The 144,179-nt window shown below is 34.7% G+C and overlaps 5 protein-coding genes across 18 annotated transcripts in view; 3 read left to right on the forward strand and 2 right to left on the reverse strand.

Moving 5' to 3' along the window:
- The first annotated feature begins 4,603 nt into the window (after positions 1 to 4,603).
- xpo7 (exportin 7) lies at positions 4,604 to 51,680 on the forward strand. Of its 3 annotated transcripts, XM_087269222.1 has the most exons (29): positions 4,604 to 4,656; positions 9,360 to 9,506; positions 9,670 to 9,763; positions 9,842 to 10,008; positions 10,987 to 11,052; positions 11,206 to 11,310; positions 11,415 to 11,580; positions 14,952 to 15,025; positions 15,150 to 15,269; positions 16,449 to 16,595; positions 17,556 to 17,728; positions 18,299 to 18,492; positions 18,569 to 18,674; positions 19,673 to 19,808; positions 21,764 to 21,837; positions 21,921 to 22,001; positions 22,127 to 22,190; positions 22,506 to 22,614; positions 23,157 to 23,263; positions 23,390 to 23,478; positions 24,040 to 24,147; positions 24,241 to 24,323; positions 25,764 to 25,978; positions 26,079 to 26,217; positions 27,759 to 27,919; positions 28,398 to 28,496; positions 31,276 to 31,403; positions 32,274 to 32,340; positions 51,444 to 51,680. In XM_087269222.1, the coding sequence occupies exons 1-29, from the start codon at positions 4,639 to 4,641 to the stop codon at positions 51,471 to 51,473; spliced, it is 3,267 nt and encodes a 1,088-aa protein (XP_087125348.1). In that variant the 5' UTR covers positions 4,604 to 4,638; the 3' UTR covers positions 51,474 to 51,680.
- On the reverse strand, positions 36,919 to 39,672 carry pbdc1 (polysaccharide biosynthesis domain containing 1). Its single transcript, NM_001002704.3, is given in 6 exon segments — positions 36,919 to 37,607; positions 37,964 to 38,075; positions 38,760 to 38,900; positions 38,987 to 39,046; positions 39,142 to 39,207; positions 39,601 to 39,672. Coding segments are annotated over 6 exon segments (522 nt in total). The 5' UTR covers positions 39,631 to 39,672; the 3' UTR covers positions 36,919 to 37,494.
- On the forward strand, positions 41,384 to 91,595 carry dmtn (dematin actin binding protein). 6 transcript variants are annotated; one of them, NM_001201409.2, is given in 16 exon segments: positions 41,384 to 41,591; positions 72,372 to 72,431; positions 72,761 to 72,823; positions 75,949 to 76,104; positions 76,996 to 77,040; positions 78,971 to 79,103; positions 80,360 to 80,404; positions 80,517 to 80,660; positions 82,026 to 82,135; positions 82,311 to 82,416; positions 84,301 to 84,365; positions 85,028 to 85,076; positions 85,214 to 85,221; positions 88,108 to 88,173; positions 88,411 to 88,491; positions 90,430 to 91,595. In NM_001201409.2, coding segments are annotated over 15 exon segments (1,194 nt in total). In that variant the 5' UTR covers positions 41,384 to 41,591; positions 72,372 to 72,422; the 3' UTR covers positions 90,544 to 91,595.
- Positions 91,596 to 100,204: 8,609 nt separating this feature from the next.
- On the reverse strand, positions 100,205 to 124,105 carry htr7b (5-hydroxytryptamine (serotonin) receptor 7b). 4 transcript variants are annotated; one of them, XM_087269635.1, is made up of 5 exons: positions 123,689 to 124,105; positions 119,995 to 120,616; positions 103,519 to 104,745; positions 102,614 to 103,270; positions 100,207 to 102,558 (listed from the first exon to the last, which is right to left on the reverse strand). In XM_087269635.1, exons 2-3 carry the CDS (start codon positions 120,456 to 120,458, stop codon positions 103,995 to 103,997), a joined length of 1,215 nt encoding a protein of 404 aa, XP_087125761.1. In that variant the 5' UTR covers positions 120,459 to 120,616; positions 123,689 to 124,105; the 3' UTR covers positions 100,207 to 102,558; positions 102,614 to 103,270; positions 103,519 to 103,994.
- A 1,385-nt stretch (positions 124,106 to 125,490) lies between these two features.
- Positions 125,491 to 144,179, forward strand: part of ppp3ccb (protein phosphatase 3, catalytic subunit, gamma isozyme, b) — a 52,799-nt gene continuing 34,110 nt past the window's right edge. For 3 of the 4 annotated variants that reach the window (XM_087269630.1, XM_087269631.1, XM_087269632.1), the window contains exons 1-3: positions 125,500 to 125,855; positions 138,569 to 138,766; positions 139,809 to 139,933. In XM_087269630.1, coding sequence (XP_087125756.1) covers positions 125,804 to 125,855; positions 138,569 to 138,766; positions 139,809 to 139,933 — 375 coding nt within the window. In that variant the 5' untranslated portion in view covers positions 125,500 to 125,803. 4 annotated transcript variants of the gene reach the window in all.

A 144,179-nucleotide genomic window follows, 5' to 3' on the forward strand; every position in this document is an offset into this window, starting at 1 on the left:
TAAGCAATTTTTTTTTCCGATAGTCTACAGAATAAAGCACTGTTATACAATAACTTGCCTAATTACCTTAACCTGCCTAGTGAACCTAATTAACCTAGTTAAGCCTAAAAATGTCACTTTAAGCTTTATAGAAATGTCTTGAAAAATATCTAGTGAAATCTTATTTGTTGTCAGCATGGCAAAGATCAAACAAATCAGTTATTAGAAATGAGCTATTAAAACTATTATGCTTAGAAATGTGTTTGAAAAATCTTCTTTCCTTTAAAAAGAAATTGGGGGAAAAAAATAAACAGAGGGGCTAATAATTCTGACTTCAACTGTATCTTCTTCTTCTGGGCTTATTTCTATGTTTCAATCACAGCATATATCGATGATGTGAAAATTATAGATACTAGTTTACATTTTATAACCTTTACATTAAATAAATATGTAGAACAACAGTATTGCCTAAATGTACAATATGATCAGAAAAAAAGTATGGGATTTACCTTAGTAAATACTCTCACCAAAGATTTTATAAATATATGAGAAAACTACATGCATTTTGTTTTACTTTAAGTGAAAATGCTTCTTTTATAATGTGTATTTAAACTTTTGGGATTCATTCATTCATTTTCTTGTCGGCTTAGCCCCTTTATTAATCGACAGTCACAGCGGAATGAACCGCCAACTTATCCAGCACATTTTTGCGCAGCGGATGCCCTTCCAGCCGCAACCCATCTCTGGGAAACATTCACACACACACACACACAAACACACACACGCAAATGCAGGGAGAAAATGCAAACTCCCAAGCCGAGGCTCAAACCTGCAGCCCAGCGACCTTCTTGCTGTAAGGCGACACCATTTTTTGGGATTTATAGTCAATATATTTATCAAATGGGCGTCACGGTGTCACAGTGGGTAGCACGATCACCTGACAGCAAGAAGGTTGTTGGTTCAAGCCTCGGCTTGGTCAGTTGGCATTTCTGTGTGGAGTTTACATGTTCTTCTCATGTTTGCGTGGGTTTCCTCTGGGTGCTCTGGTGTCCCCCACAGTCCAAAGACATGTGGTACAGGTGAATTGGGTAGGTTAAAATTGTCCATGGTGTATGTGTGCGAGAATGAGAGTGTATGAGTGTTTCCCAGTGATGGGTTGCAGCTGGAAGGGCATCTGCTGCATAAAACATATGCTGGATAAGTTGGCGGTTCATTCTGCTGTGGTGACCTTAGATTAATGAAGCGACTAAGCCTAAAAGAAAATGAATGAATGAATGTCCATAGTGTACGTGTGTGAATGAGTGTGTAAAAAAATTTATAAATGAATATTTATCAAATCTCTTCATAAAATCTGTAAAATAATATTTTAGAGCAGAATTTGGTGATTAATTTAATAATGATGTAAGGGGAAGTACCATATACAAAAACAGTCTATAAATCTAAAAATGAATCTGTTGATACTGTAATAAATGCAATTTACTTGAAAACACTATTATTTGTTATGTTTAAGGTTCTTGTTAGCAATTAAAGAAAATAGCTCATTCTTGTAAATTCTTACAAGACAACATTACTTTGGGGCTATTTCTCAAGTCTGTCTTGTAATATTTTTCTTTTCACATTTTTTTATTGTAACTACTTCATTGTTGGATTATATGATCTCAAAATAAAAAGGATTTGTATTTCATAAATTATGTATAAATACATGTGCAGTTATTTTGCATCAAAACTGAATATAGAATTCATGCAAAAGGGTCAAAGACTGCAGCTGAAACCTCCACTCTGTGCAAAGGCAGTCTTTGGCCTTGTTACTTCCCACTGTCTTTTGGCATTTCAGTAGTTTCATCACTGGAATATGTTTTGTAAGAAAATACTCTTTTGAAATTTTACAAAGTTTGTTTTGTTTGTTTGGTAATTTGTTAAAATGTTGAATGTTCTCTATATGAAAATGTTACTTTAATCAATTCAGATGTACTTTATTTAGCATTTTATTAGTATTTGTTTAATTTTTTTAAATAAATCTTCATTTTAGTTGTGTAGGTTTAAGACTTGTTTATTTCAATTAGTTGCCAAGATAACATTTAAATTTAATTTTCATTGTTATATTTAACTTTTTGTATGTTTTAATTTGGCTTCTGGAAATATATTTTTAAATAATTTTGACTGTGGTTAGCACTGTCGCATCACAGCAAGAAGGTCGCTGGTTTGATCGCTGCTCCAGTGTCCCACACAAAAGACATGCGCTATAGGTGAATTAGATGAACTAAAAAATGGCCCTATAGTCTATGAGTGCGTGTGTGAATGTGAGAGTGTATGGGTATTTCCCAGTACTGGGTTGCAGCTGGAAGGGCATCTGCTGTAAAACGTGCTGGAATAGTTGGCACTTTATTCCATTGTAGCAACCCCTGATAATAAAATGGACTAAGCTGAAGGAAAATTAATGAATGAATTTTTATTGTGCAGTTTAACAGTATAATATCATTACCAGTGTTATTTTAATTTTTTGTAGCGTATTTTTATAGTTCCTGGCCATTAATAGGGAATTTTAAACAGTTAATCCTACTGAAATAATAAATACATCAAATGACAGAAACACAGACGTAAAATGCCACAGGTGTTTGTTTAAAATAATTCACAACGTCTTCAAACACTGCTCAAATAATCAGAATCAAGGACCCAAAATCAGTTTTGTTAAAAATATATGGAGATGTCAATTACCAAGTAGCAAAACAGAAAGCAATTCTGAGTCACAGTGTGTTAAAACCAATACAATAATAGCAGCAAACAAACTCTGGATGAAAAAAAGCATCTAATCCTGTGGTGTCTTCACGCTCTCTTTCACTCCACTGAACACTCTGAATGAGCTGTTGGCTGGCAAAGCTACAGCTGACTGAAATTTTCTGTCGTAAAATCTTGTGGTTTGGTTGAGAGCCTGAAACCTGCCAGTTGAGTCATCTTCAAACCTTTATAGTGCTCAATTAACTGCATGTCATAATTCAAGAAGCTGATTTCAATTTTACTTGATCATTAAAAGGTAAAATACTTGCAATTAACAGCCACCAACAACTATACTTAGCAATGCGCTACCAACCAATAAGCAAAAATGCAAGCAATAACTAGAATCCTGTACATTAATTCATTTTTCTTCAGTTTAGTCCCTTTATTCCCCAGGGGTCGCCACAGCGGAATGAACAACCCATCCCTGGGAAATGCAACCCATCCCTGGGAAACACCCATACACTCTCATTCACAAACATACACTATGTACAATTTTAGCCTATAAATTCACCTGTACCGCATGTTTTGGACTTGTGGGGGAAACGGGAGCACCTAGAGGAAACCCATATGAACACAGGGAGAACATGCAAACTCCACACAGAAATGCCAACTGACTCAGCCGAGGCTCAAACCAGCGACAATCTTGCTGTGAGGCGACAGCATAACGCCACCATGTCGCCCCCCAAACATACACTTCGGCCAATTTAGTTTATTCAATTCACCTATACTGTATTCCTGCATGTCTATAGACTGTGGGGGAAACCAGACCATCCAAAGGAAACCCAGGCGAACACTGGGAGGAGAACATGCAAACTCCACACAGAAATGCCGACCAAAGCAACCAGGGCTCGAACCAGAGACCTTTTTGCTGTGATGTGATTGTGCTATCCACTGCACCACCGGGACACCCTTATTGTCTGACTATAAAATAAAGCATACAAACATATACACTACTTGACAAAAGTGTTGTAGTCGATCCCAGTTGCAAGAGCAACAAATAATAACTTGACTTTTAGTTGATCATTTGGAAAAGTGGCAGAAGGTAGATTTTCAGATGAATCATCTGTTGAACTGCATCCCAATCATCACAAATACTGCAGAACACCTATTGGAACCCGCATGGACCCTCACAGAAATCAGTCAAGTTTAGTGAAGGAAAAAGCATGGTTTTGGGGTTACATTCGGTATGTGGGTATGCGAGAGATCTGCAGAGTGGATGGCAACATTAACAGCCTGAGGTATCAAGACATTTGTGCAGCCCATAACATTAAAGACCACAGGGGAGGGCAAATTCTTCAGCAAGACAGTGCTCCTTTGCATACTTCAGTCTCCACATCAAAGTTCCTGAAAGCAAAGAAGGTCAAGGTGAATTGGTGAATTATGATAATATTCATTTAAGGATGAACTAATTCCATTAAATGCAGAATTTTGAAACAGTGAACATAACATTTTTACATTCAGGGTCACTGTACACATTTTTTTGACATCAAACAAGTGATGCACATTGTTTTGTGTAAAATTAGTCAGCACGTTTTTTTACTTTTACAACAGGTGCAAACATTCACCGCGTGAACACTCACAAAACATTTTCATCAGTTAATAGCCTTGATTCTCAACTTGCAAAGTTTAATCACGCTTGAAATTATAAATCCACGTGACAGCTAATATTTGAATTCGCAGTTTCACTTTAAGAAGCATGTAAACAAAGGCTCTTTTCGGCGTTATTTCGGCGGTGGACGTCCATCGTAACGGTATTCACGAAGCCTCGAGCGAACATCTGGCTTGATCAGTGCGTACGTCAATTGCGTAAATGTTCCAGTGATTGTGTGCAGATGCGCGCATGCTCATTGTCAGGGGGAGTGAGAGGAGCATGAATGGAGCAAAATGGCGGATCATGTGCAGGTAAGTAAATTATTTTGTTTTGCTATTATGAAATGAATGAATTTTGATCCACTGCAGTCTAATGGTAAATGTCGAGACTTATTTCGGCGATGCGTGCGTGTTTGTTTTAAATGCATGCTTCGCCAAACGAGAGAGCTTGACTAGCATGCTTTATTGGATGCGATTATCAAGTGTTGACTTGTGGCCTGTCATCATGTTGATTTTAACTCTGTGGTCCAAGCTAACACACAACTCTGTCGCATAAGTGAAAGTTGTTTTGAAGCAAGATGCGAAGACTATCGGTTTAAGCAGCAGGAATTGGCAGATACAGAGAGATTGTTTATTTCCCCCCCTGCACGTAACTCTATAGCGACAGTCATGTTTTACATTGTAAACAAGGCATCATCTTCATCCAAACCCTTGCTGTGCAATAACTACACACTGGCCTTATATCCACAATGCGATAGTGACTCGAAATAAGCGAGTCTTTTTTCCGAGTGAAAAGACTGCTGTTAAGCCTAAAAGCGCATTTTACTGTGGTTATCTGTCATTCTGTTATTGCTGAGCGCAAATGTGTCCGGTTTGCTGAGCTCTCGCGCTGTTAGCCTGTAGCTCTCATGCTAACTCATGAGATTCTCCCGCGCGCCGTCTCGTCAAACCAAAAGCCCGAGCAGAAATGAGTTTCTATTGAAAATTATAAGAACGAAATATTCGTTACCATTCCCCGCTAGATGTATGTCGGTAATTCTTATGAAAATCATTAAAATAGATGTATTATTTGTAACACATTTATTAATTTGTAGAGGTTGAGGGTAGTTGAATTGACTCCGCTGAATAACTGACATAACTGGATGCACTTTAGTTAGCGAACCTGAAATAAACTTTTTGAGAGCTTTTCCACTAAATTATTCATATTGTTTTGCTTTTTAATCAAAATTCATTTGCAATGAAACAATATTCATCATAGTATTAAATTTAATTTACTTTTCTGATAATGAAAATGTTTAAGGGATAGTGTACTCGAAAAAAAAAGAATATTTAAGAGATATGAAACTCGAAAAAAGCAGTTTTCTAATCCAAGTTGGTAATTTTTTTCATAGTTAATTTTTTTCTTAATGAGAAACAGTGACCTTTTGTGAGTTGTTAATGGTCAACACTGAGAGCCAAAAACTAAAACATACAGGCCCAATAAAATAAATACCGGTGACTCCAATACCTGTGCTAGAAAACATTAACATTATTTACATTATTTTAAATCCACAGCTTCAGCAAATGAGTCTAAGCATGTACAGTCTTCCCAATAAATATTGTACATCTAAACTTAATCATACAAACATGTTTTTTTTCTCCCTCAATTATAGTTGTCAGTGTAAAGGATAGGATTTAAGTATCATTTTGATGAGCAATGTAACAGGCGTCCATTAAGGTAAAATTGGTTTTACATTCAGACAGTAAGACTTTCTCTATAATGATCATTTAAGAAAGGTATTCTTTGCAAGTTCTAAATAGTGATATAAGCAATCAATGACCATCGAAGTACAACATATGTCACAGTCAAATAAATAGTTGTAATGTTGTTTTGAAGTCATGCTTGCATGCGATTTCTGACCAAATATTCATGGTAAACAATATAGGGAGCATGTCACAAGTTGTCACTGAGCTAATGTGTGAATATAAAATCAATTTTACCTCGATGGACTCTTCACAAGCCTGTTATGTCGTGTTTAACGGTCATCAGCATCTAAAATCCTTGAAAGTTTTTAATATTTAGATTGAAAAAAAACAACAAAAAAAACGCATGAACATTTATGTGTATTTACGTATGCGTTATATCATCTTTGCATTAAATTCATTCATTCATTTTCTTGTCGTCTTAGTCCCTTTATTAATCTTGGGTCGCCACAGCGGAATGAACCGCCAACTTATCCAGCACGTTTTTATGCAGTGGATGCCCTTCCAGCCGCAACCCATCTCTGGGAAACATCCACACACTTATTCATACACACACTCATATACTACAGACAATTTAGCCTACCCAATTCACCTGTACCGCATGTCTTTGGACTGTGGGGGACACCGGAGCACCGGGAGGAAACCCATGCGAACGCAGGGAGAACATGCAAACTCCACACAGAAACGCTAACTGAGCCGAGCCGAGGTTCGAACCACCGACCTTCTTGCTGTGAAGTGACAGCACTACCTACTGCGTCACCTGCTTTAAATTACAAAAAGCAAATTACAGCTTGTGCGAGGTGTTCGTATGCAGAGTCTATGGGGCTGTGAGTAATTTGACATTATTCACATTATTGACATTACTCTGGCTGCCTTCATCAGTCTTACACTATTTTTTCCTTTTTTCTGAAAGTTTTTATAACATCATCGTGGAGTTTTCTTATATTATTTAAGCAAATAAGATTGTAAAAAAAAAAAAATTGTTGTCCTCTCCCATTAACTTTGCTCCCAAGTTTTCCCAACCATGACGACTTCCGCTACTGAGAAACCCAGAAATGTAAAAAGGGTCTATCATGCGTCCTCACACTCTGATGTAAACAAACAGCATCTCTGCTCTTGTGTGAATATACACACATACATCATTGTGAGAGGAAGCTCACACTCCACTCCAGACTGTAGATTAAATGTTAATAATGTAGTAAATGATGTTCAGTTTCACTCGCAAAACCTCAGTATATCACCAGGAGACCACTGTTTCAGCTAAAGATCTTAATGTACGCAAGTCACTTTTAATTTGAAAAAGGTCAGATATGTTTTGAGTAGACTTGGGGTAGTTCTATTAATCTTTTTTTAATTTTGTTGGTAAGAAATATTCCTTTAGTGATTCTCAAAATGAGTCTTAAGTGTAAATGACTTGTGTGTAAAAGTCTGCTAATAATTAAAATCATTATTTTTCTTCTACTATTTAATTGTCACTGTCATAAAAAGTGGTTTCTAGACATCGTTTAAATGTGTCACTGGTACATTAAACGCTCTAGCTTTCTAGTGTTCAAACACAGACGCTGCTTGTCATCCGTTATCTCGTGACCAACCAGTTCATGACAAACGACAAGATGGGCCATATTTGAGGTCAAAGGTTAAAGAGGTCTTGAGGTTAAACACAGTGTTGCTTATTCCCATGAAATTTAATGAAGTCGTGGATGAAGCTGTTGATAACCTGACTCTCATTTGCACAGGCACCAGTAAACATGAGCTTTCCAGTGTTGTCACGCGTCCTGTTACTCTGTAGGTGGTAAAGGAGCCATTCCATTTGCAGCAATAGATTATTAATTACCATCGGAGCAGCAGTGCATCTTAAAGGGTCCTTGAGTGTTGCTGATCACATCCTGGCATCCCAACATACTTGTGTATATATGTTATGATTATCAACTAATGTTTCAAAATAAGTGTTTATGTAATTATCTAATATGTTGTGAGGCCAATGAGGTGACTCAGCAATATTTCTTGGTTTTATCATTCAGTTCCCGTCTTGTTTAGTAGTTCCAAAAGATTGCAAAGTTTAATTGTAAATTGTGAAATAACTTTATGTATGTTCTTATCATTAAGCAAAGCATGCTATTTTTAATTAATGTGTTATAGGTTAATTGTAGGTGGTTATCAACTTTTTATTTAGGATAACCCATAAATGATGTTTTCATTTGGGTTTCAGGGTTGTCTTATCTGTTCTGTGCAGTTTTCTGCAAATACAGCTTACATGTTATCTATTGGGATCCAAATGCATTTTTTTCTGTTCTTTTAGGGCTCCTCCCTGTTCTTTTAGGGTCTCTTGATTCGTTAATCAGATCAAAATGTACAAATTTTTTATTACGTTCAAGTATTAAACTTTTCTTTAACAGGGTGTAACTCTCGGGCACCATTTCCAAATAACACTAGTATAGGCAACTGAGTTCATCAGTTCAGAATTTGTTTTGCATAATAAACGTGGAGTTTTTCATTGAGGCTGTGCATTTGTTGCGGCTGCTGTTTTTCTGCTGAGGCTGATTTTGTATAGTTATGCTCCACAAGGGAACAAAGAACTGTTTAGAGGCTTGTTGCTGCATAACACGAGTGAGCTCTTTCATTGCGCCTCTGTATTAGTGTATCACTGACTTTTTTGCCAATCACCATATAGTCTTTCATGCATGCATGAACCAGATACTCCCTCAGTGACCTAGTACAATAAATTGTGGATGTGAGCGCTGCACATTAATTTGCCTAATGGAACATAAGTGTCTGGTTTGTCATAAACGTGATGTTTAATGTTGTGATTGTACAAGAAGATACAGAAGCTTTGCTGAAGTAATATCATTTGGCTTAGGGTAGAACCTTAGCTTTGACGTAGCTGTTATGTCCAGGTTTGTTGAGGTAGTGTACTGTTACAGTTTCATAAGTGTTCTCAAATTTCAACTTAATCACAAGTTGTAAATGCAGTACTAACATGGTAAGTTTTTTTTTTTTTTGACACATTCCCTCATTTATGAGAAGTGCATATGGTTTTAAAAAATAAAAATATATCAATCATAGTTATATGAATAATGATAATTTTTGGGTCAAAAGTAAACCAAAATGTGAAATTTGATTACAGATGGTTAAGAAATTATCTACCAAAATACATCTTTTGAATGTTGTTTTAATGAAGTCAAAACATATTTGTATTTCTAATATAAAAAATAATGTGATGGCAACAAAGACATTTAAATAGCAATGACTTTTTATTGTTTTTGTTCTTTCAGAGCCTAGCCCAGCTAGAGATCCTGTGCAAGCAGCTGTATGAGACCACAGACACCACCACACGTCTTCAGGCCGAGAAAGCACTGGTGGAGTTCACCAACAGTCCTGACTGCCTGAGTAAATGCCAGTTGTTGCTGGAAAGAGGAAGTGTAAGACTTTAACTTTCTGAAAACTGTAGAACACAATCTCTCAAATGATCTAACCTCAACTATTTTTTCAAAAACTCCATTCTTCCCACATTATTTTGAGTTGAGTAAGTCTTTTCTGAATTGCGAACTGTGTTTTTGTTTGTTTGTTTGTTTGTTTTTCCAGTCCTCGTACTCACAGTTGTTGGCTGCGACGTGTCTCTCCAAGTTGGTGTCACGAACAAGTAACCCCCTTCCTCTGGAGCAGCGCATTGACATTCGTAAGTTTATAGAATCTGCCACAAATTCAACTTTAAAATTAGATCCCAATTTTTGAAATTGTCGAATTGATTCCTCAGGAAATTATGTTCTCAATTATCTGGCAACCCGGCCAAAGCTTGCTGCCTTCGTGACACAAGCCCTGATCCAGCTCTATGCCAGAATCACCAAACTCGGCTGGTTCGACTGCCAAAAGGAAGATTACGTCTTCAGGAATGTCATAGTTGATGTGACAAGATTTCTGCAGGTATGATTGATTATGAAAGTCTTTTGGTGAAGATAATATTCTTCATTTCAGAATAATACAATGGATGACAATTCAAATGCAATTTGGTTTCTTTTCGAGTGTTCATTCTTGTTAGATGTGAAGTGTTTGTCATCCAGACTAAAACAATTAGTCATGTTTTATTTGTCACTTAAATGAATTGCAGTTGAATCACAATTAATCACATGCACTCACACTAATTTAACTGATTTGGGTAAGCATTATCTAAATAAACTACATGGATTTAAAAAATGAACATTAAAGTAAACTACATATAGCATATTTTATAATATGCTGTAACAAATTTGAATGTGCATTTTTTTTTCTTTTTTAATTACAATGCAATCGTAGAAATTACATGAAACATTAGGTCATGAATATTTACCTTAAATCTTAGTGTATTTACCAGTAAGTTTAGTGGAAAAATGTGTATGAATATGAACCCTGTTTATAGTACTGTATGCAATTAAAATTGTTAAAATTGGTATCGGCCATAATATCTTATCAGTGCATCCCTAGTAAACTTTTGTAAATGTTTATTGAAATCATCTTGTTTGCATAATAAAATTGAACTACTTTTGTTGTGAATATAAGCATTGTTGCTTATGGTGTATTAAAGGTATAGTGCACCCAAAAATGACAATTCTGTCATCATTTACTCACACTTCATTGCCCAGTTTGATTTTCTTTTTTCTGTTGAACTCTAAAGAACATATTGTGAAGAACATTGAAAACTTTTAGCCATTGACCTCCATAGTATTTGTTGTTTCTACTATGGAATTCAATGGCTATAGGTTTTCAGTCTTCTTCAGAATATCTTTAGCAGAATGAAGAAACTCATAAAGGTTTAAAACCGCTTGAGTGTGAGTAAATGATGAGTAATTTTTCATTTGCTTTGTTAAACTATCTCTTTAAATCATAAAATTAAGTTTGTATTTTTAACATGGTGTTTTGTTTTAGGATAGTGTTGAACACTGCATCATAGGAGTCACAATTCTGTCCCAGTTAACCAATGAGATTAACCAAGTAAGTTTCTCCACTCGCAGCATTATATCTGTACTTAGTCTTTATGCAATTCTTGATATTTATTAATAATAATTATTTATAAATTATTATTTTCCTGTTTTAAAGTTACTTTAAAAGTTAATGACTGGTTTCTTCAACATTTTGGTCCTTCAGGCAGACTCGACACATCCGCTTACAAAACACAGGAAGATTGCGTCATCATTTCGAGATTCCTCTTTGTTTGACATCTTCACCCTGTCCTGCAACCTCCTCAAACAGGTGAGGCTAATGTTAAACAATTCATGTATGTCAACTGTATATTATCATTCTCAACCGCTGAACGGTGTGTTAAAGATTGAATGGATTGTTCACTCTGCTTGCAGGCGTCTGGGAAGAACTTGAACCTGAACGATGAGAGCCAGCATGGGCTGCTCATGCAGTTACTCAAATTGGCCCACAATTGCCTCAACTTTGATTTCATCGGAACATCCACCGATGAGTCCTCAGATGATCTGTGCACCGTCCAGATCCCCACCAGCTGGAGATCAGGTACGCTGATGTTCTTTGGTGAACAATTAATGAATGTATGAATGGCGCAGCTGTGTTCCAGTACATTTTAACAGGCTGTATTCAAGAGATGTTTAAATTAAACATTTAGTTTAGTGTTTTAGAAATGTTTTATATATATATATATATATATATATATATATATATATATATATATATATATATATATATATATATATATATATATATATATATATATATATATATATATATATGTATATGTGTTATATATATAAATGTTTTATATATATGTATGTGTATGTGTGTGTGTGTGTGTGTGTATATATATATATATATATATATATATATATATATATATATATATATATATATATATATATATATATATATATATATATATATATATATGTATGTATGTATGTATGTATGTATGTATGTGTATATATATATATATATATATATATATATATATATATATGCTGTTAATCAATTAATCACATTTTTTTTGTAATTAATCATGATTAATCACAAAACGCTGTATTTATTACAGAAATAAAAACACAGGCATTTAAGTGCCATTTGAATTTCAAAACAATCAATGCCAATAACAAACAAAAATTATTTTCATGTTGGATTCTAAGTGGACTTCACACACACACAAACACAGACAGACAGACAGACAGACAGACAACGCGCGCAGTGGACCCGGTGAGCGAGGGAGGGATCCCTTCAGATTCATCAACACGCATGATCGCGTTTATCAAATTTGCTTAAAACTAAGCGTTTTAAAGTATGGCTGTATTTTACAAGCAAGGATTCTGACACAGTACATTTACATGGACACCAATACTCTGCTTTTATGATTAAGATAATATTGATTAAGAGTCTACCATGTAAGCAGTGATTTTTGATTACCTTAAAGAATCACATGAGTCCCGAAATACGGAGGTTTTTCTTTCCGTTCGCCATGTGGTATCAAATTTCATTAAAACATCCTGAAAGAAAATATGCTGAAAGTGAACTGCTGAACAGCAGATAAAGTCTAAAGATTAAAAGAGAAACATCCGAAATGGCATGAAATTCTGGAGGAAACGCAAAATAGTCTGGTGATGCGGCATTAATTGTTTTATACTAAAACTTTCCTTTTAAAAGCACGTCCTTGGTCTTATCCAAATTTCTTTGCACGTTAAACACACGCAGGGCCGGAGCAAGCTGAACTGGCGCTCTAGGCAAATGGCAATCCCGCCGCACTCAACCCGAAAGTGAAAAAGAAAGTGATCGGTTTGCTGATGAAAGAAAGGACCGTGATGCTGCGTTCACTATTCGCGCGTAAATAGCCGCGTGAACATTTGAGTTTACTCGCTTCATTCGTGCGTCAAATCCGCTTCATTCACGCATCAAATTCACTTCAGAACAGATGCGGATTCGCTTGATGGGCAGGGCTTCTGTCTGCCCGGTGACTCTAGCATCATAGCTAAATGGGTAACATGGATTTTGTTGTGAAAATAACTGTTTATGTGCTTTATGAAGGCTGAAAAACAGCGTCGATACGTTTCGGGCCGTGTATGAGTCCACTAGATCATAGTTGCATCCAGCTCTGAGCTCATAAACTATTCCAGAAATTTAACCTGGATGATGGAGGCTTTCAGCTGTGCTTCTGACTGAGCCCAGCCCAGTTTGATGAACTTTTTGTCTGTGTCGGGTGGAGGATTTCCCCCGGGACACCTACAACAGGTGTACGTCACAATCACGCCCCCACAAGAGTAAGCTTCTGATTGGTTAACACGGTGCGAATATCCGCTGAAGTTCAGACTTTCAAACGCAAGCAATTCGTGCGAAATGTGCGTCAAACGCTTAATTCGCGCATATCGCGCCGCAGGAATGTCTATTCGCGCGTTTGTATTGACTTAACATGTAAATCACTTACGCTTGACGGGCGTTCCTGCGCAACTGCGTTATTAGCCCCCCTGTTTAATTTTTTTTTCAATTTCTGTTTAACGGAGAGAAGATTTTTTTCAACACATTTGTAAACATAATAGTGTTTATAACAAATTTCTATTAACTGATTTATTTTATCTTTGCCATGATGAAAGTAAAAAAAATTGACTAGATATTTTTCAAGACACTTCTATACAGCTTAAAGTGACATTTAAAGGCTTAACTAGGTTAATTAGGTAGGATAGGGTAATTAGGCTAGTTATTGTTTAGCGATGACTTGTTCTGTAGACTATTGGAAAAATATATAGCTTAAAAGGGCTAATAATTTTGACCTTTAAATAGTTTTTTAAAAATTAAAAACTGCTTTTATTCTAGGCAAAATAAAACAAATAAGACTTATCAGAAATAATATTAGACATACTGTGAAACATTTCTTGCTCTTAAACATCTTTTGGGAAATATAAAAAAAAAAAAAATCAAAGAGGGGTTAATAATTCTGTTTGCTTGCGTGCGTGTGTATGTGTGTATATACATGTATGCGTATATGTATGTGATGGCTTCATTGTGAGGTTTTGTTAACTTTTTAATTTTGATAGTTTTATTAAATTTATTTATTTTAAATAGATTTTTAAATATTTAAATAATCACGTTCCAATGCTGTTTTCTGATTTAATCAGTAGGCATCAAGCCTCTTACAGAGTCACACGAGCAACTGCTAATGGTGACTGTCTTGTACTAAAGTGTAAGACCTTTTTTGGTCAATCTTTTTTTTCTCTGTTTAGGGAACCAAATTTTAGAATGCTTTACCTGTTAGCCTAAAATTAGAACGCACTATAAATGTTTTTTGTAGTGTTCTTTAAAAAGTGGTTAAAAACAAAATGGCAGTGTTTGCACAATTAGTCTGCTATTAGTTTATTCAATCATGCCACCTTTGCCTTAAAGCATTTTTATGTAAAGAGTTATGATGTTGTGTATATGTGTTTATTTGATTTTTATTTAATGTCAAGTGTTCTATTTAGTGACAGGTGTTGAGAATTAGCAAGTCTGCTAAAACATTTAAACATGCATTTGGTTGTCCAGTGTAATCGTGATGTCCATGTCAAATAAATAAATAACAACTTCCAGGAATCATTAAAATGTATTTAATTAGTTTTATCAAAAATAATCAGCTGTTTTTTTATAAATAAGAAATGTGTTTTGTGCAACAGGTCAGCATATTAGAGGGATTTCAGAAGGGTCGTTTTTTTTTTAAAGAGGAAAAATAAATTCAAGTGGTGTCAAATGTGATAATTAATCAAATCTTCAAGAACATTTGCTTGCTTATTACATCTTTTTTTACTATTTAAAAATACAACATTTTGTTGGCTCCTTTTTTTACTGACAGTGTTTAATATAGAATTAGGCATTTACGCTGAATTCATGTTTAATTTTGGATTTTTTTCTCTCATCTGCAGCCTTTTTGGATTCCTCAACCTTGCAGCTGTTTTTTGATTTGTATCATTCCATCCCTCCCTCGCTGTCTCCCTTGGTGAGTGTCAGATAAACAGCATGACATGCGTGTGAAGATAAACAAGCCTTCGCCTTATAGATACTGTTGGACTCTTCCCAGTAGTGTCGGCTGTTAATAACTGTCTGTCTGGTTCACCTTTCAGGTTTTGTCATGTCTAGTCCAAATAGCATCTGTCCGGAGGTCTCTCTTCAACAACGCAGAGAGAGCAAAATTCCTCTCACATTTAGTAGATGGTGTGAAAAGGATATTGGAAAACCCTCAAGTACGCCATTCATCTTTATATTTGCATGAAATGCTAGTTGTTATTATTATTATGTAGTTGTCAATATAGTGTTTATTTTAAAAAAATGCTTTTTATAGCATGATCTCTCTAAAACCTATATTGTGATTGGCTGGTAGGTCTGCATTTAAAACTATTAATATTATGTATTAATGCAATTCTTCCATTGAAGCACAGACATGTAGAGTAGGGCTGTGCAAAATGTATCGTCTATGATATTATCATAACTGTTGCTTTGATGTACAAGCTGATGTTAAGTATGCCACTCTAGTGTTGTGCCAATAACTAATAATATTGTGATTTTTTTTTTTTTTTTTTTTTAAGATAATCAGAGATATCCCCAATAGCTAATGCATTTTATATCTAGGAGTTTTATGTCTCATATGTAGAAGCAAATTTCAGAGATAAGGCATTAATGCAGCATTAAATGCCATGAAATTTTTACTTTCACTTTCTTAAAGAATTGACCGTTTTGAGACTGATTTGCATTGTCACAATTAGGACTGTCTTTCTGTACCAGTTTAACAAACTTGAAGTTTTTACTGAGTAAGTTTTATTTTAAATACCTCATTGTCTGTTGTTGTTTTTCGGCAATGAAACTTGCTGCAATCCACTATCAGTTTTAGTTTCGACTTATTTCTCAGCATCTTGGGTGTAACGTTGCTATTTTTGAAGTAATTAAGCTCACTGCTTTACTTTTAGCAGAGAGACGCCACACAGATGCAGGTATTTCACATACGCTTCTCTCTTGGACCTGCTAATGAATACAGATGACTACTTTGTATTACTTTTATAACTTTGTCTGTTCTAAAGTGGACAGAATACTAGATCTAATGAGTCAAAACAGACACAATTATCATTCAGGTCAAATACTGTGGTGCAGCTTATAATAATAGCTATACGTTAACATTCCTGGCAAGTGATCTTGGTATAAGCAGAATTATCTACAGGGAGGTGCGATTACATTATTTTAATGCACTTTGTGAATGCAACCTCCCTCAGGCCAACATTTGCTTTTTCTCTTTTCATTATATTATGAATGGGATAAATGGTGTAATGGACTTTTATCCATAGGTTATTTCTTATTTATCAGTATTTTGTTAATTTGCCAAAATGGCAATATTCATGATTGTTTTTTTTTTTTTTCACATTTGACTGCAGAGTTTGTCAGACCCGAACAACTACCATGAGTTCTGTCGACTGCTGGCTCGTCTTAAGAGTAACTATCAGCTGGGAGAACTAGTTAAAGTAGAGAACTACCCTGAGGTCATAAGACTGATCGCTAACTTCACCGTAACTAGTCTTCAGGTAAGCAAAACACTTGGGCGCAGTCCCAATTCTACCACTTAGCCCTTTTCCTTTCCCCTTACGTGAAGGGATAGGGGTGTCCCGATTCTCTTTAGCTTGATGGCGTAGGGCTAAGGGGAAGGGGTATATACCTCTTCGAATGGAGATTTTTGAGGACCACACTCAAACCCAAGGCTTAAGAAAATTTCCCAGTGTACACCAGCCATAACGGCAGCATAGCTGCACCCAGAAGTAAGGAGATCCAGAAATTAGTATTTTTTTGTTATAATTATGAATTTTTACAACATACGAACGTATGTTTTAATACATTCACAACCATGTTTGTGTTTTCTCGTCATGATTTTTTTTTTTTTAAATGTAAAATAAAAATTGCTAAATTTCGCCATCTATAATCCATAATTATAACTCTTGTATAGCAGTCCCACAACATTCTGACACTCAAATACCCTGTCAGAAAAGACTAGTGGCTGGGAATGACCTTTTTACAGTGTCTGCTATAATGTTAATGTTGGTTTTTATGTATTAAACGATGAGTATGGCCACTGTGTAAATGCACAGTACAGTTACGATCTTATTGCCACATTAGATCATTATGATGACATAATATATGCCTTCAGTGATTTCCTGAAGATAAATACCAAAAAATATCACAACTGGAATAACTACAGCAGTCGTTATTGTCTGCTCTCTTAAGAAGCAAGAAATCGCAATGACATAGGATGACGTGTGCAGCTCTTGCAGTGGTGTCTCATTTCTTAGGGGTAAATTTTGAAGCCTTTTCCCTTCACACTCTGTTTCAAGGGCCAAGGGAAAGACATGGGGTACAAAAATAGAATTGGGATTGGGCCTTGGTGTGCTTAACTTTAAGGCAGTTCATTTTTCCACCATCAATTGATAAAATGAAAATAATACGTGAAGATCAGCTTTTCGAAGACTAATAATAACTCTGATGTCCACCAGCACTGGGAGTTTGCCCCCAACAGCGTGCACTATCTGCTGAGCCTGTGGCAGCGATTGGCAGCATCTGTCCCTTATGTAAAAGCCACAGAGCCCCACATGTTGGAAACCTACACCCCTGAGGTGACCAAGGCCTACATCACATCCCGCCTGGAGTCCGTGCACATCATTCTGAGGTAAAGCGAGCCATATTTAAAGACATTTAAGCATGAATGTGATTAATGTGATTGTTCGGATGTGAATGATTTTGATTGATTATTTATTAATTAATTGTCAATAATTATTTCTATCTACACATTATTAATGGTCAGAATGCATAGGCTTATTTATATGCATAGTTTAGGAGCGAATGTGACAGACACATTTAGCATATGCAGGTGTAAGTTAAAGGGTTGATTCACCCAAAAATATAAATTTTGTTATTAAATATTAACCGTCATGTTGTTTTAACCCCTGAGACCTTTGTTTATTCTTGGAAAAAATGAAGAAATTTTAGATGAAATCTGAGAGCTCTCTCATTCTCCAAAGATGGTGTTTCCAAGATATTTCAATTCCAGAAAAGGAACCAAACTATTATTCCATGTCACTTTAGTGGTTTAAGTGTAATCATAATAAGCTCCCACACCTTTTTTTATATTGCTCTTAGTAAATGTGCACACTGATGAGGAAGAAAGAGATCCACCATTGGAATCATTTTAATAAATTGATGTTTCTAGTGTTCCTAAATGCAATTTCCATTGATGTAGGGACGGTCTTGAAGACCCGTTGGACGATGCTGGACTGGTGCAACAGCAGCTGGACCAGCTGTCTACTATTGGCCGGTGTGAGTACGAGAAGACCTGTGCGCTGCTGGTCCAGCTCTTCGATCAGTCGGCTCAGTCATACCAGGAGCTGCTGCAGTCCACTAACTCCAGCACTATGGACATCGCAGTTCAGGAAGGTAAGCTCAAAACATCTTGTCTTTCTTGATTCACAATTTTGACACAACATTTATGTGATGTGTGTGTGTTTTTCAGGACGTTTGACATGGCTAGTGTACATCATTGGTGCAGTCATTGGTGGAAGAGTATCGTTCGCCAGCACGGATGAGCAGGATGCCATGGATGGAGAGCTTGTGTGTCGGTGAGGAACTTTAAAAAGTTCAGACCAGGATGTATGCTTGGCATAAACGTATTCTCCACTTTTATATATACAAATTATTTATTGGGCTCATACAACGTGATAAATGCAACAGAATATACTGGCTTTTTTAATCAAATAACACCAGTACAAAAGTCAAAGATAAAACGTGGTTAAATGTTTTTATTTGTCTTCTTTTTCAAGTTTTAAAAATAGAATCTATGTTTGGTTTGGGGTTAGAATCACATCATGAGTTTTTGAATCATGAATCAAATTAAGCATGTTTCAAACCAGCATGACAAATCTACAAAACCAACAAACAAAGCAGACAAGTACAATTTATTTTACTCTGTGACTTTTTTTTTCTTTTTTTAACTTCGCAGTTAATTCACAAATTAAAAACATCCACAATCAGTCCATGTGCATGCTGATCTGTGGATCATATTTTGTAAAGATCATGAATCTACTGCGATCCATTTAACCCATAGTATTTTATAATACTGATGCAATTATCGTTCGCACTTGTTTTATGTGGGGGTATTTTTGTTTTTGACAGTATAATCATTTGAAATCATATTTTCTTGTACTTTATTGCTTAAAGTCCACATGAACTAGAAGCTACAATTTTTAAAATATACGTAATCTGACAATTTAACTGAAAAACATGAAGTGCATTGTAAGATTTTAATTTAAGATTAGAAGAACATCACAAGGCTACCAAGGAACATAATTTTATGCCCTAGTTGTGTTGAACCATGAATTTATACCATTAGTCAACCGTCAGAGTACCAAGTTTTAATAAAGTTTCATTAAAATAAGTCATTTGTACATCAGGCTGTCTTGGAGCTGAATAAAGTCTGTGTAAAATGTTTTTTGTCTCTTTGTAAGGAGTATTAATCTTGCTGTTATGCAAGAAAAAATTCAGATGCTAGTCTGGAAATAAAGTTTTGTTTTGTATTGTATTGTATTGCTTTAAATATTTAATTTTTCCTCATTTTTAGAGTTTTGCAGTTAATGAACCTCACAGATTCACGACTGGCCCAAGCAGGAAATGAGAAGCTCGAGTTAGCCATGCTAAGTTTCTTTGAACAGTTTCGCAAAATCTACATCGGTGACCAGGTGCAAAAATCATCGAAGGTAATTGCAGTTTGTATTGAAGTTTTAGTTTATTTGTTTTATGGGCATGGACTTCTTTCTGGTTGAGGTTTATTTAGATGGCAAATCTACAAAAACCTACCAAATTACAGGTTTCCCCTAACTGTTTTTCTATGAACTCTCTGGGTTGTTGAATATTTTTGATGATGTTGTGCCTGGGCTTTGAAGAGAGACAGTTGATTCAGCTCTTTTTGCATGCTGTAGTTGTGGTTTCACTCTTTTAATCTGGCTTTCTAAATGGTCATGTAGGTTTGAAAACAAATAGTTTTTTTATGTTGGAGATGAAAGTGTCCTTTCTCAACTCACCGGAAAGCTCAAGTTTTCTCTCCTGTTGCTCAGATTGCAAACTGTGAACATAAGATAAGTGCACCTAGAGAGAATTGCTAATCTGCTAAACATGTTTAGTTCTGCTTTAGCCTTTTTACCCTTAAAAGTCTCCTAAGTTTCCTAAATGCAAAAAAAAGGTGTACGACAAGGTGTTTGAATTGGTTGTATTAGTTTCACTGAAAATTTGGGTACAGTGTCTCAAATGGCACACTTAAATTGCACCTTAGAGACGCATAATTCACAGTGTACAATTACCCAGCAGCCATTGCAGCAAGGTGTAGACTCAAGAGAAGGGTGCTATTTGGGACTGGACCATGATTGCAATGACAAATTCAATAATTTATTTTTCAAAATGTGCATCATTTGCATTAGTAAAATAATTGTTTTTGACAGTTTTTTTTAATAAATAATTTTAGCTGCTTTATCCCCATTTTCCACCAAATATATAGTTTATGGATATGTGAGAAACCCCTTGTAAAATGTCAAAGTTGCTTCATTTCCCAGCCAGCTGTTGTTTTGTTTGATATTTGTCATCTTTTATAATAATGTAATTGCTGTTGTAATGATATGTGAGCTTAAATTTTCACTCACTTTGAAAGAAGTCAGCAACAAAGTATTTAAAGTCTAATATCATTCACTGTATGATGAAGATGGATAAATGGATGGATGTGTATCAACATATAATTAAAAAATAACACACAAGCATGTTCTTTTTTTTCCAAATATGAAAACGTGAGCTTGATTTACAAATCTGGTATTGCTATTTTTATAAATGTTCAACACGATGAATGTAATGCAAGAGTTTTACTTTAGACACAATTGTCATATTTCTGTTGTATTTATTTGTATTTTTGTATAGCTCCAAAACATTCCCAGAGCAGAACATTTGTGTGTTGCTTAATTCTTAAATGAATCTAAGTTTGGGCAAATAATTTGAGTCAGGGATATTCTTTCATAAATGCAATAATGTTGTTTCATCATGAATCACTATTGTGTGAGAATTGTTTGAATGAATAACTCCATGAATCACTCCTTAAGACTTGCAGCCCCCTACTGGCAGTTTTAGTGCTAAATTCATTTAAACAGGCCTAAACCTGCATTAGTACCAGCACAACAGTGCACTCAGCAAATTCTGCATTATCATTATTGAGTCCTAAATAATTTTAATTTTAAAACATATTTTATATTTTTATAATTTTAACTACTACAATTGTAAAATAAATGATGGATTTCAGATGCTGATTGGCTAATAAATCAATTGATTTAAAATGCGTGAAGTAGTACCGTACTCCAGACTAACATAGAGAGCACTGGTGCCAGATGGTGCCATCAACACCTGATTTGACAGTGTTGGACATTTTAACTATCATTAATTAAAATTATCATTACAAGTTTTTTTTTTCTATTAGATTAGCCAGAAACATTAGTTGGGATTCAGTTTGACATCAGTTCAGCAAATGGATAATAACACCAACACAACCCCCTGCAAAATTTAGTCACACTTTCAAAATAAAGTAGCAAAACATGATAGCTTATTCCCAATGTTGAGCCCTGTAGTTAAAAGCTACAATGAAAATCACCCATTAATACTATTTTTGTTTGATCCTTAGTTGTATCGGAGATTATCAGAGGTTCTTGGCCTGAATGATGAGACCATGGTACTCAGTGTTTTCATTGGTAAAATGTGAGTAGATGTCAACTACTGATTAAACATTACTTTGTCGATATGGAAGAATGCTTTTAACGGAAAGTTTTGTTTCAATGCAGAATCACCAACTTGAAGTACTGGGGACAGTGTGAACCAATCACGTCTAAGACACTACAGCTCCTCAATGACCTCTCCATTGGATATCCTTACACACCCATTGCTTGTGCACATTTTAGACAACATAATGTTAATATATAGAATGATCAGCCATTTTGTTTTTGACTGAGTGAATGTGTTCTTGTGTTTCCTTAACTCTATTTCTCACATACAGCAGTGTTAGGAAACTAGTCAAACTCAGCGCTGTCCAGTTCATGCTAAACAACCACACAGTAAGTGACTTAAAAATGCTAATTTATTTTTCCCTAAAGCAAAAAGAAAGGGGTGTTTAACCAAAAAATTGAAAATATTTTCTCTTAGTGGGTTCCAAATCTTTTAGTTTCTTTTTTTCAAAGGTATTTTGAAGCCATTACCAATTGACAAAAGCAATACTGTGGTTGTCAGCTATTCTAATGATAAAAAATTACACCTTTTTTTTGTTTTCTAAAATACTTGCATTTTAATAAATGCACATTTTTAATTATGCATGTAGTAAACTGATTTTTACTGCAAAAATAAACATTGTCTTTTTTGTTTGTGTGTGACAGAGTGAGCACTTTTCTTTCCTCGGTGTGAACAATCAGGCCAACCTCAGTGACATGAGGTGTCGGACCACTTTCTACACGGCCTTGGGGAGACTTCTTATGGTGGATTTGGGTAAGAGCGCTGTATTACAGTGTGTTTTAGTCATCCAAAATATAAAATAAAGCATATACAGCATATATCAGCATTCACACCCCTCACCATTTTCTCATTTAAATATTAATTTTCTACAGGTTGCTTTACAATAAATAGCATTATTGTGCATATAGATTAGATTAATCAGTACCTAAGCCAAAACCTGAAGGAAAACCAAAGATTTGTATTCCCAAATTACTAAATATTTAAAAAAAATAAATTAATCTAAATCGAGAAACATTAAAAATATTAAACTTTAGTTGACACTTTTTTTTAATGACTAATTTGAATTTAATTGTATTATATTTGTATTCCTTAAGTTAGGGGTTAGGTGACCAGAATCTTATTTTAATGGATATAAGTGTTTAATTTTGTTATAATGCATGAAAAAATATTGTCTATATTCACACAAATTAAATGGATAATGTTTAGAGTTTTAAAAGGAGGAGTATTCATTTATGCTGAGGACTAAGTATGATTATAACAGGAGCTGCTAAGTGATTGTTGTGTGTCTCTGGCAGGTGAGGATGAGGACCAGTTTGAACAGTTTATGCTTCCTCTTACTGCTGCGTTTGAGGCCGTCGCTCAGATGTTCAGCACTAACACCTTTAATGAACAGGAAGCAAAAGTGAGAGATTCTTTCATACTCAGCCTCATCAGTGTGACACGCAGCACATGCAAAAATACTGATTTGTTTTGATTTTCGATGATCTGACATGTTTGAGATGAACACGTGTTTTTTTTTTTTTTTCAGAGAACGTTAGTTGGACTGGTGCGGGATCTGAGGGGAATTGCCTTTGCCTTTAATGCCAAGACCAGCTTTATGATGCTCTTTGATTGGATGTATCCTTTTATATTATATTTTCTATATTTGTAATACTTAACATTTATTTTTTAGATGTTGTTTGCGTCTATTAGTCCGTATATTTAATTGTTATATTAATGCATTTTTATGTATTTGTTGAACTTAATTAAAATCAGTTGTAAACAAAGGAAATGATACAAATTTCTCATCTATTTTGAATTTTCTAAATGTTTTTTTTTTAATTCATACAAAAATGCAGTGTAATTATACAAATTAACTTCTCTGTTAGAAATATATTTTTGTATATGTATATTTCTGTAGAGTACAGAGGTAGATTCATATAATTTTAATGTTATTGCTATTTAATTTGTGTGTGTATATATATATATATATATATATATACAGATAAACAGATAGATGGATAGCTATATTTGCGCACTTTAACTGTTAAATAATTCTTTTAAATTAATTTTTAAAAATGTAAATGTAATAAATTAATAAAAAGTACATTATTTAAAATCTTTGCTTAATATATTGCTAATTAGAAGCAATATGGGGAAATAAATTCAGTTCAGTTGTGCTTCTTAACAGATTTTTAGATACCCTTCTTACATGCCCATCTTGCAGAGGGCAATAGAGCTGTGGTACCACGTGCCCGCCTGCACCACACCGGTCCTCAAACTCATGGCTGAGCTCGTCCACAACAGGTACGCTGAAGTTACATGTCACAAATGTCGTTGAGAGCTGTGTTTTAAATGTTATGTGTGATTTCAGACTCACTGAATGTGTTTTTCATGAAGGTCACAGAGATTACAGTTCGATGTGTCGTCGCCGAATGGAATCCTGCTGTTTAGGGAGACCAGCAAGATGATTACAACTTACGGTACATCCTTATTAATTACCCAATGCAGGGCTCGAAATTGCGACCGTTTTAGTTGCATGTGCGCCGAAATTTTATCTAAGTGACCTCAAAACATAATTGGGAGCATTTGTGCAAGTGCATAAAATTAATGTCATGCGACCAGTTTTCATAGCAAAATGTTCACCACATGTGTGGAATTAGGAGGCATTCACGCATTAAGCATCTTTGCACCTAAAAACACCAAACGCAGCGCTCAGGAATGGTTTAAAATAGTTGACATGTCAACTTGCTGTAGTAAACAGAGCCCGCAATGCTTGCACTGCCTTAAAGCTCTTCTTATTGGCCCGCTGTGCTAGAACAGAAAATGAATGGATTGGTTAATATCAGCTGTCAATCACTCAGTTCCCATGACAGGGAGCTACAGGTCTGGCAATGAGAGAATGAAAACAACACTGACAGATTTAGTTTTAGAAACCACCTTAAGTTACAAATAATGGCACATTTGATTAGTGATCATGTAATGAATGTCAATCCAGCATTTACACCTTTTAAAGAGTATATCAAAGACTTCCAGTGTTTAAAGTCTGCTATGAAAATGAAGCACGAGATGTTCTAACTTTATTTAATCCTTCATTTTTGTTTTTTGTTAGTTGTGATTCGAGTGTTAATATATAATAGAATCTTCATACAAAACGTGTAGTAACTAGGGTTGGGTACCGAAACCCGGTGCCATTATAGCACCGGTACCTAGGTAACCAGTACGTACCGGTATTAAATCAGCGTATGAATTTCGGTGCCTAAATTCGGTGCTGCGGCAACGACGTTACGCCTGTTTCACACCGCAAGCAAAAGCATATTCAGTTTTTTTTTATTAATATCAGTAATATTTTTGACTAATATGAAAATATTCGTAGGATTTTTTACGATATAGTTTGTAAAGTAATATTTTCTGTCTTTTAATAGGTATATTATTTGGAGACTTTACCACATTAAGTGGTTCTAATTGGATTTGCATTGTATACATTAAATTCAAGTTAAAAATGTATTACTTTCTATTTCATATATCAAGGTTTTAGGTATGATACTCCCAAAATCATTCAGCATAAATCCGCAGATGTTTACAAAAAGCAATGGCAAAAAATGTCTGCAGTTTCCGTCTGACCCTAGTTGTTTGAAATTAATTATTAAAATGTTGAGAAAAACAAATCTGTTCCTTAATTTTATACAAGGGCTTATAATGTGGCCTTAAACTGTACATAAACCATATTCAGTTTAATAGATGTTTTTTTGAATATTGCATTATGGAGGTTTATAATTGCTTTATTCATTACTTTGTACGATCATAAATGGGACTGAAATGATCTTAATGTCACTGGTGTGATGTAAAATGATTAAATCCTGGACACCTAATGTTGTCATATTTGAAGAATCATTAAAATAATTTCTTGTTCTGTCTTCAAGGGAATCGTATCCTGACACTGGGTGAGGTGCCAAAAGATCAGGTGTATGCACTAAAACTGAAGGGAATCTCCATTTGCTTCTCCATGCTGAAAGCCGTATTAAGCGGCAACTACGTGAACTTCGGCGTCTTCCGTCTGTACGGCGACGATGCCCTGGACAATGCCTTGCAGACCTTCATTAAGCTACTCCTGTCCATCCCTCATAGTGACCTTCTGGTAAAAACCATCGCCTAACAGTATCTGGAGTGTGTCCTTCATCATTCACATTGCTTGAATTTTGTTTTTGTTTTTTTTGGTTGCTTTGCTCTTCCTGCAGGACTATCCAAAGCTAAGTCAGTCGTACTACTCTCTTCTGGAGGTGCTAACTCAAGATCACATGAACTTCATTGCTAGCCTGGAGCCTCATGTGGTCATGTACATCCTGTCCTCCATATCAGAAGGCCTCACAGCACTTGGTAAGAACCTCTTCAAATTTAGATTCCCAGCTCGATGTCTTTTGCCAGTCATGGATCCCTCTCTCTGCTCTACATATTTTCCTGTTTTATAGGTAATATACTGTCCTGTCAAATTGAAGCAGCGCTTTTCAATCCTAGTACTTGCGCCCTCATGTTCTGCATATTTTGCATATCTCTTTTATTTAACACAACTTATTGAGATCAACAGCTTGTTAGAAGAGGTCCTCTTCTCTCTGACATGTCCCTATGCAGTGTGCATTGTTCCCTAGTGCCTCCTCCTTCGTTGCTCTCTACCACGAAAAACCCTTATTTCACCTTAAAACAGTCATTCATGGATTTACACAATATACTGTAAATAAACACTGCCATATTTATTTAATATGAACTGCCATTTGAATGAAACATTCTCCTTTCAAACTGAGATTATGGTGGAATGCGCAGAACCGGGATTGAGAAAATGTCCAAAAGTTTGGATATGATTGGACAAAAATGTAGATTATTGTTGTTATTATTACTTATTTAGTTTGTTTTATTTTAGTCAATCTTTGTTTGGCCTTGAATACATTGTACTATAAAAACTATTTCAATATATTTTGTGTTTATAACAGTTTATAAGTAACTGAGGCTACAAGAATGTCAGCAACCATAGAATAACACAAGATATCCAGCATTAACTTAACAACATAAACCAAATATTGACCTTTGCTCTTTTCATACTATGTGATGTTTTTTATTATTATTTAGATGAGATATTTGTGCTCATGCAGTTTTATTTATGGGTCATGTTTAGGTGAAAAGTTTGTTTTTCACAAATTCAGAATAAAAAACATGGTATGGATATATGTATAATTTGTAAATTTCTTTATTTAAAGTTTAGAGTAAACGCCTGTACTTTATGTAGGCTTTATTTAGTGTAAGCGTCCGTCTCTTCATTTTAATCTTAAAGAGAAAGTTCATTCAAAAATGAACATTTCCTTGTCAATTATTCACACTTGGGAGGTTCTAAATGTTGATACATTTCTTTCTTATGTTAAACATAAAGCAACTCTCAATGCACAAATTTCCCAGAATACTTCATTAGGTTCTTTCTAGTGATTTTATTTATACAAAAATGTATTTGTGACAAATGCTTTGTCTTCTAAAGTATGTTACATATTTAAATGAATGCATGTTCAAGTAATTTTAGTTTTACTTCATTTAATAATTAAATATGAATTAAAATGAAGATATATTGGCCATCGACTAGCCTGCTTTTCAAGATATCAGCATTAGCCTTCAAAAAAAAACAAAAAAAAAACCATTATGCTCAACCACTAATTGCAGTGCAGTGGTTTACTCTAATTTTAATTTAATACTGATTGTTCAGTATTATTTCTAGCTTAAAAATATATACTAAATAAATTGTAATGGATAATCTGCCAATTTACTGTAAAAAAATGACCATTACAATTGGCCATGAGTAATCTAGCACTAGTTGATTATAACTTCTTTACATGTATTAATCTCTCTAAACTTCTTTTTTTTTTTTTGTCCCCTCACAGACACAATGGTATGCACTGGTTGCTGCTCAAGCCTGGACCACATAGTTACTTATCTATTCAAGCAGCTTTCACGCAGCACAAAGAAAAGAGTAGCGCCCATGGCCCAGGAGAGTGACCGCTTCCTTCACATAATGCAGCAACACCCTGAGATGATCCAACAGGTCAGCTGCTTTCAGGCTTTTAAAGATATCATGAGGAGCTGAAATTTAAAATGGCTCATTTTCTTCAATCAATAACGGCAAAGTTCACCCTAAAGTGAAAATGGTCATCATTTATTTACTCTCCGTTGTTTGAAGTGTGAGATTCTTTTGTTTTCTGTTGAACACAAAATAGAAGATTCTTTTGGTTTAAACGGCTATAGAGTTCTGACATTCATTCAAAATGTTTGTGTTTATCAGAGAAAAGATACAAAGGTTTGAAGCCACCTAAATGTAAATAGAGAATAAATTTTCTGGTGAACTATTACCAAGTTAAATATTTAGTTGTTTGTTTTCTCTTCGCAAAACTATTGACTATGTGGTCAGATTTTCATAGACATTTTTGTTTTATGAAATATATTTTCCTGATGTTGATCTGTCAGATATTTTCATTCTTTTGAGGTATTTGACCTGACATGGTTCTCACAATCTTATTATCCAGATGCTGTCTACAGTGTTGAATATCATCATTTTTGAAGATTGTAGGAATCAGTGGTCGATGTCACGGCCACTACTTGGCTTGATTCTACTTAATGAGAAGGTATGTGGTAGATTATCGCCTTTAAATATAAACATTACATGTAGAGTGTATGTATGCGTGGATATGTGTTTACTTCTGAAATTTTATAGCGAAGAATAGTTTTTTTATTCCATTTAAGATGAAATAACTGAAGAGGCAAAAAGAAATTATCATTTTAGTAGAAAAGTTCATTAGACAGCACTTCCACAGAACTCCATAAATAACTGAAACAATATAACTAATACTGATGAATAAACATAAAATATATGCATCGTACATTGTATAGAATATTAGGGTTGTGAGCCTACGCTAGTCTTACAGTTTGATTACCATTGTCATCAATTAAATTTAATTTGATATCATGATGCACTGCATTTTCAATTTTACTTCACATGTGTACAATTTTGTCATTTAAATATAAGCAGTCAGATGTATGAACTAAAGCTTTGATCAGGGTTCACACAAGGTGCTTAAAGTGTTTAAAGTGGCTTTTAGAAATTCCTGGAATACCTGGAAAACTGGCTTGTTTTGTTGAAAAATGCTTGAAATTAAAAGTAGAACTTCTGTGAAGTTTTCACCCCGGAAAAATAAAAATGTTTGTGAACTTTTGTGACAATTTATTGCAAAAATACCCGCACAATATAATGATTCCCAAGTGGTGATTTGACTGGTATGAAAAGTGGCCAATCACAGTCGACCTTGTCTAGTTTGGGACAAAGGCCTTTGTGTTACAGTGGCAGAAAAAAACAACTGAAAAATACTATAGACACTTATTTCACTATAGAGATGTCAATGTTATTAGTAAGAGTAATTAAACCGCGGACATACTTTCTGCCTTTCGACGATCTACACACGTTTCGCCCTATTCTCTCCGACGGCGAGTTGACTCGCCTCTGACCTGTCACTTCTAAATACAGTTAGTCTGAATGTCGGTGCGGGAATGCAGGTTTTGCGTAATTACTTATTTCTGCAAATGTCCCGAGTGCTTTATTTTAACATGAGAGCGCAGTCATGTACATTAAAACTGGCCATGCGAGCCCTTGAATAAGCTTTTTTAAATGAACTACAAGTCCTCTCATCATTGCGTGTGTGCTCAGACTGTATACAATCGCGATCTTTTCACCATTAAAGTAGAAATTATTTATCTTTGCTCCTCGACTAAATTTACTCAATAACTATCAAGTATTTAGAATTAGATTGATGCATGACAGATGACAATGCTAACCGACTTCTTATTTAGCTGCATCGTGAAGTGAAACTTATACTACTTATACTTTTAGCAAAGGTGAAACTTTTTTATTTCTTTACGACAAAATATTTATGCTAGAAATGTTTCTGTTTGAGGTATTTAAAAGTTTAAAAATAACTAGCTTTTTTTGTTAATCATAACAAATGACCAAAATTTACTATTATTTGTCTTTTAAAAGGAACTTAATTGGCATGATTTTGACACTATATTATACACAGAATGTATGTGTATTTTTACATCAGATCAGACTTTTAATAGTAAATACAAAACATCTCCATCATGTTTTTAGTAGTCTGGTATGAGTTTTTATTTATTTTATTTTATTTATTTATTTATTTATTTTTTTGACATTGCTGCCTCTTACAAAAAGACAGCGTGTTTATCATTAATGGTGTTTTCTGCTAAGTGGTCTGTTCAAAAAAGAGGCAGGATGTTATGTATGAGAACAATTAGAATGATCATGTTACCTTAGTTCCTTTTATCCCCTGGCTTACTGAAAAATGGACTAATTTGTAATTCGTCTCACTGATTCACCTTCAGCAGCTAATACTGGAAGCAATACTGGAAACACAAAATGCAAGAAATAACAAGATAGTTACCTGAACCATAGTTTTATTCCATTTTCTGGAAACAAAGAGTGTCTGACCCAGCCATCTGTGTATTATCTGCAACAAAGTTCTTGCTAAACGAATGCTTGAAGCCATCCAAATTAATAAGACATTTGCAGACGACTCATCCCCAATACCGCAGCAAGCTCAGAGCATGTTTGAGTGCAAGGCAAAGGAATTGACCCTAACCCAAAATGAGATCAGGGACGTCACAGCTACTGACAAGAAACTTAAAAAAAAAAAAAAACTAATAGATCCAATTTAAAGGCCAGAGGCTTACATTTTTCAGTTACAAGTTGTCTACTTATGTTTAGCTTTTACATTAGGCTATTATTTGTCCACAAACTTATCTAGATATACTGTAGTAATAATCATACTATTTGTTTGAAAACAACATCTTTACTGCAAACTTATACAAGGGATGATATCAATAAATGTTGAGCAGGGCCTCACAATATTTTCGAGGGGAAAAGGGGGTCTTGGGCAAAACATGTTGGGAACCACTGCTGTAGTAGATTGTATATTTAAAAAAATATAAATGATGCTGCTAGAAGTCTGTGCTCATTTATTTGAACAAAAATACAGTAAAACTTGCAGTACTTTCAAACACAGCTTCAAATTCTTACTTTTCTTTTTTCAAATGACTCCAGTACCCCGTGATCCTTCACAAGTCATTTTCATATGCTGATTTGTGCAGTTTTATCTTCTGTATATTTTTTAATAGAAACAAACTTTTTGTGTTTCTTTGATAGAATGTTTCAAACCACAGCCTTCATTTGCTGCATTCTTTGATAAATAATAGTTAAAAACGCTACAAACTTTTAAATGACGTGTGTATGTTTGATATGTGAAGATTCAATTCATTTTTGTCTGTTCAATTGAAAGTGCATTCTTTATTAATGAGCGATGCTGCATTATTTTTGATGAAGCCTTTTGTTTGCAGTATTTTGCAGATTTGAGGAACAGCATTGTGAACAGCCAGCCGCCAGAAAAGCAGCAAGCCATGCATTTATGCTTTGAAAATCTCATGGAGGGCATAGAGCGAAACTTGCTCACCAAAAACAGAGACAGGTAAAGTAATTTAATCAGAGTTCAAACCTGCTTTGACTTTAAGTACCTGTTTCCACCTAGTATTAACATGTTTTTTTTTTAAAAGTAACTTTAATAACACATTTTTAAAATTCTAGTACATCAAGGCAAATTTTTGCACCTGAAAACCAGTTGAAGTCTTTTTATTTTATTTTTTTTTGCCCTCCTATTAAATAAAAATAATGTTTCTTAAGTGATCTCTAACAAACCAAGCAAAATTTTCACAGTATTTCCTATAAAACAAAATGAATTATTCTGTCATAATAAGTCTTATTTCTTGTTTGTCTTGAATAAAAGCAGATTAATTTATTTTTAAACAATTTTAAGTTCGGTTTTATTAGCCTCCTTAGGAAATATTTACTGTGTATTTTGACTGTTTACAGAACAAACTAGTTTTACAATAACTCAACTAATTATTCTAACTTTCCAAGTTAACATAACCTAGTTAAGTTTTTAAATTACTCTTTAATCTGAATACTATCTTGCAAAATAACCAGTAAAATATTAAGCACTAATTGTCACCAATGGAAAGACATAAAAGTTATTAGAAATGAGTTATGTACACTCATCTTCTGATTAATATTAGCCTCTGCATAATCCTATATTACAAGTTTTAACAACCCCCTAGAACGGCCTTTTGTTGGCTTGATGTACATCACATAACATATCTTTACTAAACTCAAACTAAGATTTTACAAGCAGTACTAGCATTTATTAAATAAACCTAACAGGCATCTGCCAATATACTCACCAATTGTTTTTTTTTATTTTCATTTGCCCCTTAGTGAGTGATAATTTTAGCACGTTTTTAACTTCATCCTCAAACTCATTTTTTCTGACTCTCTTTCACAGGTTTACACAGAATCTTTCAGTATTTAGAAGAGAAGTCAATGACTCCATGAAGAATTCCACATACGGGGTAAACAGCAACGACATGATGAGCTGACATTCCATAGAGCACCAGGCTCCGCCCGTGTGGCCCGGCCCCTCCCCCAACTCCCACCCGCCCCCAGCCCGGCTGCTGGGGGAGCACCGCTGCGCAAGCCTGCACCTCCCGCTCCCCAGTCCCTAAAAACCCGATTACCTCTCTCCCCTCACACCTCCCCATCCCTTTTTTATATATATATATATAAATATATATATACACATATAAATATATACATATTTTAAAGCCAGTTTCTAGAGGTCATTCTCCTTGACCATTCTCTTGTCATTTGGGGCTTGAAGTCCAAAGAGAGAGAATAGGGTACGGCTGGGGAATGGGTTTGGGGTGTGGGACCGCACCAGTGTGGACTCTATAGAATGGGCAACACACCCAAACCGCTCCGAGGGACGAAGTGGGCGCCTGTGTTTGTATGTGAGTGTGTGTGTGAGAGTGCAAGTGTGTTTGAGAGCATGTCTGTGGGAGGAAGGGTTAGGATGAGCTGGTATACATAGTGCTCTGCTTTTGCCTGCCTTGTATAGAAACACATAAGGAAAAAAAAAGTGTACATTTTTTTCATAACATTTTCAACAATGTTTATAATGATTACGATTTAAGACAAAATAATGAGTGTGATTGAAAACTTTTTACAGTCTAGTAAGTTAGTGCAACTGTGCTGAAGTGTGGGTTTGTCTGTTTGGAGAGAGTCCTTTATATCCGCTGGTGATGTGGGATTGTGGCGTGAGTGCTGGGATTAACACCTGTCCACTGATGGGATGGGATGAGAAGTCGAAAATAGGATCACAAGTTGTACATTTATTATTTTCCCCGTTCTTCTCCTAGAATTGACTCCAGAACATAAACGGGAGCTTTGTAAATACACGAAACCCCTGGTGTTAGCGTCTTCAAGACGCCATTTCCCTCAAGTCTTGGGCATGATAAAGTTTTTGTCAACCTTCGCCTTTATGGTCATCTTGACATTTCCACCACCTCCATCACTGAGGATGTCCTTAGTTTGACCCATCCTTGTGTAAAATTCATTCCGAGAGCTCCGTTAAAGGAGAAAACAACCCCCTCCCCCCTCCTTTTGTCTCCTGAAGGGTTTGATCATGTTGTCTGTGGATTTGATTAGATAAAGTGACTTGGTTGTGGTGAAGTTGCTCTCTGAGCTTTCGTCAAACTGTTTTCCCTTGCTTTTTGATCTCACAGGCTTCCAGTCTCTCGTGGCTTTATTGTTGATCTGGTGTCATTCGGTAGTGAAGCCTCTAGAATGTAGCCGTGTCCTTTAAAAAATAAAATCTAAAGGCCCTGGTACTCAAGTCATCGACAGGATCATTCTCAACAGTTGTCTCTAGCTTTAACCCTATTTGTTTTCCGTTCTCCCCTTGGAATTCAGTTTTATTTTCAATAACGAACAGCATCAGAATATGGTAGATTTAAACAGAGGCCGAATGGAGTATATTAGCAACTTGTGCTACTCAACAGATGTTGCTGCTAACTGTTTGTGAAGAACTAGCTCATCTCTTAACCTTGTCCAACACTCATGGATGTTCACTTTTCTTTCTTGGTTCCCTGATGTGAATGTGTTTTTTTGGCGACTGTGTGTTGGGTCCATTGAGTGATAAGGTAGCTGGTTGAACTGTTTGATTGTTTGTTTGGATGTCTGCTACATATAGTGTAAGCATTGTGACTGCAAAATAAACATCATTGGTTTGTACTAGTATGTGCACTTTTTGTGATCGACAGTCCCACATCGTGGACAAATAAGGTTGAAAGTAACATGAAATCAAAAAATAATCCATCAAGCTACATTATATGCCTTATTGAGGTATGTATACCATAAAACAGTGATATATTAAATACTGGAATATTTTGTGCACAGATGATGGCAGTATCTGTGTTCTAGTACTCTTGGGAGGTTTGGTTCAGGTTAAACTGGTGTGATTGCTTTTTAAAGTGTGATTCAGAGAATAATGGTACCTTTCCACTGGCATGTTGTGAGGCTTCAGAGTGAGCATTTTCAATTGATTCCTATTGAAGTTAAGTATAATGCACTGCATGAGCATTGACCATCCTCTGAATGAATTAACTGAAAATGCTCTGCTGCATTCACAATGTGCCAGTGGAAACACACTGCAAGTGTGAATGATGCCATCAAAACCTGTGTGAACCGAAAAGATGACGGAAATGTTTTTGCTGTTTTTACTCTTTGCTGTTCTTTGCACGTTAGATAAGCTTCTCAGTTCTCAACATCTCAAAGAATTGTTTGTTTGTTTGCTTTATTTATAGAGCACATTTAAAAACAACAGATGTTGACCAAAGTGCTTTACAAAACGACCAGCATACAAAATCTAAACCTATATATAAAAATTGAGCAAAATATATAAAACAATCAAAGGCAAGAGACAGAAGGTGATTTTTTTAGATGAGACTTAAAAGCACCACGTGAAGATCTTGACACAATCTTCACAGAGCATTTTTTTTACCAGAACTAAATGAAAATTTTTTTTCCATTTTGGTCTGCACCAAACAAGCCAAAACAAAGTGTGAACACCTTCTGACTGTAAACTAAGTTGAAGAACACTAGTTCAAACTAGCGTTGCATTTAAGATGCATTGTCAGTTTATGCATTTCATAAGGATCATTGGATGCTATAGGGAAAATCAAGTCAAGAGACTTTAAAAAGGAGGACTATTTTATTTTTGACATGATTGAAAAGAAGGCTGTTAAAAGCAAAAGTATTGCACGCTCAATAGTGTGCACTGTTGTTAAATAACAATGATTGTTTACCTGATGAAAAATGAAATGTCTCCAAACCTCTCCAAAACTGTGATCAAGTGTGAAGACTATGTGTTTCTCACCAACTCACTTTGAGCAGTTCAATGTAGCATGTAACCTAAAAAAGGCTCTTTAAACGTTTTTGGTATATATCCATGGTCTCCGCTATATTCATTCTTCCATGGCAGGGCGCCACACCAAATTCATTCCCACCGCGGCTACATTATAGCTTCCCATTTGAAACCTTCAGTTGTTGTTTTTTTAACGAGGGTTACAATCATACCAAAATGGTTTAATGTAAGTGTTATAACAGAGCCAACTTTTCTGTAATCGTAGTGCTGTGCACTTTTTGTTTTTTGTAAAACCAACGGAGGTCGCTGTATACCTAAAACTGCCAGTGCGGTCCAATTTTGTTTATAAATTGCTAATATATATATATATATATATATATATATATATATATATATATATATATATATATATATATATATATATATTTTTTTTTTTTTTTATATATTTATATATATATATATATATATATATATATATATATATATATATATATATATATATATATTTATTTATATATATATTTATTTATATATATTTTTATATATATATATATATTTATTTATATATATTTTTATATATATATATATATTTATTTATATATATTTATATATATATATATATATTTATATATATATATATATATATATATATATATATATATATATATATATATATATATATTTATATATATATATATATATTTATTTATATATATATATATATTTATTTATATATATATTTATTTATATATATATATATAAATAAATATATATATATATAAAAATATATATAAATAAATATATATATAAATAAATAAATAAATATAAAAAATTATTTATTTATATATATATATATATTTATTTATTTATATATATATATATATATATATATATATATATATATATATATATATATATATATATATATATATATATATATATATATATATATATATATTTATTTATAATATTCAACTGGTTTTCACCACTGTTAACAAGTGTCTTGACTCATGACATATTTCAGGATAAAAGATTATTTTAGAAGTAGGTTATGAGTAGGTTAAAATATCTCAATTTGAGCCATCATACACTGATGCAGAACTTATTTCTCCAGAATCTCCCATCATTCGTTGCATTTTGTGTTTTTAATAGCTCTACAAATCGCCTTCTTTTAGTCATTGTGACCTCATTTATTATAACCACTAATTCAGTGAGTGAAACTGAAAAGAAAAATCATTGGCGCATAAATACAATCATTTTTTATAGTGGGTAAATTTGACTCCCACTGGCGTTTATAGGTATAAATGTCCAACTTTTTAATCTATTTTTATTTAAACAACTTGAATCAATATCTGGGAGTTGTAAATTAGGCAATTTTAGTAAAAGTCACTAACTGGAAGGCTTGAATGTTTTAATAAAGGTCTGTGATGTACATTTGAATAACAGTGATGAAGGGTAAAATTGACCCCATGGTGGTTCTAGTGTTAAGGTTACATGCTGACTGACTGATGCATGAGGCCAGCAAGCATGACACAGCTTTCAGTTTCCATAATTATACTTTATTTATAGATAAAGGTTTATGGTTCTGCATACAGTGACTTTAGCCTGCTGGAGTTTATAGCCGTTTCACTTTACTTCAGGACACATCAATGCCGTACTGGAGGTCTAATGGAAACATTCTGAAATATTCCTAGCAAATTTAATAAATGTCGGAGACACTCGTAACATGCGCTAAAGTAGGGTTTATTTGAGAGCACACAAGAAAATCTGCTTAAGCAGCATTTATTTGAGGGCGTGCAAGAAGTTTTGTGCATGAACAGAGAAAATCAGCACGCAAGCTCGTATTGCAAGAATGATCTCAAGTTGTAATACTGCGCTCACAACATTTGTCATTGAAATAATGCCACTGGTAATTGGAAGATCTCCGTAAAAAAAAGTCCTGCCGCCACAGCTGGAAAACCCCTAGAGGAAACACTGATATCTTGTCGTAGTTGGAAAAACATTGTTTGCAAATGCAGTTATGTTGAGTTAACCAAACAAGCCATTTCATTTTTAAGAGGGGAAAAACTGTATTTATTACAAAAACAAAATGGTGCCAGACATTAGTGGAAAATTCACTTAAATTATCCACTATCCAACTCTTGAATACAACTGAAAAGCCCATTTTAAATACAATTACACAGAAAAACATCTAAGCTTTTCATCTCAGGAATTTATAAAGGTATTCCTCCATTGTTGAACGTGATGTGTTGAAAGTCTCCTCAACACCTAGAAGGCCACTTTAAAGATCATGCAGTCATGATTAACTCTTGTCTTTTTTCAGTTGTTTGGTTTTTGAATTGGCTTTGTGCACAATGTCATTGTAGCCTTCTCTGTTTCTGGCAATCTCAATGGCGTAAAACTGGATTCTGGTTGCTGAAATGAAAACAGTGCAAAATATTTATTAAGGGTTCCCAATTCAGCTATATGGCCAACTTTGAAGCTGCTGTGAAATGTCTTTTGTCTACCATCACATCCAAATGATTGTTTTAACAATGGTCATGCAGACATTTTCAAGCATGTCACTCACTTAGCAAAGCATTCACAGGGTGAAGAAATGTATTTGAATAACCCTATAATTCAGGTGATATCCCTGTGTGGGTTTTTGCTTTTAGTTAGATATAAGACTTGAATAATCACGCAAACAAGAGTGCCATTTTCTACTATATCTTCTAGTGAGTGTGATCATAAATGTCATATTAATTTTATCCAGCACATTTGACATCACATACCAAATATTGTGTTCTCTTCAGTGTAGTCCTTTTGACAGTCTAGACGTAGTAGTGTACCATAGTTGAAGTCCTCAACAATACCTTCAAACTGGTTACAAAAGGGCCTCCAGTTCTGGAAAAAAATCAATTAAAGAGAGCTTAAGCCATAAGAACCTAACCATATATGGGACTATATACCAGAAACGTAAATTTTCACTTATATAAAATGTGACAGGGCCTGACTCAAGCTTGTCATCCTTAAAATAAATCAATCAATGCAATGATAGAATGCATCCCCGATCACTGTCGGCTTCTTCGTCAAATTTGTCACCTTCAAGTCTTAGCCTTGAAGGGGTATTGCATGCTTTTTGTTAAAATTAATGCAAATGTGACAGGACTGACAGAAACATGAGGACAATTGTAAAATAGAATTTATTTATAATTTCATGTTTTTAATCAATTGATGTGAATAATAACTTAAACTTGCTATTTCTGAAGAATTTTATTTCTAAATTGCAATTTTTAGCATAACAAAACTATTAAAGCTGTAGGTTCAATTGAGCTAAGGACAATGACAGTGTTTGTATGAAGTGTTTTTATTAAAGAAAGAAAAATCTGAGAACCAAATGAAAGACATATTCCTCCACAAAACAACTCGCAGAAATCAGCAACCATTCCATATTAGAAACTTTAGAAATGAAATACTTTTTATTCACTGTATTTGTTTTTATTTCAGGGACAAATAATGTACGTTTCTGGTAGAATGCCCCATATAAGAATTATTGACCTCCAAATGCATGCGAGTGATACTACAGACCTCTTTAGCCTCTGCTGACTTCAGCAGCTCCGGGTCCAATAGTTGAATATTGAGGTCAGGAAAAGCTTCCCGAAATTTAGTATAAATCTCCTCGTCCGATTTAGTTAGTTTTAGAAATTTAGGATCAACTGATGAAATAAGCTGTAGAAAAACAATCCACAGGTAAACTAAACAATATATACTGAAGCAATCAAAACAGGACAGGTTGTGGCATTTTGTTCACTTACATTGAAGTAAACTTCAGCATGATTGTAGGCTTTCATAGCCCACATTACCTCCAACTGGGCCTGAAAGATGAGAAAAAAGATGGCATTTTAAGGTGATTAAAAAAAAAAAGTGTGTGTATATAAAAACATGCAAATATCAAAACATCCCAACTCACATCATTTCCATAGGCCTCAGCTGGAAGAGAGAGCGCATGCGCAGCCGCGGTGGCTCCCTCTACACCCTGTTTATTAAAAGAAATATTACATTCAGTGGAGAATTAAACACTACAGTAACGTACAGTAATGCGCAAAACCATTGCATTGGAGGAAAAACAACGACAGGACGGTTTACATTACGATGTCAAGCACTTTAAAGACTAATATGAGCACTTTTATCTTTGGATAAATGTCAATAATTAGCGATATTCACTCGTATTCCGTATTAATTTCGTTATTTTGCCATTCGCTCAAAACATGCTTGTTAGCATGCAAGCTAACTTAGATTGACATGTAGCCATTTGGACTCTAGACAGCTATGAATGTGTGTGCGCTGAAAACATTTAAATAAGTACTCCTGTCGCGTTATTCTGCAGTGTTTTGTGTTTGTTGATAAGTTAAAATAAATCGTTATTTACCAGAGATGCGAGCACATCTCCCGTGTCCATGCTGACGACTTTTGACCCGGATGAGCTACGAACACGTCATGACGACAGGTCACATGATTTAAATACGTCTTGTTTTGCTTTCTTTCGGTTTGCTGTTTAGATCAGCTGAAAGGCATGGAAATAAAAAAGAACGAAAAGACTTTAAGAAATAAAGTGTATTTATATGGCGTTATATAATAAAACCATGAACACAAGAAGGCACACAATACAATAAATGGTGTCCTTGCGCCCTCTAGTGGTCAGGTACAGCTATCAAGTTTTGTGAAAGTCTCATTTTTTTGTTTACAGTCATGTGTCAGGCCTAACGGTAACTTTCCAACAATAAGATCTCACGTTTGTTCTAATGAGCCTATATTGTATCTATACAGCATACCATCTAGTGAATAAGCCACGTAAAATCAAATTTACTCTGCACCAGATGTTTTATGTTGTTTTTTTCTTGATGAATTCTCTTAAACTGTTCTATTCAGTCATTTACTAGATTTGTTCCTGCTACATTCTATTCGAGGACAGGACTATTCTATTCTTCTATTCTCATCGACTTATTTATTGAGTTATTTAGCTATCTCTGTTCATTTACTGTATGGCATTTGCTGTATTCTATGTTCTATTCAATTCTTTTCTATGTTCTAATATATTCTACTCTTTTCTATGTTCTATTCTATTCTTTCCTGTCTGGCCAAGATACCCCTTGCAGGCAACTGTCATATTTCTTCTGTCCAATTCTTTTCTAGTCTAATCTGCTAGGTTTTTGTGAAATTTTGTATTTTATTTTATTCTGTCTGGTATTGGCTACATCTTTTTCTTTCCATGTCGTATTCATTCTTGTCCAGTCCTATTCTATTTAGTTGCATCTTCTTTACAGCAAGATTCACTTTGTTATTACTAGTACATCTCTTTTTTTATTTTTTTATTTTTTTATTGTCAGGCTAAGAAATTGTATCTTGATCTTAAACTCAAGTTGTTGTTTTCCAGAAAATAAGTTTAAATGCAAACAATACAAGACAAAGTCTAAACAATGTAAAACAAACACAGAAAGAGGGTTCATTTTAAAATATCTATGCCTATAAAATCATAAATAATAATGCACGCTGTTCACATCCAAAGAGAAATAAATGCCCAATACAGGACAGTCCCATCTAGGGTAGCCTAGTTGGTTTGGTTTACTGGTAATCTATGTCGAAAAACACACCCCTGCCATAAAATGCGCCCCTTTCATAGAATTTCATTAGCATTCTCTGTCTACATAAGAAAGGCCACGGTTGATTAAAACGTAATATGATTATAATTTGATTATTAAAGCAAGAACAAGAAGTGAAACCCTTTTTAATACACACTAGGTTTACAAATAAATGTGAAATAAAAACATTGACTGTACTATAGCCTAAAATTAGCATTTTTGGTGGGTTTTAAACAAACATTAGCATGGAAAACAAAATTGTTTTCAACTAAACCACACATTAAACAATTCACGTAATCTCATCGGTATTTAAAGTCAAGCTACATCTCTTGTGTTAGAAGGGTTTCATTCATGAGACTCCGCTCAGTCGCTCTCATTAGTGTTATAACTCTGTCATTAAAAATGTGAATCAATTTCAGTTATTGGATGCACTTTTCAGAGGGAGTGCGTTTGACGGCAGGGCTGCGTTTCTCAGTACATCAGCGTTTACTGTTGAAAGCCGCTTCAGGCGCACATTTCCTCCACAATGGACGCGTCTCAAAAACTCTCCGCCGCATTTATTGGCGCGTTTCCAGTCAGCTGACGCCGACAGCGATTATGACGCCCAAAACTGCGGTCTCTAGGTAGGCAGCACACTGGTGTTTGAGACACAGCCAATGTGGCACTAGCAAATGAACGAGTAATCCACGCAGTGCCCCAGAATGAGTGTTTAAGAGTGAAGCGCTGAAATCCTGCATCCCCGCACGGAAAGGACTGAATAAACCGCTGCCTTTAATCTGAGGTACGATTTGCACGACACGTTTCTCTTATTTTTCAGCCGAGATGCTGTGAAGGATCATACAGTATGTTGATATTATTGACGTGCATGGATTTGCAGTCATCTTTTGGCTGTTGTGTGATGTATTGATGGATGTATCGGTTAATATTTTGCCGTGTAAGCATCAGCAGAGGTTGTGGTTTACAGAAGCAGCATCACTCACTTGTCCTTCTCTAACGCACAGATGAGTCTCGCGATCTCTAGAGGACATCACAATTACAGTTTTATTAGGAGAGAAATGGCGGATTGTGATTTTAAAGGCACGACTAGAAAATAAAAGATGTTATTTGGTTAGGCCATGTTGATATAACCTTAAACACAATCGTGAGGCATCAAATAAGGTTTGTGGATTGTATAGGCCTGTCCTTTAACTGTCCTGTACGCATTATTCAGCACTCGAGTCATACGTTTAATAATATTCACAGAATTTGCTTTTTAACATAATACACTTTAAAAGCTTAATTTGTAAATTTACAATCATGGACGTTTTACTTGATATATAAATGGATTATATTTTTATTGTGCCCTGCTAACGTCACGAAAAGTCAATTAATGGATTAAATAGAGAAAGAAACGAAGGCAAAGGAGAGGATAATAACAACGTCTTATGGCAAGCACTTAAAGACGCGCCCCCGAACAGCTGCGCGTCCCCGCTGCTTCAGTGTTTTCCTGTCAAAAGCAACAGGAAACCACTGCTTCCTTAAAGGATACCTCAATCCTGCAGGATTTTTCTTTGAAGAACACTTATTTTATTACTATTGGGTAAATTTGTACATTTTATTAGATTTTTACTAACATTAACTTTGCTCATTTTTATTAGTGGACTGTATTAGAAAAATAGCATTTAAACATAGTAAAGAATATTAATAATATAGAATATTATAATATTGAAACTAATTATTAATTATTATAACCAGTTTTTATATATTTTATTTGTATAATATTGACATTTTTGGGGAAATTATCAGTGTTTGTATTTATAATAACAGCAGCTTTGATTGGCATAGAAATATTATTAATATAATTATTAATAATATTATAATTAGTAGTAGTAGTAGTAAACTCTAAATATCAGTAATTATTTAACCAAAGCTTTATATTTTACTTTATTTCTGCAAATTAGCATTGTTTGGCTAATATCAGCAGCTCTAATTCTTATATCTGTCAAAATATTAATCAGAGGATTACTTGCACACAAAACCAATCAAAGAAGTGATTGACTGTCATATTTCCACATGAACACGCGCTGATAATTGACAGCACTGATGGTGGCAGTAAAAAGGCTGTCACGTCACCAGATAAAAGGCTGTAAGATGTAGAGAAAAGAGTCTCATGCTGATTGTCTAGATGTAGAGATTGTTCAGTCCCGCATGTCAGATTCCCAGCTGGTATTTTCCACCTTTATCTAAATATTGTAAAGTGTTCATTAAATATTCCACATAACACTGGAGAGAGACTGTGCTGAAACAGGTGAGGATGGTCTGTAAATAATCTCTGAAACAGCCTGAACTTCCATTTGATATTATAAACATCAAACCTGCACTGTAGCATTTAGAACAGATTTGCACAAATGATCAGTGCAGAAGTTCTATATATTCTATTATGTTCTATTACCTGACATAGATTTATTTCATTTTCATATCTGTTCTGTCATACTGCATTCTGTTCCATTCTATTCTATTCTATTGTTTCTTGTTTAGACCATATTCTATTCCATTTTGGGGTTTAGGACATGGATGATTGCAATAGAATTGAATAGAAAAGGCTCACCCTTTTTCTGTTCTATTTATTCTATTATTTTCTGTTGTTTTGTATTCTATTGCCCGAACTATATAGATCTATTCCTTTATAATATATATTCTGTTATACATCCTTTTTTGTATTAAATTCTGCTCTATTCTGTTCTATTGTAGTTTACATCATGAATTCTATTCAGTTTTGCAGTTTAAGACAGGCTGGACATCTGTTCTATTGTCTGGTCTGGTTTGTTTTTTTCTGCCATACTCTATATTAGAATATACGTATATTCTGCCATACTGTACTCTATTCTGTTCTATTCTTGCATATTCTATACTGTCATATTACATTCTGATCTTTCAGTCAAAATCTATACCCATCTCCTCTTAGATCTAGTCTTGCCTCTTCCATTTTATTTGTATTCTCCCATATACTATTCTGTGTTTCTTAGTACAGGGCTATTCTGTTTGCTTATATTCTAATCTCTCATGTCTGGTTGTTTTAGATCTATTCCTCTCTGGTCTGGATCTATTGCTGTTTTTTTTATTTTATTTGGTCATATTTTATTATTCATTAATTTTCTTTTTCGGCTTATATTCCCTTTATTGATCCGTGATCGCCACTGCTGAATGAACCGCCAACTTATCCAGCATATGTTTTACGCAGCGGATACTCTTCCAGCTGCAACCCATCAGTAGGAAACACCCATACACACTCATTCACACACATTCATTACAACCAATTTAGACAACCTAATTCACCTATAGCGCATGTTTTTTGGACTGTGGGGGAAACCAGAGCACCTGGAGGAAACTCACGCGAACACTTGGAAAACATGCAAACTCCACACAGAAATGCCAACTGACCCAGCTGGGGCTTGAACCAGCAACCTTCTTGCTGTGAGGTGATCGTGCTACCTACTGCGCTACCTTGATGCCCATATTTTATTATTTTTATTTTTCCCACCATATTCATCTCTATTCTATTCCATTCCATTCCATTCCATTCCATTCCATTCTATTCTATTCTATTCTATTCCATTCTTTTCTATTCTATTCTATTCCATTCCATTCTATTCTATTCTAGTGTTCTTTTATTGTATTCATGCTAGCATGAGTAGCTTATATTCTTATATTCCTGTTCAATTCTCATCCATTTGTTCTTACAGTTAAGGCTGAACTATGATGTTCTGCTATATTCTGTTAATTCCTCCAGTATTGTTCATTTTAATGTTTAGGACAGAGTTAATCTATTTAATTTGATTTTGTTATTTGCTGTCTGGTTTGTTTCCTGCTATACTACTCATATTCTCTTAATTCCTATCCAATTTTTATTCGATTCCAGTATTCTAAGAACAGGACAGGACTTTTTTTTATTGTATTCTTTTCCATTCTATTCTATTCTGTCTTCTCTGTTCTGCACTGAAAAAGATGTTCAAAGATATTCAAAGATGATTCACTGGATTTACTAATGGTTGTAACCAATTAATATGTGTTGAAGTTAAACAAATAAATTAGTTGAACTTTTGTCTGTTCTATTATACTCATTTTTATTCTATTCTATTCTGTCTGTTCTATTATACTTTATTATGTTCTATTCTTTCTCGTTTGTTCTATTATACTTTGTTTTATTCTATTGTATTCCTTCTGGCAACGCAGTGGTGCAGTAGGTAGTGCTGTTGCTTCACAGCAAGAAGGTCGCTGGTTCAAGCCTCAGCTGGGTCAGTTGGCGTTTTTGTGCCAAGTGTGCATGTTCTCCCCACGTTCGCGTGAGTTTCCTCCGGGAGCTCCGGTTTCTCCCACAGTCCAAAGACATGCGGTACAGGTGAATTGGGTAGGCTAAATTGTCTGTAGTGTATGAGTGTGTGAATGAATGTGTAAGGATGTTTCCCAGAGATGGGTTGCAGCTGAAAGGGCATCCGCTGCATAAAACGTATGCTGGATAAGTTGGCGGTTCATTCGTCTGTGGAGACCCCAGATTAATAAAGGGACTAAGCTGAAAAGAAAATGAATGAATGAATGTATTCCTTCCTGTCTGTTCTACCATACTTTGTTTTATCTATTCTATCGGTTCTAATATACTCTATTATATCATATTCTTGCCTGTCTATTCTATTATACTCCATTTTATTTATAATATTCTTTCCTGTCTGTTCTATTATACTCTATTTGATTCTATTCTGTCTATTGTATTACTCTATTTTGTTTTATTATTTTCTATTCTATCTATTTTACTCAGTTCTATATTCTTTCCTGGCTGGTCTTGCAGCTTTGGGACTATTCCAAACTTCATTGTATACTTTCCTTTTTCATTCTGAAATTGCAAGTCTGTTCAACTCAGTCTGTTCAACTCAGTTCAAGTCTGTTCAAATTTTAAAACAATTTCCTCTCGTAAGACTTCCTAAATGGGCTGTAATGTTTAGCATTTAATAACCCATTTCTAATAAAGCAGGCCACTGTCGGTTTCCTCCTGTCATTCAGTTAGCCGTCAGCTGATTGGCTAAGACCAGCAACTGAGAAGCATTGCAGGTTTAATCAATATAACACTAATCTGATTGAGCAAATCCAGCAGTCAGTCTCTGCGCTTGCCAGGATGATCACAGCACTGTAGTCTAAACCAACTAGCCTCTAAACCCCCAGGCTTATGACCCCGATAACACAACAAGCGGAAAAAACGCAAGAAAACATGGCCGCCTTCAGACCACGTGTAGAAGTGACTGATAGAAAGGTCTTGTTTTCTGAATCATGATGTGCAGTAAAGTCATTGTTCCAACAAGAAAGAGCTTCCTCAGGCTGTTGGTATCCATGCAGAAACACAATCCCTGTCACTTCACTCTCTCTCTCTCCCAGTGGAGCAGCAAGGTAATGGATCCCGTCTCCATCAGCGCTGCTTGGAGAGTCTCAGCAGACGGAGCTTCGTGACGTGTGATTGGGCGTTGGCTGCTCTTGGTCTGCTGAGATAAGTGCGTTTCAGTTTGGGTGGAGAGACGAGCGGGTGGCTCAACTAGGCTAGCATGTAGACAGAGAGAGAAACTGAGATGAGGATTGGGGAGAACGTGAGCAGGATGACAGGAAGTCTGGATCTCTCAGTGTAGGATTTCCTCTTCATCACAGGGCTGGAGCTGGAGGTGGAAGCCTGGTATTGTGGCTTATTTTGACTTCTGACTTTCCTTTAAGGCTATTTCTGCCTGTTTTCTAGTTTTATTGATCATTATTTTCAAATGATTCTTGGCGCTTGGCCTAATGAAGTTGTTTTTTTAGATATGCAAGATATTTGTATGATTTAATATGTTAGTTGCTTCATACTACAGTTAGCACTTGTTTGTTTTGTTTTCTTTGGTAAAACCCTAACCAAATTACTATTAATATTCATATAGTTTAGATTCAAAATGGGTTAATTTTCACAGTTTTCACAAAACCATTATTGTTTTAATCCTCAAATGATTATTAATTGAAATGCACTTGATTAGATTAAATTAAATTCGATTCAACTTTATTTTAAATTATTATATATTATAACTTTATCAAGTACAAGGCAATGACATGCAGTTTAGGTCTAAACAGGAGTGCAATAGCATCAAGTGCATGAAATAGGTATTATATAGGTTATAAAGTGCAATTATAGAAAAAAACTAAGGGTAATATTTACAGATTGATGTACTATGAACATTATATACAGGTTGTATTAGCTGTGAACAGTGATTAACAATAGATGAATATGTGTACAGATTGCTATTAATAATCAGAAGTGTGCCGATAGATTTTTTTGTAAAAAAAAGCCAAGGTCGTCATTATTATATATATATAATAATATATAATAATATTATAATATATATAATAATATTAATATAATATTATAATAATATTATATATATATATATATATATATATATATATATATATATATATATATATATATATATATATATATTAATTGTCTACACAACGAACCACTGTTGTCCAATGACATGCCTAATTAGCCTAATTTGCCTGGTTAACTTAATTAACCCAGTTAATTCTTTAAATTGCAATCTAAGGTAAATACTAGTATTAAAATTGTATGTACTGCCATCATGGCAAATACAAAAGAAATGAGTTATTATGAGATATTAAAACTGTTATGTTATGTTTAAATCATAAATCTCAAAGTCAATTCCTGGAGGGCCGTTGCTCTGCACAGTTTTGCTCCAACCCTGATCAAACACAGCTGATCCAACTAATGAAGATGTTCATGACTCATCGATTATTTGGATCATCTGTTTTTGATAGGGTTGGAGCAAAACTGTGCAGAGCTGCGGCCCTCCGGAAAATGACTTTGAGTCGTATGATTTAAATCTTTTTTCCATTAAAGATCACTTGAGAAATATGAAAAAGAACTGAAATTTCACAGGAGGGCTAATCATTTTGTCTTCAACCATACTGTATGTTAGGAAGTGTGTTCACTGTAAAACAAATCCTGGTTGCCTTAAATTTTTAAGCTGAATCAAATTAACCTTATGAGTCCACTGAGCTTATATTATGTTAACCTGACTTAAAACTCCTTAAATATCCTATAAAATTAAGGTAGAACAAGATTAACTTTTATTTAAAAAGTCAGAATAAACTAAAAACATATGCTGCCATGACTGATCATATAATCTTTGATCATATAATATATTACAGTGCAGTAATGCCATGAGAAGGTGCTCTGTTTGCTTCGTTATGTCATTTTTCTGAACCCTTTAACTCTTCCACTATAAAAAAAAAATAATAATTTGGATTGCATTTCTTAACTCCTAATGTTTTTCAACACATTCTATAATTTCTAAAATATCAGCCTCCACCAAATGGTAGATATGCTGGTTTATGCTAAAAGTATCGGAACTATTGCATATATTATGAATAATCTGAAAATTTGAAGTTTAAGACCAAATTATTTAAAAACATAATCAACATAGATAATTTTTAATACTAAATCATTTATTTTTTGAAGTGTCATTAAATGTAGTAAATATGTAATAACATCATTTTACTATAAAACCAAAATCAAGTGTAGTAGTGCAACAGGATTATGTTTGTTTGATTTTCTTTGTGAACCATTAAAGCTGTGTAGTGTAAACCATTATTTAAACAGTTATTATTTAACACTGTCGAAATATGGTCAACCATTTGGTATAGTAGGCAGTTAAAGGGTTGTTAAACATTTTCCTATTTAGAAAACGCTGTCTTTAAAATATCTAAACATACATAAAATAACAGAAATTTACTTGAAAAAAATAAAATTATCAGATATTCAGGCTTCAGACATTACTTCGTCTATTACTGTGGAGTTTAATACTTAATTAAATATTTGATATATAGCATTTTGTAGTTGTCTCATATCAAACCTAGTAATTTATTATGAGTGATTATTTATATTGTGGTTCAGATTCAAAAATCTAGTAGCCCTTCTTAATTTGTTTCTAAAATTCGAATGTCCTTAACATATAATAATCAGCGTTTGCCAGTAAAATATCTTCAAATCCTTCAAATGTAGTGGGATTATTAGTTTTCAGACACAAACAGAATGCTTTCTTTGCAGTAAATAAGAAGCATGTTCCCTCTCTGCTCACTCGCGCATGTCTCTCTGGTGGAGATAAGAGCATTTTCTGGATCTCATGAGTGCACAGCCTCACTTCCTTATTAACACACACTGTTTTCTGTAATGCCTCAAGCAGGCCATTAATACTGCTCTGACACACTAATGCTGTCTTTAACAGGGTAATGTTTGTGTGCATGCATGGCTGATCGGCATGTTTTGTGGTAATATGCACGTTTTTTGACCGCGACAAGAAGCAACTAATACTAGAATAGATGGATCTGAAGATCTCTTCCTACAATTGTGAAGTGTAGTAACAGCAGTCCACTGTCTGTTTCTGTGGTTGCTTATTATTTTTATTTATTCACCTTCTGGCCATCCAAGATGTAGGCGTTGATGTGGGTGTTTTTTTTCTTCAGAAGAGCGTTAAAGATGATTTTTTAGCTGAAACTGGGGTTCTTAGTGGTTCATACAATGCAAGTCAATGCTATCTGTGCTATAGGGCTGCACAGTTGATTGTTTCAGCATTTATATTACAATATATGTAGCTGCAATAGTTACATCACAGGTTATGCATTGTTGGGTTAAAATTATAGGAGGCACAGTTCAGATTTGTGGAGTCACTGCTGAATTGAACCATAATGGAGTGAAAGTTTGTCATTTGCATGTGTTTTAAGGTCTCTGAGAGAGTTTAAAGCATTTTTGTAGCAATTTTATTTCATTATTTATGCAGTGAAAACGATTCAGTGTTATTTTACATGTTGTACCTTAATGCTGTTAGAATCCTCAGAAAATCCTCAGAAGTGAGACTTATTTCACTTTTTATCTTTGCTCTATCTTTGCTTGTAATTTAATAACAGTTTTTTATGCATGATTCACTCCCCATACAGAATGATCTTACTCAATCATTGACTACGTTTACATGGACATCAATAATTAAGTTATTTGCCTTAATCTGAAAAAGACAATAATATGATTAAGGTATTTACATGAGATTCTTTTTGAATGTTCTTTTCATGATACTGTTTTATATGTGAAAGCAGATAGATTGATTAATGTCATTGCATCGCGCTATCCATCTTTTCTCTGGAGTTTCATGTAATATCAGGTGTTTCATTTGAAATTGTTCTACTTTTACTGCAGTTTGGCACTTTCACTTTTATTGAGGAACATTTCATGCATGCAGCCCGTGACAAACGAGATTTTGGATGCGAGTATGACCTGCTGAAAGAGTGTAGTTTTAATGGAATTTGATATTGCTTGTCATATGGGAAAAAGCCTCCGCATTAGGCGATGCAGGTGTCTGTGGTCCTTTACTGACTTGGTAGGTGCAGAGAATAGTGTCAAACAGCCGTGTGTATAGACTGTCCTGCTGCAAAATTCAGCAAAATATCCTACACACAACATAAAAATGAATTATTGTGTTGGCAGGTTTTTCCAGCAATGTCCAGCCATAACAAAGGTTTTGAGAGTAGGGATGCAACGATTAACCGATTTCACTTTTAACCGTACTTTAATTCATCACAGTTAATTAATTGTAAAGGCCTTTTTCTGCACAGAAAAAAAACTGCTGCAACAAATGATTTTAACTATGGCTGAGGCTACTATTAACTTAGGGTTGTTCACAAATCCCGTCTTCTTAATTTCCAATTTATGCACACATATTTGTAGCGGTCCATGCACTGCGCTCACGCTTTCCGCACGCACCTAGTTGAAAGAATGGCACGAGTCATGTGACAAAACTGACCAGTCAGCGTAATGCTTTGTATAGAAATATACACATTTCTACTCCAAAGAGAAATAAATACAAAATGAAAATACCAAACAGATTCATAATGTCGATGATCAAAAGAGCCTTTCAGACAGAGGTTCAGCAGCCTTTGACTACATTTGTTCTCTTAAAAAGGGAAATACTTAGCTAATATGTAGCTTAAATACATCAGACAAATACTTTTTTTATTTATTCTTTCGTATTTATTTATTCATTTATTTTCTGTCAATAATTTTAATTGTAAAATTATGCTTATGTTTAAATGCCAGAAACTTTTTTTATTATTATTAAAGTTTTTTATTATTATTTTGTGCTGAATTGTTTGGTTTCTGAGTAGCAATAAATAACATTTTAAAATCTTCATGTGATTTTTTTAAACCAGTGAAACCAAAAGTTTCTGAACCATTTTAAAATTAATGAATGCGTAATAATCGTGATAACCATGAAACTGTGATTATTCCTCAGACTTTAATCGTACAGCCAAAATCTATAATCATTGCATCCTTATATGATAGCAAAATAAAACACATTTAAAAGGCAAACAAAATGAGTAGCTGTGGCCCCTGATAATACACCTAGATCTTATGAAATAATCAGTCTGTGCAAGAAACAAAACTTTTTTTACAATGCAATCCAATCTTGACAAACAGTTCAAACACATACATGGCAGAGTGAAGTGTGAGCTTTCTGTCACTAAATGCTCAGTGTTGTTAACTATAGCGACTGATGTTAATTATGTGTTGCCTTTATAGGTTTTGGATTCTCAGAATGCTGGAAGCTGACTTGCATATTATTGAATCATTAAAGGACCACAATTTCTGCATAAATCCTCTTTAATATTCCACTGAAGAAAAGAGTCAATGGAGAGCAGAAGCTGTGATAGTCGCAAAACTACACTTAACACTGTGGAATTGTGGTAGCATCAGAACTGCTAAGAAAACATTATGCTTTACTGGCCTTCAAGCCAAACTTACAATGTCAGATGGCCATGTCTGGCTGATACACATCAACAACAACTCCTATAATGTTGGTCAGAATGAAAATCGGTATGAGGCTAGTAGGAGAAAAGTTTGCTTTCACATGTCTCTAAAAGTGGTCAAAAGTTTGGATTATCAAAATATGCAACTTGAAAGAGTAGTTGCTACAAAAAGGAAAACTGTTATTAATTACCCATCCATGTGTCATTCCAAACCTCTGAGACATTAGTTCATCTTTACAACACAAATTAATATATTTTCAATTAAATCGAGTCTGACCCTCCATAAACAGCAACAGTCAAAAGATGTTCAATGTCCAGAAATGAAACTAAAAACTTTGTCTAAATATTCTGTGTGCTTCATCAGTAATCATATGAAGCTCCAAGAACATTCTTGTGCACCAAAAACTGTAAAAACTACTTTGTTTACCAATGTCTTCTACATCATATCAGGGTACACATTTACTATGGGCAATACAAAGCTCGTCTATTGTGCTACTGACTCTAATCACAATATGTTGAATTGACAGTAGTGATCGCAAACCCTGACCTGACGAGGAAGACATTGGTAAACAAAGTGGTATTTACAGTTTTTTTGTTTTTTTTGCTGCACAACTGTGTTATTAGATGGTCATATTATCACAATTGAAACACTGAAGTCACATGAAATGTTATGACAAAGTTTTTTTTTTTTTTGGACTTCTGATTGTTGCTGTATAATATATAGAAGATCAGAGAGCTTCAGGTGTTCATCTAAAATATCTTAATTTGTGTTCTGAAGTCTAAATTATTCATGAGACCTGCCAGACCTGCCAGAGTCAAGCCCGAGCTGTGTCACGGACCCACGGGCACACAGTATTTAGCCGTTCATGAAGGCTCATATGCGTTTGTTTCCATGATCCACGCGGTTTGTTGCATGTTTTCCCCCGCGATCTTGTCAGGGCCGATCATACAGCAAAGCTGTGTGTGTGCTGCTAGCATTTTTGTCGGGAGAGCAGCACGAGAATTAGAGAATGGCGGTCGCTGACTTTAATCATGGGTTCGTTTACATTCAGACACATCACTGTGCTGCTGTGTTTGCCTAAATCCTCCAGATTACAAGCAGGGCTAATGGTTAAAATAGACAGGTCAGGAGACCTGCTGCACTGAGTCTGCTGGATCCGGGAATTGAGGGAGAAGTCCCCATATATACGGTTTACATGAACACACTTATCTTTATAATTATATAAATTGTGGTTATGTGTATATGAAATTACGAATAACAAATGTAGCAGGGCATTAAATCACTGTTTATTTCTTTGCATTTTAACTTTGTAAACTATAAACTCATGCGTCTCCTCACGGTTTGTCTCATTTTGTGAGCTAGCTTCGTTCGCTCCCCTTCTTCCCTGCTGGCCACGCCCACTCCTGCCCGATGCTCGCGGAGCTCCACGCCCATTAATCATGCATCTTTTGAAAAAATTCTGAAGTAGACATTAACTGAAAGTGGGGGGTGTCATGGCCCTTTAAAATTACCTCCTTTTCATCAGGTTGTTTCAAGTGTTTTATTACTGCCGTTTTGTTCCTTTCCCACTTGTCAACCAGCATTCAAATGCTGTCAGCAGGTTGGCGGTACCTGTCAAAATACTCTCTGTGGCTGTTTTTTGTCTGCTTTGTGCTCAACCAGATTATTGCTGCGTAAAATGTCGCTTGATGCATCTATAGCGGTTCACACATCTAAAGAAATCACAGTGCAGTGCCATGTTGATGACGACTCAAGTTATCAGACACCAGATAAACTTTCTATACACAAATATAATGTAAATTAATATAAAACAGTAAACCGTGTCCTTTCTGGCCACAATCGGCAGCAGTTTCAAAATTTTGCTCTATTCAGCATTAAATTCAATTTAGCCTACCCAATTCACCTATAGCGCATATCTTTGGACTGTGAGGGAAACCAGAGCACCCAGAGGAATCCCAAGGGAACGCAGGGAGAACATGCAAACTCCACACAGAAATGCCAACTGACACTAACTGAGGCTTGAACCAGCTACCTTCTTGCTGTGAGGCAACAGCATAACCTACTGCACCACTGCATCGCCGCACATAATTCTGGAGGCACTGCTCTACACAACTCTTATTTACTGCTCTATTCATTGCAGGTCACAGAGATTCAGCTTATTGGTCAGTGAAAGTCAGGGAATTTGACATTTGGTTTAAAGTGGGAATCCTGAATATCAGATGTAAACAGAGCCTCAGCCTCTGCTGTTGTTTGAGGTGATATTTGTGATCAGATTCCTGCAGAAACAGCAAATGGCTCCAATTTGAGGTTACCTTTAAAGCACACTTCACAGCATAAACAAAATCCAATGTGTGAGATCTCCATACAGATGGTATAATTGAATATCCGCGCACGTGTCAAGTGATTATTATGTGCTAATTGTCTTCAGTCGCCTCTCGATGAAGCTTTATTTGTGTCTGGAGCTCAGGGACTCCTTTTAGCCAGATTGAAGCTGAATTGCAGACGGCTTGATGCACATGAGTCCTTCATCTGAAATGGTAGAGCACCTTCAGGGTGATCAATCACGTCAGTTTAAACAGGCACCGTCACGCCAGACTAAACCTGACCTGAGCTGATGGCTTACCCTGCTAACCGGCACAGACAGATGCTTTATGGCTGAGAGAGATGGAGGAAAACAAACCGACTGTGATGTTTGGTGCGACAACAGATTTCTGTCTTACTGCCTTTGCTTTTGTTAGAGCTTTGTTTTAGGTAAACATGCTAATCGCAATTTTAGCTTTAGTATGCTGTTTATGGGTGATTTTCTGATCTGGGTTACCCAAAATTAATTTAACCATAGTAGATGTTGCCTTATTCATTATATTTTGATGTTTTTTTATATATTACACAGGCCCATAGCCGGCCTGGTGAAAAGAGTGGTTCTTTTTCCCCCCAAAATGGATCTTTTTGCAATTATACGCCTCATTTTCTATATAATTACAGAAGTTAAATTCTGCATTTTAGTGACATTTTAAGCACTACTCTGAATTAGCTTATCAGATGGTCATCATAACCACACTTTTTCACTATTTTACCCAAGATTGTTTTCAAATATATTTTAATATGGGCCGCTTTTGGTGCTTCACACATTTTTATTCATTTTTTGTTTCAAGAATAAGCTTCAAGATTTAGAATAAAAGTCACTTGTAAAAGATTTGCTTAACAATAAAGGTGTTTTCTTGCACAGCTGGATGCTGAACTTTGTTAGCATTGGCCAGAACTGATTAGCTGAAGTCACTACAGCCAACAGAGGAACCTGCTTGGTCTTGAAGCCTTTTTCGATTGTTTTAACCATGATGGCATAGCAGTTAAAATAGGACAAATGAGCTCATGTATGGGACAAATTCTGGACCTTTTTCAATGAGGGATGTTTCTTTCGAACCCTTCCCAGCTTTGGGCCTGGTATTCATTCATTTATTCATTGTCAGTAGTCTTATAATACACACAGTGTCAAGATGATTTATTGCCTTATGTCAATAATTTATGAGTATGTTTTGGACGGTATGGTAATAATTTATGGTATGGTTTGTCCGATGTGTTTCATGAATGTAAGACTGGTGACCAATGACAGGCAGCTTTCCCCAGTTCACAGGCTTAGGGTCCCTGCTTAGTGGTAGGATTTATGACGGTTTGTCCCAAATTGACAGTTGAACCAAGTGTCGGGCTGATTTTGGCAAAGATTTACAGTATAGTTAGATTTGTGGCAATGTGTATGGTTTGTCATTTTTACAACCTATGCTGCTCTTCTGGCATTCCAGCTCCTTCCAATCTGTGAGTGTAAGCAGTGGGGTTTCAGGTTGGGGGTGTAATGGGTAAGCAAATTTAGAATGAAAGAATGGCAGTAAATAGTTTTTTGTAATTTGGTCCATACACATGCAAAGCTGGCTATCCGGTGTGTTTACGATGTTTTTACATTTTTTTTTTATTTCCTAAAAAGTCGTTTGACTTTTTTTTTGTTTTGTTTTGTTTAACCATGATTCTCAAGCCTCTGTCCTATCTGTGGCCATTTTCTGTGGGGGAGAAGAAAAGGTGTCATGTTTTGTGTGCCCTTCTCAGAACATCAGCATGTGTTTATCTCAGTACTATCAGTACAACACGATCTAGAGGCTAATGTAAAAACTAAAACATTAAGCAGAAACAAAAAGTATTCAAACAAGTATTTCCATTGTTGCCTTGTCCAACCTCAGTGTGTTTGAGCCACAGTTTTGTAGATGTACATCAAGACCTTTTAACCAATTCTTTGAGTTCACATATACATTTAGCATGTCAATGTACTGAAAGTATGTTGTGTTTACATTTTTATTTATTTTTTTGCTGTTTAACAAATGTTTTGGGTATCTGCTTTAGGAGTCAGATTTAATATGCTTGTTCCAAAACTGACAGTTGAACCGGGTCTCAGTCGGATTTGGGCTAGATAAACTTCTAGTTAGAATTGTGGCAATGTATGGTTCGATGTTGCATCTCATTCTTTTTTTTATGACGGTGCTCCTTTCCTGACTATCTGGATTCTTCCAGTCTGTGAGTGTAAGCAATTGGGATTCTGGTTGGGGGTGTAATGGGTAAGCAAATTTGTAATGAAAGAATGCCAGTAAATAGTTTTTTGTTTCTTTTTTTTTTTTTGTAAACAGGCCTATACACATGCAAAGCCGGCTATCCAGTGTGTCTGCAATATTCTTAATTTTTTTTCTTAAAAAAAGATAGTTTGATTTTAAAACATTTAGGGTTAAACGCTGTTACCCAGGCCTCATCTATCCTATCTGCCATCCTACTGTGCCTGGATGGTGACTATGAGTCCAAATTCTGTGGGAGAGAAGAAAAAGTGTCATGTTTTGTGTGTTTTTTCTCAAAACCTTCAGCAGTTTTTATCCCTGTACTATCAGTACAACACACAATAGAGGCTATGTATAAACAAGAAAACGACAACAATAACAACAAAAACAACAACAAAAAAAAAGTCAAAAGTATTCAAACAAGTATATCGCTCTTACATATATTGTCTTTTTACATGGGGATCATGTGAAATTAGCAGTGTGGTAGTATTAATGATTTTTACGATGGCAATTTTGTGTATATGTGCATCAACACTTTATTACCAATACTTTGAGTACAACGTAGAGCAAACTGAACTACTAAAAACAAGTTGTGTGTACATTTGTGTTATTGTTTAACAAATGCTTTCATTCTGATCTGGCCCCACAGATAGTTTGTAAATTATAAAAGGAACAAACATAAACCACATTTCGCTATGTCAGAATATAAATATAAAAGGAAACTGTGATTTTTAAGCATACCTCAACATATCGCACGTCACTATATTAAGGTGCTTTTGTCAATCCGCTTCAAAAAAACTGTTTTACTTTAGATTGTTGTTCAAAACGAAATTCAGCACCATTTTCTTCAAGTGCTTTTCTCACTTCAGTAGAAACATCATGCCCAGTTTTTATGACAAACATTAATTTCAGGAAAAAATCTATTAATTTATTACTGAACATTTTCCTCAAAAATGTGTTAAAAATGCTTTATGCGTCACGATCAACTGAACTGTAGGTAATTGGTACAATAGTGTTAGGTTTTTTCACCTACTTCTGTATGTGTAAATATTTGGGCTAAAAACCTCACATGGGATTTTACATGCCTACAAATATATGCCACACCCGTGTTCTATACACACTTAAACCCATATCTAACGGCGATATTCTTGTCCACAAAACACTGATGTAAATTTTAAAGATGTGTAATTTACAGTAAAAATCTTTTTGTATTCATTTGAAAATACTTTTGTAAAATCTTAATTTTAGAAACTATGTTTACAGCACTAGATTAATTCTAGATTTGTATCAAGATCATGGACAACACTGTGCACGTTTTTGTTTGACAGTGTTTTTAGGTGAAGACTCGTTTCTGATAGCTGTCAGCATTGTATTTACAGAAAAGATACAAGAATAATTTCAATATATTTGTGAAAAATTAACAAGTTTCATCATGAAAATGTTTTTTTTTTTTTAACATGTATGAACGGAATGCTTATTTTAGAGTAACATGTTTCAAATTATTTACTTGCATTTTTGTTTTAGAATTAAACAGGTATAGCTCATGCGACCACGGCACAATCATGGTGTACTATTACATTTCTGAGGGTACACTCAGAACATCAAAGCTTTGTTTGAGGAATTTTGAAAAAAAATTGTTCACACCAAAACATAGAAAAGAACAGCTGTAAGATATGTCTGTTTCGAACAGTGAGCACACTTCAACATACGCTATACAAAACCTTTAATCAAGAACTAATCTTTTCAACATCTACCATAAAGTGAAAGAGCTGATAAAAGATGTTTTATCTTTACTACCAACTTCTAGAGTGAACGACCACAAAACATTTTTTTTTTTCCCAATTGAACGCAGCACAAATAAATGTGTTACATTTTTAATGTCTTACCACCTCTAACTAGTATTGTTTGTGATGCGAAAATCCATGTGTGGTTTTTTTAAACTGCAAACAAATTTATGCTATGCCTTAGTAAAACATTTTCATTCTAAAATCTCCCATGTTATGTATAAAACATACATATCTAACTAAAATATAGTCATGAACAAAATCACTTATGTAAATTAGAAAAATACGCAATTTACTATGAAACCCCCCCCCCCCCAAAAAAACATTTGTAATTATTTTACAATGTGCTGATTTGTAAATGATGTTTTCTTCTCTTAAGATACAATCTTGATATCCATCAAGATCATGGACAACATTGCACACATGGTTTTGTTGGGCGATATGTTCGTAGGTGAGGACAATGAAACGAAACGAAACACAACTAAATTCTAAATCCAACTAAATTTAGAATGTTTTCATTATCGAAAAAACTTTTCAATGTGTAACATTATTCTTTAGAGTAACATGTTTCAATAATTTACCTGCAGGGACTACATTTTGTTTTATACGTAAGCAACAGGTGTACACACGACTACGACTATAGTACGACGCTATGATACGATTATTGTGTTTCTAAGGGATCACTCAGAAAACAAAACATTTGTTTTAGGAATCCGGATACGTCAAACATGCATCTATCATGCTAAACAAGAAAGAAATACATAAATGTATGTGAATATTCACAGAACAAACTGATTATACTTTAAAATGTATTATAAAAAATCATTAACCAGCATATAATTTTTCAACAACTAGCACAAATTAAAAGAGCCGGGGATGACTCAACTACTTTTCTGCAAACATCTACACTGTAAGAAATGCAGGGTTCCACACAATTCATACATGTTGTCCCAACAAAAATTGATTAAGTTAACTTAACACTCTCAACAAAATTTATGTGCGTTGAACATAAAAAAATTAAGGTCGTCCCAATGAAATCTCAAGAATTGTTTTTGAGTGTAAAGTGAAAGTCCAACAAACAGTTAACAGATTTTAGCATATGAAAGGGGTAGTGCTAAAAAAAATAAAAAATGTTTATCTCTTACCATCTTGTTAGCAGTGTTAAAGCACACCATTACAATACAAGCAGATTCAACAACTATGATGTTAGAAGGGCTTGCAAAAGTGTGCACAAAACCGTGTGAAACTCAGGAGGCCGAATCTGAGATTCTAAAACAGGAAAAATAAAGTAATGTTTAGGATGCAAGTACAGGTCCCAAATGGTCTAGTGTTTGACTCCCGGTATGGGAAGCCCACCCCTTATTGCCCTCCTGAACAATAACTTGGTAGGACAAGACACTATTAATCCTAAAATAAAAAAATAAAAAAAAACAAACAAACATTTTTCACCACTAGAATAGTTATCTGCATCAGAGAATAATTCACAGTTGTTATTGTTTGGCTTCATATGTTTTTAACAGTGTTGACATTGTCAACAAAACCATGTTAAAACCAAAAGTGTACAATGAACACCTTTAAGAAATTCAACTTTAGACTTTTTTTTTAAAACATGTATTTCAAATCATTCAGCATCAGGTGTTTAACAAAATTTTCTTTCTTTTTTTTCACCCTCAAATCCATATTCTCCATCTCAAATAAAGCAAAAGCTCTGGTGCACATAAGGTTCTACAACTCGTGTCAAAGTCTTTTTTACCACTGTCAGTGTGATTATGTTATACTACTGATGCAAACACGTTTGGAAAAACTACATGGGTCAATGCTTTTTTAAAGCAAAAATGTTAACAATTATGCATGAGTAAGTAGTAAAAAAAAAAAAAAAAAAAAAAAAAAGTTATTTCACAAAGATGTATTTTTTAATAAAGGTGTGTGCTGTGTATTAGAAAAGAATATAATTAACATGTCTTTTTTGAAAATCCACTCTTCTGAACTGTAATGGTAGGTTGGATTGCAAAACACCATGTTTGGTGAACGGTATTGCAGTCAAACAAGAAGTGTGTGTTCAAAGAAATTTCTACAAATTAAAACCCACCTAGATAAGATTCTTTAAAACTAAAAGTTTCATTTTTCTTTTTTTTCTTTTTAGTTTATCTTTTTGGCCCGTCTACTCTATGGTTACAAGACATAGGATGAAAAGTAGTCAACATGAAAAGTAAATCTCACTGTTTCTCATGCATAACATAAACTTTTACACTTAAACCATATCTATATACTACACTTACAGCTACACATTTATGTCTTAGTCAAAAAATGTCATACATTTATTTTTCTATAGTAAAAAAGCAGTCAATTAATTGAAAAAGTATATATTTTCATCCAGACCCAACACATTAAAACATAATAAAGACATCGTTCTGACCTACATGTCTGATCCAGGAAAAGGGTATAACCGCTCGCTGTAGTGCTTTTGTCTACTTGAATAAAATAAAAATCATGTAGTCGATCATTTTAAGGCATGTAGTTAACAGAACAATAACATGTTGTAACATATCTACATTGTTCTACTTTTTATTTTGCATAAATATTGGTTTTACCAAGTTGTCATACAGCAATGTGCTTTAAAGAAGTGTGATTATAATTTTTTTGACATTTCACCATGATTAAAGGACATTTGACTATGCCTAAAAGAGGTAACACATTAGAAAAAGCTATTAGAATTCTCTTAGATGGTCTATGCCATATGCTATAATCTATATACCAAACAATATTGGTTACTGTTTATCACAGTGAGCACACACCATTGTGGATATATGTATAAAGCATTTCATAGTTGCAGATTTGATCCTTTGCTCTTCTTTTGCACAGCAGTGTTTTAATATTTCTGTAATTTTGGACACACTGTTCTGACACGGCATACCCCATTTACTTTTTTATCTTTACTTTTTCAGAAAATATCTCAGACGTACGACAGTATTCCTTTAAATGTACTCGTTTTAACTACGTATTCAATTAAATATTTTAGGTAATACATGTCAAAACATAACGCAGCAAATGGATCTTCGAAATATTTAGTACCGTTTAGACATTGACGTATGTGATGGTATCATCAGTTTTATAGGTAGTTGTGCTTTAAAAAATACAATTAATAAATAAATAAAACATAAAAAAGAACAGTAAGCACTTGTTAGTTTTACCTATCTCTGTAATTAATTTTGTTCTTAGATTAGATTTGCTTTTAATTTTGTTTTGAACCATTTATCACAAAAGAATAATGTGTGTTTAAAAGTTTTATTTTAAAACACAAATATTGTAGAATGTACATTTATACATTAAAATAGTGAAGAAAAAATGGATAACATCAGAACGATAATCATAATTTTTTATGTCAAACACATATTTGAATACACATTGAAATAATGACTAAAAGATGAAAAAGAAAATAATCGCAAATTAACAGCATACCATTAATAATGATATAACAGTCTAAAGAATATAAAAACTATACACAAAACAATGATTATATGTTCTGATGTAATCCATTTTTTCTTATATTTCGAAGATCCATTTGCTGCGTTATGTTTTGACATGTATTACCTAAAATATTTAATTGAATACGTAGTTAAAACGAGTACATTTAAAGGAATACTGTCGTACGTCTGAGATATTTTCTGAAAAAGTAAAGATAAAAAAGTAAATGGGGTATGCCGTGTCAGAACAGTGTGTCCAAAATTACAGAAATATTAAAACACTGCTGTGCAAAAGAAGAGCAAAGGATCAAATCTGCAACTATGAAATGCTTTATACATATATCCACAATGGTGTGTGCTCACTGTGATAAACAGTAACCAATATTGTTTGGTATATAGATTATAGCATATGGCATAGACCATCTAAGAGAATTCTAATAGCTTTTTCTAATGTGTTACCTCTTTTAGGCATAGTCAAATGTCCTTTAATCATGGTGAAATGTCAAAAAAATTATAATCACACTTCTTTAAAGCACATTGCTGTATGACAACTTGGTAAAACCAATATTTATGCAAAATAAAAAGTAGAACAATGTAGATATGTTACAACATGTTATTGTTCTGTTAACTACATGCCTTAAAATGATCGACTACATGATTTTTATTTTATTCAAGTAGACAAAAGCACTACAGCGAGCGGTTATACCCTTTTCCTGGATCAGACATGTAGGTCAGAACGATGTCTTTATTATGTTTTAATGTGTTGGGTCTGGATGAAAATATATACTTTTTCAATTAATTGACTGCTTTTTTACTATAGAAAAATAAATGTATGACATTTTTTGACTAAGACATAAATGTGTAGCTGTAAGTGTAGTATATAGATATGGTTTAAGTGTAAAAGTTTATGTTATGCATGAGAAACAGTGAGATTTACTTTTCATGTTGACTACTTTTCATCCTATGTCTTGTAACCATAGAGTAGACGGGCCAAAAAGATAAACTAAAAAGAAAAAAAAGAAAAATGAAACTTTTAGTTTTAAAGAATCTTATCTAGGTGGGTTTTAATTTGTAGAAATTTCTTTGAACACACACTTCTTGTTTGACTGCAATACCGTTCACCAAACATGGTGTTTTGCAATCCAACCTACCATTACAGTTCAGAAGAGTGGATTTTCAAAAAAGACATGTTAATTATATTCTTTTCTAATACACAGCACACACCTTTATTAAAAAATACATCTTTGTGAAATAACTTTTTTTTTTTTTTTTTTTTTTTTTTTTACTACTTACTCATGCATAATTGTTAACATTTTTGCTTTAAAAAAGCATTGACCCATGTAGTTTTTCCAAACGTGTTTGCATCAGTAGTATAACATAATCACACTGACAGTGGTAAAAAAGACTTTGACACGAGTTGTAGAACCTTATGTGCACCAGAGCTTTTGCTTTATTTGAGATGGAGAATATGGATTTGAGGGTGAAAAAAAAGAAAGAAAATTTTGTTAAACACCTGATGCTGAATGATTTGAAATACATGTTTTAAAAAAAAAGTCTAAAGTTGAATTTCTTAAAGGTGTTCATTGTACACTTTTGGTTTTAACATGGTTTTGTTGACAATGTCAACACTGTTAAAAACATATGAAGCCAAACAATAACAACTGTGAATTATTCTCTGATGCAGATAACTATTCTAGTGGTGAAAAATGTTTGTTTGTTTTTTTTTATTTTTTTATTTTAGGATTAATAGTGTCTTGTCCTACCAAGTTATTGTTCAGGAGGGCAATAAGGGGTGGGCTTCCCATACCGGGAGTCAAACACTAGACCATTTGGGACCTGTACTTGCATCCTAAACATTACTTTATTTTTCCTGTTTTAGAATCTCAGATTCGGCCTCCTGAGTTTCACACGGTTTTGTGCACACTTTTGCAAGCCCTTCTAACATCATAGTTGTTGAATCTGCTTGTATTGTAATGGTGTGCTTTAACACTGCTAACAAGATGGTAAGAGATAAACATTTTTTATTTTTTTTAGCACTACCCCTTTCATATGCTAAAATCTGTTAACTGTTTGTTGGACTTTCACTTTACACTCAAAAACAATTCTTGAGATTTCATTGGGACGACCTTAATTTTTTTATGTTCAACGCACATAAATTTTGTTGAGAGTGTTAAGTTAACTTAATCAATTTTTGTTGGGACAACATGTATGAATTGTGTGGAACCCTGCATTTCTTACAGTGTAGATGTTTGCAGAAAAGTAGTTGAGTCATCCCCGGCTCTTTTAATTTGTGCTAGTTGTTGAAAAATTATATGCTGGTTAATGATTTTTTATAATACATTTTAAAGTATAATCAGTTTGTTCTGTGAATATTCACATACATTTATGTATTTCTTTCTTGTTTAGCATGATAGATGCATGTTTGACGTATCCGGATTCCTAAAACAAATGTTTTGTTTTCTGAGTGATCCCTTAGAAACACAATAATCGTATCATAGCGTCGTACTATAGTCGTAGTCGTGTGTACACCTGTTGCTTACGTATAAAACAAAATGTAGTCCCTGCAGGTAAATTATTGAAACATGTTACTCTAAAGAATAATGTTACACATTGAAAAGTTTTTTCGATAATGAAAACATTCTAAATTTAGTTGGATTTAGAATTTAGTTGTGTTTCGTTTCGTTTCATTGTCCTCACCTACGAACATATCGCCCAACAAAACCATGTGTGCAATGTTGTCCATGATCTTGATGGATATCAAGATTGTATCTTAAGAGAAGAAAACATCATTTACAAATCAGCACATTGTAAAATAATTACAAATGTTTTTTTGGGGGGGGGGGGGTTTCATAGTAAATTGCGTATTTTTCTAATTTACATAAGTGATTTTGTTCATGACTATATTTTAGTTAGATATGTATGTTTTATACATAACATGGGAGATTTTAGAATGAAAATGTTTTACTAAGGCATAGCATAAATTTGTTTGCAGTTTAAAAAAACCACACATGGATTTTCGCATCACAAACAATACTAGTTAGAGGTGGTAAGACATTAAAAATGTAACACATTTATTTGTGCTGCGTTCAATTGGGAAAAAAAAAAATGTTTTGTGGTCGTTCACTCTAGAAGTTGGTAGTAAAGATAAAACATCTTTTATCAGCTCTTTCACTTTATGGTAGATGTTGAAAAGATTAGTTCTTGATTAAAGGTTTTGTATAGCGTATGTTGAAGTGTGCTCACTGTTCGAAACAGACATATCTTACAGCTGTTCTTTTCTATGTTTTGGTGTGAACAATTTTTTTTCAAAATTCCTCAAACAAAGCTTTGATGTTCTGAGTGTACCCTCAGAAATGTAATAGTACACCATGATTGTGCCGTGGTCGCATGAGCTATACCTGTTTAATTCTAAAACAAAAATGCAAGTAAATAATTTGAAACATGTTACTCTAAAATAAGCATTCCGTTCATACATGTTAAAAAAAAAAAAACATTTTCATGATGAAACTTGTTAATTTTTCACAAATATATTGAAATTATTCTTGTATCTTTTCTGTAAATACAATGCTGACAGCTATCAGAAACGAGTCTTCACCTAAAAACACTGTCAAACAAAAACGTGCACAGTGTTGTCCATGATCTTGATACAAATCTAGAATTAATCTAGTGCTGTAAACATAGTTTCTAAAATTAAGATTTTACAAAAGTATTTTCAAATGAATACAAAAAGATTTTTACTGTAAATTACACATCTTTAAAATTTACATCAGTGTTTTGTGGACAAGAATATCGCCGTTAGATATGGGTTTAAGTGTGTATAGAACACGGGTGTGGCATATATTTGTAGGCATGTAAAATCCCATGTGAGGTTTTTAGCCCAAATATTTACACATACAGAAGTAGGTGAAAAAACCTAACACTATTGTACCAATTACCTACAGTTCAGTTGATCGTGACGCATAAACACATTTTTGAGGAAAATGTTCAGTAATAAATTAATAGATTTTTTCCTGAAATTAATGTTTGTCATAAAAACTGGGCATGATGTTTCTACTGAAGTGAGAAAAGCACTTGAAGAAAATGGTGCTGAATTTCGTTTTGAACAACAATCTAAAGTAAAACAGTTTTTTTGAAGCGGATTGACAAAAGCACCTTAATATAGTGACGTGCGATATGTTGAGGTATGCTTAAAAATCACAGTTTCCTTTTATATTTATATTCTGACATAGCGAAATGTGGTTTATGTTTGTTCCTTTTATAATTTACAAACTATCTGTGGGGCCAGATCAGAATGAAAGCATTTGTTAAACAATAACACAAATGTACACACAACTTGTTTTTAGTAGTTCAGTTTGCTCTACGTTGTACTCAAAGTATTGGTAATAAAGTGTTGATGCACATATACACAAAATTGCCATCGTAAAAATCATTAATACTACCACACTGCTAATTTCACATGATCCCCATGTAAAAAGACAATATATGTAAGAGCGATATACTTGTTTGAATACTTTTGACTTTTTTTTTGTTGTTGTTTTTGTTGTTATTGTTGTCGTTTTCTTGTTTATACATAGCCTCTATTGTGTGTTGTACTGATAGTACAGGGATAAAAACTGCTGAAGGTTTTGAGAAAAAACACACAAAACATGACACTTTTTCTTCTCTCCCACAGAATTTGGACTCATAGTCACCATCCAGGCACAGTAGGATGGCAGATAGGATAGATGAGGCCTGGGTAACAGCGTTTAACCCTAAATGTTTTAAAATCAAACTATCTTTTTTTAAGAAAAAAAATTAAGAATATTGCAGACACACTGGATAGCCGGCTTTGCATGTGTATAGGCCTGTTTACAAAAAAAAAAAAAGAAACAAAAAACTATTTACTGGCATTCTTTCATTACAAATTTGCTTACCCATTACACCCCCAACCAGAATCCCAATTGCTTACACTCACAGACTGGAAGAATCCAGATAGTCAGGAAAGGAGCACCGTCATAAAAAAAAGAATGAGATGCAACATCGAACCATACATTGCCACAATTCTAACTAGAAGTTTATCTAGCCCAAATCCGACTGAGACCCGGTTCAACTGTCAGTTTTGGAACAAGCATATTAAATCTGACTCCTAAAGCAGATACCCAAAACATTTGTTAAACAGCAAAAAAATAAATAAAAATGTAAACACAACATACTTTCAGTACATTGACATGCTAAATGTATATGTGAACTCAAAGAATTGGTTAAAAGGTCTTGATGTACATCTACAAAACTGTGGCTCAAACACACTGAGGTTGGACAAGGCAACAATGGAAATACTTGTTTGAATACTTTTTGTTTCTGCTTAATGTTTTAGTTTTTACATTAGCCTCTAGATCGTGTTGTACTGATAGTACTGAGATAAACACATGCTGATGTTCTGAGAAGGGCACACAAAACATGACACCTTTTCTTCTCCCCCACAGAAAATGGCCACAGATAGGACAGAGGCTTGAGAATCATGGTTAAACAAAACAAAACAAAAAAAAAGTCAAACGACTTTTTAGGAAATGAAAAAAAAAATGTAAAAACATCGTAAACACACCGGATAGCCAGCTTTGCATGTGTATGGACCAAATTACAAAAAACTATTTACTGCCATTCTTTCATTCTAAATTTGCTTACCCATTACACCCCCAACCTGAAACCCCACTGCTTACACTCACAGATTGGAAGGAGCTGGAATGCCAGAAGAGCGGCATAGGTTGTAAAAATGACAAACCATACACATTGCCACAAATCTAACTATACTGTAAATCTTTGCCAAAATCAGCCCGACACTTGGTTCAACTGTCAATTTGGGACAAACCGTCATAAATCCTACCACTAAGCAGGGACCCTAAGCCTGTGAACTGGGGAAAGCTGCCTGTCATTGGTCACCAGTCTTACATTCATGAAACACATCGGACAAACCATACCATAAATTATTACCATACCGTCCAAAACATACTCATAAATTATTGACATAAGGCAATAAATCATCTTGACACTGTGTGTATTATAAGACTACTATTGTCTTTTCGGCTTAGTCTCTTTATTAATCTAGGGTCGCCACAGCGGAATGAACGATCAACTTTTCCAGCATATGTTTTACACAGCAGATGTGCTTCCAGCTGCAACCCATCTCTGGGAAACATCAATACACACTCATACACTATGGACAATTTAGCCTACTCAGTTCACCTGTACGTATGTCTTTGGACTGTGGGGGAAACTGGAGCACCCGGATGCAAACTCCACACAGAAACGCCAACTGACCCAGCCGAGGCTCGAAACAGCGACCTTCTTGCTGTGAGGCGACAGCACTACCTACTGTGCCACCGCGTCAACCCACAGGCCTGTTATGTAACTTTAAAATGGGAAATCATCCTATTTTAATATTTATATCATTCTATTTTAAGTATGAATAAACAAAGAAATTTACAATAAAAAAGTTCAAATGTATATTTATATTTAAAAATGTATTTAATATTTTTGAAATTCTTCAGTTTTTATTTATTTATTTTTTATTTTTTTTTAGTATTGTTTTACGATGAAACATCTTATAGTACTGGTTAAAAATGGTATAATTGTTATATATTTTGTATTTTAATATAAATATTTTTATTTTATTTTTCCATTTACTATTTTTAATTTATTTTATTCCATTTTATTTTTTAACTTTTATTAATATTTTATTTTAAGAGTATATGCTTTATTGCAGAAATAAAATGCTCCGGTTTCCCCCACAAGTCCAAAGACATGAGGTACAGGTGAATTGGGTAAGCTGAATTGTCTGTAGTGTATGAGTGTGCGTGAATGTGTGTGAATGGATGTTTCCCAGCGATGGGTTGCGGCTGGAAGGGCATCCACTGTGTATAAATGTGCTGGATAAGTTAGCGGTTCATTCCGCAGTGGCGACCCCAGATTAATAAAGGGACTAAGCCGAAAAGAAAATGAATGTATGATTATATATAAATCTAAATTATTAATAAATCTAATACATTTAAAGTACTTTTACAATTATTATATTGTGCAGTGGGTAGCACGATCGCCTCTCAGCTAGAAGGATGCTGGTTTGAGCCTCGGCAGAGTCAGTTGGCATTTCCGTGTGGAGTTTGCATGTTGTTTGCAAGATATGGTATAGCTGAATATAGGCTAAATTGTCCGTAGTGTGTATGGGTGTTTCCAAGTGATGGGTTGCAGCTGGAAGGGCATCTGCTGTGAAAAAAATATGCTAAGTTGGTGGTTCATTCTGCTGTGGGGACCACAGATTAATAAAGGCACTATGCCAAAAAGAAAATGAATGAATATTGTGTAGTTTTGTGTGGAACTAAGATGAAAATATAAATAAAAACCATAAAAATATTGTTGAAAACTCATGCAATAATGCAATACATCTTCAAGTCGTAAAATATTACACTTGTTTTTTAATATAAATACAATATATGTTTTCTTTAAATTTCAAGGAGAAACAACACCCAGACTTTTCTTTTTGCAATTTAATCATAAACGTTGTGTTATCCATGTTCTTTGTCATTTGTTTCTCCCTAAAGCAACTCATAAATAGTCAAAACGAACCACAACGAGAATCCTCTAGCATTACCACAAGCAAACTTCATTACTTTAACTTTTTTTTTTATTTTTTTTTTTTTGCCAATAGAGCATCTTTTGTAGACTATTTTAATGCAAGGAAATGGATTCAAAATGCCTTTAGGCTTGTGCCCTGCTTAAAGTGTGTTAATCAGCTCATTTTCATAAAATATTCAGCTCTTATCCTTATATGAAATTAAAATTGCTGTTGAAAGTAATTAGCACATCTGTAAGCAGTGCAGTTCAGTGCTGCAGTCTGAGAAATGCTGTGGACAATAAAATCCTCATCTCTCTGTGAAGGTGAAATTGGGTGAGCAGTCATGATGTCACTTCCCCTCCCCCACACGAACAGGACGTCCCTGAGTCTATTGAATGACCGTCTCGTTTCATAAAGACATCATTTCATTAGGCCACTCTGTAGACGGGACGGGACAGATACTATGACTGCTCTCCTTTATATTTCTTCATACTGGAACCAGCTTCTAACAATTCTTCGAGGGATAGGGCAAATATAGTCCCTCCTCCAACTCATGCTATTGGCTGGGCTGATGTTATTGTGTCATGCCAGTTAAGATTCAGGTGTTAAAAGAATCACAGAATGGTGTCTGTTGTTAAAAAAAATGATGGTTTATTGAAATCAATGTGAACTAAAAAACTAATTGGTGAAACAGTTTATAATTATCACTGTTAATAGTTGCTATATTTAATTTATAAACCAATTGCATGCACAACTCATTTAAAAAATGTAAAAAACTAAATATTGAATTTTTTTTATTTGTTATGTTGCCTTGAGTCACTACACTGTAAAACCCAACAGTCAACTTTATCAAATGAAATGAGTGGTTATCTCAAAATTGACTGAAAGTTAATTCTACTCATTTGAAGAGTTTTGAACCACGTGTTGAAGGTAAAGAGTTAATTAAATATCTCATTACTTACACTTAAATGGAGTAAGTTCGCAGTGCTCATATAGATTGGTTTTTAACTCAAATGGTTTGTTGCAATCGGTTTCCTCAAATGGTTTAAGTTATCTTAACTTTTTGGGTTTTACAGTGTAATAATAATATATAAAGCAGTCTAATGGCTAAATATAGCTGTTATTTTCTGCTTGATCAAACTGCTAATTTGAAATGAGATATATCAGCACAATTCTTGAGGGTTTTTGGGGGCAACTTATTTGGTTTATGTTCAATCCATTTAAATTTGTGAAAGCAATTAAGTTAACCTAATCGATTTGTTTTGGAACAACATTAACGGTGTATACATATACAGTGTTCAGCATAATTGAGTACACCACATTTTGAAAATGAATATTTGTATCCGTTTCTCAGTGTATTTAGGCAATGTATTTTGGTGCATTTAAACAAAACAGATTTATTAAACAGATATATTTATTAAAATAATACTTCAGTCACAAACATATTTAGAAATTTAAAGATAAAACTATTCAATTTAACAAAAATATAAAAAAAATACAACCTACAAAATTTTAACAAAATGTTTCATTTTTATTATTATTATCATTTATTTATTTATTTATTTATTTATTTTGTTTCTCTTGATTTTTCCTCTTTTTATATTTGTATTTAATATTTGTTCTATAACATAAATTTGGCTGTAAGTTATTTTGTTAGATAAGCTCCAGATTTGGCTTCAGTACTGACAAATCTAACGTATATGCACACATATAATATTGCATAGCTTCCTATTAAAATATGAATTTAAAAGAGAGATTTGTGAGTGGTGTACTTGTATATGCTGAGTACTGTATATAACAATATATTTGGATGTTAAGTAAACATCTTTTACTGGACAAAATGACACGATAACTAAAGAGAAATGATATGGTGGCTTTGCATTATAAAAGCAGATGATATGCAGAGTGGAATAACCTTGTGATGAGTGATTGTGTGTGTGTGTGTGTGTGTGTGTGTGTGTGTGTGTGTGTGTGTGTGTGTGTTGAACACTCTGAGTGGGAGGCAAATTAAATGGATCAGCTAACACTCAATTTCAGCACTGTTTTGGTGATGCAGTCTGCTAATGAACTGTTTCATCCAGAAACAACAGCTTTCATGTGAAGTTTAGGTGAACTCTATTCAGTTTCACAGTGTTGTTTTGGAGGCGATTGTCATTTCAGTTATCATCTTTTGCACAGTGCTCATTCAGTTAAGGCACAGCTAAACAGATGTGTTTTAAGTCTTGATTTGAATGTACCTGATGTTGGAGGACATCTGATTATTTCTGGAAGCTGATTCCAGCAGCGGGGATGTAGTAGCTGAAGGCCAATTCACCCTGCTTTGACTGAACTCTTGGAATTTCTAACTTACTTGATCCTAATGATCTGAGTGATCTGTTATTGTAGGTTTGTATTCAGTGAGCATATTGAGGTCCTAGGTCATTTAGTGATTCATAGACAAGTAATAATACTTTAAAATCTATTCTGAATGTAACTGGAAGCCAGTATAAAGACCTGAGGACAGGTGTGATGTACTCAGATTTTCTGGTTCTGGTCAGAATTCTAGCAGCAGTGTTCTGGATGAGCTGTAACAGTCCGACTATCTTTAATATAAATAAATATCATACAAAAGCCATATCAACTAAACAATCCTAAACATCACTTTAATATCTCAGTGTGTCTAAATATCTTCATAACAGTTAAAGGGGTAGTTCAACCAAAAAATGGTTCATTTACCCTTAGACAACCAAAGATGTAAGTGACGTTTTCTTCAGAGACCCTTTTTACCTGAAATTGTGGTCTTGGTCATTTATTTAATACAAGTCAATGAATACCAGCACTTTAAGAGTCTAAATAAAACACATGCAGGAAACACAACATTAATACCTGTAGATCAGGCATGTCCAAACTCGGTCCTGGAGGGCAGGTGTCCTGTAAAGTTTAGTTTCAACCCCAATCAGACACACCTGGGCTAGCTAATCAAGCTCTTACTAGGCTTTTTAGAAACATCCATGCAGGTTTGTTGAGGCAAGTTGGAGTTAAAATCTGCAGGACAGCGGCCCTCCAGGACTGAGTTTGGACACCCCTGCTGTAGATCATGATGACATATTGTGCAAAATTAATGGCCTGTGCTAGAAAGAAAATACTAATTATAACATAATTACTCTTAAACCAAATTCACAGCAAACAGACAAGAGATTGTTTACCCATCTATCCATCCATCTATCCATACATCCCTTTAAAGTACTTTCATAATACATTATCTAATTTGCTTTTGGCTTTTTTATGTTTTTTTGCAGATCTGTGTAACTGAAAAAACGAAGGAGGGAGTTTTATAGTTTACCTCAGTCATGCAGAAGGTAAATCCTATTTTATTTCTTTACATCCCAGTTCATTCTACCATTATGCCCACTGTCCTTATAAATCATTCATCAACTAACACTGAAATTTCTGAAATATTTATAGAGCCTTTTTTGTAGATGCTAACCTCTGTTATATTTCTGTCAAAGTAAACCGATTATAGTGCTATCAGATCAGCGCTGGCTTTTTTCAGGGGGCGTGGCTGAGTGACAGACATCATCAGTATGATTGATGATATTAGATATAGATCTTATTTCTTATTAACAACGTGTCATTGGATAGGAGCGGTTCAATTATGACCTCTGACCTTCTTGCTCTACCTCTCCAGGCAGGGACGGCCCCGTCTTCCCGGGGTCCAAGTGCGCCTGGGTCCCCCGCCACCTCTATTGTGGTAAGTACATCCTTTCATTAATTAGGCAGTTGACTAGGATGTGCCATGTCAAGTCAGGTTCATGTACTGAAAAAGTGAAACTACTTTTGTCTTTCATTTAAAGTACATTTTTATATTGGATTAAGTGGGGAGGGGAAATGTTTTAACTTATAATTCAAATTATCTTAAAAGCAAAAAACAAACCCCCTTCACAGCCGTACTGAAAGTACCAGCAAAAAAAATGCAATAACATAATCTAAAATTATTAATATTTATTATATTTAATCCAAAGTAAGCTTTTACTTGGAATATTTTTTTTTCTGCTGGTAGCATTTGCTGAATTTTCATTGTCAATCTTAAGCCAATTGTAATTATTTGTTTTGGTTAAATTTGTAATATGCCCAAAAAACGCAGGGCCTGTAGGTACAGATTGAGTGCTCCACTTGGCCCCACTCTGATCCTGGATTTTTATATTAAGTTGAACAAAAGTAATTTAATTAAGTCATCGTCTATAACTACAATATTTTGCCTTTAAGTCAATGTAATTATTTCCCCTTGGGCAGAATAAATATTTTAATTGATTTTTAAATTACATTTCAAAGCTATAATTTGAGTGAAATTTATACAGTTAGCTGTAACAACATTACTGTAAGTAATGTTGTTACTGTAAAGTAGTTTACACATTTACTGGCAACATTACTGTAAAGTTTTAGGTTGGCCCAAAGCAAAATTATACTTTGTTTTAAGAATAAAAAAGATAAATATTCCATTCCATTATAAAAATCTACAATATTTGGGGAATGTGAATATGATATAGATTAAATAATTGTTTTAAGTAGATCTTTTGAGAAAAACTAAAAAATATATATATTACAGTATACTTCATAAGTTGGTTCAAAGTATATATTTTTTTCAGTGTAGTTAGGGTTTGGTAACAAACTCATTATCAATATGGCACCAGTATCTCTATGCACTTTGATAGGTTACAATACAAATTTTTGATGTTATTTAAATGCAAAAAGAAATTGGAGACACTTGAAGTAGATGATTGTTTTTATTAAAAAAACTAGTAAGCTGTAAATGATATAAATTTAATTTGAATTTATTTTTTAAACCTGAATGTATTTTAAAATGTATAAACTGAATGTGCACAACTGATGTATGAGCTGCTCGCACGTGCTTTGAATCGTTTTCGCATTTAGTTTGTTTGTCTATAGGTTGTCAGCACTGAAATTGGCTGTTGCTTGTTTCAAACATGGAAAATAAAAGGGACAACAACAGCACAACTAAAGACAATTACCCCTAAATGTGGTGTATTGACAAGGGCGTGAAGGGTATTGATTTTAGGTACAGTACTTTTAAGCAGGTCGCACACCGTAACACGGCACGCACATGTTAGGTGAAAGCATCGCACACCAGACACGCACATTCACATATTTAAAATTAAACCAATCAGATGGGGCTCTGTGGCTGGGCTGCGCACCCTGATAGAAACCTGTTTCCAATTTTAAAATGAATGGCGTGCGACCCCCTGAAGTCAGTACAAAGAAATTTTTATTAATCTTGACTTTTGTGAAAAGCGCAGACATGACATGTTATAGCATGAGAGATTGTGACTTAGGCTTGTCACTATCTATACTTATCACTTGGCCCAAATGGAATCTGCAGACATTTTTTGCTATTTCTGCTGAGAATTTTGTTAAAAATCTGCGGATGTATACGGAAGTATTTTGGGAGTATTATAGCTAAAACCTTAATATATAAAATAAAAAGTAATACCTTTTTAACTTGTATTTAGTGTTTATAATGCAAATCTAATTAGATCCACTTTATTTGGTGAACAAAACAAGTCTCTCATATGATATATAACTACTTAAAGACAGAAAATATTACTGTACAAAGTGTATTGTAAATAAATCATAAAAATATTTTCATATTAGTCAATAATATTACTGAAATTCATTAAAAAAATTAGTAAATAAAAATTTACACAAGTAAATAAACAGAATCAATGATGCGCTAAAAAATCTGCGTGCACAGATTCTGTGTGGGCCTACTTATCACTAGTAACATTTATGCTGACATTTATTTTGTACTCAGTTTTAATGATAGGTCAGGTCATGCAGTAAGTTAGGAGAGGTGTATTTTGTCAAAGACTGCAAAGATGGTCATATTTCTCCGAAAGAATATCTGAAATTTGACATTAGTCTGTAGTTATTTATACTGTAGTTGTTATTTGGAGTTAAATTATTGTTGTTGAGTTAAGTGACTTGGGTTGTTATGAAAATTGTTGGATTTTGCATTTACCTGCATTTTTATATTTACGTATTCTTTAAGTATAGGTTCAGGCATTGTTTAAGGACTTTAAAGTCTTTAGAAATGTATAATAAAATGCCGTAATATAAAAGCTGAACAGACCACTTATCAGAATGCATGTGATTAGTGGGATTGCAAATATTAATATCTATAATAATAGTGTTTTAAGGTTCAGTGGCCTCACATATATTTAAGTTTTATATTGCAGAATATGCAATGTTATGTTGGAATTATGATTGAAATTTCTCTGCATAAATACTGTTTATATATATTTTTTTAAATAGATAAAATATTTATTTGTATTTGTATGTGTTGATTATATTTTATACAGATACATTCATTTACTAAATCGCCCCAGTTATTATAAAATAATGAATGATATCAGTCCTGGTGTTAATTGTTGTTTGTTGTTGATCTTTTCCCATCTCCATTTCTTTTCTGCCTGTGAAACAGTGGTCTGGTTCAGTGTTGCCCTCTTGTGGACATTATAAGCAGCACAAAAACAACTCAAGGCACAAACTGCATATACATTGTACTGCCATCAAAATTGTGCTGCATTGTGCTGTATGCGTACAGCATGGGTACACTGTGCCGATGGCAAATTTCTCAAGTGTACAGTTTAAAAAAAGTTTACTAAAGTTCAAAACTAGTCTGGACGCTGAAAAGCTTTCAGTTTCACAGATAACACATTCCACTCTGTTATCTGCCATTAAGCACATGCTTGGTATCCCAGTTCCCAGGAACCCCGTGAGGCATTTCAGAGGACAAGCATTTCTTTCACGCCAAACTGAACTATTTGCCTCTTTTTTTTTTTTTTAAACTCCCCAAAGGCACGAATGGACAATCAGGTCATTGGATATAAAGACTTGGCCGCAATTCCCAAAGACAAAGCCATACTAGAGGTGGAACGGCCAGATCTGATGGTGTACGAGCCACATTTCAATATGGCAGCACTGGATCATGTGGGTCTCTCCAGAAGCAGAGAGGTCAGAAAAAAGTCTCTTCAGAGAGAGTTTCTGTTTGATTGTACCATAGGGAACCATTTGATAAGGTCAATTGTGCATTTTACGTCTTCCACTTAAAGTGAAATCAATATATAGTGCACTCCACTAATATTGGCACCCTTGGTTAATATAAGCAAAGGGGATATAAATAAATAAATAAATATATATATATATATATATATATATATATATATATATATATATATATATATATATATATATATATATATATAGTTTAACCTTTTAATCTTTTACTCAAAATATCAAAATAAACTGAAAGCAAACAATCATCATAAACAAATGAATTGCAATCAGTACAGTTTCATAACAAAATAAATATGAATTTATATGAGCAAAATATATATATTGTAAGTATTCCCATTGAATTTAACATTTTTTCTGAGTGATAAAAGCTGGAAATTGTTCACTCATGAAGTATACATGAGATTTAACCGAAAGCCAAACCCATACATGGGTCACAATGGGTAAAATCAAAGAACATTGCTATTATATATGATAAAATGTTTTTGAGCTTCACATAATAGGAGAGCACAGAAAAACACCCGTTTCAATCATCATGGCAATAATTAATAAACTCCAATCAACTGTAATAGTTATGAATCAGGCTGAAGGAGGACATGTGCTTATCTTGTTTATCAGCCATTTTTCATATCTTCATATTTACCAAGGGTGCCAATATTAGTGGAGTGCACTGTATCTATTTCAGCAAGCAGTCAGCTGGATATAACAGTGAGATGTTATTAGTCAGGCTTTGTTAAGCGTGTTCAACCATCTGTGTGTGTGTGTAAAAGTGAAGGCGACATGTGTCTATGTGTGTGTGTGTTCTCTGTTTTCTCTCCTTGTCTCCTGCAGAGATCAATGTCTCCTCATTCAATCTCGCCTCCTCCTTCCCCTGAGGTGAGAAAGCCAGTCTCTGTCCATCAGTAGTCACTGATCACCAGCTTTAACTAACACAATCAACACTCAATTAATGAGTGCTGCGGACTCTTTTAATGACTCTCAGTCTCAGTGTTGCATTTCAGCTGTTCGTCAGTGTGATTTTGGCATATTTGTTTGTTTGTTTGCTTATGGACTTATATATTATTATGTTAATAATCAAGAATTTAGTTTGTTTAATTCACATTATTTTTGCATATATTAATTCATTCTGTTTAGTCCCTGATTTATCAGGGCTGAACACAGCGTAATGAACTGCCAATTACTCTAGCATATGTTTTATGCAGCAGATGCCGCATATAAAAATTATTCAACAAATCACTAATTGGCAAATAATAAGTAGTAATAAATAGTATTAAGTCTTAATATTGTGTATTTATAAGTTATCTGGTAAAACATGAAACTAATTAGTTGAATATCAATTTATAACATTGTGTTGTACATTTTTAATAATCAAAATATTTGTTGTAATATTAAATATGGATTCATAATATTAATCTGGAATTTTAACATAATTAATTTGAACATGGTTTATTTTATAGAAATTTGAATATTCATATTCTGACATTTTTATATTAACATTATTTATCATAACAATTAAAATTATCCTCTAATTAATATTTTACATTTCTGTTATTATATATATATATATATATATATATATATATATATATATATATATATATATATATATATATATATATATATAAAATATACAGTTGAAGTCAGAATTATTAGCCCTCCTGTTTATTTTTTTTAATTAAAAACTGCTTTTATTCTAGCCAAAATAAAATTTTCTTCTTTCTCTAGATGAAAAAATATTATCGAATATACTGTGAAAATTTCTTTGGTTGGTTAAGCATCATTTGAGAAATATTTTTAAAAAAAGAAAAAAATTCAAAGGGGGGCTAATAATTCTGACATTAACTGTACATACTATATTGTTTCCCAGTAATGGGTTGCATCTGGAAGGGCATTTGCTGTGTAAAACATATGATACCCCTGATTAATAAAGGGACTAAGCCGAAAGAAAAATGAATGAATACACTATACTGTAATATTCTAATGTTGTTGTAATATTAGTTTTGTAATTATTAAATCTCGTTAATGTTTACATTAACATATTAACATAAGAGTTTATTTGCAAAACATAACTCAGTGTTTCGTCATTTTCAGATTTCATCGTGTTTGTTATGCATTGTATGATATAGTTGCTAAAAAACAGGATTTATGGAAATTAATAAAACCTGAACTATTTAGTTGTTTTACATTTAATAGTTTTACATTACTATTGAGTTCAGTTGGGGTGATGCGGGGAATAAATTAGTTCAGTTGCAAAAAATAACGCAATTTCTAAAAAAATTTAAGATAGTTTGTTGGTTTTGCAAATAAATGAATATTTCATTGTTTCGTGACTATAATTTACATTGATTTTCATTTTATTGTGATGCCGCCATATCAACATTATTCAATGAATCATTATTTAGCGTATCTTAAAAAGAACGTCCACTAATATACTAAATATAACATCCACATTGCATTTCATTGTAGTTTTTAGTGTTTTATTGTGAATAATATGACACAATTTTTATATAATTTTCTTACTGCTTGTCAGCCATAACATGACAACAATTACCTGCACACCACTATTAGCCTGTATGTTAATATTGTGCATTTTAAAAGTAAAACTGAACAGTGTGTCTTTCTGCTGCTCACTGCCTTCAGCATATTTTACAGTCCGCCATGAGTTTGCAGTGTCATATTATTGATGGCAGCATTGAAATATGATGGTCTGGATATTTTGCTCACATGCCAAGTGATTAAATTGTGCAGTGTTTGATTATTAGTGCTTCAGAGTAACAGAAGTTATATGACTGTCTTGTTTGGTCAGATATCTGCATCTAAAGAGCTGAAGGACTGGTCAGAGCAGGGCTCTCCAGGAGGCTCCAATATGGGATCCACAACGCAGCTACGTAAAATCAGCCCTGCATCCAAAGGCCCCATGCAGCACTTCCACAGGCCAGGTACTAATGTTTATAACACACACACTGTAAAAAATGTAATGATAAAATGTCAAGACAACTAAATATTTTTATGTTAATAAAATATTTATATAATATCCTTGATTTAATACATGAATCAGGTTTCAGCTAAAACAAATTGAAAGTTATAAAAAGTTTAACTTAATATTTTTAGTCAGTTTGATTGATGCAAGTTGAGATGATTAGAAAATGTTAATTGGATTAAACTGAAATTTTGAAGGTAGAAAGAATTATTTTACAGTGCACTATTTATTGTTGTTAGCATAAGCTTTATTATTAGCATTCATAAAAAATATATTAGAAAAAGAATACCACAAATTTAAAAATCGAGAACTCTGCAAAGGAGACAGGGTCATATTGAACATCTATGAACTTGATTTCTACTAAAAAAAACTTAGTACTCTTCACATTGATCAATTACCCAAGGTTCCATTATGTTTCTTTAATTAAATACAGATTTTGAAAGTTGTGGTATTCTTTTTGAATCACCCTTTACATATTGAACAGCATGTGGTTGTCAATCAATTCAATTAGTTATTATTATTACTATCATTATATTAATATTATAATATGAATTGATATATATAAATTTATTACAATTATTAAAGTTTTCATTCAATATCTGATATAATTCTGTTTATTTTATTGACATTATTATTGTGCAACCATGTAAACATTATTCAATGAATCCTTATTTAGCAAATTTGAAATGAAATACCCATTTAATACTCATATTGTTGTAATATGAAAATTATTATGTAATTATTATAGAAATTAATGTAATTTGTAACATTTAAATTTTATATATTTTAAAATTGTTTTATTAGTAATTGGCAAAGATTGATCACATGCAAAATAAGTGTTTTGACTGTGTGTGTGTATATGTGTGTGTGTGTGTGTGTGTGTGCGTGCGTGCGTGCGTGCGTGCATGCGTGTGTGCGTGTACACAAACATGCACATTGAGAAATTACTTTTAGGTAAAAAATAAATATGTATATAGTAGAGATTATATATAAATTTAAATATCTGTAACAAAATAGTTTTAAAAAGTTTAGTATGGTTGTTTCAAATATACATAATAAATATTAATAACACACAGGTTTTGTTTTGGATGTGATGAATGTTTGCCCAGCATGACATTTCATTTAATATACATTTCTGCTGTGCAGTCATTTAAACATTGATTTGTGAATCATTATTTATCACGTGCTCTTATCGTACATTTAATCATCTTTCAGACAGTGGCATCAACCTCTATAAGAAGCCGCCGATTTACAAAAACGGTATTTGTTCTTTTATTACCCTTGTCAATTTTTATTTTCTGTTATTTGTACTTGACTGTGATGTATAGTGTAATGAAAGGTTGACTGGTCTGATGTTGATCTGGTTCCTCAGAGAGACAAACTGGAGCGCCTCACAGTAAACAGGACTTGATCATCGTGTCCTCTAAGTTTCCAGCAGCTCAGCCACCAGACCCCAGCCTGCCGTCAAAGATCGAAACGGAGTACTGGCCTTGTCCTCCGTCACTGGCTACTATGGGTAAATGATCCACTGCTGCCATGTGTCTGTTGGACAGGGTTGCCGGTCAAATGTAGCCCAAAAATGGCCCAATGTTCTACTGGAAAACCACAGACTTGGTGTTCTGCTGTTGTATGGGGCTGTAGCTCCACCCATGGTCAATTTAATTGGTCTACTCTAAATGAAGCTGTATTGTAAAGGGAATGTGGAATAAACTTTTGGCTAACTGGAGTTTAAGATAAGAGCATAGTGGCAGGAATTGTAGAAATAAACTTGTGTGTTAAAATGTAGTGGGGTAAACATTAGTTTAAGTAATAATAACTAATTCATTCATTTTCTTTTCGGCTTAGTCCTTTTATTAATCTGGGGTCGCCACAGCGGAATGAACCACCAACTTATCCAGCACATGTTTCACGCAGCTGATGCCCTTTCAGCTGCAACCCATGTGAAACATCCATAAACACTCACTCACACATATACACTACGGTCATATTTTAGCACAATTTACCTATAGTGCATGTCTTTGGACTTGTGGGGGAAACCAGAGCACCCGGAGGAAACCCACGCCAACACAGGGAGAACATGCAAACTCCACACAGAAAAGCCAACTAACCTAGCCGGAGCTCGAACCAGCGACCTTTTTGCTGCAAGGCGATTGTGCAACCTGGGCTGTCATAATAACCAGTAGTAATAAATAATTATAATATTTTATTCAATATTAAATAGAAAAAAATTATAAACATATTGGAATTTTAAATTAATTTATTGCTATTAAATAATACTAATGATAATAATTATCATTGTTATTATTAAATTATAATTATCTTAATTATAATTAATGCAATATATTTCACTGCAGTATTATAATATCATGAATATCAATATTAAAAAAAGTATGACTAAATATAATCCATAAAATATTAAATAATTAAATAGTAATTAAATAAAACAAATTTTATATAAATAATTAAATAATAAAAAGTACAATTTAGTTTATATTGTACAAATTGACTATATTTTTGTAATTATAATTTTGAACTATCAATTAAATACAAATATAAATTCATACCAATCACGAATGCTTCTGTTAATAATTATTATTATTCAGATCATTAACTACAATCATAAGTTTACAATGTAAATAATGTTAATTATAATAAATGGCATTATTATTATTATGTCAAGCCGTTAATCATATTATATTGTAATATTGTGATACAGTTGTGATATAAAACGTATGCAACTTAGTAAACATTATTATTAGTATTATATTAAGTATAATAACAACATCTTTTATAATAATTAATAGCAGTATTATATTGGAATATTTCAGCACTTTATCAGACTGTAATGAATCATCATTGATGTTTTTTTTTTCTCCGTCAGAGATTGAGTGGAGGAGGAAGGCAGCAGAACAAGGAAAACCAATGGAGGACGATGACTTTGAGGATCTGACAGAAGACGCAAAGAGACTCCAGGAGCAGGAGCTTCAGAAGGTGAGCACTCACTGAATATGAGCGCTCACTGTCTGCAACAATACATCAGACGCCGGACTTGATGATCAAGTGTTTTGTTTTCAGCTGTTAAAGTGAAGTTTGCACTTTGTACTGGAAGGATGTGAGGAGCTTAATGGAGCTCTAATCATGACAGCAATGTTTATTTGTTTTTTAGATACAGTCCAACTTAGGCAAACTGATCCTGAAGGAGGAAATAGAGAAATCAGGACTCATCCGCAGAAAAACACGCTCTCTGCCAGATGGGACAAACATACATTTGGGTATGTAATGCTTGTTTTACTGAACACTCTTCAGCTCAAAGGAACAGTTGAACTAAAAATCAATATTTGCTCCCCTAATCACCCTAGCAGAACACAAAAGAAGATATTTTGAAGAAAGCTGACAATAGCTTTTGACTGCCATAGTAGGGGAAAACTAGGGAAGCCATTGGCCATCGTTTTAATATTTATAGTTAACATTTAAATAAGTACAAAATTATAATAGTTTATTGTGATATTCTAATATTATTGTGATTAAAATAATACTGATCTCTAAATGGTATGATTAAATGTTGTTATTATTATTATTATTATTATTATTATATAAACATTAATTATAATAATTAAAATAGCTGTAATTTATTCTTCTTATAATTTCTTATATTTTTTATATTATTTAATTATTTATCTTGTTATACTATTATTTATACTATCATTTTATAATGTTATGATTAAAATATTTAAAATTGTAAAAAATCTGCCTAAAAAATCTTTAAAAAATCTCCCTGGAAAAAAAAAAAAAAAAAAAAACTGAAACAAAACAGTAGTTAAGTATCTACATACATGTATTTTTAAGATAAAATGAATTATTTTAATATTATTGTTAATAATAATAATTGTGAAATATTTGTTAATACAAATAAAATAATGATTAAAATAAATACAAATAATGATTGACAATATTAACAATAATAGTATTTAATAATTGGTATTGATTTATGCATACATAATACAAAAAACATATATATTAATATTCTAATGTATATTAATATTCCTATATTCATGTAATATTAAACATATCAATGCCATATCAGTCAATATAAATTATTAAATAACAATATGATCAATAATAATTGTTATTTTGAAGTCAATGGCTATTGTCAACTCTCTAGTTTTCAATATTCTGTAAAATATCTTCTTTTGCTTTCAACAAAATTAGTTTCTTTAGAATATAGAATTAGAGTTAGAATGTTTGTTTTTTTTATTTGAAAAAAAAAATAAACAGGTTTGAAACCAGTAATTATGTGAATTAAATGGAAATTATTCATTTTCTTTTCGGCTTTGTCCAGGGATTACCAACCCTGCTCCTGGAGATCTACATTCCTGCTGAGTTCAGTTCCAACCCTGATCAAACACACCTGAACCAATTAATCAGGACCTGAACAGCTCTGGATAATTACAGGCAGGTGTGTTTGATTTGGGTTGCAACTGAAATCTGCAGGATGGTAGATCTCCAGGAGCAGGGTTGGTCACCTCTGGCTTAGTCCCTTTATTATTCTGTGGTTGCCACAGCGGAATGAATCGCCAATTTATCCAGCAAATGTTTTTACACAGCGGATGCCCTTCAAGCTGCAACCTGTCACTGGGAAACAACCATACACACTCATTCACACACATACACTACGGACAATTATAGCATACCCAATTCACCTGTACCGCATGTCTTTGGACTTGTGGGGGAAACCGGAGCACCCTGGGTGTTCATTAAATGTTCAATTTTGGGTGAGCTGTCACTTTAGGCATCTGATGTGTATTTCCTCCAAGTAGTGCATCACTGCTGAGCCATTTTGGTCAGAGCTGAGTTCCAGCAAGGGGGAGCTTGAGCTCTAGCTCCTCCTTCCTTGCACTTCTTCTACGAGTGATGTCACTGGGAGTTGAGGTTAGGGGTGGGGTGGGTGTACGCATTAAAACTGTTTATAGGAGGAGGAGCGAGAGCTCAAGCTCCCCCTCGCTGGAGCTCAAGTGGCTCTGCAGCAAGCAGTGTCTCATTTCCTCAGCATGCAGGTCACTGAGGACGCCAAGTGTTGGAATGATGAACTGCATAGAAGATTTATAGAGAATGTCTGTTGTGCTCATAATTAAAGGTTTCATTTCTGTTTGCTGCAGGATCATCAGCCAGCACTACTAAATCTGCCTCTTTACCTCCATGCAGTCGAACAGGCCTTACCAGGGTAAGAGACCTTCTTCCTTTAAATTAGGCTATTAAACATTTTAGTTATATTATGTGTTCCCATGGGTTTGTCTGGGATGTTTATCTGAGGATTTTTGCTATTAAGACCTAAAATGCTAAAATATTCTTGTCATATTTAATATTGACATTTAATATAATGCATATGTTTGTCATTTTACATGATTATGAATTAATAATATCAATTATATTATACTAATTGAATTAATAATGGATTTTTAAATAAAAACTATATATATATATATATATATATATATATATATATATATATATATATATATATATATATATATGTATTATTATTAATAATAATACATTTTTTAAATATTTTCATTATTTCTGCTGTACTTTTAGGACTGTGTACATTTGAACATAAAAATAGCGTCTGTTTCGATTGGCTCACTTTTAAAATACTTCACAGTCATTAGTATGATTATTGTTATTATACAAAATAATAATAAAACATTTTTTGATTTTGAAATTACATGCATTTAAACACTGCAACAAATTTGTTTCAGTTTTCAAGCAGAGTTGCCAATCAAGCATTTAATGTGTCACAGATGTGTTTCATGTTTAAGATGTTTGTGTAGTTCTTTAGTGTCTGTGGTGATTTTAATTGTGTTGTTGTTGTTATAATGCATGTAGCTGCAGTCTGCAGACTTTTCCTCTACAGACAATGGAAAAGCAAAAACAGGTAAGATGTAAGGATATTAAAATAACAAATTAATTAGGCTTAGGTTATAAATTCATCATTATTAATGACTCAAATTACTGAATATTACCAAAAAAAATTGGAAGTAATTTTCAATTGTTTTCTTCATATTTTTTCAGGTGTACCGGTAAGATGCTTTTGTTAATTTGATTAACCAAGCATGGCCTTTTGGGGTTTGTTTTCTAATATGCCAGCAGCTTTTAGACTCTGACATGAAAACCACATCCTGTTCCTGCTACTAATGCCTCTTTACCCTGACATCGCCATTAGCCGGGGGTGTAAAAAAAAGTACTCTAAAGTGAAAGCACAGATTTTGAATGAAAACTTAAACAAAAAATAGACTTAAGTAAAGGTAAAAACTACAGCTTTAAATTATACTTAAATATTAAAGAGCAAAAATACAAAAGCAGAAATAAAAATGACATAAAATGTTTGATTTGTGATATTGAATCATCCTCTAATGCAAAGTGAAATTAATACATGAAGTAGGGCTGCACGATATTGCAAAATTTTGAGATTTTGATATTTTGTTTTGCTGCAGTACATATATATATATAAATATATATATATATATATATATATATATATATATATATATATATATATATATATATATATATATATATAGCGGATATGAATACAATGTCACCAGACAGCTTGAATAGCTCTCTTTTGGAAAGAATTCGTTCATTTAGACTAATTGGGATTATTCTGGAAGATTACAGAGATTATTTTTGGGAAGAAAGATTTTTTTTATCAAATTATTCAGGTACAGAAATAAATAAATAAATAAATAAATAAATAAAACCTGTAGTCTTCATTGTATAAATAATTAAATACATACATTTCTGTTAGATATATAAGCAGTAAAATTTCACAGGCCTTAAAAATACATGCAAAAGATAAACTCACTCCAATATGGGTAAACACATTGCACTTCCTGCGATGTGACTATTGTGGATGCACACACTGCGATATCGATGCTGAATCTATATATTGTGCAGCCCTATTATAAAGTCATTTGTCTGTCAGACGTAGAAAATGAAAAACAGTTCCTTCCCGTTGGTCAAAATTACTTGCTCTACAAATAGGCCTGTCACAATAATCAATATATCAACCTATCGTGCAATACTTGGAGATGACCTCTATCATTTTTGCAGTTGCAATATATATTTACAAATTGACAAATAATGTTAAAGCCATTTTACAATGACATTTACATCATCGACATTTATTAATATATATATAATAGGACAGTTACCTTTTTAACATCAAATGATAGAATCTAAATAACCTTAACAATGATAAATATGTACAAGTGTATATGACTATTTGCATTACTATGCTGTAATGTAATCATTATATAATCAGTGGGATAAAATGATCTCATTGCATGGCTTATTGCAACAATTTCTGTGACAATGTACTGCACAACCAAGGCTCTTTATTGTGACAGGCCTATCTATAAACATGATTATATATAAAAAGTAGAATAATGTAATAAATAAATAACAGTTTGCAACATCAAGCAGCAGGGAAACACGCTAGCTCAGTGGTTAGCACTGTCACCTCACAGCAAGAAGGTTACTGGTTCGAGTCCCGGTTGGATCAGTTGGCATTTCTTTGTGGAGTTTGCATGTTCTCTCCGTGTTGGCAAGGATTTCCCCCACAAGTCCAAAGACATGCGCTATAGGTAAATTGAATAAACTAAATTGGCCGTAGTGTATGTGTGTGAATGAGTGTGTATGGATGTGGCGACCTCTGATATATAAAGGGACTAAGCAGGAAGAAAATGAATGAATGAATGAATGAATGAATGAATGAATGAATGAACATCAAGCAGCATGATAAGCTGATTTTTTTTTCTTAAAAGTGATTGAGACCAAAAGTCTCAAGCCAAAAAGGTTACAATGCTGTCTCTGTTCCCATCTGTCCCTTTTTTTGCATAAGTATGTCACTTTTACTATGCCGTTTATCTACTCCTAGTTAGTTCTTGTAGTGTGATTTATGGAAAAAACAACAAATGTTGATAAAAATAAAAAAATTAATAAAAAATTAAAAACAAAGCAATCAAATATATAACAATTTTAGATATATTAAAAACATAAGTATATTATACACTACTAATTATACTAATACTCAAATATTAATGATAAATCAAATTTCTATTACTGAATTTTTGCACTCACTTGAAAATTCTCTATTACTCTAGTTTTATTAGGTGTGTGTTTGAGTAAAATATGAATATTTGCTTCAGTGTATGAAGGGCTGATAACATTTTTCCCAATTTCAAATAAAAATTTTATCAGTTTTTATTTGTTTGTTTGTTTCTCAGAAAAATAACAGAATTAGTCAGAAAAAAAATGTGATTGAAAATATGCAAAAATGCGAGTTTAAAATGGGAAGGAAATGTCATCAGTAGTTTCAACGTATAAAACAAAAAATTGTATAATTCAAAGATATAACTACAAATCGTTAATTCAAAGGAATTGAGAATTTTCCATTTATTCCATTTATGAAACAATGCTGTGTAGAAAAACAGACATCATTGCTTCTTACATGTCAAGATACACATGTTTCGTTTCCATTTACCATATTTAATTAGCAAATAATGGATGTGCATAAATAAATATGATTTTCAAAACTTTTACTTTTAGGTGCAAATAAAAATAAGTCTAAAAAGTACAGTTTATTCTTCAGAAATGGACTCAAGTAAAAATACAAACTGTAACAGAGTAAAAAAGCAATCAAAATAATATTTTAGTATAGTCTTGAATTAATTTACACCCCTGTGTTAGCCTGCGCCTCTCTCTCATGGCTTCAGACTCATTAGATCTGCTTAAACACAGACACTCACACACATACACACACTCTCTCACACACACTCTGAATAATGAGTCGCATGAGGCTGATTCATTATTGTGTATGCTGTGAGGCCTGCTCTCTGAATGTACCTGTCTCATGTTGATCTCCTGTGTCCCGCTTTTTCGGGGCTCGGGGGGCATCTTCATAGAATGGCGATTCACAGAGTGGCCGAATGGACAGAGGAAACTCTCTTCCTAGTATTCTGGAACAGAAGGTGAGGCAGATCTCAAGAGACGCTTCATAACCCCTGCCATACATTCACTCACATGCTTTCAAGCCTGGCATAGGTCAATGCTGAATTCTTTATGCAAGTATAATTCAAGATGATGCTGAATGAACGTCCAAACCGCTGGATGTGTGACGGCTTGATTTCGGTGTCTAGTTAATTAAAATGCATGCATACTGAATGTAGTGTTCATAAAGTTGAATGAAATCTTGTGTCTTTCTTCAGATCTATCCTTATGAGATGCTGATTGTGACCCACAGAGGGCGCACTAAACTTCCTCCTGGTGTTGACAGGACCAGACTAGAGGTAAATCGTAGTTAAAATTAAGTTGTCTTTTTTGACAAAAAGAAGCAGCAACACAAATAATTTTAATGATAAATCAGTATAAAGCATTGTTATTATTACTATTATTATTGTTATGATATTATTATTATCAATAATAATATTTTGTTGTGATTGTTGTTGTTAAAAAACCTAAATAAAGAAAACACCTAAAATTAATAGCATTACCATTCTTGTTGACATCTTATTGCTAATATACTATGCATGCTGTTTCTGTTAAATAGCAATGTTTTAAAATAATTTTTTTATATATTTCGTAATTGTTGTTATTTTTCATGTTATTTCTCAAACACTCCTACAAATAAAAAATAACTAAATATATATTTTTATAACCAAATAAATAAAATATGTAAAGAATGTATGAATAAATATATATTTAAAAAAAAATAAATAAATGATTATTTATAAAGTCATTGATTTCATGTTGTTTAAATAATAGTTATTATTATAGTTGGCATTATTGTTAGCAATATACATATTATTTTTCATATTATTGCATTTAACATGATATTTTAAATTATTGCAATATTTTCAAATGATTTATAATAAGAATATTTGTATTGTTATTATTATTATTATTATTATTATTATTATTATTATTATTATTATTGCTGTTGTTTCTCGAACACCCAAACAAATAAAATAACTAAATATATAATTTTTAACAAATCAAAATATTAAAATATGTGAATAATATATAAGTAAATATATTAAATAAAAACAAATAAATATGATTTTAATAAATAATAAATTTTTAAATCATTCATGTTGTTTTAATATTAATTTTATTATTATAGTTAGTATTAATTTCAGCAACACATATTATTTTTTATATATTGCAAGATTTTTAAATGTTACATTATTATTATTATTATTATTGTTTTTATGTTGTTGCTGTAGTTTCTCAAACTTCTACAAATAAAATATAACTAAATTAATTTAAAAGATGTAAATGAATAAATAAAAATATATTATTTAAATAAAGAGTGTCATGGTGGCGCAGTGGGTAGCACGATTGCCTCACAGCAAGAAGGTTGCTGGCTCAAGCCTCGGTTGGGTCAGTTGGCATTTCTGTGCGGAGTTTGCATGTTCTCTCTGTGTTTGTGTGGGTTTCCTCCGGGTGCTCCGGTTTTCCCCCACAAGTCGAAAGACATGCGCTATAGATGAATTGGGTAAACTAAATTGTCTGTAATGTATGTGTGTGAATGAGAGTATATGGCTGTTTCCCAGTGATGGGTTGCAGCTGGAAGGGCATCTGCTGCGTAAAACATGTGCTTAATAAGTTGGCGGTTCATTCCGCTGTGGCGACCCCAAATTAAATTTCTTTTCCCAGAAAAGAAAATGAATGAGTGAATAAATTAATTATAATATTTTCAAAATATTTTTTCATATTTTCAGTTATTATTTTCATTTTCATTAATTATAACTATTGTTATTATTATTGTTGTTGTTATTTTCAATAAAAATAATAATAACAATGACAAGATTGTGGTTTGATTGCAAAAACTGATCAATTTTTTACGTTCAATGCAACATAAACCACTTTGGATAACTGTAAATGTAACATTATTTTATTTGAATAAAATAATAAAATAAAATAATAATAATATAATTATTAAAATATATAATTAATAAAATAAAAACCTATTTTTTTATAAATTGTAATAACGCAATAAATATTTTAAATAAAAAAATAACAATTTTACATATAACATATTAGATTTGAGGTTTTAGATTTCTAAACTAACTAAACTAAATATTATGACTACATTATGAATAGATCTACATTTACATTAGATTAAAACTAACATACACAACTGTATATAACAATCTTTAACATTTGAAATTTAGTCTAGTGTATAGGGTTTTCTCTGACCGACTGTTTTGCTTTCGTCTTAACAGAGGCATCTTTCTCCAGAAGAATTTCACAGCTTATTCGGGATGCCCATCACAGAGTTTGACCGTCTCTCACTATGGAAGAGGAACGACATGAAGAAGAAAGTTTCCCTTTTCTAACACTTGGACACATCTGCTTTTTGGACACTGAACCACTTTTCCCCTCCAGAGATGCCAGTAAAAGCCACTTTAGTTTAATACGGATGCTATGCAGACAGTTGAAGATAAGCGAAAGAATGACCAGATGTTCTTTCAATCACAATTACAGCGGTCTCTGGTGTACATGATAATAAAGATGAAGATTCACCCAATCCCACACAAAAATCTGAAACAAACAAAATCGGATTATTATTGATGGAATATCATCTCCTGCAGCCCTTTCTTTACGCCTTACGTCTATTTCAAACTCTTAAAGTGCCCAGAGAAGTTTATAATTATAATAATAATAAAAATAACAATAATAGGCCTATATATTTACACAAAGTTTTAATCGTGAATCATCATTTGTTTTTGCTCACTGATATTACACTATTTATTGTATCACAACATATCCGGCACTGTACATATATCACATTATTTTTAATTTATTCTCGGTGTTGACATGTGAAAAAGAAATGAACACTTCACAAAAAAAATCAATCGTTCATTAAACTGCATGAACTCTGAGTCTTCTTCTTAATTTATTGAGTTTTACCGATAAAAAGGCATTGCGATATACGACGACATCTATTTGTGCTAATAGCGACAGTGTTATAATATTGTGGACTAATATGAAATATCTAAGCTCAGGCTTGCTGGTGAGCTCTGGCTTTTGGTTCTTGTACACTGTTGGTGCTTCATACGTTAGGTTGTAATTACTGAACAACGCTAGAAGATCTCTGCTCCACGTGAAGCCACTAGCCATGCTTTTAACATGGATTTCCAATGTCTGTTTTTGCTGCATACTTACGTTTTTTACTGTCTTTTGTAGTTGGTCTCCATTGCGGTGTGTTTTACTGCGGCATAGGTGTTCTGGAATCACTCTTCACGTGCTTTTATCAATGGAGACCTTCCAACGATTATGTGTCCGTTCATAGTTCTGTGTCTCATCTCCTTTTTTCTGTAACAACATTGTGTATTGTTGAAAAAAAACAAACAAAACTAAAACAATAAAAATACAAATATTCATGTTAGATTTTGTGTCTAGCACATTTATTCTACAGTGACACATTGTTGATATGTTCATAACAGAAATTATATTTATGAATCACTTATTCACCCTCCAATTGTTCTAAACCTGAATTGCTTTCTTCTACTAACACACACACACACACACACAAAAAGATATTTTGAAGAATGTATAGATGAATGAATGGCCACCAGTTTCCAAAATCTCTTCTGCTGTGTTAATTGGAAAAAAAGGTAACTCCTAATGGTTTGGAAGCATTTGAGAATGAATAAAGTGGCATTTTTAGGTGAACTGTCACTTTAAATACCATTCAAAGCTTAGGTTTGTGATGGTGTTCACACCAGTCGCAGATGAAGCATTACACACAAGTGATTTACATGTTAAGTCATGGGTCTCAAAGTCAATTCCTAGAGGGCCGCAGCTCTGCACCCTTTGGCTCCAAGCCTAATCAAACACAGCTGATGCAACTAATCAAGGTGTTCAAGACCCTTTTTTTTTGCACAACTTGATTATTTGGATCAGCTGTGTTTGATTAGGGTTGGAGAAAAAACTTTGAGACCCATGTGTAAAATCAATGCAAATAGACATCCTGCGATGCGAATTGGGTGTTTTGTGCGTTTGATGCACTTAACGCACAATTGTGTGATTCACTTTAGCTGCATCATCCAGGTATAGTTTCTGGAGGAGTTGATGAACTCACAGTGCTGGGTGCACCTCTGAAATCACAATCTAGTTTACTCAGACATAGTGCTGAACGAATCTACACTGTTTTTCAGCCTTCCTAAAGCCCACATAGCACAGTTTCTTTCAATAAAATCCATGTTAGCCATTTAGAAACAAAACTCAGCGGGCAGACAGAAACCCACCCATGATGCAAATTCACATCTATTGTCAAGTAAACTTGATGCACAAATGAAGCAAGTAAACTCTGAGTGTTCACAAATCTAATTACTCACTAATTACAAGCTCAATTTCTTCGCAGCATCTGGTGTGAACACAGTAAGTTTTTGTTAGTGTTTTTGAAAACTTTCTCATGCTCCTCAACCTTACAATTATTTGACATTAAAAGCAGTGATCTTATTCAATATTATTACAATTGTAAATATATATTTTATACATTAACCCATATGAACCCAAAGCTTCATTTACAGTCACACAATCCATCAGAAATAAAAATAAAGATATTTTCAAAGGTTCAGTTTAAACATTTTGAAACAGAAGAGGTAATGTGTACTTATTACTTATGATCAATTTAATGCATAACTAATGGAAAAAGTTCATTATTACAAATCTTACTGAGATACGACCAAACTGACTTTTTTACTAGATGCTATGAAAAGAGTTTCATAACATTAGTTTTAAAAAATAAATATTTCATCTTTTTATCTTTATCTTATTATATTACACACACTCTAATATACAGTACCAGTCAAAACTTTGGGAGTTTCTTTTCATGTTTTTTTTTATTATTATTCTGTTCATCAAGGAGGCATTTACTAGATGAAAAAAAAAAAGTTTCATTGTTAAATATTTATAAAAAAATTTTAATAACTGCTTGTTGTATGTAGTTTCAAATGAAATTTTTACTCCAGTCATTATTGCTTTTATTACTATTACCAATAATAATAATAATAATAATAATAATAATAATTAATATAATGATTTCTAAAAGATCATGTGACTCTGAAGACTGGAGTAATGAAGCTGAAAAACCACTAGAAAAATGATTAAAAATGATTAAATTACTTATAAACCACTTTTAAAAAGTTATTTCATAGAGCAGTAACATTTCACAATTTTACAATTTGTACTGTATTTTTGAATCAATTAATACAGCCTTGTTGAGCAGGATAAGCTTATTTTAAACTATTAAAAAATCCTACTGACCCCAAACTTTTGACCGGTAGTGTACTGTGTAATCAACTCCAGATTCCATTGTTTATTTTTGCAGTGGCTCTCATTCTAGTAGTAATGCTCACTCATCATTATTCCTGTGTACTTCTTGGCCCCTTAATTGCAGTATTCAGCTACATTTGAAATTTAAACCATTTATAGGAAGTTTGAGTGTGCCAGGCTTTCACTGATTTTAATCAACTAATGAGGACACTGCAAAGTACTTTAGTAAATTAAAACCCTTTAATGTACAGCTGATCCATTCATCTTTCTTGAAATCTAATTAGCATCTTATATTTGACCAATAACATGGGCTGGCTTCTTGTGATTTATTACCTGTCTAGTCTGTTTCCATATAACTGAACACAAGGTGTCAGCAGTGTTCAATAATTCTGTCAGGACTCAAGACAATACATTTTGAATTTCTAAAAACATCATAGAAAAAAATGAAGAAATCACTTGGCAATTCTTAGTTTCTCTGTTACTATTTGATATAGGACTGGCTCGAGTAAAATATTTACATTTATTTTATTAAAAAAATAACATTTCCTTCCAATTTCTTTGTTTTTTAAAGAAAATGACAGTTGCCAGAATAACAAATCTTTTCTGTGATTGAAAAGTACTTATTCCATCAAATATTGCTTTCTTTCAACTTTTCTGACGTTAAAACATTGATATTGTACTGTCTAAAATGATTATAGGGCGTCACGGTGGCACAGTGGGTAGCACAATTGCCTCACAGCAAAAAAGTCATGGTTCAAGCCCGGCTGGGTTAGTTGCTATTTCTGTGTGGAGTTTGCATGTTCTTCCCATGTACATGAGTTTCCTCCTGGTGCTCCGGTTTCCCCCACAAGTCCAAAGACATGCACTATAGCTGAATTGTGTAAGCTAAATTGTTCGTAGTGTACGTGTGTGAATGAGTGTTTGTGGATGTTTCCCAGTGATGGGTTGCAAGAAAAGAAAATGAATGAATGAATCAGTAAACATGTCTGAAAGGTGCACAGTGGCTCAGTGGTTAGCACTGTTGCCTCACAGCAAGAAGGTCGCTGGTTCGAGTCCCAGCTGGGTCAGTTGCCATTTCTGTGTTGAGTTTGCATGCTCTCCCCATGTTCATATGGGTTTCCTTTGGGTGATTCGGTTCCCCCGACAGTCCAAAGACATGCACTAAAAGTGAATTGAATAAACTAAACTGGCCGTAGTATATAAGTGTGAATGTGAGAGTGTACGGGTGTTTCCCAGTACTGGGTTGCAGCTGGAAGGGCATCTGCTGTGTAAAGATATTCTGGATAAGTTGGTGATACATTACGCTGCGGCAGCGCCTGATGATCAAAGAGACTAAGCCAAAAGAAAATAAATAAAATAAGTCATTTTGTGCAACAAAATATCTCAAAATGACAATATATTTGTTTAAGTAAAACGTAATTAGTTTCATTTGCCTATGTAATATGACATTTGAAATTTTGATTAAAAATAGTTTATATTAAATATTAAAACTTTAACTTCAGTTAAAAGTCTTGAGAACATTTTGTTATTCTGACCTGTTATTTTTTTATTGTTTTATTTTATTCGAAGTTTTGAAGACATGTTGTCACACTTTTATTGAACAAATCAATTACTACATTTAACCCTAGTGTTAAATCCAAAAAAAGAGAAACTTTTTCCAAATACAACGTCGCCTCATTTTTGTTCCAGAGTGTAAGTTTTAATGCTAAGCAAATGCCTGAAATGGCGAAACATAATGCTAACAACAATGTTGACGCATTTTCATTCTGTGCAGCAGCAAATAAATGTATCTTAAGGGTCGTTAAATGTCAAAATGTTACAAATGAAAACTTCTTCCACATTTTGTGAGCTTGACTTCTATTATATTCCGAATCGCCTCCCTCCTACACACCTCATGAAATAACCTGTCCGTAATGTCGGCCTGGAGTGTGTGGATTTGCAGGTGAGCAGCCGCGGATCTCCATTGTGTGATTAGAGCGGCAAACCCTCAGCTGCCCATCAGGTCATTAGACTTCGCTGCCATCGCCTTTCACTTTCTGGAGCTCCAAATGGCCTTCTGCCTGCTTTACTCCCACAATAGACTGACTGGAGGCAGGTCACATGACCGATGGTGAGTCACCTCAAGACAAAGGAAAACCGCGGGAGACTGAGACCTGAAAAAAACCGTGCCCGTTCACCGGCAGCCTGCTTCACTATAGCGAGTCCGTTTTATGCAGCGCTCTTTTGTGCTCTAACGTGGTCCGTATACGGCTTAGAAAGTCAGAACATAGTAATCCGCTATGTGTTTTTTTCCTTTCATGGGTTAATGCCTAGGAAAATGTAGCCTATTTTTAGAAATGAATGAGGGCTAATCAAACTTGGGTGCAGGTGGACGTCAGTGCGCTGATAGTAGCTATAAAGTGAAGCCTGAAATTCACTCCTTAGCTAAAGTTAATTAAAATGTAATAAGTTTTAACTATTCAGCTTTGATCTTATTTTATTAGTAGATAAAGTTAGGTGTGCTGCTTATGCATAATGTTATGAATCTGACCAACATTAAGCCTAACTTGGAATCGGGTATAATCACATGGACTTTTAATTTCAGTCAGCCTGCCCCAGGGTTACCGGTTAATGGTCATCTCATAAAAAAATTGCCACGTTTAAGAACTAATTTCTTTAAAATTCAATGCCTGGCTGAGATACGATATAAAGTGTGTATCAGACCACACAGGAAACACTGCATTAAATTTTTCTGCACCATGTCTTTTAAACAAATTTGACCCCAGTATTTTCAATGGAGATTTTGTGCTAGCCTAATGACGATGCCTGCGTTTACGGTCTTTCATCTCTTTAATATGCTTTAATAAGGATGCTTAAGTTTATTTAATTGATTATATTTAAATTACTTAACATTATATTTTAATTAGCCTACATTACATTACAACGTCAATGCTATAAAAAGAGCCTTATAAAATTAACAAATAGTCACAAACTTTTTACTGAAAATTCATCATTGGCTGAAAAAAACTAGCTGTGCATATAGCACATTGGTCACAAAAATATAGTTATAAGCTACTCTATTTTATATTCTGAGGTAAATTTTGATTAATTATACTGCCTACAGCAGTCGAGTATAAAACTTTAAATGTATTCAAATACAATATGGAGGCTATTAGATAAACACTAGTTCTATTCAAAATGCATTTAAAATGTAATCTAATATGACAAACGTGTTGATTTTACTGAATTTTAAAAATAAATATAGTAAACCAGGGGTGGCCAAATTTAGTCATGGAGGTTTAGTTTAGCTCCAACGTCCTTCAACACACATGCCTGAAAGTTTATACCCAGAAAGGGCTTAATTAGCTAGTGCAGGTGTGTTTAATTGGGGTTGGAACAAAAATATGGAACAAAAACCCTTCTGGACTGAGTTTGGACACCCCTGGTGTAAACTATACACGCAATTATATCTACTGACATTGGTATTACAATTTAAACAAGGTTTAGGACAAGGTTTAGGAAACCCAAAGGTTTATAAAACAAACATTTTTCTTTATGATTTAGAAATTGGTAGTTTTCTTTGAAGTTTGTTTATTGGCTGGAGGAAACATTATGTTTGTATATGAATATCATACTATAGACAGAGAGTTCTCATAACAAGTATATAAGAGAGATTAATACAAGAGTAGCTCTGGGTTTTGTTTTTCACAGAAATTAATTCTGTTCACATTTCATAGCCGCTTTAAATGTTGAAACACAGTGAAATATCATCATCTCATTTTTTTTCTTTTGATGCAGAACTTGATGATGTTGTAAAAGCTAACAGTCTTACATCTTATCTGCTAATGTCAGCAGGTCAGCTTGATAGCTTTTGCAGGCTGGACCAAAAGCGTCTTAAAAGTTAGAAGTTAGAAGCTGTCACTTCAGTGCAGCAGTGCTGTGGGATGGAGAATCCAGATGGCAAATCCTCTAGTGAGAAGCTTTAATTCAAAACTTATATGTCAGTACACAAGTGAACGTGTGCAGAAATCCTTGAGCCTGGGCACCAGACGTGAACTATTTGCTTACTGCTAAATGGTGTATGTTGCAGCTTCATCACTCTCTATCATAGATGATTGTGGGGTTTGGTTCTCTAGTGAGTTCCAACTCTGTAGACTTTACTTATTTGCAATTATCATATGCTATGTGCAACATTTCTAATAAAGAAATATTAGAGATATATGGAAATATTTCTAATGGGACTGAAAACCACTTCGATTCCAGTTCTAAGATTTTGAAATGATTCACTTTTGTTCGATTCTGGATCCTATATTTCTATTAACATCCATTTTGCTCAAACAAATAAAGTCTCTCTTCTGCTCATTGATCAATGTAGAATGTATTTGCAATTGAGCCAGAGTTGCAATTTTTTTATTTCTAAAAAAAGTATATAATGGTTGTTTTTAGAAGGATTCAATAAAAGAACTAGATCATGGCAGTCATTAGTTTCAGGAACGAAGGAGCACTTGCTGCATACACTTTTAAAAATAAAGGTTCTTTATTGGCATTGATGATTCTAAGAACCTTTAAAGGTGTTTTTGAACAAATATGCTTGCATATATTTTAGAAACATGCCAAGTGAAAATTCTTGTTTATCTGAAAAACAATGCTAAAGTCAGATATTCTGCTTTGAAATTGTCTTTGTTTTGCTCATTTAACATGCCCAATGCCAGTTTAGCCAATTATATTTCAGCACCCTGGGTTAAATTGTTGGAAAACAGTGTACTTCATTCATTCATTCAGAAAGCTCTCAAAGAATATACTTCTGACCCAAATGCGACCTCCGCTGGACAGTAGCAGACTCCAATATGAGATGCAGATTAATTATCAATTAATATAAATACTATGAAGGTAAACATTAAGTGAGCAGGTTACATTGTAACCTCATGTCCTAACAACACGCTGACGAGATTTGCAGTGATAAGCAATTTGGCTGTTTGCATCAGACGAAACATGACAGAAATTTAAATACAGCCATTCAGATGCACAAAATATGCACCCACTCACAAAATGGTAAGGTTTATAATCTAATACATAATAAACCTCTTTAACATTATTAAATATGCTGAATCACTTTGTTGGTTTTGAGTCACAGATCTAAAATTTCAAATGGTTTATTTTATTCTCTGAGGTGAGCTATCTGCTGCTGCTTTCAGTAGTATGGCTATAAATATCATTTAAAACGACGTTCAAACTCACATTATTAGCATTTAACACTGAATAAAGCACATGAGGTGTATCTGAGGTGATTATTGTCAGTTTTCTGTTGTTCAGCTGCAAGAAGTAGAAGCCGTCTCTAATATATAACTCAAGGTATTGGTTAGGACAAAAACTCATTTTAATATGAAAATATTCCTTCTATTGTGTGCTGTTGCTTTTATATAGAACACAATTTAAATAAGTCATTAGGTTTGATAGTCAGACGTGCTCCTGTTGGTCCTCAATCTGCCAACCTGCGCTTGCGTTTGTTTTGATCCAGGAATGCAATACCTCGTTCAACCACTGGGTGTCAAACTTACGTACTCCAACTTTAAGATCAATGGAATATTTTCGTTATAAATAAAAGGTTCTTTACAGTGAAAAAGGGTTCTAGATGATAATTTTATTTAATTGTAACGAAGAAATTGTTCTTTTAAGAGCATATCTTTTGATTTTTATTTATTATTATTATTTTCTTTAGATAATAGTATGCAGCAGTTAATCAGCTGGGAATATTTTCAGTTGCTATGTAATACCATTGGACCTGCTACAGTCAATGTTTGTCAGCAAAGTTCCTTGATTGTTAATTAATTCATTCATTTTCTTTTCGACTTAATCCCTTTATTAATCTGGGGTCGCCAAAGCGGAATGACTTATCCAGCGCATGTTTTGCTCAGCGGATGCCCTTCCAGCTGCAACCCATCACTGGGAAACACCCATACACTCTCATTCACACACATACACTACGGCCAATTTTATCTTACCCAATTCATCTATACTGCATGTCTTTGGACCTGTGGGGGAAACCAGAGCACCTAGAGGAAACCCATGCGAACACAGGGAGAACATGCCACACAGACACGCCAACTAACCCAGCCGAGACTCGAATCAGTGACCTTCATGCTGTGAGGCGATCGTGCTACCCACAATTTTTAAACTTTTTAATTTCCATCAGTCTTAATGTAACTACAGAAGAGTCAAGCTTTAAATCTAAAAATTATTCAAGCTTTCTTTTTATTTTGAGTGACATGCTAATAATCTAATTCAGCGGTTCTCAACCTTTTTTGATTTGAGACCCTCTAAATCCTTTAAAAAAAGAAAAGCTAACTAGTGTATCACTCACAATTTGAGTGTTTTTCTATTACGGTGCTTTGCTAGGTGGTTCGCATGATGTTCTGTCTGGTATTTCAGTGGTTGAGTGCTTTTAGTACATTTGCACAACATAAAGATGTAAAAATGCAAGGCATTTTCTTAAAAAAAAAAAATCTTGTTTTGCACCCTGGTGTGCATCCATTAAAAACAAACCATATTTAATAAAATACACAAGAGTGTTGCCATGTATTGCATTTGCATTTCACACATTTTCACCTTCAATCAGATTAAAAATGCTGGCTTGATAGGTAAACACATTATTACTAATCATATTCAAGACATACCAAATGGTAAACAAGTACAGAAGACGCTCAGGCTTCTAATGAAATACATGTGCAACTGAATATTCATTAGGATAATATTTATTAAGAAAACATGAGTATTGAGACAGCTATGTTTGTATTTAATCTTTCAAAACAAACACTGAGCCCACAGGATCAACAAGCAGAATACTGATAAAAGCTCTCTGACAAAATCTGATGTAAAATACAAACTAAATATTCAGCACATCTTGTCACAATATACAGTGTATGAACTATCTGTTTTATAAAGAAAAACTTTTCCAATTCATATTACATTACAGCAAGCACACAAACACAGAAAACAACATGTATGTTTATTATTGGAAAAGTATAGCACATGACAGTTAGACAAAGTGAACCTGGCATATAATCTAATATATAAACATATTAGCTACAAAAGTCAAATTAAAACAGATGCAGGTTTACACAGTATCAGATCATATTCATGAACTTTAATATATACCCTCATTATATTAAGTATTTTACATATTTTGCACTGGCATCGTATTTTATTCATTTTAAACATCATATTTATTCAAGCCATTATGTTTGCATTCATAAAATACAAATGCCATAATGTTATATTTTGCCATTATACAAAGCTACTATGATTTCATGTAAAGTTAAGTAAATATATATGTCTGTCTATACATTTAGGCCCTTCCATGTCAGGCATTACAGCTCAGCACAATACCTTAACACGAAAAACATTGCTGAAAGGGTGATTTGGCAAATTGTCAATGTAGCATTAGTAGGGATGAACAGATACCACTTTTTTACAATCCGATACGAGTATTTTACTTTGTGTACTGGCATATACCGCGTACCGATTCCAATACCTCTTAGATTAGGTTTCAAAAGTGCAGTTAATTTGAAAGGAGGTTTAATTTTTTGCCTGTAGCAAGGATGAACACAAAAAATCTTTAACAGAAGGCTGTTCCAAGCTAAAAACTTACACACATTGTTGATAACCCTGTAAATCAATAGACCTTATCGTTTATTGATTACATTATATTCGCGAGTCCTGCCATCAATCCAGAGGTCAGGTAATCGAAAAGTTTAACTATATGGTTGGTTCACAGGCGGAAAAAATCACTAGTTGGTTATGCAAACTTTAACTACGTTCTCTAAAATATTTTAAGTGATTTTATCTTGACATACTGCTACAAATGCGCACACTTTCATATTCGGTTTATTCTTCAATATCGATTTGTTAATAATGTAATTTAAACAGATTGTTTAAAAGGACTAAGCTATTCATATACAATACATTTAGACATTGAAGTCAGGTAGGACAGCAAATCATGTAGTGAAATACTGTTAGCGGTATCGTTAAGTGGTTAAGTGGTACAAAGAACACTCAAAAGTACATTGAAAAACCCAGATTCTTTGGAAAAACGTGTCTGTGGCACAATTTTCACTTTGATGAAATGGTTGCTAAATGCACAATATGAATCTGGCAACATTTTTTCAGCTTGGATGTTGTATGGATTGCCATTCTTTTATTGGTGCTGTTTATTTCAATACTGTTATGCATAATATCTACATATTCACAAGCTGTGTGCAGAATAAATATCTGTTTCATCTCTGAAAATAGATAAAAGACAGGTGCTCTTTATGTCAACCTCCATCAAAATACAAGAATTTATCAGCAGTATTGTAGTAGGCACAGTGGTCTCTAATCAACAGTTTGATTTTGCTGATTAGATAAAAATGGATTTGCTGATGTAACTATTGTGTAATAAAGTAGACCAGCTTGTTAGAGGCTGTTGTAGTGTGCCAAACTTCTGAACTGAAAACAACACTTTAAATACTTCTTGGACTTGAGCGAATAGAATAGGGAGCAATACCTTGGTTCCATGACTCATGGGAGTGAGCTTTTGGGGTGTTTGAGAGTTTGGGTAAACATAACTCTTTTGTACTCAAGAGGCACATTTGTGACTGTCTTTACTGTCCTAGTTAGTGCACCTTCCACTTTAGACAGAAAGAACCAGTTCAAAGCATTATTAGATTGGGAAAGAAGAACTGAAGGTTTTGCATTGGAGCCAATGGGAGTGAGGCTTAGGAGTGAATAAGGCAGCCGCTATTGACCTTAATCTGCATGCAGTAGGGATGTAACGGTATTGTAAATACCGTCATACCGCAATATTAATTTTTTTGGATATTACCGAAGTCGCATGACTCGGTAAAACTATAGGTCTTCTGAGAAAATTTGCTCAGGCGAATGAAGCGAACGGGAGGTAGCGAAAACTATAATTCCTATCATCCCATGCTAGACCATCATCCCTTGCGGTCTGTTGTCGCTACAGATCCAGTAATGCGGAAATGGAGTGTGCTGCTAGAAGCGGGGATGAAAAAGAGCTGGAAAACTCTAAAGCGGGTGTTGTCGCCGCGCGCGTACTGAATAGCGGTGTTGTCGCGCGAGTTCTTATCAGCTGTGTTGTCGCGCGCGTACTGAATAGCGGTGTTGTCGCGCGAGTTCTTATCAGCTGTGTTGTCGCGCGCGTACTGAATAGCAGTGTTGTCAGCACACTGTTCAGATTGATGCAGACATGAGACCTCTATCTCACTCATGGTTTGTCCTCTCAAGTGGGGGAAAGACAATGCACATTGTTACCCACTGCTATCAACCTGGGCCAAGTCATATCTCTCTTGTCCCAGAAACCTCAGTCCCAAATGAGAGGGTTATTTCTGTTGCAGGGGACATTGTAAATGCCCAAAGATACCAGCTTTTACCAGATTATATTTATATGATAATTTTCCTTTAAACCCATCTCTATCTAAGTGAGTGATTAAATGTTAAATGTGATAAGTTTTCAAAAATACTAAATTGAAACTTTATTTTTTTACATGGTTTAATATTTTTTTGTTATTAAAATTGAAGTTCCTGTTTCAAAGCTTACAGATAGATGGCTAATTTGTATGTCATTGACACGTTTGGCACTTTTTTGGAGTATTTTCATAAGTTTTGTTTTTTCCTGTAAATGATTCAATAAATACCGTAACGTGACATTCATACCGAGGTATTACCGTACCGTAATAATTCTGATACCGTTACATCCCTAGCATGCAGTCATTTTTACGATTTGTTTTAGAACAGGAGTGCTCAACCCTGTTCCTGGAGATCTACCATCCTGCAGATTTCAGTTGCAACCCATATCAAACACACCTGCCTGTAATTATCCTAATGAATTGGTTCATGTGTGCTTGATCAGGGTTGGAGCTGAACTCTGTAGGAAGGCGGTTCTCCAGGAACAGGGTTAAGCACTCCTGTTTTAGAACTTCCCAATCAGTTGCCTATGGGAGAAATGACTAGAAATAATAATAAATGGCAGAAAATGGTCAAACTACTTGCTCTACAAACAAGTGTGTTCATGACTACACATATAAAGTGACTAATATATTAAGAAAATATCAGTTTGTAACATTTTTTTATCATCTAAAAATCAACGTAATTGAATAAGACTAGAAGTCTTTAGCCAAAAAGATTCCAATGGCTGTGGCCGCTCGTACGTGAAGAATAAGGTCAATAGGAGCTGTGTGAGGAGCCTCATGTCACATGCTAGAGGCAGTGGTCTTTAGGGCAAATGGAAGCAGAGGGGTTACTTTTAGTGGTATAACCCAGATGGGAGTGAAGTTTTAGAGGGGTTACAAGGCTTAGCTGGAGATATGTGGATAACTCAATCTGTATTCTCAAGATACGCTCTAACATATGATGCTAGATGATGCAGCCTTTTGTGTCCTTGTTAGTGTGCCAGCTTTTTTTAAATGTGGGTAGAGGAACATTTTTCCAAGGAGCCTTGGTTGTAAACCAGGTATATATAGATTATAAGCAGTCAGAGTTTTAGAGCCTCATGCACTCCCATAGCTGAGAGTCGCCGGTTGATGTTTCTATAACGGCAGCGCAGCAGGTCTTTGTATGTTGAACGTAGGTCTCGGTTGAAGAAGGCGTAGATGAAAGGGTTCATGAGTGAGTTGGTGTAGCCCAGCCACAGCAGTACTCTTTCCAGCCAGACGGGGGCACAATTACAGAGCAGCCCACAAATGAACGGTCGTGCTGTGGTGAAGAGGAAAAACGGCAACCAGCAGAATGAGAAAACCCCCATGATCACTCCGAGGGTGGTTGCTGCCTTCTGCTCACGCCTGAAAATCGATGCGCTCCGCCGTTCACGATTCAACAAGCAGGAGAGGGTAGAAAACTCCTCGGAAGTTGCACCATTCTTCATCCCATGCATGCAGAACCCATCTACAGTGGCCAAAGCTGGTTCGGGACAGGCCAACTGAATTGGAGGGAGTGAAGTGAAATTGTGTTTGGCCCCACTTCTGCGGGCAGCTTTGAAAATCTTGTAATACATGAAAAGCATGACCACCATAGGGATGTAGAAGGCCACAGCTGTAGAGTAGAGGGTGTAGCCCACATCCTGACTGATCAGACAAACTCCCGCAGTGTTGACGTTATGTGCCCAGCCGCAGAATGGCGGCAGAGTGATGGATGCCGACACCAACCAGACGCCAACTATCATCTTGGCCATCAGCTGTCCGTTCTGTCTCGCAGGGTAGGTCAGAGGACGAGTGATTCCAAGGTATCTGCGGAAATAGAGGATAACACAGTTAATGAGGTCAATCAAAGGATGAGTTTAATGTTTTGACAGCATTCCTCGAAACGACTGAACCCAAGCATCTCACATCTGCCCCACAATGTGCCAGAAATGGCTCAGAATACCTCAAAAGCACCAGAGCTGAGAGATTCCTACAGACCTGAATTGAACAAACTAAGTGAAAAAGACAATGGCACTGCTAGGAATACTGTGCCTGTACAGGTTTCCACTTTCGGCCCTCGCAGTGAACATTGTGTTCTGGAGTATGTCCTTAATAAAGATTCCCAAAGCACCCAAAACAATAGGCAAAAGGTACCTGAATGACTTATTACTTCTTACAAGATTATGAAGTGCACATCTAATAAGGGCTATACTGTATATAGTTTCAGCATCAATATCGCTAGAGTAGGTGTGCATCTGCATAGTCACATCACAGGATCTGCAATGTTAAGATGGGATTATATTTGACCGCAACAGCTGAAGACACTCATGATTTTTGGAGTAATTGCAATGATTATATAATCCATCAGAAAGCAAAAAAGAAGGTCATCTTCAAATGCGTTTATAGTGTATCCAAAAAAGGATTACTTGTTCAGATACTATCAGTCTTATTTTATTTTATTTGTACAAAGTGCAAAAATGTGCTCAGCGCATGTGTGAAAATCAACAAAACATTGTTAAAAGCCAATGAAACTAAGCACAAGATCCTCCTTATTTAAATTGCTCATTTTAACCATAAAGTTACCAAAAAGTTTAGCATTTGAATGTGTTTTAAGACTTGCGACTGTGTGAGCAGTTCAAGACAGTTTAAAGCATTTAGCCACAAGAAATTCTAATGTTTGCAACTTTAAGAAAGATCATTTGTGTTTATGTAAATACAACAATAGTGTTCATTTCAATTGATTATTTAATTTGTTTTCCTGAATATTGCTCTAGACAACCGTACTGTTTATTTCACTCGTATCTTTGCTCTACTGTATTTATCAATGCTTGTGATTGGTTTACTATATTTTATGCAGAATCATCCCAATCAATGAAAAATTATAATTTCTGACCAAATAGAGCTATTCATTTCATCTGATAAAATTCTACTCAATATTGCAATATACACTCACCGGCCACATTATTAGGTAACTGCTCGTTAATGCAAATTTCTAATCAGCCAATCACATGGTAGCTACTCAATGCATTTAGGCATGTAGGCATGTTTAAGACGATCTCCTGCAGTTCAAACTGAGCATCAGAATGGGCTAGATAGGCGACAGTGAATGTTGCATGGTTGTTGGTGCCAGACGGTCTGCTCTGAGTATTTCAGAAACTGCTTTCATGCACAACCATTTCTAGAATGGTCTGAAAAAGAGAAAATATTCAGTGACGGCAGTTCTGTGAGCACAAATGCCTTGTTGATGCCTGAGATCAGAGGAGAAGGGCCAGACTGGTTTGAGCTGGTATGATAGAAAGGCTGGTTTGAACTGGTTTGATAGAAACAACCGAGATATAAAGAAGAGCATCTCTGAACGCACAACACGTCGAACCTTGAGGCAGTTGGGCTAGAGCAGCAGAGCACTCCTGTCAGCTAAGAACAGTAATCTGTAGCTGCAGTTCACTCAGGCTCACCAAATTTTGACAATAAAAGAGTGGAAAAATGTTGTCTGGTCTGATGAGTCTCTATTTCTGCTGTGACATTCGGATGGTATGGTCAGAATTTGGCATCAACAACATGAAGGCATGAATTTATCCTGTCATGTTTCAATGGTTCATGGCTGCTGGTGTTAGTGTAATGGTGTGGGATATTTTCCTAGCATACATTTTGGGCTGATTAGTACCAATTGAGCATTGTGTCAACACCACAGCCTACCTGAGTATTGTTGCTGACCATGTCCATCCCTTTAGTACCACAGTGTACCCAATGTCTGATGGCTACTTCCAGCAGAACAAAAAGCCATTTCATAAAGCGCGAATCATCCCAGACTGGTTCCTTGAACATGAATTCATTGCATTCAAATGGCCTCCACAGTCACCAGACCTCTATCCTATAGGGCACCTTTGTAAGGGGATGGAATGGGAAATTTGCAGTGCAGCCGACAAATGTGTAGTAACTGCATGATGCTATCGTGTCAATATGTACCAAAATCTCTGAGGAATATTACCAATACCATGTTGAATCTATGCCATGAGGGATTAAGGCAGTTCTGAAGGTGAAAGGGGGATCCAACCAGTACTTTTAAGTCTACCTAATAAAGTGGCCGGTGATTATACAGAAATTGTAATATCACAATGTCAGCTTTTCCCAATATCATGCATCTAGTTAACACTTTACTCTTTAATAAAAAGAAGGAAGAGGTGCAGAATGACATGGTAAGCCAGATGACAATGCTGATATGGCTGTTGTGTATCCAGATAACCTTTGTGAAGTTTGTTCGTTTCCAGATGTGTAGTAGTACCTGCTTATCATGAGATTTCAGTCACTCCACCAGATTGGTTTACATATAAGAAACATATTTGATTGAGTTCTCTCACTCAGTCAGTTGTCAGTTTCTTATGAATGCACTCAACATCATGGTAAAAAAAAACTATTCTCAGTGCGCTTTAAACTTGCATTGAGATGTTGAGTGTGATGCTTTGTCAAAAAGTTTCTGACAGCATTAGCATATTCACTCTGGATGGCTTCAAAAGCTTTCAGAAGAGAACTCCCATAATTATGAATATGTAATGTTTGCATTAGCAGTCTTTCATGCTGCATCTTTCTCTTCTCCATCCTGTTATGGAGGTTATAGAAACCCTTGGGCATAATGATACGGACTGATCTCATTTTCCACATTATGCTGAGATTGAAATGCATCTAGAAAACTGACATTTAAGTTGGAGCTGTGGCTTGGTGAGTGTTTTGATCCAACACATTGAGCCTTTTGGTGCTCATCTGGATGGCATATGAATTTGTTAAATAAATTATCTGCAGATTCCTCACAAACTCCTCAAAATATGCACTTTCACAGCAGTGATCCTTTCCAAAGGCTAACTAAAGGTTCTATAAGTCTAAATTTTGAATTGAACGTACGTTGGCTTCTCTATACCTGCTAAAGCACAAGGTCTCTATTCCCTGCCCACCTCTAAAAATAAAAGCGTTCATTTCACGCATGAGAATTCCTCTGATCCAGGACAGGCTTAGAGGCACACTTACTGAACCGGACTCTTAAAGTAGTTAAAACATTTCATACACCTACATAGAAACTACAAATTAATTGCTGGACCATGAACCCATTGACATTTACATAACCCTATTTAAGATATCACAATTATTTACTGTCAATTAAAATATATTTAAGACTGTAGCCAACAGGTTTTGAATACAGACACACAGAGAATACATCCAAACACAATCATTTTCTCAACTTTTTGAAAGAAATGTATAAGACTGACTGATCAAAAATATCATAAAACAATAATGAAATAGAAAAATATGTGTGAATATAATTCCAAATTTTATATTTTAATAAATATGAAATTTCAGCATCATGCCATTGTACAAAACTGCCTGCCTTTTGTTATGTTATTTAACCTATTATTTTTATGCAACAGTTAAGTTGCATGTTATTTTGCTATGCAAAGAAAAGGAAATAATCTATTTTTGGCATGTTGATTTATGTGAAATCGTCAATATAGGTCTTTATAATCATCTATTGGGCTGCACGGTGGCACAGTGGGTAGCATGTTCACCTCACAGCAAGAAGGTCTCTGGTTCAAGCTTCGGCTGGGTCAGTTGGCATATCTGTGTGGAGTTTGCATGTTCTCTTCGTGTTTGTGTGGGTTTCCTCCAGGTGCTCTGGCTTCCCCCACAAGTCCAAAGACATGCGGTACAGGTGAATTGGGTAGGCTAAATTGTCCGTGATGTGTGTGGGTGGGTGTATATGAATGTTTCCCTGTGGTGGGCTGTAGCTGGAAGGGCATCCGCTGTGTAAAACATGCTGGATAAGTTGGCGGTTCATACCTCTGTGGTGACTCCAGATTAATAAAGGACTAAGCTGAAAAGGAAATGAATGAATAAATAATCCTCTATTTTTAAATGATTGCTCTTTTTTTGCTTTGGGTGTGCTATTCTAAGAACTGTTCAAACTTTTATGAAGTTTTTTAAATAAAATCAGTTGTTCACTGTGTAAAAATATAAAATTTTGAAATATTTATCAGCTAATATATCGGTTATCGGCCTACAAATCTAAAGATTTATCGGTTATCAATATCGGTCCATAAATCTTTATCGGCGCATTACTACTTGCAAGCACTGCAGCCAAACAATGTATACTTCAAAAATGGAAGTCTGAGTACCCCCCTGAGAAAAAAACACTAGATCAATGAGGTTGTATCTTACAGTACCCCTGAGAAAAGATTGTATTTTGTCAGAAAAAAAGCCCAGAGCCCAATGATTCTATTTGGGGCCCTTTTCTTGACACATTACCTTTGTTAGTCTTTTAAAATTTATTATTTCGTATAATTAGTTTTGCTAGACTTTTTTGTTGTTGTTGTTGTTCTTACTATCTCTTATTTTATATTATTGTTTTAATTCAATGTTTTATCATACTTGTAAATGTAATTTATTTGTTCAACATTTCTGGACATTAATTGTTTTTTGTTTATTATTACCATCAACCATTTCAACTATCTTTATGTAACATCAAAATAAGAAATGTTTAGATAAAATTTGTGACATCTATACCTTGTATGGATGTGGGGTGGCGGGGTGGGTTGTATTTGTATTTTTCCTTTTTTTTGTTATTTTAATTTTTCTTTTGCTTATTGTTAAAAAGTGTCCTGATACTATTTGTATTCTTATATTCTACATAATGTTATGTATTTTGTCAATAAACATTCATTCATTCATTCATTTTCTTTTCAACTTAGTCCCTTTATTAATCCCGGGTCGCCACAATGGAATAAACCGCCAACTTATCCAGCACATTTTTACGCAGCGGATGTCCTTCCAGCTGGAACCCATCTCTGGGAAACATCCACACACACTAATTTTTAACCTACCCAATTCACCTGTACCGCATGTCTTTGGACTGTGGGGGAAACTGGAGCACCTGGAGGAAACCCACACGAACGCAGGGAGAACATGTAAACTCCACACAGAAACACCAACTGACACAGCCGAGGCACGAACCAGCGACCTTCTTGCTGTGAGGCGATAGCACTACCTACTGCGCCAGTGCATCGCCGTCAATAAACATAATTATAAAAAAAAATGCATAAAAATATATTAAATTACTCTAACTGAAATCAAAATGATAAAAATAATAATATTATTATTATTCATTCATTTATTTTCATTCATCCCTTATTTATCAGGGGTTGCACAGCGCAATGAACCGCCAACATTTCCAGCATATGTTTTACGTAGGGGATGCCCTTTCAGCTGCAACCCAGTACTGGGAAACACCCTTACACTCTCGCATACTACAACCAGTTTAGTTCATCCAATTCACCTAAACCGCATGTCTTCGGGCTGTGGGGGAAACAGGAGCACCCTGCAGAAACCCAAATTGGGAGAACATTAACAATGATTCTAATTACAATCGATATTGAAAGTTTAATATGACTTTTTAAGTTCATTTGCTTAATTAACTGTTGTGTACACTCAATATTAGTGATTGTTTATTTAGCAAGCATCATTCATGATATCCCGATATCTGAAAGCCTCTTCGTACACTGTGATCTCAAGCAGAGTAAATCAGCAGGGTTGCTGGGCATCTTTTGATGTTGAGTACCGTCTACACTTGAGTTTGCTCTCTGTGCCCCTGTAAGACTGGATAAGGAACAGCACACTTGCACAAGCCACTCAGAAAATAGGAAATAACATCTGGATAAAAAAAAAAAACAGTATAAGTGGAAATGGAGATGAACTATGCAGTCTGGGCACTTCTCAAGATTAGGCAGATGCTGCCAGTGGCAGGTCCATCAAACCAGTGGAAGTTATTGTGACTGTCAGTGAGTCAGATTCATTTGAGAAACAGAAGCAAAGGGTATGATAAAAAGAAAGCAAACTAACCAGACAGAACCAATGGTTATCAGCTGTTGAATTTGCTGTCGGAAAGTCAAGTAAAATGCCTGTGGATGGTGTTTTAAAGGAATGATTCATTCAAAAAAATGTAAATTAGCTGGTATTCAGGGTGTCAGCGGGGTCTTAAAAAGTATTAACAGTTGATAAATCAATGTAGAGAAATTTCATGCAATTTGCAAGGTATTCAATTTTATATAAGTTTTGATTATACAATGTATGGTTGTATGCTAAAGTTTGCCTGAATTAAATTTGCCAATATCAGGATGGTGTGTAGTTTATGAAATCAATAAAATCCTACTAAATTTGACGTCATGCTGATTTGTTTACTGCAGTAACCAAGGCAACACCATTATTTCTAGAGTTCTATAGGCGCCGACCTGCTGAATTAGCTAGATTTAATAGATTTGTATTCAGTATATGAATAAAGTTAAAATCTTGCCAGTGTTTCTGTTTGGTTTTAAGGTCTTAATATGTATGGAAAAGTCTTTAAATAGGTCTTAAAAGATATTGAATTTTACTCTCTGTTTCCTCTATATACTCTCCTGTAAATACCTCTGTATTTCATTTACCCTCAGACCATCTAAGATGTAGTGACTTTTTATCACTTTACACTTGCAGCATTAACAGGGGAACTACTTGAATTGTTGAAGCACTAGTGTGGTAGTACTACTGGTAGGCTCAGAAGGCTGCTATCATTCATCCCTATGGTTAATCAGCTATATTAATAGAGAATACTCCAGATCCAGATCTGTTTTTACATTACTGTGATGGTTGGGGTTAGGGTTGGGGTAGGGGTAGACTAATAAAATACCATTAATAGGAAATTTAATAAATAATATAAAAATTCTTGTTAACTTCCAGCCGTAGCCATATGTGATCTATAGCTGATCAACTATGTGGATGAATAATAACAGCCTTCTGATCCAACCAGTAGGTGCAGAATGGCCTATATCTATTAGCTGATAACCACTGAATACGCCCAATCAATCGAGTGATAACATTCGAATCAGCTGTGATATTAGAATTAAGCTTATTAAGTAATACCCAAAAATTGTTTATCTTTTTTATAGAGTTTTTAATTGTTTATAAGTTTCTAGACCACCAGCAAAGGTGAGAATATCACTCTGTTCGGCCAGCAAAAGGGCTCATATTTCTCAAATATTTCTCAATATTTTATTTGGCAATATATTTTAGCAAAATACTTTCATACTTTTAAAAAAACAGCATTATCGCTTCAGTGAAAAAACTTTGCTCCTCTGCTTGCCGAACAGATTGATGTGCTGTTTTCAGGTTTCAGTTTGAGGTTTGAAAGTTTAAAGAAAACATTGTTTACTGAAATGCATGCTGTCAACACTGTACAGACATGCATCATAGTCAGTGGTAAATTTCAGATGAATTGTTCAAGGTAAGTTTCTTCTTGGTGATGCGCATGAGCACTGAATATCTTTTAAAGTAGGCCTGGGCGATTTGACCTAAATCAAAATTTCGATTAATTAAACATTTTAACTCTTTAATTACAATTTTATTTATTTATTTATTTATTTATTTATTTATTTATTTATTGCCTTCATGGTTCCCTGACAGGTTTTGTACAGTAAATATGCTCACATAATACAAGTGTGAGATTTCTGAATGAAGGGCGCATCACTTGATTTTAAAACAATTGAAGGAAACAGACACCATTTTCTATGATTATTTATTGAACATCAATGTTGAACAACTGAAATTAAAGCACACATTGCCTAAAACCAACTGTTACTGTGTTATTATAAAAAAGTAAAAGTAAGTAATTCTTTAGGAAACAAAATATATTATTTTCATTGTTTTTCATATTAAAAGTAAAAGTACAAACTCTTGTATATTCTGTAAATAACATTTTAAACAGTGCATTTCTTACATTTTCTGTAAACAAATATTTTAATTTAAATGATAATTTCAATGTAATGGAAAATATGCCGTCTCAAGGCATTTCTGGCGCAGCTAACAATCATTGTCAATGTAGTGCAAAGTAACACAAAAGTAACAAACAGAGCAGGGTCACGTGACTCCACACGCGGTAATGTAAGTAATTGTCAATATCGATTACTTTTCAATTAATCTCCCTACGTTGAAGCCCTGCAGCTCACATCTTAGTATTTGTTGAATCTGCATATATGAAGTATAAAATGTTATTGCACACTGAATCCCGAAATTCATTCATTCATTCAATCATTTTCTTTTTGGCTTAGTCACACTATTAATCATGGGTCGCTACAGCAGAATAAACCACCAACTGATCCAGCACATGTTTTTACATAGTGGATGCCCTTCCAGCCACAACCCAACACTCGGAAACATACACTCTTGCATTCACACACTTACACTAGGGCCAATTTAGCTTATTCAATTCCCCTATAGCGCATGTCTTTGGTCTGTGGGGAAACTATAACACCCAGAGGAAACCCACGTGGACACGGGAAGAGCATGCAAACTCCACACTCCACTGCCGACAGAGACCTTCTTGCTGTGAGGCAATTGTGGTACACACACTGCACCACTGTGACCCCCTTTAATCTGAATTTTTCATCTGTAATTAATTTTAACACATTTCTTGAATAAAAAAAAAAATAAAAATAATTTAAATTGCCAAAATGAGAGTTCTGGGGTTAAAAAAAAGAGCTTTAGTTGATTGGTTGATTGATAAAAATAGGAAAAAATGCTATTGGCGCTTTAGAGTCAATAAAACATATAGAGACAAAAAGATTAATAAATGTAAATCCTGGCCATATAATGAGGTCTTAATAAAAATCGGTCTGAGCAAATTTCTATTATTTTCAGTAAACATTTTTTCTTTAAACTTTCAAACTCAAACCTGAAAACTTGAAAACTTATTTATTATTTGAACCACTAAATTACAGCTTAAGTGAAATATAAAAAGATGTTCCAAAATGTCACAAGCATTGAGTAATATCATGCAACACAGATATACTTCTTAAATCATGCAACACAGAAATACTTCTTTGCTTCATATCAAAATAATGCTGTTATTCACATGGTTGCTGATTGGTTTGGTTCACGGCTTGTGATGCTAACAGAAATAATAAATCCATATAAAAATATGAATGTGTAAAATACTTTCTGTAACAAGTACAACTAAAAAGCGTTCAGACACTAATAACACAGTTATAATGCTCCTTGCAGGCAACAAAGCAGCTCAGTTGGTTTTAGAGTGTAGTTATCAGGGCATAAATCATCAAACAAAAGCAAAAAAGCAGATCAAAGCAAAGTTGAAGGTCCAAACATGACAGGACTGTTTTGTGTGGTAATATGTTGATGAGGCATATCACTGAATTTGCACCTCATCATTCAACTCTGTAATAAAAGGCCCTCTTGAACTATCAAATATACCAGAGCTAATTATTCTGAGAGAACTGCAGTAGGTCAAAACAAAGGAAATGACAAATATTGTCCAGGAGCACCATTAGAGAAATGTACTTTCAGTATCAACTGAATTCAAACTCATTTTTTAATAGATTTGTTAAGAGTTCTAATCAAATAAACCCCTCAAATCAAATAATGAATTACCTATCAATATGGGATCTGTTATGTCTCTTGCGTTTTATGAATTGGGGGACAAAATATAAAAAATATGTAGTATATGAAGTATATTTAATGATATATTTGATATATACTATACTGATTGGAGCTCACATCAAGTATGATATGCTTTAAGGGATAGTTCACCCAAAATATTTGTATTTACTCACCCTCAAGTGGATTATGAATTTCTTTTTTATAGATATTTTAAAAATGTTGGAAGCAAACAATCTTTGTCATCCATATACAGTAGCAGGAAAATACGGCTGTGGATATCAGTGGTTTCCAACATTCTTCCAATTATCTTCTTTTGTGTTCAGCAAAAGGAAGAAACCGGTTTGAAACAAGTGAAGGGTCACTAAACGATGACAGATTTTCATTGTGGCCTGAACTAGACCTTTATCTTCTTCAAATTGAAACTCTGTCCTATCGCTTTTCCACAATTCTACTCTTAACAGTGTCTGAAATGTTGTATTATGTTTGTCTTGTGTTTATTTGCCTCTTTAGGATGAATCATTGCTCTTTGGATAAAAGCATCTGCTATGTGAGTATCGATATATATATATTGTACCTATTTGGTCTATTTTTCTCAGTTTAAATGGACTGAAGGTTGTTGGGGCATGTTAAAAATCGAGCTTTTATTGAAAAGAAAATTTTTATTGAAAACACAATATCTCCAAACGACGCACAGAGGCCTTGGTTGAGTGGTATTTGTTATTCAAGCGTTCACCTTCTGAAAGAAGTATTAAAGTTTCGTAAATGATGACTTCAAGTTGTAGAAAGAACTTTTTACAAAGCTTCAAAAGTCCTTAAAAGAGAATATTTCTGCAGCCATCTAAAATCCTTGAATTATTTATCTTCAGTGCTTGCAAAATGTGCTATTCACTGTATAATTTTAAAGGTTAGCGAAGTAGTCCCATCTTTTTTTTTTTTTCGAGCTGTGCATCTCTTATTGCCTTGCAATGTTAGTCACCCAGGAAACAAAGTGTTTATGGAAGAATTGTTTTAAACGGAGAGAATTTGCAGAGCTCCAGCAGATGATGGAACATCTTAAAAGGTCATTGGATGATAATGTTTTTTTAAAGACTATTAGGAATAGTGCTCCTACAAATAAAAATGTGTTTAAAATAATAAATCATTAATTATTTACATTTATTACAGATTTAACATGCAATAAAAATGCACTGCAAGCAATTTTTCAGTTATTTCACCTCAATGCGTCTAAATTTACATATCATTGGAAACGGGTGGATTTAAAGGGCTCCTATTTTACCCCTTTTTCAAGATTTAAGATAAGTGTTTTGTGTCTCCAGAATGTGTCTATAAAGTTTCAGTTTAAAAAAAAGCCCATCAGATTATTTATTATATCTTTCAGAATGTTGGAATTTTCTACTCTGAACACAATGTAGCTGTTTTTGTTAACTGTGCCTTTAATGGTGGTTCTCTCCGTCCACTGTTCCCACATCCCTGTCAGCGTGCCTTAATCTCCACCTTAGCTGCATCAAATAAACAGCACAGTGACAGACATGAAATGAGCAGATCTCCCCTAACATTTGTGAGAAATACTACAGTAAGTACTTTCCCAATGATTATTTGATGTATTTGTTGTGGAGTTAATTTAAGCCTTTCTGCAACGATGAGTCACACACAAAGTTGTTACAAAGTTCACACACATAAACAGTTTTTGCATGGTAAATGTGACAGGATACACATTAATATCCACTGCTGTATGGATATCCATTATGTTAATGTACAAAATAAACCTGATTTAACATCCACAAACCTAGATTGAAGCGTCTTCTTTTATACTGACATGCGTGTAAAACCACTGTAATTCATTACAAACATGCACTGTTTTAAAAACGTTTTAAACTTGTAAAACTCCTTCTTGAGGTGCTGCTGATCACAGAGAACTGAACGGATCTTTCAATCGCAGATGCTTTGCGCCTGTCCTGTCTTGTTGATATGATTATACACGTTACTACGGAGACATGTTAATATGCGGATGTCAATCAAATTGGTGGGTGGGGAAACCGCATTCCTATGTCACATTGCGGTCGGCCTCAAAATGGGAGGGATTTGGATCCTATTTTAACGTCAGGAAATTTTTTTAATTGGATGTTTGAGCTGAAAATAAATTGCAGTTAAATACCTTAAAATCCCTTAGGGGCATTCTTTGTCTCCAGAATTCACACCAATTATGTGTTTTTTTACAGCATTTTTATAAAAGTGGCTTTAATACGTAATTTAACACACTGAGTTCTAGTCCTAACTTAAGCTAAACCTTGTTTGTGAAACTGGACCATAGTGTTTCTATCACCCCAGTATGACAGTGGACACACTATACCTATACGCAGTTCTGTCCAAACAGCTTACAAAAGCTGATTTTCATCATAGGTGTCCTTTAACCGAAAAGCAAGGTAAAATAGCCACTTAGTGCCCCGGAAAATTTGAGGGCCCCCAATAAATACCTTGAAGAAGTACAAATTATGCCTATATTAGCTGTGTGAATGTTCAGATACACAAAGTTGGGTAAATGCTTAGCTTGGGTAAGATTATTTAGGGAGTGTATTTAGTGGCAAAGATTTCCATTTCTTTTTCTCATTTTTATTTCCTTTAGTTAGTTTAGAGGGGATCTTGTGTTCTAGCTTGTTGGTTTTGTTTAGATTTTTGATTTGGCGCCACTCTAGTTGCTTTCCCTCACCTCTAACTGATCATTTCTATTTATTTTCACTTGCATTGTAAATAGCTCATACATGCCTTCCTTTTGTTGGCTTTATCCTTTTCCTTATAGGCGAATAAACATTTGTTTGTTCTTGTTTATTTCCGTCCATTTTATTCAGTAGTAATATGTAGTCATTTTTTAAATGTTGTATTTGTTTTCCCTAGACACCTTATTAAATCCTAACAATAATGATTTTCTATCATATTTGTATAAGTTTTATTGTAATTATTACATCAGTGCAAATTTGTCCCCCACCCTTAATCATGCAACAGTCAAGCAGTCACATCAGATGAAGATTTAGTTTTAAAAACAAAAATGTAGAAAAGGAGATCAAGTGGTATAGAAAAAAGACAACCAAATAAATAAATAAAAAATACAAAAGGTGCGTATTAGAACTGTTGAGCCCCAAAATTACTAAACCTGTCACTGAATGAAAAACTGAATTGTTGGTTGAAGGCATTGGATGCATGTTGATGTTGGCCCAGTGCTCATCATGAGACCTGTGATAGATTGAATCTAACTATTTAATTGAATTACTGAGACTGAGCAGGGAGTTTCAGAGTGCAGTGCTCACCTCCTGGGCTTCCAGCTCAGAACTTTATCAAAGAGCTCCATCAAAACTGCATGCACTCCAGGAAACAGCTTCAAAGTCTACTTCATCCAGCCTCAAATGACGCTCAGTTTATTTATTTATAGTTTATCTAGTACTTTTGGAATAAACTGATATATCCTTGTGTATTTTCTTGAAAAAAGTATTAATAAACATTATGCACTGCTTAACAGAGAGCGGGAGAGCTGTTAAAGGTTGTATTTTAGTAGCTACAAAATGTGGAGTCAAAAGTGCAATTACATAAATGCTTCATTTAGATTTGTGCATTGACACCTGGAACTCTTGAAATTGTCTAAAATTAGGATTTATGATTTATAGACTTGAGTAAGACATCATTTTTGTTTCATTATTTGGATTCCTGATGAAATTTTTTTCCAAACTGAAAATAACAGTGTTTGTCATTTAGAGCATTTTCAAAAAAAATAACATTTTATAGACAACAAAAAAATAACTCTTTACCTTTGCAAGAGTTTAAAGAATCATTCATCACAAAAATATTCATACCAATTGTGAATTTGTAGGACAAAAATGCTCTAAATTACAATATTTTATTTGTGGAAGAGTGTAAGCAGACCTTTATAGAATGAAACATATATATATATATATATATATATATATATATATATATATATATATATATATATATATATATATATATATATATATATATATATATAATTTATAACAAATAAACACACACATAAACTGCATTTAAAGATATATTTTGGTAGTTTTGGTTAAAGACCATTTAAATAAAGACATTTTCATGTAAAGTACAGGTAAAAAGTTTACGGTCAGTTGTTTTTAATTTATTAATCGTCAATGCGGCATTTAATAAATGTAAAAAAATTGTTAAATATCTATTAAATGTGTATTTATTACTTATTGTATGTAGTTTCAAATGAAAATATTATTTCAGTCATTGTTGCTTTTATTACTATTACCATAGATAATAATAATAATAACAGTAATAATTAATATTAGAGTCATTTCTGATGGATCATTTGACTCTGAAGACTGAAGTATAATGCAGCTGAAAATTCATTAAAATCATTGGAATAAATTAATAAATTAAATTATAAACTACTTGAACACACTGTAAAACCCAACAGTCAACTTTATCAAGTGAAATGAGTGTAGTAAACTCAAAATGTACTGAAAGTTAATTCTACTCATTTGAAAAGAGTTTTGAACTCAGTGTTAAAGGTAATAAGTTAATTAAATACCTCATTACTTCAACTTAAATAGAGTAGGTTCACAGTACTCGTACAGATTAGTTTACTCAAATGGTTTGTAGCTTTCGGTTACCTCAAACAGTTTGAGTTGCCTTAACTTATTGGGCTTTACAGTACTCAGTTGGTTGGAGTTCTCGTTGTTTATTGGGTTTTACTGTGCTCAAATTCCTTTACTGAAATGGATTAAGTTCACAGTACTCATTAGAATTAGTTTTTAAACTTAAATGGTTTGTTGCATTCATTCATTCATTCATTCATTTTCTTGTCTGCTTAGTCCCTTTATTAATCTGGAGTCACCACAGCAGAATGAACCGTCAACTTATCCATCACATTTTTACACAGTGGATACCCTTCCAGCCGCAACCCATCTCTGGGAAACATCCACACACACATTCACACACACACACTCATACGCTATGTACAATTTAGCCTACCCAATTCACCTGTACCGCATGTCTTTGGACTGTGGGGGGAAACGGAGCACCCGGAGGAAACCCACGCGAACGCAGGGAGAACATGCAAACTCCACACAGAAACGCCAGCTGAGCTGAGGATCGAACCAGCGACCTTCTTGCTGTGAGGCGACAGCACTACCTACTGCACCACTGAGTCGGCTTTGTTGCAATTGGTTTTACTCAAATGGTTTGAGTTACCTTAACCTTTTGAGTTTTACAGTGCAGTTATTTGTTCAATAACATTGCACATTTTTTTCATTACACAATTTTTTGTTCTGTATTTTTGATTAAATAAATGCATATATATTTAAACGATTGAACAACCCATGTTGACAAGAACAATTTTGAAAAACATTTGATTCACTTCAAATGTTGACTGCATATTTGTGTCATGAAATTACCAACAAGCAAGCATGGTATAATTAGGCATTATAAAATGTATTGTTTGTTGAATAATGAATATGGACAAAAAAACATAACTATAAAATGTCCTCGTTTGCATAAAACAGATCTAAATATGCTAAATTAAATTAAAATTCTCTTCACAGCCCTAAAAGAATGTTCTTGAACTTTTAAACTTACCTATCCACACTGATCACACACAGTGTCATTATTGATGCTGTGCAGCACATGACATCCATCCCAATAAAGATGTTGCAGAAGACCTCTCCAAACAGCCAGACTCCTCCAGTCAGGTCGGTCACAATGGCAAAGGGCATCACGGCCACAGCCACTGAGAGGTCAGCAATGGCCAGAGACACCAGCAGATAGTTAGACGGCTGTCTGAGCTTTTTCACCACACAAACCGCGATCACAACCAGCGTGTTTCCCATGACAGTGACCGCAGTGATGGAGCTGAGCATCAGCCCGACGATCACAGTCTTGGTCAAGTCCGGATCCAGAGTCCGCTGCTCCCCACAGGAACCATTGCTTCTGGGCTCCGCTGTGGTTAATGCAGTGGGGAAAAACTCTGTTGACCCATTGAAAATGGCAATTTCGGTCTCTCTGGAAGCCAAAACCAATTCGGCGCCATGTGTCGTGAACATTACTGAGTTGTTGATATTTTCAACGTGAACAAATATTCCGCGCGCTTGAAGTGGAGAGGGAGCGTCATGATGATGATGATGATGAGCTTTCTGAGTGCAGATCTGAGCTCCACAAGAGCCAAACACAGGAGAAACTCCGCTCTCTCACACTAGAAACACTGAACACACACACACACACACATACACTTTCTCTCAGAGTGAACCCACACACCTTCCAAAATAAAACAACGTTTAGGCTGGTAGCTTAATTAATGTAGCCTGATAAACAGAACCTTTTTAAGGGGAACTAAATGCTGGCATAGAATGACTCTAATTTAAAACATGTGCATTTTGATGAAAACTGCATAACGCTCCTGAAAAAACAAACAAACAATAGAAATCATTATGAAATTTGTAATGGTATTGATGGTTATTAAAATGGACATGTAAACTGTTTGTGTTGCCTTCTATTTGGGCATTTTAAAAGCAATGCAAGCTATACAATATGGTTTAATGACATTTGCATAGAAACCTATAAAATGTTCAGTGATGGGTTCTTTTTTTCCAGCAGAGGCATATAGGTTACTTCCACTTCTGGTTTTATAACAGCTTTCAGTTCTGTTTTCAGCTTCGATAAAACGTCAGCTTAGTTATTTTTGTTGCATGGCAACGTTCGGTCACATCAGATGTTATGTAGCCTATTCTTTGAATTTATATTAGCCTATTATATGATCTATCTATCTATCTATCTATCTATCTATCTATCTATCTATCTATCTATCTATCTATCTATCTATCTATCTATCTATCTATCTATCTATCTATCTATCTATCTATCTATCTATCTATCTATCTATCTATCTATCTATCTATCTATCTATCTATCTATCTATCTATCTATCTATCTAAGCTGTTCAAGTTATCAATAATAATATTAATATAGCTTTATTTTATATTATATAATGTGTTATTTATTATCATCAACTATTATTAAAATATACAATTTTATGATTAATAATATTGTAATTATATTACATATATATATACAATTATATATATAATATATATATAATATAATATATATAATAATATATACAATATATATATAATTATCGTTATTGTTTTAAATAAGTTGTAATGTAATTGTTTGTCATTATTGTTAAAATGGCTGTTGTTTTTATTAATATAACTATTTTTTATCTATTCTAATGGATACAATTGTTATAAACGCAATATCTTCTAATTATTTAGTATCATTATTATTTACAAAGGCTATGTAACGAAGCACACTTTTGTCATCTCTCTCACCTGGCTCATATTTTGTATTGTTCATAAACAGTCGAATACAGTACAAGGCCGCCCTCTGGCGAGAAATCTTGGCTTCACCAAATTAGTTGGGCCTATTATTGAGCAATGTGAACAATAGGAAATATACAACCAGTCTGTTGGATGGTTATTTTCTTGACTTTTAAAATGCACTCTACTATCTTCATTTTATTATTATTTATTTATAGAAATGTATGACTTGCTACACTGAAAAAAAAATGATTCACTGGATTTGCAATTTTTTTTCATTGGATTTTCTCCATTTTTTTAAGGTGTTTGCAAACAATTTGTATGGGCTGAATTTAATATGGGTCCATATACATTGTTTGCAATCACTAACCTTAAAAAAAACTTTGTTTGCATTGTTTGCAATCACTAACCTTAAAACTTCACTGTCTTGTTTCTGCTAAAAAAAAAAAAAAAAGTTTCTCTGCATGAATTTCAGCATAAAAATCAGCAAAGTGCTCATCTTTTTCCATGCTGAGGTTTTTATTATGTAGTAAAACATGAGTTTAGACCAGGGGTGCCAAAACTTTTTCCTATGAAAGGCCAAAAAACAAATATCATTGAGAGCCGTAGGCCGAAAGTAAATATATCAAACTAAATTACATCAAAGTTGCCATGAGTCATTTTATAGTTTATTTTTATAGTGTTTCAAAGTAAATATAAAACATTACTTAAAATTATATTAAAATGCAGTATAACTTTTTATATTATATCAAACAATCACATTTATAACACAGAGGAGTTAAACTTTGAATACACTAGTCAAACAGACTCTGCCTTTGACTTGATTTGCTCACCAAAGTCTCTGCATTGTCAGATGACAATATGTACATTTAAACAAAATCTGATTCATTTACAGCATTTAATTGAAACATTCCATTCTTTTAATAATAAAACAAACAAAGGGTTACATTGAGTTTGAATTGACAATCTCGAAACCATTCATTCTCCCAAATTTTCTCAGATGGGATGGCGGGACAAATCAAAGGTTACAATGGGCCAACTTTGGCCCATGGGCCCTATTTTGGGCATCTCTTGTTTAGACCTTACATTTACTGTGATAAGCGTCATGGTGGCACAATGCGTAGCATGATCACCTCACAGCAAGAAGGTCACTGGCTCGAGCCCCGGCTGGGTTAGTTGGCATTTCTCTGTAAAGTTTGCATGTTCTCCCCGTGTTTGTGTGGGTTTCCTCTGGTTGCTCCGGTTTCCCCCACAGTCCAAAGACATAGGGGTGTATATAAATTGAGAAAACTAAATTGGCCGTAGTGTATGTGTGTGAATGCAAGAGTGTATGGGTGTTTCCCAGCGTTACGTAAAAGGATTGGTCGTTTATTCAGCTGTGGCCACCCCAGATTAGAAAAGGGACTAAGCTGAAAAGAAAATGAATGAATAAATGAATTTACTGTGATCTGCATATCACTATTGGGCAAAACCATTTTTTTTTCAGCGTAACAAATTACAAGAGTAGGTCAGCAACCACGTTTATTGATACAGGTTACAAGGTAATCAACAAATGAAAAAAAAGGACAATTCTCAAATTGACCACTAGATGACAATGCTGGACTACTGCTTATGGATTTTGTGTCCTCTCACTTCTCAATTCTAACATTTTCTAATTGTGTAAAACACATTTTTATTTTTAATGTAGCTTTTAGAGCAAGTCAAGTTTACAAACCACAGAGAACTAAAACAAAGACTTTTTTTTAGTTCAATCAATAGATCAATATTCTGGATTTCTTAGATTATTCTCAATTCAAAAGTTTCCCTGCTTGTGTAGAACCACATTTATTTTCTCTTTTAGCATAAAGAAATAGCCTAGTTTGGTTTATAACCTAGTGAACATTAAAGAATCAGGCTCCTCAATTTGACCACTAGGTGACAATGCTTGATTACAGTTTATGAATCCTCTAACTTACCATTCACTATTCTGACCTTCTCCTGCTTGGGCTTCTGTATATCGTGGTGTTCGGATGATTATTATGATTATTTGTAACCATGCACAACTCGCCTAGATATCCTATTCATGTTAAAGACTACACTACCCACAAATGTGCGTGCTGAGCACAGGCCGCCATATTGTAGGAAATCCGTTTGCACTATGGATTAGAGTTTAATCCGCAAGAAGGGAGTCAGGGCGACTCAGTGGATCGAGCAAGAAAGCGGAAAGACAAACATGAATTTGAGCGTTACAGTAAAAACAAATTGAAAACATTTTAGTATTAAAGAGCCGCTGTGATCGCTTTACAAAAACTGCCAAAATCTCGAGCGAGAGCCTTTTTATTGTCGCGCGCCTTAGGCACCCCCGCCTCTCTTTCCTCATACAGATGAAGTACGAGTCATTTTCGGGAATCGGTTCTTTTGGACAGTTCATTTTCAAGGTTCGGAGCTACAACAAATTTATCGATTCTTTTACGTCATGGCGTTATTGCGTCACTGACGTGGCAACGTAAACTAAAAGCTACTTTACATATTTTTGACATTTGCATTAATTATGTAAATAAATGCAAAAACGTACCTTTCTAGTACAACTTTTTACTATAATGGTAAAGTTTCATATGCGTAAAAATGGACTGGATCAAAGCCAAATTTTGTTCATTTCCTTTAAGAGACTGCGCTACTGCACAAGTTTGAGAACATTGTTAATTAAACAGCAAAGATGTGTAATAATCCTAAAGAATATGATATTTTTAATTACTGAATGTTTTTATGTACAATATGGCATATCAGTTTGTATATTACTATATAATTCTGTTTTTGTTGTTAAAAAATGGGATACGGCTATTGCATTTTCTGACTCCTTTTTACGCCCATATGTAATTTTTTAAGAAAAGAAGCTAAAAGCTAGTGACATAAATAAGTATTTTCTCCCTCTATGTAATTTAAATTTTTACATATTTTGCATATTTTAATGGCATCCCGACTGAGTTAGATGAGTTTAATAGTTCTATAAAAATCATTTAATTTCCTATAAAAACTATACCAGTGGCATTAATTCAATTAAACGTTTAGTAAAATTTATTGTTTAGACAAGAAGTGCTACAAATGTTCACAAACATTTTCAAATGAAGTTAAAAAAAATAATAATAAAAATAAACAATTACTTTAAGTTGTAAATTATACTGGAAATCGATTGTAACTGATATGCTTTAGATTTGTGTAGGTTTTTGCATTTTATTATTTTTTAAAATCTATTTTTAAACCTTATACACACACACACACACACACACACACACACACACACACACACACACACACACACATATATATATATATATATATATATATATATATATATATATATATATATATATATATATATATATATATATATATATATATATACACACACACACACACACACACAAAATTTATATATAACGTTATGTACTCAAACGCTTTTTTGTTGACGATGTTTTATTAGAGTCAGCCATATTTATGTCTATGTGTGTATGTATTGTGTTTTACAATAAATGTTTTGCTTGTAAATGTTATGTTTTCAAATGAACAAAGCTGTTAATAAAACATCTGAATATGCATTTTATCAGTGATTAGTTAGGTTTTTGCTCAACTCGCTCTCTACGGTTCTCAGTTCAGTGAATCGGTGAAGTGTTGACTCGAGAACCGAGTCCTTTTCGTCTGCGAACCGTTCAGGCTGGGTTTATGAACAGGTTCAAACGATTCCCTGAGATGATCCGACTCAAATGAACGATTCGTCTACGAGTCGGACATCGCTACTCCCTCAGAGAAATTGACAGCAGCTGGGTCGCCTGTGTGAGCAAACCCGAAGGACAGACACGGCAGAAAATAAAACTCTGCCGTTGCAGTGGGCTCCCCCTTCCCCTTTCCCCCACCGTTTGAGCGAACATATCAGTAAAGCGACCCGGACGAGCTCTCTGACTCCGTTTCCCCGCTTTCACAGCGGAGCGGTCAGGACTTTTGTCAGTAGCTTAGCCGAGCTAGCGGGCTAACACGACTAGCTGGGTTCAGCTACAACAAGGAATTACAAATATTCCACCGAGAAACACTGAAGAATGTCGGGGAAGGATCAGAATAAACAATCCACCACCGAACGGCTCGTGAAAGGTACATTTTCTTTGTGAAACTGCGTTTTTGTACAGTTCGGGTGGGTTTTGTGTTAGCTAACCCGCTCTGGTAGCTGATGGGTGACATTCAGTTTATGTCTAATATAAATATAAGCAAGCGAGGACATCTGTTGTGTTGACTGACTTTTGGATAACTTAGAAAGTGAAATGACACATGTTGATGGCTAATTTGACAGGCTGGCTCGGGCTGCATGGGATGAATTAGCGTGAATTAAATGAGATCAATGAAGTTTTAAGCTCTAGTGTGCAAACATTACGCAGAGGCAAAGCTCTTATTAGTGAATTAGGCCATTATGGGATATTAGTGGAGATGCATGATACTTGTAGTGGTCTGGATATGCAAAACACGTGAAATTCATGAAAATGAAACTACCAAAGCTGTATCAAGCTTTGCATTGCAGGTCTTTGTATTTTTCACTTCTCTATATCTGGCGTTTTGGTCGTGTCTCTGTCTATAGATGCTGATTAGACAACAATTCTAAAATGAAGGATGTATGAAACTCCTTTTTAGTGTAAACAGGCTTTGGTTGACTTTGATATGCATTGCAATCTCATTTGCATGACATGAAATACTTTTTGAACGTAACAGTGTTATAAATCTTAAAATGAGAGGTTAATCATACTTGTGTGTGTGTGTGTGTGTGTGTGTGTTTGTCATATATATATATATATATATATATATATATATATATATATATATATATATATATATATATATATATAGTGCTCAGCATAATTGAGTACACCCCTTTTTGAAATTAATTTCTTAGTGAATATAGGCAATGTATTTTGGTGTATTTAAACAAAATAGATTTATTAAGCAGATATATTTATTAAAATAATATTTTAGTTACCAAACATATTTAGAAATTGAAATATGTTTCAATTAAATTAGAGCAAAATATAAAAAAAAACAATCTACAAAATTTAAGCAAGATTTCTGTTCATTTTTTTTGCTTCTCTTGATTTTCCTCTTTTTTTAAAAAAAATGTATTTTATGTTTTTCTATTACATAAATATGTGTATACTAGTTTTTTTGGACTGTTATTGTAAGTTATTTTGTTAGATAAGCTCCAGATTTGCTTTCAGTACTGATTTTTAATGAAGACCGCAGAAGTCAAGAATTCATTTGAATGATTTAGCCAGACATGTTTACTGTTCCAAAACATTTTAAATGTTTCTTAACATAAAGTATATTGTGTTTAAAAGGGGAAATTTTACCCAGACATTTTAAAAGAATATATTTTAGAGCAGTAATTGCAATACTGCGAAACCATGATATTTTTATTCAAGGTTATCATACAGTCAGAATCTTATACTGGCCCATGACTACTGAGCACTATATATATAATTATTCATTCATTTTCTTGTCGGCTTAGTCCCTTTATTAATCCGGGGTCGCCACAGCGGAATGAACCGCCAACTTATCCAGCAAGTTTTTACGCAGCGGATGCCCTTCCAGCCGCAACCCATCTCTGGGAAACAATCACACACACTCATACTCTACGGACAATTTAGCCTACCTAATTCACCTGTACCGCATGTCTTTGGACTGTGGGGGAAACTGGAGCACCCGGAGGAAACCCACGCGAAGGCAGGGAGAACATGCAAACTCCACACAGAAACGCCAACTGAGCCGAGGTTCGAACCACCGACCTTCTTGCTGTGAGGCAACAGCACTACCTACTGCGCCACTGCCTAATATATATATATACACACATGATTAGTATATTTTTTGTTTTCTATTATATAATGAATAGGTATATACATCATAAATCAATTGGTTACATCTATTTTTAATATATTAGTACCTAAAAACTGAATAGGCATAAAAGTTTATTATGAGAGATGAAAATGTTTCACAGTTTATAATTTAATTGCTATGCACATTTCAAAATAAAAGATTAATGTAACTTTAAAAGCCTATTTAGCACTGTATGTTATTCTTGGTGGACTTATCAGAATGACTTATTTTATTAAGTCCACAGAGCCTTCACCCGCTTTATCAGTACACAAAAGTGCCTCTGTTAACATTAATTCAAATTACTGCAGTGCATTTGCTTTCATTCTCCTGCATCTATCGTTCTTCTGGCTTTCGGCAAGGGAATTTGAGAGAAGTAAATCCTGTGCTCTCTTGTCTGAAGGTAGAACTAAACTAATTGAACTTATCCCTGTGATCCCAATTAACCTCATACAAATAATCCTACTTTAAAATCAAGGAAGGATTGACCTATGCTTAGGTAATTCATTTAAACATCAGCTCCCTATCAAGGGCTCATGGGAGTATCTCATGTTGAAGCGGTGAGACACAGTCGAGTAATGCTCTAATTGGATCATTAGGTCAGTGTCTTCATAGGCACAGAAGCACCCGGGGAACTTTGACTTGTTTTTGATTAAAACTACTGTGTCCGCTGACATATATAGTGTGTTCATGCCTCTCAGCCTCTTATTTGCCGCTGTCAGCTCGCTGTGTTTTAGCTGATCGGGCTCAATTAGACAGCCTCTGTAATGAGCTGTTGGCACTAGGCTCTTTAGTAGTTTAGTTCTGGAGCCGTAATGATTTGCGTCTTCCTTCCCGAGTCAGTCCATTCAGCAATCTAAATCGCTACAGACAAGAAAAAAACCCTCCTCATTAAAAAAAGAGCTCAGCCCTCATTCTGACTAGAATTGGAGATCTTCGTTTTTCAGGAGCAGTAGCATTTCAGCTTCAAATTGGTTCCAGGTTTCACTGAATGCCTCCTTTCAGTTTGAGCACTCCAACACCTGGATTTTGCGCTACACGTATGCGTAATTGCAGGCTGTCTGAAAAGTGTTTTTGTGGGATTTGTTTTGTCAACCGTGATGGCCAGACATGCATCTTATAGAAGTTCTGAACTAGAGAATTGTGCAAAAAGAATACAAGATAGAGAAGTGAATATGTTGTCTGTGAAATAATGTAAGGTGCATTCGCTTAATTATCTACATTTCAAGATGATGTTCTGTTCTGAAGCGGTTCACATCCTTCGGCTCAGAACTGTGTTTCTATGACAACACTAAATTAATCTGTAGAGAGGTCACATGGTACTAGTTTAGCTCTCAGAATATCCTTAGTATGAAACTTGTAATTGTGATCCAGATGAGTTGGAATCTTATTTTGGGGGTTAAAAGATTGCGTGAACGCACCTTTAAAATGCAGTGATCCCTCTCAGACACTTTTTTTCAGTGCTTGTTTCTTAAAGCGCATTTGTCCATTGATGCTTAATATAAGGATTTTAAAGTCTTCTTTAAAGCCTGAGCCAGACCTGCCAGTTATGAGGTAAATCTCAATTTTTTTAAAGACATTTGAAAAAGTATTTTAAAATGCACCAAAGGTACAAGCTTTCAGGAAAGGGGATTACTCAACAAGTATTAAAAAAATGCATTGAATGGGTTACTTACTTGCACACAGACTTTTAGTCAGAATTGTCATTCCATACAAAATCGCCACTTTTAAGATCTAATTTCTTTAAAAAAGCAGCAACCTTCACTGCCTGGCTTTCACTGGAAGTTCATCATTGGATGGAAAACACTATCTGTGCATGCAGCTCATTGATGCAAACTAACGGTACCTTAACATAGGCTGGGCAATTTGGCAAAAATGGAATCTCAATAATTATTTTTCATATTGATTGATAACGATATATATTTACTGTTAATGCTTCCAGATTTTAAAAAGTATCCCAACAATTACTGAAGCCACAAAAAGTAGAGGGTACATTAAATGGCATAACACATTTTCAGTTTACATTTCCTGTGGCCGAAAATTTGGTACATCTCTAATACAGGGTTTCCATGGGGTCTTAAAGTATTAAAAGTTGATTAATCAATTATGCGAAAATTAAGGCCCTTAAAAGGTATTAAAAAGTCTTAATCATGTTTTTACGAGGTCTTAAGTTTTGTTCAAGCATTGTCCAGTGTTTGATTCCAAAAAAAAGCATAAATATATTTATTTTCCTTCTAATATTAACAACAGTGTGCTCAAACCACACCATTGGTTCGGGCCAGGGCGCATCCGGTCAAGCCCCTTCGTCCGGGTGATGTCACGCAATTTGGTGATGTGAAGCTCTCCACATGTAGTAAACCATAGAGCAAAACAGACAGCAAAATGGGAAAATGTAAGTTTGCGTACTCCTGGTTAGAGAAACAGGAGTTTAAACAGTGGCTGAAGCCTGTCGCTGAAAACAACCGTGTAATTTATTCTTTTAAGCTTTTGAGCTTATCTGAGTTTTGTTGCAAGGTTGTGCTCCACTAGTTTATTTAACTACAACTGTTTATTAAGTTAAAAGTTTGATACTAATTAGAACTAAAATATTCTGAGAAGGTCTTTAAAAAGTCTTTAAAAGGTATTGAAATTTCCTTTAGGATTCCTACATATACCCTGTAATATTAACATACTTTTTGATTCCTATTGTCGCACATTTCTGCTGTTATTATAATTATGATAATTAGATTATCAGTAAAGTTTCGAGCTTATCACTAGCTATGTTTGCATCCAAATATGCTAATTAACTTTATACACAAAACTGGATTACTGCTTTATTCGCACGTATTTTATGCAATGTTTCCATCCAACAAGTCAAAGTGAACAAAATCGCCACTTCCTGATTAACTGGCGCCAAATCAAGAGTAAAAACAAAATTTGCTGCGGCAGGAGAAGCTGCGCAAATCTTTTTTTTTATTTAACAAATGGCTTTCGTCTCAGTAGGTAATCCTGAAACGCAGTGAAAGCATGGTGGCATTTGAAGGCATGAGACACGGAACACAGATGCTCTTGATTCTTAAGGTCATTAATAATATAACAACACTAATACTGAAATAGTAAGGCGTTTTAGAGTGACCAAAACATGTTTCAGAGGTTTTACAGTGTGCTAAACTTGCTGGTTTGTCCATTCTCGCACATTTTTATCATCACATGATCTCTTATAACAATAACGCATAACTTTTTTTTTAATGCGCACAGTGGAATTTGTTCGGTAAATGTGTTTCCATCGGAGTTTAGGTCCATCTTTTCTTATCGAATAAAGTTTATCCTGGTTATGCGCATATGTTTTTTTTAATGCGTATTTTTGAAATTTATGTGCATCTTGGCGTTTCCTACAACCGTTTTTATGCGCATATCTAAAAAGCGCATAAAAATAGGTGGATGAAAATGTAACTATTTTTATTGAGATAAATGTTATAATTTTATCATTTATCGGCCCAGCCCTACCTCAACATAGCTAAGGGCATACTCGCACTATGTACAGTTGCCTTGAACCGGGCCAAAGCACGCTTTTCGCCCCTCCCGTCCCCCCTGACAGCCCGCAGTCACATTACATTCGGGCCTGGGCACGCTTATGTCATCGATGCTGCGCTGTTGAGTAAGCGCTTTTGCTCAGCACAGTGGAGATTGCTTTAGTTATACCGTTTTTAGCCGTTTGATGTGCAGTGACACGCAGTCAAATATTTTGCCGAACAGATCAGCCAATTTTGACACTCATAAACAATCATAAAGTCCTCGTGCTGCAGGAATTAAGAGGTTTGCTGAAGGTACGCAGCTGTCGTGCAGTGAGGGGTTTGCGTCTTTAATAAACTACGACAGTTTGCGTTCACTGAACAGTAAGAATGATTAATTAATCCATATGAAACGGTCCCTTAAAAGTCATGTCTTGCTTTTCAGTTTCGGGCTTAGGCGTGTTTTGCACTCACACACAACCGTACCAAAGCACTTCTCAAATGATCCGGTAAACTGAAATGGGCACGGTTCAGATAGCATAGTGTGAGTAGGCTTTAATTATCAACAACAAAACTAAAATGCAGTATTATACATGTCAGGAAAGTAGCTATCAATGTCTGTTTGTAAAGAATATATACACCTGCGCAGCTTTTTTTTTCTTCTTTTTATTTTTTTGGAAAATCAGCTTTTGTATTTTGCATAGGAATGATAGACATTGTTTTAAAAAATGTTTGCATTTTCAGACTGCTTATGAGTGGCTGAATTTAATCTGGTGTTCTGCATTTAGTTTAAAATGGTTTACCAGGAGTCAACCTCGGGACTCAAAGTAGGTCAAATTTTTTTCGATTAGCTTTCATTGAAAATCGATTCTTCTGAACTCTAGAACCCAACTGTTGGACGTCTTTAAAGCACTCTTATCTAGTGACACATCAATGCTGAGTGCTAGAATTCTACTATACCACCTCTGAGCTATTGGTAGGCGTTGTTTTTTCTTCTTTTTTTTTTTTCTGGCCGATGAAATTCAAATGAATTCTGTAGGCTCAAATGATGAAATATTAAAAGCTTGTTGACAGCATGCTTTTGTTAGTTTTGTCCAGAAAACATTGCATTTAGAAGGTAAAATTACAAAAGCTTCTCTTCAAACGGACTGTAAGCTTTGCGCGAATGAACTCCAGCATGATTGAAGTGCTGAGTGGGAGTTGAGGTTCTCTCCAAGGCCGCGTCTTGATGAGTCCTCCCACAGCTAAAGCACGGAGCGTGGGGAATCAAGGATCGCAGCGGCACTTTTCTACTCCGCACTCATCAGCCGAGCCAGGCTTGGAACAATGTGACGGAGGCGGAGGAAAGATGAGGTTAAGTGCCTTTAAAAGCTTTGATTAGTTGCTAGACGTTTCCATGCAACTCTTTTCTCACTTTCGCCTGCTGAGAATGGCAGACAGTGCAGCGGTTGTTGTGTTGTGTATTTAAACGTGGACCAGCAGTCAGTTAAAAGCTTTAAAGGTTAGCATGAGAGAGTAATTCAAGCTGGGTTGCATTCTGTAGATATTTTTTGTTTTGTTTTGAGGGGTGGGGAACATCAGCACCCTGCCCACTCTAAGTCATTTCACCATCTAATCCACATTGTCTAGAAATGAGCAAGTTACACAGCTGACTCTAATATACAGTTTTGGACCCCCATCAGTCTGCTGTTGAATTTGATGTTTTGACCTTTTGGCTTATTTACAGATAGAAACTAGAGCTGTCAGGGTCAACGTCACCCTGCTTGTGTAATTATTCTGTCCTCATGCATGATTAACGGACCTCAGGCCCAGTCTCTCACCCTTCCACCATGGCCTCTCTCTAGGTTCGCTCTTACCGCCCAAGATAGCTCCTGTCCTCCTTGCCAAGAACCTCAAAGTCCATGTGATTTCTTGCCTAAAATGTTCTCTAATATCTGTTTTAAAAAATAGTTAGTGAGATTAAACCACAGATCTGACTGACACAGGAAGTTACGCCTTTTCTAGCTTCCTTATTAATATACATGTACACTGGTCCAAACAAGTCTTAAAGGGATAGTTCACCCAAAAGTGAAAACTCATCATTTGCTCACCAGCCTCAGAAAAAAGATGTCGGTACAGCAGAATTCAGTGGTCTCTGAAATGACATAAAACTGAAACTATTTATGAAATGTTCATATGCATCTTTGAAGACATTAATGTATTGCATTTTTATTATTGGGCTATGGATGAGAGTGCAAAAAGTACTAAGTTGCTTAACTTTTTTTTTTTACTGGGCTGCGATATAACAAGAATAATGTACACCACTAATGTAGTACAGTTGCCTCACTACTGGGTAAATATATATCCTGGTACTTTGATAGTAAAATCCTCCCCCCGTCCTGAGGGCTTCATTTTCACATGCAAATGCACCACACCGAGAGGTTACACATTTTCACTGCCATTTTCTCAGAAGGGTGAACTCAGCCCTCGAGCCAGATAATAGCCCTGTTACAGCTTTAGTTAAAACAGGCAAATGAGCAGGTGTTCTTCCTTTATTCTGTCAGCCGTGAAAGATTCACTCTTCCTCATACTGGCATGCAACAAGACCAACACCCTCTGATGGTTTCTGCCTGAACTGACTCCAAAGTCATCAAAAACAGTTTATTTTATAAAGCCATTTCATTCTTTGCTCCTAATTCCACCAGTGGAGTCCCAGGTTTGCAGTCAGCTGAGCTCCAAGCTTTATTGTGGTCTATCATGCCTGTGGTCCCAGCTCTTAAAGCCATGGATGTCGGCCAGGCCCACATTCTTCTGGAGAGCAAGCCGTGCCAACCTGGCCTGTGACCCTGGCAGAGAGGATTCCTTATCGAGGCCAACAGCTGGCCTTCTACCCCACCCCAATTTCAGGACGTAACTTCCCAACTCCTCTTAAACTGGTTTGAATGTTGTGGAATTCCTGCAACTGAAAATAGCTCAAGGCTCAGGGGGTTGCAGAGCAACTCCAGCAGGCATTTGTTTGCATGCCGCCTGCCTCAGCATTCGCTCATGCGCACATCGTCTGAATGTAATATCCCAGCCCCCAGGTTGTCAAGGGTTTGTTTAAGCTGTCTTCTGCGCAACGGCAAGGCCTTCATGTCTTCTTAACAAGGCCCGTGCGTGTTCGTTGGGGGAAGGGACGGGGCCAGCTGTGGCCATATGTGTTCTGATAACCCACACAGCTTCGCGGGAGAGACCCAAATTCAGACCAATAATGTTAACCTTTATTACCGTGCATATGTTTCACTTTTAGTTCCTGGAAATCAGCTTACCATTGCATTTTTTCATTCAACCTCGTGCAGCAATGCATTTTCGGTTATTGTCATGAATTGAGTAATAACTTGACAACTTGCAACCACAGACTTTTACACATTCCAGGGATAGTTAGGTCATGCATTGTTTTTGCATGAATTCCCCCCAGGCAAAACCAGTTAAGTCCAGGGTGTGCCTTACAACCAATGTTATTGGTCAATTCATCCACACAGTTCAGAATTCATCCATTCTATTCAGCCTTAACATTGATCAGATTAGTTTGACTGTATTGCTGTATGCTTTAAAAAAGTTAAGGAAAATGTTTAAGCAATGGTGGAACAAATACTGAAAAAAATCATACTCTCATTAAAGTAGGGCTGGCTGATAAAATCGGTATCGATATTCATTTTTTGACCGAACACCATTGTCAATATTGATTTAAAAAAAAAAACATTTGGGATGTTGTTTCGGTATGAAGCGCTTGGGGTGTAAGTTTGTCATTTCCAATGGAGGCACACGCATTTTCAGGCTGCACCCTGTTGAAAAAACATCTGAACTTTTCTGAATGCCACGAGTGCACAGCAATTCATGCAAGTAGAACTAACCAATCTGCTTTACACTTTGTATGAAACATACACATTTCAGTAATAATGGCAGACTAAATACGTCAGAGAAACACGGCGGACCCAAGCACTGCATCAGTTTTCACTTTTCTTTATAAACTTGCATCGGAGCTGCAACAGTTTCTGTTTGTTATCCTCTGAGAAAATGGTTGATGGTCACCTAGTTACAAGAGATACCGGGTGAGCGCGAGCGCACGTGCTTGTCCCTTCAAGTCAGAATAACAACACATGCAAAAATGAGTGCCGTAAAGCAGCAGTGAGGAGATTGTGAATAAAAAAGGATGTAAGAATGTTACCAGAGTGGCTTTTTGGTTTCTTTTCGTGTGCATCCCAGCCACTAGCTCCTCTTCTGAAAGATTTTTTTACCGTTGGTGGTAATATAGTCGTTCAACTTCATAATTTTTAATGTTGCAGTATGTATTTGAAAAATGATGGTTCGTTTCTTTACTTGAAAGCTCATATTCGATTATCATAATTTGTTTTGTTGACAGAGTTTGAGGTTTACTGTATCATTATTACTGACACCTTAACGTTTGCTTTGTTTGTTCAGTATTTATGCTTTACTAGTATCGCACACACTTTGTAACATTTTTATTTATCAAATTTAGGAGTCTCTTCAACACTTTGTTTTCTTTATTATGAAGAGATGAAATACTTTGTTTTAAATATTTTTGGTTTTTGACTATTAAAACTATTTGCCTTTGTAATGTTTGTAAATTAAAATAAAGTGGTTAAATAAAAAAAATCCTAATAGTCCTAAATGTATAGTTAAAAAATATTCAGTAATTATCGATATCGAATGAAATGAAACATATTGTGATAATTTTTTTTTTTGCAATATCGTCCAGACCTAAAGTACTATTACTTGCCAAAAATGTAGTGCAAGTAGAGGATGAGTATGTTTTCTAATAATTACTCAAAAGTAGCCCTTAGTACTTGAGTAGTGATTTAAATTATCATACCCTGCAAATTAAAAATGTAGATTACGTCATGTAATCATCATGTGTTTCAAACTATTCATGGACTAAACAATTTTAAATGTGAGATTAATTCAATGTGAGAATCAATTGCATTAATATGTGCACCTTTAATAAGCTAACAGTAAGCAGGTGGATGCATTTACATGCAGAGCGAATCTGTAACCCAAAGGGCAGAAATCTGGCTGTGACAATATGTGAATGCTTATGTACTTTAAATCCTGACTAACAAGCAATGAGTGTCCAGCAGTTGGTGCCACAAACCAAACTTGTGTAGCACTGATAGATTACATGAAATTGTGTATTTAAAAACGTAACATTCTGTAGTGAATTTGATTATATTTTAAGGACATGTCATGATTTCAGTCCTCATGCATTTCAGCAGACATTCTTTGTTTTATAGTCAGTGACTTAGTCTAAATTAAAACTTAGTCTTTCTGTTGTTGCTCTTAAATGGTTTCGTCTTGTACACCTAATGCTTCTCCTCTAAACATGTATGCTTATAAAGTCTTCCTTTCTTAAAGTTAGTCTTTTTGATGCTATTTTTGTATGTGCAAAAGGGCTGCACAATTGATCTAATTTCTAATCATGATCACTGTTACACAATTACTGTTACACAACATGCCACAATTACAAACAAATATGATATTATGCCATGCGATTGGCTGGTGGATGAATAATATGAAGACGAAGATATGTTTGGAGAAAATGGATCCAACATTTAGTGTTGTCCTTAGGCATGGGACGATAATCGTTGTCAAGTTATACCACGGTTTGGAAAAGTCAAGGTTTTAAAACCACTAAAATTTTCTCCTGAATTGTTTCTGCAGTATATGCAAGATTTTTTTAATGACTATTTTGTTTTTTAGAACAACAGTAGCTCTAGCAGAAAAGATATCCATAGATGCCATTTTAAATTGTAAAGAAATCTTTGTTTTAGAAACTAATGAAGACAGCGGAAATCAATAGCTATGTTTCCATCTAAAATTGTGAAATAACTTTATGGTCAACTGGAATATCGCATAAAAGATGTGCAGCGTTTCCATCCACTGGGTCAAAGAGAACAAAATCATCACTTCCTGATTAACTTATGCCAAATATCAACAGTAAAAATGAAATTTGCTGCGTCAGAAGAAGCTGCATGAGTCTTTTCTTCATTTAATAAATGACTTGTGCCTCATAAGACAATCTTGGCATGCAGTGAACGCGTGGTGGCAGTTGAAGGTGCTCATCTTGCTGCTTTGTCAGTTCACACACATTGTCATCATCACATGATCTCCTATAATAAAATCACATGACTTTTTTTTAAATGCGTATATTGAAATTTGTTTCGTAAAAGTGTTTCCATCGTTTATGTTTAAGTTTAGGTGCATCTTTTATTATCGAAATAAATAGTTTATCTTATTCATTTTTCAAAATGTATGCACATCTTGGCGTTTCATTAACCGTTTTTTTTTATGTGCATAAAAATAGGTGGATGGAAACGTAGCTAATGATTCATTTGAAATATTTAACCTGACATGTTCACTGTTCCAAAATATTATAAATGTTTCTAAAATAAAGTATATTGTGCTCCAAGGGGGAAAAAAAGTTTTAGTTTTTTTACCCAGACATTTAAAAAGAATAGATTTTAGAGCAGTAATCCCAATACCGTGAAACTGTGATATTTTTATCCAAGGTTATCATACCAACGGCATCCTATACCGGCCCATGCCTAGATGTCCTAGCAACTAACCAGAACACCCTAACATCATCATAATGTTGTTTTGGGGGGGTGGGAGGGGGGAAATCAAATAAATTTGAGGTTTTTAGAATTGAATCTTTTTTTAATAGTTCATTTATTAGTTAAATGTTAGCATGCTACTCATCCCCCACTGTTTGTGCTATGTGATACTTCAATCATGCAGCTAATTGTGCCATTTTCGGCTGCTGGAAAAAAAAAAAAATCATCTTACACAGAGCACCTTAGCAACTGTAAAGCAATGCCATGGCAACTGCCCAGAATACCCTAACATCACTGTGGCGAGTTTTGCACTGGCAAACACTAGGGATGTGCTGCATTTCCCAACAACTTGTTTTAAATTCCTGAATAATTGGTTTGGTAAAATCTTGCTTAAAAAAGCCTTTGAGTTTTTCCTCCCAGAAGTCTGAAAGTGGCCTGTTTAGAAAGCCTTGCTCTTAAGATATTTTTATTTAGAGTAACACTGAAACAAATTTGTCGGCACTTTTTGTTTTTATCACACACCATCTGGTTATGAATTTGAGGAAAAGACGCACTTCCTTAACTTGTAGACACTTTGGTCAACAGATGCTCTGATAGACTCTGAAACTTCACCACAGTTTTCGAATCTCTCAAAACATGCTGCTTTAAATTTAGAGATTCGATGCGACTCTCTGTCGAACAGTTCCAGATCAATGCAAGTTCTGAATTGCTCAGCTACAAAGTTGTAATCCATTTTGTACAGCAAGAAGTGTTAAAAAGCATACATAATGTCCTCTTGCATGTACTGTGTGTATCAAACGCTTGCCAGCAGGGTTTCCCTGTGACTAACAAGAGTAAAGAATTGAGTCTTCCTTTCTTCTCTCTCCCGCAGCGGTGCCGTACCCTCCCACAACGCGGCTCACCATGAAAGAGCTGTACGAGGACGGCAAGCCCAAGGTGGAGCTTTTGAAGAGCCACCTGGTGAAAGAGGGCCGCCTGGAGGAGGACGTGGCCCTACGCATCATCAACGATGGAGCCAACATCCTCCGCCACGAGAAGTGCATGCTGGAAGTCGAGGCGCCCATCACAGGTAGGCTGTTCTGATGACTCACTTTGCGGTGACACTTAAAAACCTGTCGTGATTCACAAGCAACGGCTTCATCCAGGATGTGGTTCTCAAAGGAGCTTTTCTCGCAAAGCCTAATGCCACACAATCACAGAAAAGCACAATGCCCACTGGTGTTGATACTCGCCCACACACCTGCTACCTTAGAAGCGAGTTATTTTGTTGATCTACAGGGAGACAATTCACAGAATCTCAGACTCATGAAGATACCCTCAAGGTTCTGCGGTTACTTGATCGGGCGTCTCTATCATTCGTAATCTTTTTGGTTTAGTCTTGACCCCGACATAATCCTCAAGCCAGCAAGATAAGCATGATTATTTTCATACGGAGTTAGTCTTCCACAGCAACCCCTAATGTGGCTGCTCTATAAAGGTCAGAGAAACAGTTGCATCCTAGACTCTCTTTCGTGCACACCCCCACACTTTAATTCCCCAGCGGAGGCCACAGGAAACCCCCAGCACTCGCCATACACTCGAGCAAACACACAAACAGGTGTGTGGATATAAATGGGCACGTCTATCCACATCTAACCCCCCCTCCTCAACCACTCTTTGCTCTCTCATGTTTTTCATAACACACACACACACACACACACACACACACACGCATGCACATACACCGTGTGTAATGGTTCAGCCAAAAGAGAAAACTGGAAAATATTCGGCACATATGATTGAAATGGTGTTTCCATCTAACCTCTTCTAGAACTTTAAATTATTGAAAGGTAGAGGAAATACTGTTGGTTTGGCCACATCCTGTTTGTGACCACTATAGATTTGTCTCACCATGCTGTTTTGAGTGGGCCTAGTATTTGTGCACTTTAGCTAGTAGGTTTTAATATTTGTGCACCCACAGGATTTCTGCTTCCATCTCTATTGCAGACATGTATTTGGCCTTTGCCACATTTTTCCAGGTTTTCACTCTGGCCATATCGTTCTAGTGAAGTCACACTTGTTGTTGCTGTACTTCAGGCATTTGTCTTACTGTATTTTGTCTCTGTCGTCAGTGTGCGGAGATGTCCACGGGCAGTTCTTCGACCTGATGAAGCTCTTCGAGGTGGGGGGTTCCCCGCACAACACACGCTATCTATTTTTGGGAGACTACGTGGATCGAGGCTATTTTAGTATTGAGGTGAGTGCTACTCTGCAACGATCCTAATGAGGTATGTAAAATAGGGTTAAGTGGTCAACAGCTGAGTCTCTCTAAAATGTCTGGATAAGCGTATTTTAAGAAAGCTGTATGTTCAATATGTGTTAATCTCTATCAGGATTGTCTGTGGCATGATGTTGATTACTATAGAAAATCATTTAACCTTGCCTCCTAAATTTGGCTGTATATCATGCATTGGTATTTAAGCCTATTTGACAATTATTATGAACAAAGAATAGTTTTTATAGCCTTACTGACTATAAAAGCATAAAACCTTATTTGTCTGTTAAAATGAGACCAGTGTGATGTTTCACTTTCCTTATAGAATGTAACCCTAATGTAAGAATGTAACTCTAGTGGGGTTTGATTGAAATATGAGTACAACACAGACCAACGGTCTAAACAAACCAAAAACAGTGTGTAATTCCACCAGAAAAAGGACAGAATCCTCATGCATACCTGTCTTCTATTGGCCTTATTTTTCAATTCAGAAGTGTGCCCGTTTTTGCTGTTTGTTTTAGAACAGGGGTACCCAAACTCTGTCTTGGAGGGCCAGTGTCCTGCAAAGTTTAGTTCCAACCCCAAACAGACACCTGGGCTAGCTAATCAAGCTCATATCAGGCTTTCTGAAAACATCCTTGCAGGTGTGTTGAGGCAAGTTGGATCCAAAATCTGCAGGACATCTGCCTATGGGAGAAATGACTAGGAATAATAAACACCAGAAAATGTCAAATTACTTGCTCTACAAACAAGTTCTTGCATGACTATACGAAGTAGAATAAAATATCAGTTTGCAGCATAACAAGCTGTTTTTAAAGGGCCATGAAACCCCCTCGTTTCAGCAGGGTGTTTTCACACCTCTACTTTGGAAAAAGTCAGAAAAGTGGGCGTGTCCAGCTCTGTTTAGGGGGGAGTGTTGGAGGAAGAAAAGTGGGATGGTGTGGGAGTGTCTATTTGGGCACGCGCGAGTTTCAGAGTCAAAATACACACACACACACACATACAGGAGAAAGTGATGGTGTTTAACCTACATGGACATCTGTAGTCGAATTATTTGCCAAATTATTAAATGTTGGACTTTAACTGCAGTTTGGCTCTTTCATTCAGGGAATTCATTCATGCCCCTCCCGACAAACGAGATATTTGATTCGAGGAGCTGCTCTAAGCGTGTATTTTTCATGCAATGTTTTATACTACACGGCGAATGAGAGAAAAAAAACCTCCGCATTTCCCGGAAACTTAGATGCACACGGCAGGTAGCGTCAGAAAGCCGCGCGTGTTATTCCGGTCACTAAATGCGGTAAAAACCCTACACGAGGTTAAAGTTTGGTTGTGGTGCTAACGTGTTTACACTCTGTGCAATAGTTTGTTAGATACGAACAAACTGAATAAACAAAGAGCACTGGTCGCTCACTTACCAAATCTGTAGAGACAGGACAATCACCAGCAACTAGAGCCGCGTCTTTATGAAGAGAATACTACAAACGAATCCAGATCTTAGCGTTTGCAGATGAGAACAGCTCTCAGGTAAACAATGTTCCTCCTTAGACACGTAAGTTATTGTTGTCGAGCGTCGCGTACACTGTAATCCACACGTGACTCTGAGCTCTCACAGAGAGAAAATGAAAACGAAACTTAACTGCAGCAAACTATAAAAGCAACACTTCACGCTTGTTTTGCCAACACAACGTGGTGTCTCTGTCCTGAAAACACGGTGATAGTAATGAATATTAATGAAGTTGCACAATAGAGTGCGCTGATTGGTTTAAACCAAGCCTTACTTATGCATTAATGCATCACACTGTAAGACGTAATAAGACTCACTCTGGCACAGACGTCCAGTCTGCACGCTGGAATAAAGGCTATTATGTCATGACCGTGACGCAGCTTCAAAAATTCGTTTCAAACCGGAAGTACGAATTTGCTTGAAATAACGCAAAAACAACCAATTTACACTTTTTAGTGTAATATAGGTGTCTTAATAGTGTTTTTAGCAGTGTGGGACACATATACGACTGTCAACAGCTCAAAAAATGTGTTTTGGTGTTTCGTGACCCTTTAATATCTAAAAATGAATGTAAGTGAATAAGACCGAATGTCTCGAGCCAAAAAGATTGAAATGGCTGCATCCGCTCGTACTCGAAAAATAAGGTGAATAATATGGAGGTAGTACGGTTCAGTAGTCATAAGAAACATCTTGCATCAGATTTTTATTTGAGCATGTGATGATGATATTCCTGGTTCAGGTTTTGATCCTAATAATGACACTTTTGAACACTAAGTGAACAGGACTAACTGTGCAGGGTTAATTAGCAAATAATGGTATTGATCATATCAACATCTATATTGCACACAATGTGGAGAAACTTCAAGCGTTCCAGCAGTTTACAGGCACTTCACTATTCAACCAAAAAAGGTTGAATTAATAACTTGATTTTTAAAAAATGCAATTTCCCTAAAAAAGTTTTGATTGTGTCTGATTTATCAACCGATTCAAGCGTATGCGTATGCTCCGGTTCAGCCTTCACGCAGTCGCTTACCCCTCACCGTGGCTGACGTGCACCTTCAAAAAAATGTAACATGTTGCGACTACGCATTGCACAAGCTCTGTGATTGGTGGGCTTGGTATCGCTGACAAGTGTGAGTGGGGATGAGAGGCGCGGTAACCCATTGGAGCGAGTGTTTACAAGTGTTGAGTCCTGTGAAGGAGCTCCAAGTTAAAAAGTTTTGTTTTGCGTTTACCTTATGATTATTGTTGTTGCATGTCCACTGGTCCCCACCTCAGAATGAGTGAGTTTTAGCTACTTGTATATTAGGTAGCATTAAAAAAACACACACACCAGCGAAGATACTCGACACAGAGGAACATTATAACATACTGCCAGCTAGCTTTGCGGAAGTGTTATTGCAGAGTGACACAATTGCACAGAGAAGTATAAATGCACAACAACGTGCAAGGAAGGCTGTGGGTCATTCTGATCACTTGACGTAGAGGTATAAAGACATGGTTTAAGACAATCTGAAGAGCCTACCAAGTTCAGTTATGCAAATTTATCTTACCAGAAACTTTTTAATTTTGGCTTTGGAATTTGCCTAAAATCATTGTACTTTCCTGCTTCAGTAAAAATGTATTTCCGTGCATCACTAGCATGCCACAAATGTCATCAATAAAGACAACTCTATTAGAAATTCAGAGGGTTCTTTTTTTTCAAAAAGAGGCTAGTTTTCTGTTTAATTCCCTTTTATAATCTCTTTACAAAGTCTTCAGAAAATTTCAAGGCCATTTCAACACATCTGTGCCAAATGAAGTTACATCTTGTGCTTTGTCAACACTAAATGCATTCACATTTTAAGTGTCTTTGCACTCTGAATATGCCATGTGGCAGTTCTATTCAAGTACCCTCTGTTGTACCATGTATTATGATGATGCAATCAGCATGTCACCCCTGCCTGTAACACCGTGTTGTCATTGTAAAGCAACCACAAAGATGAAGCAAGTGGCATTAAAGGATTTATTGATCCTGCCATCCTGCAGTTCAGAGAATGTGATTCTCAACACTGGGGTTATGTGTACATTTTTTTTTTTCTTGTTAGAGAAAACTTCTGGTAAGCTTTATCAGCTGGCGTCTTTTATATTGTTGGGGTTGATGTCTGATGTCATTCTGAATGGGCTGGTGAGTGTGAGTCCTCAAAAAGCTTCCACCTCTGCGTCGCGGTTTGGCTGCAAAGTTCAGGAAAGGGAGAAATGTCATGGTTAAAAGAGGCTGCGTACGAGAGCAGACACACCGCTGCTCAATACCATCAAACACAGCTGAGGGTCCAGGGCCGCCGGCCACCTGAGATGCATAGAAAGAGAAGCATGTGTGTTTCACAACAAAGGCCAGGCTGAGTTCCTACTCCCACCCTGGACATCACAGGCCACAAAGCACTGAACTTCAGTCATCCGCCACACCACCCGCTAACTCCCTCTGACTGGGACGCTGCAGTCATCAAACGCTTCCGTAGGTTATGCCACCAGACTTTGCCCCACCCCGAAACCCAGAGCTGTGTGGAGAACTCTTTATTTTTGCAATTTCTGTCAGTGTAAGACTTGATGAAACAGTCACCACTGCTGGGCCTTTTTAAAGATAACTGCGACCTAAAGCAGCATATCCTTCCTGACAGGATGAAGAAAAAAAAGTGTATTCTGCAGAGTCATCTTAAAATCAAATCGACAATTGTTACTGTT

Source organism: Danio rerio, chromosome 10, assembly GCF_052040795.2.
Source record: "Danio rerio strain M-AB ecotype USA chromosome 10, GRCz13ab, whole genome shotgun sequence".
NCBI lineage: Eukaryota > Metazoa > Chordata > Actinopteri > Cypriniformes > Danionidae > Danio > Danio rerio.

Excerpts from the sequence above, each read along its gene's own strand:
- dmtn (XM_087269640.1), top strand. Across the intron at positions 72,824-75,948 it reads CCCCCGCCACCTCTATTGTG|GCACGAATGGACAATCAGGT; the intron begins GTAAGTACATCC and ends AACTCCCCAAAG. Across the intron at positions 88,174-88,410 it reads CTAGTATTCTGGAACAGAAG|ATCTATCCTTATGAGATGCT; the intron begins GTGAGGCAGATC and ends GTCTTTCTTCAG.
- htr7b (XM_087269635.1), bottom strand. The coding sequence starts at position 120,458 with ATGTTCACGACACATGGCGCCGAATTGGTTTTGGCTTCCAGAGAGACC. Across the intron at positions 104,746-119,994 it reads TGTGTGATCAGTGTGGATAG|ATACCTTGGAATCACTCGTC; the intron begins GTAAGTTTAAAA and ends CTATTTCCGCAG.
- xpo7 (XM_087269221.1), top strand. Across the intron at positions 10,009-10,986 it reads ATGTGACAAGATTTCTGCAG|GATAGTGTTGAACACTGCAT; the intron begins GTATGATTGATT and ends GTTTTGTTTTAG. Across the intron at positions 17,729-18,298 it reads TCCGTGCACATCATTCTGAG|GGACGGTCTTGAAGACCCGT; the intron begins GTAAAGCGAGCC and ends CCATTGATGTAG.